Here is a 129,716-nt window from a genome sequence, read left to right on the forward strand (position 1 = left end):
TCTGGGATGTCAGAAGGAATGGATGACGAAATAGACAAAAATGGAACATCACCATGTACTCCCTGACAACCCCAGCTGGTTACCAACATAGAGTTCCAATCTAATACTGGATTATGGGTTTGTAGCCATGGCAACCCCAACACGACCACATCATGCAGATTATGCAGTACCAGAAAGCGAATAACTTCCTGATGTGCAGGAGCCATGCACATGGTCAGCTGGGCCCAGTACTGAGGCTTATTCTTGGCCAAAGGTGTAGCATCAATTCCTCTCAACGGAATAGGACACCGCAAAGGCTCCAAGAAAAATCCACAACGTTTAGCATAATCCAAATCCATCAGATTCAGGGCAGCGCCTGAATCCACAAACGCCATGACAGAATACGATGACAAAGAGCATATCAAGGTAATGGACAGAAGGAATTTGGACTGCACAGTACCAATGACGGCAGAGCTATCGAACCGCCTAGTGCGCTTAGGACAATTAGAAATAGCATGAGTGGAATCACCACAGTAGAAACACAGCCTGTTCAGACGTCTGTGTTCTTGCCGTTCAACTTTAGTCATAGTCCTGTCGCACTGCATAGGCTCAGGTTTACTCTCAGACAATACCGCCAGATGGTGCACAGATTTACGCTCGCGCAAGCGACGACCGATCTGAATGGCCAAGGACATAGACTCATTCAAACCAGCAGGCATAGGAAATCCCACCATGACATCCTTAAGAGCTTCAGAGAGACCCTTTCTGAACCAAGCCGCCAGTGCAGATTCATTCCACAGAGTGAGTACTGACCACTTCCTAAATTTCTGACAATATACTTCTACATCATCCTGACCCTGGCTTAAAGCCAGCAAATTTTTCTCAGCCTGATCCACTGAATTAGGCTCATCGTAAAGCAATCCAAGCGCCTGGAAAAACGCATCAACATTACTCAATGCAGGGTCTCCTGGCGCAAGAGAAAACGCCCAGTCCTGTGGGTCGCCGCGCAAAAAAGAAATAATAATCAAAACCTGTTGAATAGGATTACCAGAAGAATGAGGTTTCAAGGCCAGAAATAGCTTACAATTATTTTTGAAGCTCAGGAACTTAGTTCTGTCACCAAAAAACAAATCAGGAATAGGAATTCTTGGTTCTAGCATAGATTTCTGATAAATTGTATCTTGAATCTTTTGTACATTTATAACGAGATTATCCATTGAGGAGCACAGAGCCTGAATATCCATGTCCACAGCTGTGTCCTGAAGCACTCTAATGTCTAGGGGAAAAAAAAAAAAAAAAAACTGAAGACAGAGCTGAGGAAAAAAAAAAAAAATGATGTCAGGACTTCTTTTTTCCCTCTATTGAGAATCATTGGTATGGCTCCTTGTACTGTTATGCTGTGCTATCAGGCAACACAGTGTGCAGTAATCAGCGCACATACAGTGATATGGCAATAACCCAAAAACAATAGAACAAGCTCTGAGACGTGGAATCCCTGCAGACTGCAATACCTGAACCTATCCTCACACAACTAAAAGCAGCAGTGGATTGCGCCTAACACTACCTATGCAACTCGGCACTGCCTGAGGAGCTGACTAGCCTGAAGATAGAAATACAAGCCTGACTTGCCTCAGAGAAATACCCCAAAGGAATAGGCAGCCCCCCACATATAATGACTGTTAGCAAGATGAAAAGACAAAACGTAGGAATGAAATAGATTCAGCAAAGTGAGGCCCGATATTCTAGACAGAGCGAGGATAGCAAAGAGAACTATGCAGTCTACAAAAACCCTAAAGCAAAACCACGCAAAGGGGGGCAAAAAGACCCACCGTGCCGAACTAACGGCACGGCGGTGCACCCTTTGCGTCTCAGAGCTTCCAGCAAAAGAGAATAGCACAGCTGGACAGAAAAAACGGGAACAAAAACAAAGTAACACTTATCTAGCAGAGCAGCAGGCCACAGGAAAGATGCAGTAGCTCAGATCCAACACTGGAACATTGACAAGGAGCAAGGAAGACAGACTCAGGTGGAGTTAAATAGCAAGGCAGCCAACGAGCTCACCAAAACACCTGAGGGAGGAAGCCCAGAGGCTGCAATACCACTTGTGACCACAGGAGTGAATTCAGCCACAGAATTCACAACACAACTCACTCATCTCCTTACGCCTTCCTCAGAGTGGGCGGCGTCAGCTGAGCCCAAATCACATGCCACGGCCGTGACACCGCACAGTCAGAGGAATGCGGAAGGAGATGATAGAGAGGTGATTGGCGAAGATATGCACAGCGCATTCCCATGATTTCCAGCCCCACAGTGTGAGTAAATCAGAAGACACTGCGTGGCGGGATCTCGGGCTGCGCGGCCGCACAGGCGCAGTCATTCTGACACCAAAAGATGTCAGAAGATGGGCATCGCTAACTGCGCATAGCCAAGGTTTAACACAACAGCGCGGGCTCTGTGACAGATTCAAACAACGCTGAGGAGGCGGCACCTGGCGCCAAAGGGGTATTAATGCAGGCTGTGCTGCGCCTCATTGCGAAAGAAAGTCCCACCTCCAGAACGGTTTCACGTTATGAGGGGACACATATTTTATAAGTGTTAAGTGCAGCATCTGCAAGGAGCATAACTAAAAGACCCACCTGTTCCTTGTGCAGCATTACTGCTGCACAAGGTGGCTCTTAGAGTTACAAATGCCTGAGAGGGGGGGGGACAGGTTCCCTTTAATTGCTGTTATTGTGTCAGCGTGGCGGTCGCATGACACGTTGCCAGATACACAGCAGGGGAGCAGCAGGCGTTACTGAACCCCACTAACACTTTGGCGAGGTGTTTGGCTCTGTGCAAACGGCACTTCCGGGCAGCAACCAGCGTTGTTGGAGCCCAGGATCAGCAGGAGGAGCAGAGTGTAGGCCGAAGCCTGCACTGGTGGCATTTGAATGTCTGTTATTGTGCCAGCGTGGCGGTCGCATGACACGTTGCCGAATACACAGCAGGGGAGCAGCTGGCGTTACTGAACCCCACTAACACATTGGCGAGGTGTTTGGCTCTGTGCAAACAGCACTTCCGGGCAGCAACCAGCGTTGTTGGAGCCCAGGTGCAGCAGGAGGAGCAGAGTGTAGGCTGAGGCCTAATTGGATCAAGTTTAAAATGAACCTTTAAGCCCACCATGCATTAGCAACTGAAAGAGCCAACTTGTGCAGCACTAATGGTGCACAAGGACAAGGTGGTTCTTTTCATTATGCTCCTTGCCCACAGTGAACTAAACATTTATAAAATGTGTCCCCTGATACCGTTACACCGTCCCACAGGTGGTACTTTCCGTCGTGATGAGACGCAGCACAGCCGGCATTCATACCCCCATGCCGACGGGCGCCGCCTCATCAGCGTTGCTTGAATCTATCACGGAGCACGCGCTGTTATGTTAAACCTTGGCCATGCGCAGTTAGCGCTGCCCAGCTTCTAACATCATTTGGTGTCGTGGTGGCTGTGGCTGTGCCAGAGATTACGCCACGCTGTGTCTTCTGATTTAGTCCCACTGTGGGGCTGGGATTCCGGGGCCTGCGCAGTGCATATCTTCGCCTCTCCCTACTCTACATCTGCCTTCTTCGGAGTGTGCAGCGTCACGGCCGTGGCATGTGAATTGGGATCCGCTGACGCCACACTGTCTGTAGAAGGAGGAGGGAGAAGAGGGAGAGGCGAAGATATGCACTGCGCAGGCCCATGAATCACAGCACCACAGTGTGACAAAATCAGAAGACACAGCGTGGCATGATCTCTGGCAGCGCGGCCGCACAAGCACAGGCACCATGACATCAAATGATGGCAGAAGATGGCCTGCGCTAACTGTGCATGCCCAAGGTTAAACATAACAGTGCAGGCTACGGAACAGATGCAAACAATGCTGAGGCGGTGCTCGGCACCATGGGGGTATGAATGCCGGCTGTGCTACATCTCATAGCAAAGGAAAGTCCCACCTACGGGACGGTGTCACGGTATGAGGGGACACATATTTTATAAGTGTTAAGTGCAGCGTGTGCAAGAAGCAGAACTAAAGGAGCCACCTGTTCCTTCTGCAGCATTTGTGCTACACAAGGTGGCTCTTTCAGTTACAGACACCTGGGGGGGGGACAAGTTCCCTTTAATTGCGGTTGTAGTGCCAGCGTGGCGGTCGCTTGACACGTTGCCGGATACACAGCAGGGGATCAGCGGACGTTTCTGAACCCCACTAACACATTGGCGAGGCATGTGTTGTCTGTGCAGCCGGCACTTCTGGGCAGCAACTGGCGGTGTTGGAACCCAGGGATTAAAGTTCAGGTGGTTGAAACATGAACACAGCTGGAGACCTGGATACTGTTGGCAACCAATTATTTAATCGGTAAGAGGAGTGGCAAATTCCTGTGAGATCCAGGCCTTGTTCATTTTCAAAAAAGTAAGCCGGTCAACGTTATCGGATGATAGTCGCATGCGACAGTCTGTTAATACACCACCTGCAGCACTAAAGACGCATTCCGATAATACACTGGCAGCAGGGCAAGCCAGCACCTCCAATGCATACTGGCTAAGCTCTGGCCATGTATCCAGCTTAGAGACCCAAAACTTGAAGGGGGAAGAGCCGTCTGGGAGTACGTTGAGAGTGCAAGACATGTAGTCTGTCACCATCTGACGGAAACGGGGCCTCCTGCTGACTGGATCCGTCACCGTCAGTGATGGCGTAGACATTTGTGGTGGGCACACAAAACTTTGCCACTGTTGGAAAAGACTGGTCTTGGCTTGTGGTGGGCCACTGCTCCTGCTACCTCTTTGTGCAGAGATTCCTCCACTGCCTCTACGCACAGAGCTGCTTTGTAAAGCTGTAGCTGGCGCAGCACTTCTCTCAATTGGACTGGAGAAGATGATGGACTGCACCAGTGTGTCTTGGTACAGCCGCATTTTCCGCTCCCACTGCAACGGTGGTATGAAGGTTTGCAAATTGTCCCTGTAGCGCGGGTCGAGGAGGGTGTACACCCAATAATCAGCCGTGGTAAGAATGTGGGCGATGCGGCGGTCGTTTCTCAGGCACTGCAGCATGAAATCCACCATGTGCTGCAGACTGCCAACTAGCCAAGAAACGCTGCCCCCTGTTTGAGGCGTAATGTCTGCCTGCTCTGCATCACCCCACCCTCGCTCTACATACTGACTACTGGAGATTTGTGTAACTCCCTCCTCTGGAAAGATGTCTTCCTCCTCCATTGACTCCTCCTCATCCTCCTCACCAAAGGTCCCCTGCCTAGTCCTTTGTAAGGAACCACGCCACGCAGACTGTCCAGAAGCCGATGGCATTTCTGACTCCTCATCCTCTTCCACCACCTCATAACTTAGCGCTTGCAAGGTTCTTTCAAGCAAGCAGATAAGGGGGACAGTCATGCTGACTAATGCATCATCTGCACTAGCCATCCGCGTGGATTCATCAAAGGCCCGCAAAACCTGGCAGATGTCCTTCATAGTGGCCCACTCAGTGGTTGTGAAGTCAGAACGGCGCGCACTGCGACTTTTTTGCGCCTGATGCAGCTGGTACTCCATTACTGCTGGCTGCTGCTCACACAACCGCTCCAACATATGTAACGTGGAATTCCACCTGGTGGGGAGGTCACATATGATGCGATGTTCCGGAAGACGGAATCGGCGCTGCAGACTTGCAATGCGCGATCTGGCCATGCTGGAATGCCGCAAGTAAGCACACTCAAGGCAGACCTTGTGCAGCAGTGCATCAAGATCTGGATAGTCCCTCAGAAAACTCTGCACAACCAAATTGAGCACATGTGCCAGATATGGGATGTGAGCGAGGTTGCCAAGGGCCAAAGCTGCCACCAGATTTCGGCCATTGTCACACACTACCATGCCTGTCTGGAGAGTCACTGGCGCAAACCACTTGTCGTTCTCAGAATTGATGGCATTCCAGAGCTCCTGCGCTGTGTGGCTTCGATTCCCCAAAGAAATTAATTTAAGTACGGCCTGTTGACGTTTGGCCACAGCTATGCTCATATCGGTTGTAACAGGTAAGCGTTCACGGGTCAAGGTGGAGGTAGACCGTGATGGCTCCTGCAGCGATGATTCTGAGGAACTGGAGTATGAGGAGGCGTCAATTTGCACAGACTGGATTCCTGCAATCCTTGGCGTTGGCAGTACACGTACAGCGCCACTCGCCATGTCTGTACTCGGCTCCACAACATTGACCCAATGGGCAGTGAGGGAAAGGTATCGTCCCTGTCCATGGTGACTGGTCCACGCATTGGTGGTGAGGTGGACCTTGCTACTAACGGCGTTTAGTGGCGCATGTTTGATGTTTGCCTCCACATGCTTGTGCAGGGCAGGGACGGCTTGCCTGCTGAAATAAAAGCGGCTGGGCACATTGTATTGTGGGACTGCCAATGCCATCAAGTTACGAAAGCTGTCAGTCTCCACCAGCCTGAATGAGAGCATTTCCAGTGACAGAAGTTTGGCAATGCCTGCATTCAGAGCCTGTGCTCATGGGTGGTTTGCCGAGAATGACCGCCTTTTCTCCCATACCTGTGCTACTGATGGCTGTAGACTGGGCAGGGAGTGTGAGGATGACTGGGAACGTGGTGCTGTGGGTGGAATTACACTGGGTCTCTGGACAACAGTGCCAGAGGTTCTTCCATGGCGATCCTGTGAGGATGCCGAACCAGCAGTGTGTGAGCTGGAGGAAGAGGCAACAACACAAGCTGAAGAGGTGGTAGGTGCTGCTGGACGTTGGGCTAGGTCTTCAGTGTGTTTTTGTAACTCCACCGCATGCTTGTCCGCACATGTTTCCACATGTTTGAGGTATTGAGGTTGCTGACATTTTTACCTTGTTTGATTTTCTGACTACACAGCTTGCATTTGACAAAGCAAATGTCATCTGCAACTGTGTCAAAAAAGGACCAGGCAGTGCAAGTCTTGGGAGCGCCCGCTTTGGATTTTGGAAGAGGCATGCTCCTAATGGGTGCTGAAGTGGAGGCTCCAGGCGCCGCAGTCTTCCCCCTCCCTCTCCCAGCCGTTCGGGGAATCTCTTCCTCAGAGCTGCTCCCACCACCTTCCTGGCCCTCACGCCATGATGGGTCGAGGACCTCATCATCTACGCTACCCTCTGCCACCAACTGCTTCTCCTGGGTAGTCTCGGCAGCACAGTATGCACCAGAAACTGGCACCTGGGTCTCCTCATCTGATGCGTACTGAGAAGTGGTAACCGGAGGCACTGTCCCACCCGCCTCTTCTGATTCAGAGAGACAATGCTGTTGCGCATCACTGCATACAGCCTCTTCTGATTCTCGAATGCTGCTTGGCTGGCCCCCTGTTTCCAAGCAAAGAGATTCAGAGAACAGAAGTAGAGAAGGCTCCTGTCCTGGGCTCTCTGACTGCCTGGGCAATTTGGCAGGTGGTGAAGAGACAGATGGTTGCTCTTCAGTGCTCTGTGCCTGAGAGGATGTGGCACTAATTGAAGTCGATGCGTTAGCTGCCATCCATCCGACAACGGCTTCAATTTGTTTGTCCCGCAGCAGCGGGGTACGGCGAGCTCCGACAAAGCTGCGCATGAAGGTCTGCTCCCTGCTGAAACTGGGGGATGGTGAATCACCGGTGCCCGCAGCTGGCACAGAATCCCCACGTCCTCTCCCTGCTCCACGCCCACGTGCCTTACTCCCTGCCTTCTTCATCATGATAGACTGAGTGATAAAGATAGGCAGAAAAGTACTAACGGCTTAGTGTGTGCTTATTCCTGAACAGCTGCTAACAGGTATAAGAAACTTATTTTAGGGAGTGTGGACTAGACTTTATTATGCGCTTATGTGGCCTACACAACAGTAAAGTGGAGTGTTTGGTGAACTTTGGTTTTGTTTTGTAGAACAGACACTACAGAGTGAGTGCAGTACTCGCACACAGACCGTGCAGACAGCCGCGAACGGCGCTGCAAGGCCAAACAAAGCTCCTCTATCTAATCCTATATCGTGATTTTCCACAATCTAGCAGGATACAGATGGAAAGCCACTAATATAGGATATATTTGAAATAATGTGCAGCAGGCTGCACTAATTGCCAAAAAAAAAAAAGGATTAAGCAGTATGAGGCAGTGACGCACTCTGAGCTGAACACAACCGGCTATGGCTATGGACAGACAGCAGAGTGACCTGCACCCACACAGACCATGCAGACAGCCACGAACGGCGCTGCAAGGCCAAACAAAGCTCCTCTATCTAATCCTATATAGTGATTTTCCACAATCTAGCAGGATACAGATGGAAAGCCACTAATATAGGATATATGTGAAATAATGTGCAGCAGGCTGCACTAATTGCCCCCCCCCCAAAAAAAGGATTAAGCAGTATGAGGCAGTGAAGCACCCTGAGCTGACCACAACCGGCTATGGCTATGGACAGACAGCAGAGTGAGCTGCACTCACACACACAGACCTTGCCGACAGCTGTGAACAGCGCTGCAAGGCAAAAGCAAGGTGAACACACAGCAGTTGCTAATTTAGCCTGGATGAAGCACAATTAAGCAAATCACAATCTTCTCTAAACTGGCCCTCAGTCAGAACACAGCGTCCTGCCCCTAAATGAATTCACAGCAGAGTGATCGCAAAATGGCGGCGGCGACTTTTAAAGGGCGTCGTGACATCATTTCAGCAGCCAATCACAGCCATGCTAGTAGTTACATGCCCACCATGCAGAACAGGATGTGCCCACACTTCAAATCATTCCTCATTGGCTGATTCATAAAAACCCGGGAGTTTGCATGATGGGAATTTCCGATTCCGGTTTCCGATACACTGAAAGTATTGGAACCCGGTATCGGAATTCCGATACCGCGAATATCGGCCGATACCCGATACTTGCGGTATCGGAATGCTCAACACTATACATAATACAAAAGTATAAATGTAAACACTGGCGCTCTGCAAAGGACTGGCCCAAGGGTGAGATTAGTATAGAGAGCTGCTGGTGATTAGAGTAGGTTCTGTGTGTGCCTGCTGGAAAGCAAAGCCTAGAAAATTGACAATATATCACCGCGCTACTCCATACATGTGTGGAGGACCATGGTAGTAGGGGGGTAATAGTGAAGGTGAAAAATTTGTAAATGAAAAGAAACTTACTGCGATTATGCCAAACAATAAAACTTTTAATATGCAGTAAATAGTGGTGGTATGTCTGTAATTCTACTTAATGGAGTGCAGTGACGCAGTGTGACCCCTTAAAGAATTGGTGTAGATAGATAGGTTGGTAGTTAATCCGTTGATGCTGCGTTAGTATGCTGCCATTGAAAGGTAGGTATGATGTCCTGTTAGCATAACATGTAGTCGCTATGACTTAGCTGTTCGGAGTATAGTGAACTCAGTGATTAAATGGTTCTGCCGAGTGGAAATATCAGGATTCAAAAGCAGAGACCTGTTATACTTAATCGGGCTTCTACGCAGTACTCACTGTGTGGAGCCAGGATGCAGAGGAGGCGAGTGGTGTGCCTTTGTCCGGATAACTAACCGTTGTGCTGCAGAAGGTGTCCGCATTAGGTGTGCAGGGAATAGCTGCCCTGGAAGCCGGTAATGATCACAGGTGCCCCAACCTCTTCGTTAGAAGAGGCCTGCTGACCCTCGAAACGCCTCCTCTGCATCCTGGCTCCACACAATGAGTACCGCGTAGAAGCCCGATTAAGTATAACAGGTCTCTGCTTTTGAATCCTGATATTTCCACTCACGGCAGAACCATTTAATCATTGAGTTCACTATACTCCGAACAGCTAAGTCATAGCAACTACTTGTTATGCTAACAGGACTAACAGGACATTATACCTCCCTTTGAATGGCAGCATACTAATGCAGCATCAACTGATTAACAACCAACCTATCTATCTACACCAATTCTTTAAGGGGTCACACTGCCTCACGGCACTCCAGTAAGTACAATTACAGACATACCACCACTATTTACTGCATATTAAAAGTTTTATTGTTAATATCAAAAACTCCCTTCGCTTATAGGGCACACTAGACCCTACTCCACCAAATGCTGGGACCATCACCTTCTTAAACCCAGTACCTTTTCATCAGAACCGTTGTTTTGGCATAATCGCAGTAAGTTTCTTTTCATTTACAAATTTTTCACCATCACTATTACCCCCCCACTACCATTGTCCTCCACACATGTATGGAGTAGCGCGGTGATATATTGTCAATATACCATACGTGTCTATCGTTCTGTCCCACGCCATAATCCATTTCTGGGGGATAAACAGTTTCCTACCTGGACGATGCCAAGATGTAACCGTTCAGGCTGAAAACCATTGGTGAATGGGCTGCTGCAAGCGCAGCCTCAGAGACCGGTGGGGATGTCATTGAGGTTACCTCCGGTCACTGAGGCTCTTTTCCCAGCCGGGCTGAACTGCCGTGACCTCAGTGACATGCCTGCTAGTACCGTGAGAGTTTTTCTCACGGTGCTAGCGGGAATCTCACCGAGGTCACTGTAGTTCAGCTCGGCTGGGAACACAGCCTCAGTGATGTCACCGCTAGTCACCGAGGCTGCGCTGGCAGCAGCTCATTCACCAGTGGTTTTCAGCCTGGATGGACACATCTTGGCACCATCCAGGTTGAAAACGGTTTATCCCCCAGACATAGATTATGGTGTAAGACAGAATGAAGGTCAAGTATATTAAATTGTTGTTTTTTATCCTTGGTTTATTACAGGAGATCGAGGGCTTTGGTGGTATCAGGTGAGGTTGTAAGTATGGTTTACATTTTAATTAAGATTATAAAAGGAGTCTGTGTCATTCTTTCAATTAAAGGACTTTTGTCTGGGTGTCTTTGTTTTCTTACAATGTGCCTATAGGATTAATAATGAATAGGTGTCTTATAGATGCCTCTCCATTACTAAGCCATTGGCTTGATGTCACTGGACAATACAAAGGTGACATCAACCCCCACAATTACAAGAAGTAAGAGAAAGAAGACATGCTATAATCCGGGACCACCAAAATATACACAATAATAAGGTTTATTGAAAACCACAAACACCCAAAATTTAAAAACATTTAAAAACAGAAATAATGTACATCCCCATAAAAGGGTCAAACTGCCGGACATGAACCCAAGTGCATACCAATACACTGCATAAATAATATAACATTAATAATCATGTAGTAGAGCTGGCCCATGCATGGAAGAAAATAAGAAGGTACTAGATTTCATAACCATCAAAGAAGCGCAGGATCCTGTGTTAAAACTCACAATGAGAATAAATGCTAACTCTGAATGATCGACTGCAGAGGATATCAATAGTTGTCAGGTGCCAGGTGTAATAAAAGAATGAAAGCAGGCATAACCAAAACCTGCACACCTGTCTGTGTATGGCATAGGAGGATCAGAGTTTAAGGCTTACAATGCCATGAAGATTGCCTGAAGCCTTAAATAGGGCTAGAGAACATGCTAACCCTGTAAGAAAGTCCTTACTGAGAGCTGGAAGAGTCGGGAAAAATATGTAGACAACTCCTTTTATCAAGCCGAGACTAAAGTTTGGGACTGGGACGAACTCAAGATGAGTGGGTTCAGCTTCAACAGGAAGATGGTGAACTGGCTTTACTAAGACGATGTGTGACTTATCAGACACTACCGAGTTCATCAGAAAGGGGGACCTTGTCCCCGGAGGCGTTGCGGATCCTACGACAGTGGGAACTACTACGAATGAAGAACGGCTTACTATATCGAAAAGCGCAACTGCAGACCAAGCCAAATGTGAACTGGCAAGTCCTCGTTCCAACAACGTCACTATCTGGAATTGCTGTCGCTGCACAGGAGCAGGGAGCCCACTTCTGTCCAGAAAAGACCTTCCAATGGCTACAACGGTTCATCTTCCATCCTCAGTTGAAGGCAAACGTGGATGAGGCCAGTAGAAAGTGCCGAACATGTGAACTGGCTAAGCCGCCAGAACAGAAGGCTCCGGTTCAGTCCATTATAACCTCTGCTCCACTGGAACTCCTGACAATAGACTATCTGACCATTGGCCCGGCCCATCAGGGCTATGAACATTGCCTGGTAATGGTGGATCATTTTACAAAGTTTGCCGTGGTGACTCTGACACGGGATCAGACTGCAAAGTCCGCTGCACATGCAATATGCAAGAACTTCATTCAACCCTATGGATGTCCGAAGAGAATTCACTCCCATCAGGGAGCTTGTTTCTTGGGAAAAGTAATGGATGAATTGCACGTCTGTATCGGATTGACAAATCCCGCACCACACCGTACCACCCTCAAGGTAATGGTGCATGTGAACCATTCAACTGTACTCTGATCCAGATGTTAAGGACTCTATAGGAAGATCGAAAAGCCCGGTGGCCAGAATACGTCTCAGAACTGGTGTGGGTGTACAGTAATCGAATACACAGAACCATGGGATATACACCTTATTCCCTTCTGTTCGGCCAAGATGGAAAAGGAATCACTGAGTTGGCATTGGACCCAGAAGAGGACTACCCATGGACAGGGGTGTCCTCCTGGGTTCGAGAACATTGACACTGCCTGCAGATCTTACACCGGCTGGTCCAGACCAGGTTACAGGAACTAGAACATGCAGAGAGGACCTCGTCCGGAGACAGAGTTTCGAGTTAGAGACCGTGTCTTAGTACAGAAGCACCCTCAAGGCAAGCTGGAAAATCGTTGGGAGAAAGACCCGTATCAGGTGAAGAGAAGAGTTAGTCCAGAGGGACCCGTTTACGAAAATCAACCTGAGGGAAGAGAAGATGCCCCCACTCGAATTCTTCATCGGAACATGCTCTGACCCTACTTGTCTAAGAACCCTGTTCGAGTAGAAGAGACCGAGGCTCCTGAAAGGGTCCATATGCCGGTAGAAGCAGAAAAAGTAGAAGGGGTGAAGGATTAAGCTCCGAGAGGTTAGAACCAGAGGATGCAATCTCCCCCATGGCTATTCCCCAACAGCCGGATTTGGCCCCACAACAGGGCTCCACTACTTCTTCTAAACTGAGATGCTCCGAGCGAACAACAGCTGGAAAGCCCCCCGAACGCTATGACCAAGAGCACTTCGACTGGCAGCAATTCGCACAGAGGAAGAGAAGACAGCCATACGCTTGTCGAAGAGTCTCGCCCATGGAATGGCGAGGAAAAAGAGCGGGGGAGTTTAGGGAGGAGAACCAAGTTGATGGACTCTCCTGCGTATCTGGGCCGGAACCATCGGGGCTGTCTCCAGTGTTGCAGGGGGAAGAGATTACTGACCGGAGCAGTTCAGGGAACCTGATTGATGGGGGAGGGCCAGACTTAAATAGCAGTTTGAGCAGGAAGACAGGACACTTGGCGGGGACCGAGCTTATGAGTAAGACGGTTAACTCTCTCTTCATGGACCCACGCCCGCTGTGCCTATACCCCCAGCTAGCCAGACTGCCAACGCTTCCTACCCTCAGTCCAGAGACTTCCTCACCGGGTAGTGACCAGGATATATAGAACCACAGAAAGATGGAGTAACAACAAGCCACCATATGGATAAAAATGACCAAAAACATCTTTATTAAGACAAATATAAATATAAAAACAGGTCGAACCAAATCCATATAAATACAATAGTTTGCACCAAGGAGGACAAAGAGGTATACGTGGGGTGAGTAAATGGTCAAGAAAGTAAAGAGACTAGGGAAAGGAAGCCACTGTAAATAGTGCTGCAGCCACTCAATGAGTAATAAGAAAATCAGCAATAAAAGGACCGAAGTCCGTATACAGAGACCAAATATACAACATTGATTCATCAGCCAGCTTACCCATAGTAAGTCCAGACCAAACCTGCACCCCAGGTGGCCCCTGACACGCGTTTCGCAGATAGCTTTATCAAGGGATAAGTGTAATGTCCCGTCTCCCAACTACCTATTTATACCAAAACATCAAATGGCACTGCTGATTGTGTTTCAATTGACAGTGTTTTTCCTTCCCATTGTGGGTTCTGCTTTCTGGTTCTATTTTAAGTTCCTATTTAAATTTTTGTGTCTTTGTCTTTTAGTGTATTATATTCTAATTTATGCGCTATATAGTTATCATTCCCGGGATAAGCCGTGTCGACTTTCCCTTCTTATCCGTCTGCTGTCTCTGCAGGCTGCATCATTCATAACGAATGGATCACCTAAGATGAGGACATTAGCTTTACAAATATTGAAGCTTTTATGTATATTTCATCATGATATAGTTGTTTGTAATCTGACTTTATTGCTCCAATTGTATATAATTATCACTACACTTGTTATTTTTATATATAAAAAGTGGGAAAATAATTTTTCTTTGATATGTTTACATAATTATATATTTCAGTAATTTTTCTCATGTCACCTCTGTATTTTTTGTGGGGTTTTTTTCTTTCTCCCCTTTTCTTCACTTTTTTATGCACTCACCCGTGTATTTTTCCACATTCTGATGCCATAGTCATTCTTGGCAATATATTCCTATTTCACATTTATAGGAAAAATTTTTACACCATACTCACGCCTTGCACTTTATTTTACCTCTAAAAAGTGGTGGTTCATGTAATTTTCCATACTTTATGGTGGCCACCTATGTTTATTAAAAACGTGGCTGCCCCTGGTGCGCATGAGCACCGGGACTTCTCCTCGCACTTTGCTTATTCGGCGGCCGTCAATACTTCGTACTGCGCATGTCTTCTGACGTCACTGGGCTCTCATATGCCCGCATGCGCAGTGTGACGTGACGGTGGCGGAGGAAGTGATGTTGTGGCCAGCGGGATCCCGGGGCGCGTGCGCCGCAATCAGTGGCGCCATTTGATGCTTTGGTATAAATAGGTAGTTGGGAGACGGGACATTACACTTATCCCCTTTGATAAAGCTATCCGCGAAACGCGTGTCAGTGGCCACCTGGGGTGCAGGTTTGGTCTGGGCTTACTATGGGTAAGCTGGCTGATGAATCAATGTTGTATATTTGATGTGGTCTCTATATACGGACTTCGGTCCTTTTATTGCTGATTTTCTTATTACTCCTGGAGTGTCTGCAGCACTATTTACAGTGGCTTCCTTTCCCTAGTCTCTTTACTTTTTTGATCATTTACTCACCTCACGTATACCTCTTTGTCCTCCTTGGTGCAAACTATTGTATTTATATGGATTTGGTTCGACCTGTTTTTATATTTATATGTGTCTTAATGAAGATGTTTTTGGTAATTTTTATCCATATGGTGGCTTGTTGTTACTCCGTCTTTCTGTAGTTCTAAATATTGTATTTTGGAGCACTCCATAGTAATATTTTCTATACACTATAGTGGGGGGAGTTTGACTACAATATGCTCTTGACCCCATTACTTCAAATGTGTTTTTTGATTATTGTTTCAAAAAGTTACCAGGATATAGTATGGACCTTCACTCCACTCACCACCGCAGAGGCACCGCTTAGTCCCATCCTTGAGGTGCCTGCTGAGGACCGGCCCGTGTCTGTATCCGCTGGACTATATGCTGCTACTGCGGCCTTGCTCACTGAACTCTCTTCTTTTGTGCCACAGACCATCACCTCTGCCTCACAGTGTGCACGGATCAGGAGATGGCGTGCTGCTAAAGAACCCGGAGGTTTCGTCGTCGCAAGGAGAAAGTGCATTGCTCATCTGCGGGACTGGATCGGAGACATTTCGCGCCACCTGAGGCACTGCCGAGGGATCTTCCAGCCGCCTTCCTCCAGCGCACAGAAACTGATAAGTTAACCTGTTACATTCTATTACATTTGACTTTCCCCCTATCCTCCAATCACATTCCTTACCCCTGCTTGTACTATTACTGTCCCTAAACATAAAGAACCTGTTAACCCTTGTTCTGCCTCCTGTGTGTCACTGCATCCTACGCATCTGCTAGCATCCTACATGCAGACGTATTTGGCTGAGCCACGTTCTCACCAATCTTTACTGTAGACTATAAGCATTGCATTTTGGCAAACTCAAATCCTCTGAGGGCTGTGCCACACACATTTATAACTAAAGTGCTTAATTACAGACATCAAATCACAGTGCTCTAGTTGACTAGACAACTGGGCCACCTTTCATTACAAAATGTAGGCATCCCAGTACTCCAGGTTTCTCAGCAGCAGTTCAGAAAGAAAAAGTCAAATTAACAGCAGGTAAGAGGAAGCTTCAAGACCTGAATATCAAATGTGCCATTTATATCCCGGCAGAATTCACTTAGCGCACGGAACCAGTTTCACAATGCAGAAGTGGTCTTTAACTGTATGTAACACTGAAGCTTGGGGAACCATTAACCACAGAGAAGATGGCCACAGGATGAGTGCAATATACAAAGGGCTTCTTACCATTCTATTTGTATATCTTACTGGGCTCTGCTATACTGCTGCGCCATGCACCTGTTTTGCTATAAGACATTACCTTTGCTGTTTATCAATCAAGGAGCAGAAGCAAGTGACATCATATAAATGTGTATTATTTAGATTTAACTTGGAACAGAGGATGTGGCAGGACTGTCCTTTTCAAACATGTGGAAACTTCCTGCTTCTTTGACCAAGCCCCTTTCATTAACTCTCTATCCCTGCACTAATCTTGTCTAATACAGTGCAATGGCAATATACATTGGCATGACAGATTTAAAACATTTCACATTACACAGTACATATGAGACATGGTACATTATCCCAATTAAACATAAGGGAACCTGTTATGAAAGGTAATTCAGTACCACAATGGACATAGAGGTCAGCGCACATACAGTGACCTGGCAATAACCAAAAAACAAGAACGAGCTCTGAGACGTGGGAACTCTGTTGACCGCAATCCCTAATCCTCTCAAACCACACTAAAGGCAGCCGTGGATTGCGCCTAACGCTCCCTATGCAACTCGGCACGGCCTGAGAAACTAGCTAGCCTGAAGATAGAAAATAAGCCTACCTTGCCTCAGAGAAATACCCCAAAGGAAAAGGCAGCCCCCACATATAATGACTGTGAGTTAAGATGAAAAGACAAACGTAGAGATGAAATAGATTTAGCAAAGTGAGGCCCAACTTTCTGAACAGAGCGAGGATAGGAAAGGTAACTTTGCGGTCAACACAAAAACCTACAAACAACCACGCAAAGGGGGCAAAAAGACCCTCCGTACCGAACTAACGGCACGGAGGTACACCCTCTGCATCCCAGAGCTTCCAGCAAGCAGAAAAAAACAAATTGACAAGCTGGACAGAAAAAAACAGCAAACAAATAGCAAGAGGAACTTAGCTATGCAGAGCAGCAGGCCACAGGAACGATCCAGGAGGAAACAAGTCCAATACTAGAACACTGACTGGAGGCCAGGATCAAAGCACTAGGTGGAGTTAAATGGAGCAGCACCTAACGACTTCACCACATCACCTGAGGAAGGAAACTCAAGCCGCAGTACCACTTTCCTCCACCAACGGAAGCTCACAGAGAGAACCAGCCGAAGTACCACTTGTGACCACAGGAGGGAGCTCTGCCACAGAATTCACAACAGTACCCCCCCTTGAGGAGGGGTCACCGAACCCTCACCAGAGCTCCCAGGATGACCAGGATGAGCCATATGAAAGGCACAAACAAGATCGGGAGCATGGACATCAGAGGCAAAGACCCAGGAATTATCTTCCTGAGCATAACCCTTCCACTTAACCAGATACTGGAGTTTCCGCCTTGAAACACGAGAATCCAAAATCTTCTCCACAATATACTCCAACTCCCCCTCCACCAAAACCGGGGCAGGAGGATCAACAGATGGAACCATAGGTGCCACGTATCTCCGCAACAATGACCTATAGAATACGTTATGTATGGAAAAAGAATCTGGAAGGGTCAGACGAAAAGACACAGGATTAAGAACCTCAGAAATCCTATACGGACTAATAAAACGAGGTTTAAACTTAGGAGAGGAAACCTTCATAGGAATATGACGAGAAGATAACCAAACCAAGTCCCCAACCCGAAGTTGGGGACCTACACAGCGTCTGCGATTAGCGAAACGTTGAGCCTTCTCCTGGGACAAAGTCAAATTGTCCACTACATGAGTCCAAATCTGCTGCAACCTGTCCACCACAGTATCCACACCAGGACAGTCCGAAGACTCAACCTGCCCTGAAGAGAAACGAGGATGGAACCCAGAGTTGCAGAAAAACGGTGAAACCAAGGTAGCCGAGCTGGCCCGATTATTAAGGGCGAACTCAGCCAAAGGCAAAAAGGACACCCAGTCATCCTGATCAGCAGAAACAAAGCATCTCAGATATGTTTCCAAGGTCTGATTGGTTCGTTCGGTCTGGCCATTAGTCTGAGGATGGAAAGCCGAGGAAAAAGACAAGTCAATGCGCATCCTACCACAAAAGGCTCGCCAAAACCTCGAAACAAACTGGGAACCTCTGTCAGAAACGATATTCTCTGGAATGCCATGTAAACGAACCACATGCTGGAAAAACAATGGCACCAAATCAGAGGAGGAAGGCAATTTAGACAAGGGTACCAAATGGACCATCTTAGAAAAGCGATCACAGACCACCCAAATGACTGACATCTTTTGAGAGACGGGAAGATCTGAAATAAAATCCATAGAGATATGTGTCCAAGGCCTCTTCGGGACCGGCAAGGGCAAAAGCAACCCACTGGCACGAGAACAGCAGGGCTTAGCCCGAGCACAAATCCCACAGGACTGCACAAAAGTACGCACATCCCGCGACAGAGATGGCCACCAAAAGGATCTAGCCACTAACTCTCTGGTACCAAAGATTCCAGGATGACCAGCCAACACCGAACAATGAACCTCAGAGATAACTTTATTCGTCCACCTATCAGGGACAAACAGTTTCTCTGCTGGGCAACGATCAGGTTTATTAGCCTGAAATTTTTGCAGCACCCGCCGCAAATCAGGGGAGATGGCAGACACAATTACTCCTTCTTTGAGGATACCCGCCGGCTCAGATACACCCGGAGAGTCGGGCACAAAACTCCTAGACAGAGCATCCGCCTTCACATTTTTAGAGCCCGGAAGGTATGAAATCACAAAGTCAAAACGGGCAAAAAACAACGACCAACGAGCTTGTCTAGGATTCAACCGCTTGGCGGACTCGAGATAAGTCAAGTTCTTATGATCAGTCAAGACCACCACGCGATGCTTAGCTCCTTCAAGCCAATGACGCCACTCCTCGAATGCCCACTTCATGGCCAGCAACTCTCGATTGCCCACATCATAATTTCGCTCAGCAGGCGAAAACTTCCTGGAAAAGAAGGCGCATGGTTTCATCACCGAGCAATCAGAACTTCTCTGCGACAAAACAGCCCCTGCTCCAATCTCAGAAGCATCAACCTCGACCTGGAACGGAAGCGAAACATCTGGTTGACACAACACAGGGGCAGAAGAAAAACGACGCTTCAACTCTTGAAAAGCTTCCACCGCAGCAGAAGACCAATTGACCAAATCAGCACCTTTCTTGGTCAAATCGGTCAATGGTTTAGCAATACTAGAAAAATTGCAGATGAAGCGACGATAAAAATTAGCAAAGCCCAGGAACTTTTGCAGACTTTTCAGAGATGTCGGCTGAGTCCAATTATGGATGGCTTGGACCTTAACAGGGTCCATCTCGATAGTAGAAGGGGAAAAGATGAACCCCAAAAATGAAACCTTCTGAACACCAAAGAGACACTTTGATCCCTTCACAAAGAATTAGCACGCAGGACCTGAAACACCGTTTTAACCTGCTTCACATGAGACTCCCAATCATCCGAGAAGATCAAAATGTCATCTAAGTACACAATCAGGAATTTATCCAGGTACTCTCGGAAGATGTCATGCATAAAGGACTGAAACACTGATGGAGCATTGGCAAGTCCGAATGGCATTACTAGATACTCAAAATGGCCCTCGGGCGTATTAAATGCAGTTTTCCACTCATCGCCTCGCTTAATACGCACAAGATTATACGCACCACGAAGATCTATCTTGGTGAACCAACTAGCCCCCTTAATCCGAGCAAACAAATCAGATAACAATGGCAAGGGGTACTGAAATTTAACCGTGATCTTATTTAGAAGGCGGTAATCTATACAAGGTCTCAGTGAACCATCCTTCTTGGCTACAAAAAAGAACCCTGCTCCTAATGGCGACGATGACGGGTGAATATGCCCCTTCTCCAAAGACTCCTTCACATAACTCCGCATAGCGGCGTGCTCAGGCACAGATAAATTAAACAGTCGACCTTTTGGGAATTTACTACCAGGAATCAAATCGATAGCACAATCACAATCCCTATGCGGAGGTAGGGTATCGGACTTGGGCTCATCAAATAAATCCCGGTAATCAGACAAGAACTCAGGAACCTCAGAAGGGGTGGATGACGAAATAGTCAAAAATGGGACATCACCATGTACCCCCTGACAACCCCAGCTGGACACAGACATGGATTTCCAATCTAATACTGGATTATGGACTTGTAGCCATGGCAACCCCAACACGACCACATCATGCAGATTATGCAACACCAGAAAGCGAATAACCTCCTGATGTGCAGGAGCCATGCACATGGTCAGCTGGGTCCAGTACTGAGGCTTATTCTTGGCCAAAGGCGTAGCATCAATTCCTCTCAATGGAATAGGACACTGCAAGGGCTCCAAGAAAAACCCACAACGCCTAGCATACTCCAAGTCCATCAAATTCAGAGCAGCGCCTGAGTCCACAAATGCCATGACAGAATACGATGACAAAGATCAGATCAAGGTAACAGACAGAAGAAATTTTGACTGTACCGTACCAATGGTGGCAGACCTAGCGAACCGCTTAGTGCGCTTAGGACAATCAGAGATAGCATGAGTGGAATCACCACAGTAGAAACACAGACCATTCAGACGTCTGTGTTCTTGCCGTTCAACTCTGGTCAAAGTCCTATCGCACTGCATAGGCTCAGGTTTAAGCTCAGGTAATACCGCCAAATGGTGCACAGATTTACGCTCGCGCAAGCGTCGACCGATCTGAATGGCCAAAGACATAGACTCATTCAGACCAGCAGGCATAGGAAATCCCACCATGACATCCTTAAGGGCTTCAGAGAGACCTTTTCTGAAAATAGCTGCGAGCGCACCTTCATTCCACTGAGTGAGTACGGACCACTTTCTAAATTTCTGACAATATACCTCTATTTCATCCTGACCCTGACACAGAGCCAGCAAATTCTTCTCTGCCTGATCCACAGAATTAGGCTCATCGTACAGCAATCCGAGCGCCAGGAAAAATGCATCGATATTACTTAATGCAGGATCTCCTGACGCAAGAGAAAATGCCCAGTCCTGAGGGTCGCCACGCAAAAAATAAATAACGATCCTAACTTGTTGAACTGGGTCACCAGAGGAGCAAGGTTTCAAAGCCAGAAATAGTTTACAATTATTTTTGAAACTCAGAAATTTAGTTCTATCTCCAAAAAACAAATCAGGAATAGGAATTCTCGGTTCTAACATAGAATTCTGAACCACAAAGTCTTGAATACTTTGTACTCTTGCCGTGAGCTGATCCACACATGAAGACAGACTTTTAATGTCCATTGCTACACCTGTGTACTGAACCACCCAAATGTCTAGGGGAAAAAAAAGGCAAAACACAGTGCAAAGAAAAAAAAATGGTCTCAGAACTTCTTTTTTCCCTCTATTGGAAATCATTAATACTTTTGGCCTCCAGTACTGTTATGAAAGGTAATTCAGTACCACAATGGACATAGAGGTCAGCGCACATACAGTGACCTGGCAATAACCAAAAAACAAGAACGAGCTCTGAGACGTGGGAACTCTGTTGACCGCAATCCCTAATCCTCTCAAACCACACTAAAGGCAGCCGTGGATTGCGCCTAACGCTCCCTATGCAACTCGGCACGGCCTGAGAAACTAGCTAGCCTGAAGATAGAAAATAAGCCTACCTTGCCTCAGAGAAATACCCCAAAGGAAAAGGCAGCCCCCACATATAATGACTGTGAGTTAAGATGAAAAGACAAACGTAGAGATGAAATAGATTTAGCAAAGTGAGGCCCAACTTTCTGAACAGAGCGAGGATAGGAAAGGTAACTTTGCGGTCAACACAAAACCCTACAAACAACCACGCAAAGGGGGCAAAAAGACCCTCCGTACCGAACTAACGGCACGGAGGTACACCCTCTGCATCCCAGAGCTTCCAGCAAGCAGAAAAAAACAAATTGACAAGCTGGACAGAAAAAAACAGCAAATAGCAAGAGGAACTTAGCTATGCAGAGCAGCAGGCCACAGGAACGATCCAGGAGGAAACAAGTCCAATACTAGAACATTGACTGGAGGCCAGGATCAAAGCACTAGGTGGAGTTAAATAGAGCAGCACCTAACGACTTCACCACATCACCTGAGGAAGGAAACTCAAGCCGCAGTACCACTTTCCTCCACCAACGGAAGCTCACAGAGAGAACCAGCCGAAGTACCACTTGTGACCACAGGAGGGAGCTCTGCCACAGAATTCACAACAGGAACCATTCAGATGCCGCACGGGCTACTTGTGCCTGGTATGCAGGAAGGTACGCGAGGTTCTTGCCACCTTCTTACACTCCAGGTTCCTTGAAATATGGTCATCCTCGACCATAGTGACACCTGAAAACTCAAAATTGCATATAACACATAAGTAAGGTCAATACAGTCTCGATTTAACACTTCTGGTGGGTCAACCGTGAACCCGGCTCTACTCGGTTAGAGCCCTGGAACAGCAGAGTTCAGTTCTTTCAATGTGGGTCTACCTGACCCCGGTCCCCTGGTTCCTGGGACCCACATACGGTGTCAAACAACAACAGATCAGGCCTACGGGCCAGTGCTTTCATGCTCTGTGTAGCCAAACACAGGAAGTTACTTACAATACATGGCCCAGTGGCCAAGTCAGCAGTCCATTCAGTCCTGACCCAGCTCGCTCCTCGGGTCCTCCAGATCAAGTTCCCCCCCCCCCACAATTAACCAGCCCACAAGCTTAGCAGTAAAATTTGTGCGCAAACAAACTTGAAGGGGGAAAAACACAGTCCTTACTTGGTGACTGATGGCCACTCCTGACGCCTCAGTCCTTTAGCGCCATACAGGGCTCCCTGCCCTCTCAGGAACGCAGAACAGTCCCTGGTACTTTTCACAGGTGCAACCGGCACAACAAAAAAAAATTTCTTTTGGAAACAGGACCACATCATTTGATGCCAGATATCTGAGCAGCATAATGGGCTGCATTCGGGCCCTGCACCACTATGTACATGTGGCCCAAAGATTCACTGAAAGAGGATTTCCCACTATTCCTTCTGCTTCTCACACTCTTCAGCTGTGAGCCCAGGGTCTCCAGAGCTTTTGGCTTCTTTCCTCCAGCAGTGACCGACTCTGCAAATTTGGAGCCTCCAACTCCAGTGACCCGACTGTGACCACCAATTTTTTTGAGGGCGACTCTTCCCTCTGGCTTACTGTGGGGGTAGCGACCATTGCAGGAGGCCACATATAACACCACACTTCCCTCCTCGATGCTGGAGAGCACTTTTACTGCCACTGCATAAGGGATGGAATAGGTGCGGGAACTGGGGTGAGGGTAAGGGCCCCGTCACACATAGCGACGCTTAAGCGATCCCGACAACGATACGACCTGTCAGGGATCGTTGCTGCGTCGCTATGTGGTCGCTGGTGAGATGTCAAACAGTGAGATCTCCCCAACGACGTAGCAGCGATGCGGCGACCTGTAGCGACCTGTACAACGATGCTATTTCATGACGATTCAATGGGACGTCCTGTCAACGAGGTCGATGGTAAGGTGTCAAACACAGCGATGTGTGCTACCCAGCGGGACCTCAACGATCAAAAAACGGTCCAGGCCATTCCGACACGACCAGCGATCTCACAGCAGGGGCCTGGTCGCTGCTACGTGTCACACATAGCGAGATCGCTACTGAGGTCGCTGTTGCGTCACAAAACTTGTGACTCAGCAGCGATCTCGCTAGCGATCTCGCTATGTGTGACGGGGGCTTTAGTATCGCACTCACTGTGGCTGCATCCAGCTGCGACGGTTCACCACAGCGGTCACCCAAACTCAAGATCATAGCTGCAACGGTCCCTCTTTCCACTGCTTCTGCCTTCTTGACTGCTTCTCCACACCCGCGGTGCTCCAGCTCCCGGCATTATTCCACGTCATTCAGACAGGTATCTCACTGGGCAATGGCGTCTCTCTTCCAGACAAGCCATCTTACACTTCTGGGTTCCACCAATTCATGGGCGGTATCCCACTTAGCTGTTCCACCCATTTCCTTGTTCTGATGTACAGGTGGGAACTTCCTCTTCGCCTGCACCCATTTAGGGAGGGCCTCTTTCACAAAGGGACGTGGCTTTCTTCTTTTTGGCGCCAACATGCTTCTTTGACATCAAAGAAAGGCAGCCTTATCCTTAGTTTTTGCACCAATGGCCACCATCTTGTGGGTAGCGGTCGGCGCCATCTTTAATTCTTTCATGGCGAGCAACAAATCACAAATCTCAGGCATTTCTTCCATCAGTCTTTAGGTTGCAGGGCTGCTGAGGTCGGATCCTGCCGACTACGCCAAGTGTAACAAGGTGGCCTGGGGCGGTAGTCCCAGCCGAGTCAACTAAGTCACAGTCAGTAGACACCCTGGAACATTGTACATAAAATAGAAAGGACAGATGCAGCCGCCAGACAAGTTACCTCTTCTCCTCAGTCACTGTAGTCCAGACAATCAGGATCCAGGAACACAGTAATAATCCAACAGGGAAACTATTTTATAGGATAAACAGGGTAAGAAAAAGGTAGTAGCAGTAAATATAGCAAAACTTCCTGCTCTTTCCCTATTCTTCTTCACTGCAGTGTCAGCAGCAGCAGTGGAGATGCTTCCGTGGCTGGTATCTGGACACTTATTGTCCCTTCGGCGGAGCACTCACACAGTCTCGGTGCCTGACAGTCTTGGCAGCAATTTTTTCCCCAGCAGGGGGGTCCCTTCTGTCCCACCCGGGGACACACTAATGCCCCAGATGGGGGCTCCTTCTGTCCCGGATGGGGATGCACATATGCCGGAACCTGGAGGCTTAAAGTCCCTTCGGCAGGGCACCTATGCAGGCCTGTGGCCGCTTCACTGCCCGTGGGTTCGGGGACAGCACTTTTTCTCCCCTTCAGGGGAGTCTTTGGCTCCACACGCTGGAACACAACTTGCCACGGCCATGCCTAGCCAGGCCATGCTGCTGGAAGCAGAGCTTCCTGCTTCTTTGAGGCTGCTAACCCAGCCCCTTTCATTAACTCTCTCTATCCCTGCACTAATCATGTCTAATACAGTGCAATGGCAATATACATTGACATGACAGATATAAAACATTTCACATTACACAGTACATATAAGACACGGCACATTAACCCAATTAAACATAAGGGAATCATTCAGGTGCCACACGGCTACATGTGACTGGTATGCAGGACAAAGACAGCACAAACGCAGGCATTTAAGGTGTTGGTGAGAGGGAGTAGGAATAGGTGTTAGTGGTGACATCTTTCAAAATCTAGTATACGATTTATTATCTGCTTTTGAAAATGGAACATTTAATAAAGTTAGGTCCGGACCACTTACTGTTTGGCTGATCCATAACTCTGTAAAGAAGCCCTCACTTTGTATACATCTGTGTGGAAAAACTGGACCCCACCTAAACTACTACATCTAGATAGGTTTGAAAATTGGACTTCATCAGTTATTACAAGACTCAGACATCTATTGTACAATAATGCTCTCTGTTCATCTCAGCAATTACAGGAGGAATAGAATCTCCTTATAGATTAATTTATTGTTATATTCAGATACAACAAACCTTTAATGCACAAAACAGGATTAAGAAACTTTAATTGCAGTCAGACATGTTGCTGAACACAATAGCAAATTCAGGGAGAACGTCTGGTATGATTTCTGGACTTTATAAAATGTCGCCATCTGAAAATTTGGAAAATGATCCCCTTGTAAGTATGGGTAAATGGAAAAGGGACCAGTTACTGACGACCAATGGACAAACATCATTGAAGTGGTCAGAACTATATAAAGTACCTAAGGGAAAGTAGCAGTCTGTCATAATTATATTATTCACGAAGTTTGAATACGTATGGAGGCTAAAGGTCCGGAGTGCTTAGCGGAAGTTGCTGATCTTATAGACATGCTGCGGGATTATAAATACTTTTTTTTTTAGTTATTACAAATTTGTAATCATAATTATCAGGTGTGGTTGAGGTGTTTTTATTAGGGAATGTAGAAGAGCTGACACTGGACACACACGGTAAAACTGTGGTAGGGCATTTATTGTTTCTTGCACATTAATTGATAACATTTAGATACATTCAGACAAACCCTCCTACAAAATGTGATTAACGGGGTCTTTGTCCCTGGGCCTTCTCTACTCGGTATAATGAAACTCACTGATCTGGTTGATATGCAAAGCGTTTGAGTAAAATAGAAACTACCTAAATATGAGGACATTGTCTGATCTATATATCATTGTATAAAGAACGCTAAGTTCTAAGTTAAGTTCTTCTTCTGAGTTAAGAAGAAGAGGGATAAGGAAATATTGGGCATTTTTGGAAGGTTTACGGGGAGATGTTGCAATACTCTTGTCCATATAGTGAATAAATATGTAGCTGTGAAATATTCAAAGAAACATTGCATTTAATTTTTAGATAACAAATGTATATGAATAACTTCATATTTTTTAATTCACATGTAAATTATAACTTTGTTGTTTATTTCTTTGTCATTACTTTGACTCGCTGTTATTTGTTTTCTTGCAAAGTTTGTCAAAAATATATGGTTTATACCTGTGTGAGTTTTCCTTTGCAGTCACGGGTATTACATACCTGGTAATGTGTTTTTTCATGAGACATGACGGCCCCACGAGAGAGGGGATCTGCCCATCAAGGACAGGAAACCTTCATCATAAAAGGAGCGGCTCCTCTCTCCACATCAGTTGTTTTACAGAGTACGAGAGGAACTCCGCCGGTTAGTGTACACATAAATAATACATCCTATACGGTTCTATTCACCGACACCCGAGGGAGTGTTTAATACAAATAATGCTAATAATGCACCCAACTAATGACGTGATCAAAAGGGTGAGAATATAAGGGTGCCGTCATGTCTCATGAAAAAACACATTACCAGGTATGTAATGCCCGTGTTTTTCCATCATACATGACGGCACCACGAGAGAGTTACAGAGATTTGTATTCTCTTTTAGGGAGGGATCACTGCTTGTAACACTCTTCTCCCAAATGTGAGATCAGAGGTAGCAGATCGGTCTAGCCTATAATGTTTAAAAAATGTAGACGGAGAGGACCAAGTGGCTGCCTTACAGATTTGGTCGATGGTAGCATATGCTCTCTCCGCCCAAGATGCCGCCATGGCCCTCATGGAGTGGGCTTTCAGACCCTGTGGAACAACCCTGCCTGCACTACTATACGCTAGAATAATGGCCTCTCTCACCCATTTAGCTATAGTCTGTTTTGAGGCTTTAAGGCCCTTCCTTGACCCCTGGAATGAAACAAATAAAGCTCTCTGTTTCCTCCATGATTTTGTGATTTCTAAATATTGTAGGATACATCTCCTGACATCTAGGCAATGGAGTTTCTCCTCTTTCTTGTTACTAGGATTGGGACAGAAAGAGGGTAGGGTTATATCCTGAGCCCTATGGAATCTCGATACCACTTTGGGAAGATATGCCGGATCTAATTTTAATACAACCCTATCGTCCATAATTTGTGTGTAAGGGGGTTAGCTGACAACGCGTGTAAATTTCCAAACCTACGAGCCGATGTAAGTGCCACTAACAAAGCTGTTATTAATGTTAGTACTTTATCTGAAGTTGTATTTAACGGCTCAAAGGGGCTTACTGTCAGAGCTGTCAACACTAAATTTAGATCCCATGGTGGAGGAGTAGGGGATGGAACAGAGTCAGCTCTACTACAGGCTCGGACAAACCTCATCACCCACCTGTTGCTTGCCAGGTCAGAGTTGAACAAGGCTGCTAAAGCTGAAATGTGTACTTTGAGGGTACTAACAGCTAATCCCAGATCTAAGCCCTTTTGCAGAAACTCCAGAATTGCCACTATCGGGACCTCCCCTTCCCGTATTGGCCCTGAGCTGGAGAGGAATTTCTTCCATATTCTCCCTAGATCTTGGTCGTTACTGGTTTTCTGCTACTGAGCAAAGTGGATATTAAACCAGCTGAGAACCCTTCTTTCTCTAACAACGACCGTTCAAATGCCAGGCTGTCAAATGTAGCCTGGAATTCTGTGGGTGGTTGATGGGACCCTGTATTAGAAGGTCCTGGTCTTCCGGGAGTACCCACGGGTCCGTCACTGACATCACTCTCAGCCAGTAAAACCATGGTCTTTTCGGCCAGAAGGGAGCTATTACAATCACTCTGGCCTTGTCCTCCCTGATCTTCATAACTGCTGGGATTAGACATATCGGTGGGAAGGCATACAAGAGACCTGACGTCCATTCTATACTTAAGGCGCCTACTGCCAAAGGTCTGTCTGCTGGGTTCAGGGAGCAGAACGATTGAACTTTTTTGTTGGCTTTTGAGGCAAAGAGGTCTACACTGGGTTTTCCCCACAAGTGCACTATCCATTGAAAAATTGACTTTTTTAGGGACCATTCCCCTTGCCTTAAGTGGTTCCTGCTCAAAAAGTCTGCCTTTATATTGTCCACACCTCGAATATGCAGGGCCGATAATGAGAGGAAATGCCTTTCGGCTACAGTCATGAGTCTTTCGGCTATGTGCATCAGTGACCGAGAACGGGTGCCCCCTTGGTGGTTCAAGTATGCGACCGCTGTTCGGTTGTCTGATAGGACTCTCACATGATGCCCTGTCAAGTGTGGAAGTAACCTCCTTAGCGCTCTTTCGATTGCAGGAGTTCCCACTCATTTGAGGATAGATTTTTCTCCTCTTGAGCCCCGGGGTCTTGGACCCATAGTGTGTCTGAGTGAGCTCCCCACCCCCCATGGACTGGCGTCTGTTGTGATTATTTTGGAGGCTTTGTATGTCCAGGGAACTCCTCTCGGAGATGACTCTATCTGTAACCACCATCTGAGTGATTGGAGTACAGAGAGTGGAAGAATGAGCTTCTGCTCTAGCTGCCCCTGAAGTTCCAGGTCGTTCTGCAGCACACACCATTGCAGTTCTCTTGCATGGAACTGGGCCCATTTTACCGCCGGTATGCAGGAGGTTAGGGACCCTAACACTGACAAAGCTTTCCTTAAAGTCATCTCTGTTTTTTTTTATGTTGTCATGATCATCTGTTTGATTTTGACCTCTTTTTCCTCTGGGAGGCGACACTCCTGCGTCACGGAGTCTACCGTTATCCCTAGGAAATTCTGGACCATTGCTGGCTCTAGTTTGGATTTCTTGAGGTTCAGTTGCCATCCTAGTGTCTGTAGAGTGTCCATCACTATTCTGACATGCTCCTGACAGTGAGAAAAGTTTTTCCCCACTATCAGGAAGTCGTCTAAGTAGGGTATTATCAGAGTGTCTTTTTTTCTGAGATGTGCTGTGACCTCTGCAATCAGTTTTGTAAACACCCGCAGGGCTGTTGATATCCCAAAGGGCAGAGCCCTGTACTGAAAGTGACGAAACTGGGACCCCATCTGAACTGCCACTCTGAGAAACTGACGATCTTCTTGTCTGATTGGGACGTGGTAATAAGCGTCCTTTAGGTCTAGGACCGCCATGTAACACCGTCGATATAGGAGCTTCACTGCAGATTTTATTGTCTCCATCTTGAACGATGGAATTATTAGGAATTTGTTAAGGCCTTTTAAATTTATTATTGTCCTCCAAGAATTGTCCGGTTTTTTATGAGAAAATGGGGGGAATAAAATCCTTCCATCCTTTCCTCCTTTGGAACTTCTTCCAAGACGTGTTTGTCTAGGAGTGATGTTACTTCCCCTTCCAGACTGTCTTGTTTCTCTTGGGAGGACTGTACCGCGGTCTGCATGTATCTTCTTGGAGGCCAATGGTGGAATTTTAATTTTAGGCCTGATGCTATGATCTGACGGATCCATATGCTGGAGGAGATCCTCTCCCACGCTGGAAGGAAGTGAGAGAGCCTCCCTCCCACCTGAGAAGGACCGTCACTGGGAGGGTTTCTCGGTGTCCCTGGGAGACTTGCCAAAATAGAAGCCTCTTCCTCCCCTGGGTCGCTTGTCCAAGTTGCTCCTGTCTCGGTCTCTAAACTGCTGCCTTCGGAATTTTCCGTTTCTCTGAAAGGAGCGCCGGAAGGGCTGAAATGGCTGCTTTTTGTTTTTTGTCACCGGCTTTTTCAAATACCTCGTCTAATGCCAGTCCAAACAGGAAATTCCCCTCACATGGCAAAGAGCAAAGTTTCATCTTTGCCTGAGTATCTCCTGGCCAGCATTTAGCCATACGGCACGGTGCCCTGTGTTGGCTAAACTGTGGATTTTGCTGCCAGTCTAGCCGAGTCTGCTGATGCTTCAGCTAGAAACACTGCCGCTGCGCTCATGGTTTTGCCTCCAGGATAGTTTCTCTGGGAACTTTTTGTTCTACCTGTTCCTCCAGGTTGTCTATCCAGATTTTTAGGGATCTGGCTACTCAAGTGGCCGCGATAGCTAGCCTTAGTGCTCCTGCTGAAACTTCCCATGCTGTTTTCAGGGAACCGTCCACTTTTCTATCCAGAGGTTATTTAAGAGAACCTAAGTCCTCGAATGGCAGGGAGGATTTTCTGGCAACTTTTGAAATTGCCACATCAATTTTTGGGACTCTATCCCAAGATGAGGACGCCTCCTCTTCAAAAGGATACCTTCTCTTTAGGGAGGTGGTTATTTGGGACCTTTTTTCCGTTTTTTGCCATTCCCTTTTAATCAGTTCTTGTAGTTGTTCATTAATAGGGAATGACCTCCGTTTTTTCTTTTGTAGACCACTGAACATAAGTTCTTGGGCCGTCTTTTATGCCTTCTCATCTACCAGCCCCATGGTAGAGTGAACAGCTTTTATAAGCTTATCCGTAGCCTCCGCTGGAAAAGCATCTTCCTCCTCTGAGCTACAATCTGAGCGGCGGGCTGTATCTGAGTCCTCCTCTGACTCTGAGGAATCCCTTTGGGATGCTACTGAGGGGCTGGATCTGTCCCTAGATCTGGCATCTGTGTCGGCTGTCTGTAGCACTTTTACAGACCTAGAGACCTCGGACTGGATCAGAGATCTTAGGCTCTCCGTAAAGGAGGGTGTTTCCTCCGCCACTGTCTTGTTGATACACTCGTGACAGTCTTTTACCCCAAGATGTCTTTAAAGGCTTTTTACACAAGGGACATTCCTTATTTTTGGTTTGTCCCTTATACTTTTTGGGGACCTCCTATACTCCACCCCGCAATGTATGTAAGAAAAGAGGGGAGAAACGGAGATAAGAGAAGAGAAAAGAACAGACATTAGCGTGCTGGACTTTCTCGAAGTTCACTCACCACTCGGACGCTTTCAAAGTACGGGTACCGAATCCGGAGGTTGGCTGGTTTTCTCCGTGTCTCCCAATGAGACCAGGGACCCCTCCTTGGTATGCCGATCCGTCTGTACGCTGTCCGAGCGGCTTCTGCTGCTGCCATGGTGGATCTGGCTCTTCTCACTCGAGCGAGATCGCCTCTTCTGCACCTCTTGCTGTGGCATTAAATGTTCTGGTGAAAAGCTCTCCATCATACACACCACCACGTAACAAGAGTAGTCACCTTCAACCTGGCCTGGTTTTAGTGACACAGGGCAGCACTTCTGGTTCGTTTAAATAGATTCATTTCCTCCTTTTTTTTTTAATGAATCACCTGGTTGATCCTGCCATTACTGGTCGCTTCAGTAGTCAGGTTCATGTGCGCACCTATCATGATTTGATTACCTGGCTGATTGTGCCTGCACCACTTCCGGTGCTCATAGATGCAATCAATCACCTGGTTGATCCTGCATCTGCCGCCGCTAGCGCAACGCCTGCGCTGTATAATGATATCTAAGCGCGCCTCCGGCAACCACTGCCGGGGCGCGCTACTTAATTAACCATTCACCTGGTTGATCCTGCTCCAAGTGCCGCCGCTGGGTCCTGCGCGCACACCCGGCACTTACTTCCGGTGCACGCTGCTCTGCATTCCTCCAGCGCCAATGTGCACTACTTCCAGGCGCGCACCCGGCCCTTACTTCCGATGCGCGCCGAAGATTTCAGCCCTCCTGCCCCAGTGCCCTGCACAAACGTTCCGCCCGTACTGCGCCACCTCCTGGGAACATGGCGCCGGCCAGGCAGGAAACTCCACGCCGTTCGACACTCCACACTCACCCCCAGATCCATGCTGCCAGATACCGCTCCATACCTCTCCGCTGTCTCAGGTACCGACCAGGGAGGAAGGAGGGAAGGTGAGGCCCATCTGCAGTGCTCAACAGGGATGGCATAAAACCTCCGAGGAGCCTTACCTAGCCTGGGCACCGATGTGCCTCACAGGCTGCATGGCCACCATAGTCAACAGGGAGGGAGCACCATTGTGACCTCCGAGGACAACAATTAGCAGGTGGATTTTTTACATGGCAACAGGGATGGTCACCAGCCATGGCCTCCGAGGCTCCAACATCACCCGGGCATTTGCCTCACAGGCTATGGCCATGCTTCGCTCAGGAGGGGCATGGAATACATGACCCCCGAGGCTACTACCGGTACCTGGTGACGGGTGCAGCAGACCAGCGCCTGCCCAAATCCACCCGACCCAGGCATCCTCTTCTGTCTTCATCAGAAGTCTTCTATCTTGAGGGTTCTCCGTCAAGGACAGGAAACCAACTGATGTGGAGAGAGGTGCCGCCCCTTTCATCCTGAAGGTGTCCTATCCTTGATGGGCGGATCCCCCCTCTCGTGGTGCCGTCATGTATGATGGAAAAAAACATTTCCCACCTTTTAGGTATGATAATGGCTTTTCCCTTGGTGAGATATTGGAGGTTTATCAAGACTCCATTTATTGGTAAAATCTTTCTCAAATTCTGAACATGAAAAAGGCTTTTCCACTGTGTGAGTTCTCTGATGTGTAACAAGATAAGAGCTATCTGCAAAACATTTCCCACATTCTAAACATGAAAATAGCTTCTCTCCTGTGTGAGTTTTCTGGTGTTTAACAAGATATGATTTATTTGCAAAACATTTCCCACATTCTAAACATGAAAATGGCTTCACTCCTGTGTGACTTCTCTGATGTACAGTAAGACGTGATCTATCTGCAAAACATTTCTGACATTCTGAACATGAAAATGGCTTCACTCCTGTGTGACTTCTCTGATGTCTATTAAGAATTGATTTTTCTGCAAAACATTTCTCACATTCTGAACATGAAAATGGCTTCTCCCTTGTGTGAGTTCTCTGATGTGTAACAAGATCCGATTTACATGCATAACATTTACCACATTCTGAACATGAAAATGGCTTCTCCCCTGTGTGAGTTCTCTGATGTGTAACAAGATCTGATTTACATGCATAACATTTCCCACATTCTGAACATGAAAATGGCTTCTCCCCAGTGTGAGTTCTCTGATGTGCAACAAGATATGATTTAGTTGCAAAACATTTATCACATTCTGAACATGAAAATGGCTTCTGCCCTGTGTGAGTTTTCCGATGCTTATTAAGAGTTGATTTATCTACAAAACATTTCTCACATTCTGAACATGAAAATGACTTCTCTCCTGTGTGAATTTTCTGATGTTTAAAAAGTTCCGATTTATATGCAAAACATTTACCACATTCTGAACATGAACATCTCTTCTCCATTGTGTGCATTTTCTCATGTTTAAAAAGAGTTGGTTTATCTACAAAACTTTTCTGACATTCTGAACATGAAAATGGCTTTTTGCCTGTGTGAATTTTCTGATGTCTAATAAGAGATGATTTCTGGTTAAAATTTTTCCCACATTCTGAACATAAATATGGCTTCTCCCCTGTGTGAATTCTCTCATGTGCAATTAGTTTTGACTTAATTGCAAAACGTTTCCCACACTCTGAACATGTATATGGCTTCTTCTTTGAGTGAACTTTTTTTTCTGTAACAAGCTCTAATTTTGGGTTAAAATATTCCTCACACTCTGAAGAAAATCTTTGCTCCTCTTTGTTAATTTTTGGATGTGTAACAAAGGAAGTTTTGAGGGAAAAACTGTTTTCAAATTCTAATCTTGAAAATGGCTTGTTTGATGTAAGAGCAGTTAGATTATTGTCATCTCTTTTGTGACTTTTATTTTCCTTAATAGTCTGTGATGAATCATAAGATAGGACCTGTTTAAAAGTGTCAGATGATAGATCTTTTCTGTGAAACGATGACTGCATTTCTGGAATAGTGGCATAGACATCAGTTATATCTTGAGTAATATCAAGGTCATCTGATTTAAAAATTGAAAATGTCAGTTCTCCCCCTGATATTGATTGATTGGTGCAGTCACCTGCCAAAAATAAAGATTATTTTTGAATAAATTATGCTGAATTATATTTTTACAACATTTCTAAAATACCCAAAGAAATTGAAAGTTATGTAACAAATGTCACGCTGTGATGGTCTTTAGCAAGGGAGTGGGGCCTCAAACTGTCCCTGGATATGGGAACCTAACTACCCCATCCCAAGGGTATTCTTGAAGGTAGAGAAACCTGGGTCTCCATCCTTACTATGCTCCTGTTAAACCCTGATCTGTCCCGATCCCCACACCTATGAGGCATGATATAGAAAAGTAAAATAAGCAAGACACAAACACAAAATAGGAATACCGTATATACTCGAGTATAAGCCAAGACCCCTAATTTTGCCACAAAAAAGCTGGGAAAACTTAATGACTCGAGTATAAGCCTAGGGTGGAAAATGCAGCAGCTACTGGTAAATTTCAAAAATAAAAATAGATACCAATAAAAGTAAAATTAATTGAGACACCAGTAGGTTAAGTGTTTTTGAATATCCATATTGAATCAGGAGCCCCATATAATGCTCCATACAGTTTATGATGGGCCCCATAAGATGCTCCATATTAAAATATGCCCCATATAATGCTCCACAAATGCTGATTATGGCCCCATAAGATGCTCCATAGACACATTTGCGCCGCATAATGCTCCACAAATGCTGATTATGGCGCCACTAGATGGTGGCCCGATTCTAACGCATCGGGTATTCTAGAATATGCATGTCCATGTAGTATATTGCCCAGCGACGTAGTATATTGCCCAGGCACGTAGTATATTGGCCAGCCACGTAGTATATTGGCCAGCCACGTAGTATATTGGCCAGCCACGTAGTATATTGCCCAGCCACGTAGTATATTGCCCAGCCACATAGTGTATTGCCCAGCCACATAGTGTATTGCCCAGCCACATAGTGTATTGCCCAGCCACATAGTTTATTGCCCAGCCACATAGTATATTGCACAGCGACAGAGTACACAGCACAGAGCCACGTAGTATAGAGACTATACTATAGAAAATAAACATATACTCACCTTCCAAAGGCCCGTTGAAGTCCTGCTATACTCACCATCCGCCTCCTTTCCAGCTCCTCGTGACGCTCCGGTGACCGTTCCATTGCAAGCGGCAGCTCCCGGTCCCAGGGCTGGTATGAGCAGGACCTGTGATAACGTTGCGGTCACATGACTGTGACGTCATGGCAGGTCCTTGTCGCATACCAGCCCTGGCACCGGAAGCTGCCGCTTGCATGGAGCGGTCACCGGAGCGTCGCGAGGAGCGGGAAAGGCGGCGGATGGTGAGTATAGCAGGTTTTTTGTTTTTTTAACATGACATATTTTTACTATTGACGCTGCATAGGCAGCATCAATAGTAAATACTTGGGGACACACAGGGTTAATAGCAGCGGTAACGGAGTGCGTTACACCGCGGTCCGTTACCGTTGCCATTAACCCTGTGTGAGTGGTGACTTACTGGAGGGGATTATGGAGCGGGCGCCGGGCAGTGAGTGCAGGGGAGTAGGGGAGGGACTAATCAGACTGTGCCCGTCACTGATTGGTCGCGGCAGCCACGACAGGCAGCTACCGAGACCAATCAGCAACGCGGGATTTTCGTTACGGAAGTTGAGGACAGACAGACGGAAGTACCCCTTAGACAATTATATATATAGATAAGATGCTCCACAAATGCTGATTATGGCTCCATAAGATGCTCCATACAGATAATTGCCCCATATAATGCTGCACATGGCCCCATACAGATATTTGCCCCATATAATGCTGCACATGGCCCCATAAGATGCTCCATACAGATATTTACCCCATATAATGCTGCACATGGCCCCATACAGATATTTGCCCCATATAATGCTGCACATGGCCCCATACAGATATTTGCCCCATATAATGCTGCACATGGCTCCATACAGATATTTGCCCCATATAATGCTGCATATGGCCCCATAAGATGCTCCATACAGATATTTGCCCCATATAATGATGCACATAAATGTAAGGTTATACACATGGGAAGAGGGAATCAATATCACCATTACACACTGAACGGGAAACCACTGGGTAAATCTGACAGGGAGAAGGACTTGGGGATCCTAGTTAATGATAAACTTACCTGGAGCAGCCAGTGCCAGGCAGCAGCTGCCAAGGCAAACAGGATCATGGGGTGCATTAAAAGAGGTCTGGATACACATGATGAGAGCATTATACTGCCTCTGTACAAATCCCTAGTTAGACCGCACATGGAGTACTGTGTCCAGTTTTGGGCACCGGTGCTCAGGAAGGATATAATGGAACTAGAGAGAGTACAAAGGAGGGCAACAAAATTAATAAAGGGGATGGGAGAACTACAATACCCAGATAGATTAGCGAATTTAGGATTATTTAGTCTAGAAAAAAGACGACTGAGGGGCGATCTAATAACCATGTATAAGTATATAAGGGGACAATACAAATATCTCGCTGAGGATCTGTTTATACCAAGGAAGGTGACGGGCACAAGGGGGCATTCTTTGCGTCTGGAGGAGAGAAGGTTTTTCCACCAACATAGAAGAGGATTCTTTACTGTTAGGGCAGTGAGAATCTGGAATTGCTTGCCTGAGGAGGTGGTGATGGCGAACTCAGTCGAGGGGTTCAAGAGAGGCCTGGATGTCTTCCTGGAGCAGAACAATATTGTATCATACAATTATTAGGTTCTGTAGAAGGACGTAGATCTGGGTATTTATTATGATGGAATATAGGCTGAACTGGGTGGACAAATGTCTTTTTTCGGCCTTACTAACTATGTTACTATGTTACTATGTTATGTTACATGGCACCATACAGATATTTGCCCCATATAATGCTGCACATGGCCCCATACAGATATTTGCCCCATATAATGCTGCACATGGCCCCATAAGATGATCCATACAGATATTTGCCCCATATAATGCTGCACATGGCACCATACAGATATTTGCCCCATATAATGCTGCACATGGCCACATAAGATGCTCCATACAGATATTTCCCCATATGCTGTTGCTGCAATTTAAAAAAAAAAAAAAAGACATACTCACCTATCAGGCCCCCGGCACTTGCTGTATTCACCTGCTCCGCATTCCACCGTCGGTGCCACTGTGTCTTCCTCGTCCTCTGCACTGATTGTTCAGGCAGAGGGCGGCGCGCACACTAATCGCGTCATCGCACCCTCCGATCTGAGCGTCACTGCAGAGGACGGGGAAGAGGCAGCGGCGGCCGACAGTGGAACGGGGAGCAGGTGAATATCGCGCACTTATACTCACCTGCTCCTGGCGCTGTGTCCCTGGTTCTCCGGCGCTGGCAGCTTCATCCTGTATTGAGCGGTCACATGGTACCACTCATTACAGTAATGAATATGCGGCTCCACCCCTATGGGAGTGGGGTCCATATTCATTACTGTAATGAGCGGTACCATGTGACCGGTCACTACAGGAAGAAGCTGCCAGCGCCGGAGAACCAGGGACACCGCGCCAGGAGCAGGTGAGTATTATTATACAGCTGCCGCTCCCCCTCCCCTGCCGACCCCTGGGTATGACTCAAGTATAAGCAGAGAGGGTCAATTTCAGCCTAAAAAATGGGCTGAAATTCTGGGCTTATACTCGAGTATGTACGGTAATATAAAACCACTATCCTACAAAAGCACTCACCAACAATAGGGAGGAGGATAGGGAAGAATAAACTAAATAAGAATAGGGATCAGGAGATAAACTCAAGTCAACAGAAAAGTACAGATCACTACTACTGCAACTCCACTCCAACTACTCAGCTTTAGCACAGGAAGACACATCTTTCACCGGCAAGGACTACATGCCCAGAGCCAGTATATATACAAAGCGTAAATGATAAGTAGTTGCAGTTAAGAACAACCAAGCTGTAAGGTCTCAGCCAGAATGTAAAGAATCCTTAACCCTCTCAGCACTGAAGGAAAGGAAATCCATTTCAAATAGGACATGAATCACACCATCTCTAAAGAAGACCTTCAATTCATTACCCAACGTGACCATCTAACTCCAGGTCTTCCAGGGGGATGTCAAAACCCCCTCTTCTACGAGGGACCACTGGTCCCTCGGTACCAGGTTTATCCGGATGGGCTACATGTAAGGACCAAATTAGTTTACTGTCATTAACCTCAGATGCTGGTACCCACATCCTCTCTTCAGCACCATACCCCTTCTATTGCAACAAGTATTGTAAAGATCGGCAAACCACATAGGAATTCACAATTCTTACCACGCTGAACTCCAAATTACCATCAACAATAACCGATGGCAGAAGCAAGGGCGACAGCTCCACCGCCACAGGATTAATTATGGTGACCACCTTGTAAGGACCAATAAATCTAACTACAACACTGCATCTAAACAACTAAACAACAACTAAATCTAAATCAACACTGCAAAAACGCTAGTGCATGCCCTTATCATCTCCCGCCTCGACTACTGCAACCTCCTACTCTCTGGACTCCCCTCTAGCACTCTGGCACCACTCCAATCCATCCTACACTCTGCTGCCCGACTAATCCACCTGTCCCCCCGCTATTCCCCAGCCTCTCCCCTGTGTCAAGCCCTTCACTGGCTTCCTATCGCCCAGAGACTCCAGTTCAAAACCCTCACACTGACATACAAAGCCATCCACAACCTGTCTCCTCCATACATCTGTGACATGGTCTCCCGGTACCTACCTACACGCGACCTCCGATCCTCCCAAGACCTCCTTCTCTACTCCCCTCTCATCTCTTCTTCCCATAACCGCATCCAAGACTTCTCCCGTGCTTCCCCCATACTCTGGAACTCTCTACCCCAACACATCAGACTTGCGCCTACCATAGAAACCTTCAAAAAGAACCTGAAGACTCATCTCTTCCGACAAGCCTACAGCCTGCAGTGATCCTCAACCTACTGAACAGCCGCACAGCCAGCTCTTCCCTCTCCTAGTGTATCCTCACCCACCCCCTGCAGACTGTGAGCCCTCGCGGGCAGAGTCCTCCCTCCTTATGTACTCGTGTGCCTTGTTATCTGCTCATGGTTAATGTAATTGTCTATATTTGCCCCGTATTCACATGTAAAGCGCCATGGAATAAATGGCGCTATAAAAATGTATAATAATAATAATAAATAATAATAAAACCTAATTTCTAGTAGGGAATTTTCAGTTTAATATGTCTGGTTGACAGCCATATCAAATCATTCACTCCCAGGTCCGAACCTGACAACCATTTCTTATCCGTCATGCATTTGTGTCTGTCCCCTATGATTTTAAAATTGTTTTTAACACCTTGCCATAAAGATAAGAGAAGAAAATCATTCCTCCCCTGGAACATAGTAACATAGTAACATAGTTAGTAAGGCCGAAAAAAGACATTTGTCCATCCAGTTCAGCCTATATTCCATCATAATAAATACCCAGATCTACGTCCTTCTACAGAACCTAATAATTGTATGATACAATATTGTTCTGCTCCAGGAAGACATCCAGGCCTCTCTTGAACCCCTCGACTGAGTTCGCCATCACCACCTCCTCAGGCAAGCAATTCCAGATTCTCACTGCCCTAACAGTAAAGAATCCTCTTCTATGTTGGTGGAAAAACCTTCTCTCCTCCAGACGCAAAGAATGCCCCCTTGTGCCCGTCACCTTCCTTGGTATAAACAGATCCTCAGCGAGATATTTGTATTGTCCCCTTATATACTTATACATGGTTATTAGATCGCCCCTCAGTCGTCTTTTTTCTAGACTAAATAATCCTAAATTCGCTAATCTATCTGGGTATTGTAGTTCTCCCATCCCCTTTATTAATTTTGTTGCCCTCCTTTGTACTCTCTCTAGTTCCATTATATCCTTCCTGAGCACCGGTGCCCAAAACTGGACACAGTACTCCATGTGCGGTCTAACTAGGGATTTGTACAGAGGCAGTATAATGCTCTCATCATGTGTATCCAGACCTCTTTTAATGCACCCCATGATCCTGTTTGCCTTGGCAGTCTGAAGACCCCTCTGTATTGAAGGTACAGAACTGCGAATGGAAGCCATATGCACCTAAAAATGGCTACGTTCCATTGGACTCACTGCAATGATTGTTCAAGGCAAACTCAGCTAATGGTAAAAAAAGATTGCCAATCGCCCTGATTATCTGATACAAAACACCTAAGGTATGTCTCCAAAATCTTGTTTAAACTTTCAGTCTGACCGTTAGTTTGAGGATGGAATGCAGAAGAAAAGGATAGATGCATCCACAGACGAGAACAAAATGCACTTTAGAATTTAGATACAAGTTGGGTCCCAGTGGGAACACCGTGAAACTTCACGATCTCAGTGACAAACACCTAAGCCAGGGTCTTAGCATTAGGAAGAGCAGGTAAAGCAATGAAGTGTGCCATTTTAACCCCTTTCTGACATCGGCAGTAAATGTACGTCAATGTCAGACTCCCTACCTTTAACGTGGGCTCCGGCGGTGAGCCCATATCTTTCCCATCACATGTCAGCTGTTTTGAACAGCTGACATGTGCCCGGAATCGGGATCCACCAGCGGCTATTAACCCATTAAATGCTGCTCTCAATATCTGACAGCGACATTTAACATGCGCTTCCATCAATCACGCTGGAAATCCGCCCACAGGTGACCGCCGTCAAGTGATCAAATAACCTTTAAACCATTTCTAATTCACAATGCCCGCAACAAAAAGAACAGATTTACCTAGGAAGGTCTGGAACACCGACTCCTCACCCCGACGTGCGTTTTGCCACTGGCTTCTTCCTGGGGGCATTGCTAGTTAGAAACCAGTGGCAAAAGGTGCGTCAAGGTGAGGAGACAGTGTTCCAGACCTTTCTAGGTATATCTGTTTGTTCATTTTGTTGCAGGAATTGTGCATTAGAAATGGTTTAAAGGTTACTTGATTCCCCTTTCACTGATGGTCATTTTCTTACAGATGGGGTTACTTTCATTTACTATTTACATTTGTTTGTGACCTACATGCTATTTCTATCTTATTATACATACTGTGAGTTACTGATATACTAGGCATGTATACCTATTACTACTTAGGCTAACCACTAGGGTATTACAGCAATATATTGGATTCAGGGCATTAAAATTGATAAAGCAATAGGCATTTTCTATTTGCACTGACAACCTGATTATCTCAGTTACCATATTGAGCTATATTGTTTCCAGTCATATTTATTTTCCAATCATACTTATTATCTCGTGACGCCTTTTAGAATTGTATTGGTCCTTTTTCTGGTATACTTATTTCCATAATTGATTGTGATCTATTTATGGTCTGAGCCGTCTCCTAGGTGAGGCACTCTGCTGTTTTAGCATTCATGCATTAACTTTTAAATTACTAATAAAAGTTAATTTTTATTCAACTCAATCTCTTAATTTCTCCATGTCTATTTTTGCACTGGGGTTTGTGGACAAGGCATGGTTAATTGTAGAAGAGCCCCAGTCTTTGAACACACACAGACAAAACAGGAAGACACAAAGTCAACTATATCCCGATGCAACCTTGGCCTCGAAAAACGTTGAGAAAGGAGGCCAAGGTTGCTTTACTACTTGGACAACCAACCAGAGCCGAGCAATAGCGTGCCCCTAAAATTTTGAGGTGCAGATGCAATAGTATAATTTCTCTGAAGAGTAAGCAGGAGCGTCCTCCTGAGCCTTCAATACCTCTTCCTCCAGCTCAGAACACACGGCGGAGACGACTACTCCTTCTTGTAAAATTGGAAGAGTCTTCCGACTACCACCCCATGGAAGCTCTGAGATAAAGCATCAGGTTTGACTTTCTTAATTTCAGGACGGTAGGTGACATTAAACATAAACCTGGTAAAAATAGAGACCATCAAGCTTTTCTAGGATTAAGACGTTTAGTGGATTTGAGGTTGAACAGATTTTTATAATTAGTAATGACAGTGACAGGGTGGACTGCCCCCTCCAAAAAACAACGCCGGGGGGCGTGACCGGATGTGGAGCTGAGCGGACGTGCGAGGCTCAAGCTCCCTAACCACCAGCTATCATTCATAAGTGGCCCAAAGCACAGTGGAGTGACAGGAGGAGGGGAGATAAGGGAGGCGGTGCGGGAGAACGGAGCGCAGCAGAACTGACACGAGGGAGAAGGAGGGGGCAGACGCTGAGCAGGGTCCCGGTCTTTGAAGCGGCGGGTAGCTGGATCCAAGATGGCGGCCGCAGCTCTCACCACGCAGCCGTCAGCAGCAGCATGTGTAACAGCAGTGTGCTGCAAAGCCTAGAGATGCACACTGAAACACTCCATCAGCCCCACACTCCCAACAAAGCTGCAAGCTCCATGGCCACACAGAGCAATTCACCAATGCTGCAGTCCCTGCTCCTCCCCCTGCTAGGAATGCTGAAGGTCCAGAGCCTGAAGATTTACAACTACCAAACACAGCCCGGACCATCCCCTAAAACTCTCCCATCAAAGAATCCAATTTTGCCCCAGTCACTGTAGCCACACTCAGATCCCTGCTAGGAGACTTGAAACAAGTCATTCATACTGATATCACAATGGCTTTCAGGGTATGTGCACACGTCAGGATTTCTTGCAGAAATTTTCCTGACAAAAACCGGACATTTCTGCCAGAAATGCACTGTATATACTATATGTTGTATGTACTGTATGTTGCATGTTCTGTAAACACTGTATCTTGCATGTACTGTATGTTGTATGTACTGTATGTTGTATGTACTGTATGTTGTATGCAGTATGTACTGTATGTTGTATGTACTGTCTGTACTGTATATGTGGGTATGTGTTGTTTTTTTCTTTTTTTTTTACATTTAACACATTAGCCGGAAGATGGGACTACTACTGTCCCATCATTGGCTAATGTGTCAATCACTGTCACTGTAGCAGGCATAGCCGGATGGGACTTGTAGACCCATCGGACGATGCCTGCACAGACACACACACACACACACAAATACCCCCCCGCACATCCCTGCCGACCCCGCACACAGCCCCGTCATACCCCCGGACAGCGCCGCACAGACCCCCGGACAGCCCTGCCGACCCCGCACACAGCCCCGGCATACCCCGCACACAGACAGGCAGACTCCGCCCACACACATACACGCACACAGTAACTGCCGATATTCCACCCACACACTTCCCTCTTCCTGGGCCGCAGCGTTTCTCGCATCCACATCCGCAGCAAAACCGCTGATCTTTTTTACATCTGCGGTTTTGCTGCAGATGTGCCCTACTCAATGCAAGTCAATGGGTGCAGAAACGCTGCAGATCCGCACAAAGAATTTACATGCTGCGGTAAAAACACTGCTGCGTTTCCACGTGTTTTTTTCCGCAGCATGTGCACAGCGGATTTGGTTTTCCATAGGTTTACATGGTACTGTACACCACATGGAAAACTGCTGTGGATCCGCAGCGTCAGAAACCTTGCGGATCCGCGGGTAAATCCGCAACGTGTGCACATAGCCTCAGAAGATCGATCCAGGCGCAATAACCCACGTTTCAGAGGAATCCCTGAGAGCGTGTCAGTGGATACACTAAAAGGAGTTTCTAATGGACTTTTTTACAATTCTAGTGCCGTCAGCAGAACAGAGAGACCTGCTGATTGACAGGGCACATTGGATCCCCAAACCAAAGTCTGCTCCCAGCTCCGCACAGTGAGACGTGATAGCCAGGCTGCACTTCTACCACTCCAAGAAGGCAGTGACCAAGGCAGCGACAGCAAAGCAAGAACTTCCAGAAAGATTCCGGAACATCCTAGTGTTCACCAACTTGTCTGCGACAACCCTGAACAGGAGGTGGGAATTCTCATCCGCAACCAAGATTCTGCAGGACAACAGTATTGTCTACAAGTGGGGATATCCAGTAAAGCTCATCATGTCGAAAAATGGAGTTTCCCTTGTGTCTCCCAGAGAGGCTATGACCCTGCTCCAGGAATGGTCCCTGACGTCAGTGGATGAACACACCAGCTCCCCACCAAAGAAAAGACCCCCGACGCTGAACAAAGAATGGACCCGATTCTCGCGCAAGTACTCTGTAATTATATGCATCCCCCATGTGCCTATGCCGAGACACCATACTGCTATTTTTTTTGCCTTGCTGGCAGGTTGAAGGGACATGAGAATAACACTTTAGTTTATTCTATTCTCTCCCTCCTTTAATACTGGATAGGAACGATTATCCAGTTAGTTCACTTAGAACCGGACTCTGAGTTGTACAAGTTGTACTTGTTGTAGTTGTGGTTAATTACTTTAACTCCTTTGATTCCCTTATTATTATCCTGCATTTGGTGACTGATTGAATTTTTTTTTCTTTTTTGCAACTGATGGTATTTCAAATATCTAGCATTAATGCAAAAGGTCTAAATAGCCCTTTCTAGCGATCATTATTATAGAAAGCCCGAGCACTCAAAGCCGACATACTATGTGTCCAAGAAACTCATTTAAATCGTGAAGATACACATAGATGACAACATAAAAAATACCCCCATATCTATGTGTCATATGCGGCGAAAAAGAAGAGAGGGGTAGCGATTGCAATAAAAGACACTATAGCGTTCCAGCTTGTTGACAGCGTTCTGGATGATGAAGGCAGATATGTAATACTAGGTGGTGGCCCGATTCTAACGCATCGGGTATTCTAGAATATGCATGTCCACGTAGTATATTGCAGAGCCCACGTAGTATATTGCCCAACCATGTAGTATATTGCCCAGGCACGTAGTATATTGCCCAGGCACGTAGTATATTGCCCAGTCACATAGTATATTGCCCAGTCACGTAGTATACAGCAGAGCCACGTAGTATACTGCCCAGCCACGTAGTATACTGCCCAGTCACGTAGTATACTGCCCAGTCACGTAGTATACTGCCCAGTCACGTAGTATACTGCCCAGTCACGTAGTATACTGCCCAATCACGTAATATATTGGCCAGTCACATAGTATATTGCCCAGCCACGTAGTATACAGCACAGACACGCAGTTTACTGTCCAGTCTCGTAGTATACTGCCCAGTCATGTAGTATATTGCCCAGTCACGTAGTATATTACCCAGCCACGTAGTATATTGCACAGCCCGCGTAGTATATTGCACAGCCCGCGCAGTACCACGCACGCAGTATATAACACAGGCCACGTAGTGTATACCACAGCCCATGCAGTATATTGCACAGCCCGCGTAGTACATTGCACAGCCCTCGTAGTACATTGCACAGCCCGCGTAGTACATTGCACAGCCCGCGTACTATATTGCACAGCCCGCGCAGTACATTGCACAGCCCGCGCAGTACATTGCACAGCCCGCGCAGTACATTGCACAGCCCGCGCAGTACATTGCACAGCCCGCGCAGTACATTGCACAGCCCGCGCAGTACATTGCACAGCCCGCGCAGTACATTGCACAGCCCGCGCAGTACATTGCACAGCCCGCGCAGTACATTGGACAGCCCGCGCAGTACATTGCACAGCCCGCGCAGTACATTGCACAGCCCGCGCAGTACATTGCACAGCCCGCGCAGTACATTGCACAGCCCGCGCAGTACATTGCACAGCCCGCGCAGTACATTGCACAGCCCGCGCAGTACATTGCACAGCCCGCGCAGTACATTGCACAGCCCGCGCAGTACATTGCACAGCCCGCGCAGTACATTGCACAGCCCGCGCAGTACATTGCACAGCCCGCGCAGTACATTGCACAGCCCGCGCAGTACATTGCACAGCCCGCGCAGTACATTGCACAGCCCGCGCAGTACATTGCACAGCCCGCGCAGTACATTGCACAGCCCGCGCAGTACATTGCACAGCCCGCGCAGTACAATGCACAGCCCGCGCAGTACACTGCACAGCCCGCGCAGTACACTGCACAGCCCGCGCAGTACACTGCACAGCCCGCGCAGTATATTGCCCTGCCACGTAGTATATTGCCCAGTCACGTAGTATATTTCCCAGCCACATAGTATATTGCCCAGCGACGTAGTATATTGCCCAGCGACGTAGTATATTGCCCAGTCACGTAGTATATTGCCCAGCCACGTAGTAGTATATAATACAGCCCAAGTCAAGTAATATATTGCACAGCCCACGCAGCGATGTGGGCACCATATCCCTGTTAAAAAAAAGAATATAAAAAATAGTTATATACTCACCCTCCGTTGGCCCCCGGATCGCAGCGGTTACCGACGCTCCTCGCGCGCTCCGGTCTTAAGAGTGCATTGCGGTCTCGCGAGATGATGACGTAGCAGTCTCGCGAGACCGCACGTCATCATCTCGCGAGACCGCAATGCATAGAGCGGTCACTGGGATGTCGCGAGGAGCAGGAAAGACCTGTTCCTGATCCGACGGACGGTGAGTATACAACTATTTTTTAAATTATTTTTAACATTAGATCTTTTTACTATTGATGTGGCATAGGCAGCATGAATAGTAAAATGTTTGTCACACAGGGTTAATAGCGTTAACCGAGTGCGTTACACTGCGGTCAACGCTGCCATTAACCCTGTGTGAGCGCTGACTGGAGGGGAGTACGGAGCAGGCACTGACTGCGGGGAGGAAGGAGCGGCCATTTTTCCGCCGGACTAAGCCCGTCGCTGATTGGTCGTGGCTGTTTTGCCACGACCAATCAGCGACTTGGATTTCCATGACAGACAGAGGCCGCGACCAGTGAATATCAGTGACAGACAGACAGACGGAAGTGACCCATAGACAATTATATAGTAGATTGATATGTAATATCAATAATAAGATGTTTACAATTGTATCTATATATGCACCCAATTCAGGTCAAATTACTTTAATTAAAGACCTTAAAACCAAATTATCCAAAATAAAACAAGGATCGCTGGTAATCTGTGGAGATTTTAACATCATCCCGATCCCTAATATAGACAAATCTTGGTTTTCAAAGAAAGTCCCAATCCCATGCGTTGCCCAGTGTCTTATGTCAGAAGAATTGTATGACACGTGAAGGGTCCTTCATTCTTCTGAACGAGATTATACGTATTACTCGCACCCACATAAAGTATATTCAAGAATAGATCTAATAGTAGTGGATAAATGGCTCCTGCAACATATACAATCAGCAAAAATTGGGAACATAACCTGGTCGGACCACGCTCCTGTAACATGCCAAATTAAAGAGACATATAATAATTTAACTTATTCCCCGTGGAGAATTACCGTATATACTCGAGTATAAACTGAGATTTTCAGCCCATTTTTTGGCAGGCTGACAGTCCCCCTCTCGGCTTATACTCGAGTCATACCCAGGGGTCGGCAGGGGAGGGGGAGCGGGGGCTGTCTAATTATACTCACCTGCTCCTGCCGCGGTCCCTGCAGGTCCCTGGCTCCCAAGCTTCTTCCTGTACTGAGCGGTCACATGGTACCGCTCATTACAGTAATGAATATGCGGCTCCACCTCCCATAGGGGTGGAGCCGCATATTCATTACTGTAATGAGCGGTAACGGTGACGCTCAGTACAGGAAGAAGCTGCAGCGCCGGGTAAGCAGGGACCGCGCCAGGAGCAGGTGAGTATAATGGGGAGGGGAGCGCTGGGCGATATTTACCTGCTCCCCGTTCCGGGCGCCGCTCCGTCTTCAGCGTCTTCTGCAGTGACGCTCAAGTCAGAGGGCGCCATGACGTAGTTAGTGCACGCCCTCAGCCTGAACGTCAGTGCAGAAGACGCTGAAGATGGAGTGGCGCCGGAAGGAAGTCAGGTGAATATTGAAAGTGTCAGGGGCCTGAGCGATGAGAGGTGAGTATGTGATGTTTTTTTTATCGCAGCAACAGCATATGGGGCAACTGTCTGTATGGAGCATCTTATGGGGCCATAACGTTTGTGCAGCATTATATGGGGAAAGTGTCTATATGGAGCATCTTATGGGGCCATAATCAATGTTTGTGCAGCACTATATGGGGCAAGTGTCTGTATGGGGCCATAAACAACATTTGTGCAGCACTATTTTGGGCAAGTCTCTGTATGGGGCCATAAACAACGTTTCTGCAGCACTATATGGGGCAAGTGTCTGTATGGAGCATCTTATGGGGCCATAATCAACGTTTGTGCAGTACTATATGGGGCAAGTGTCTGTATGAAGCATCTTATGGGGCCATAACATTTGTGCATCACTATATGGGGCATGTGTCTGTATGGGGCCATAATCAACTTTTGTGCAGCACTATATGGGGCAAGTGTCTGTATGGAACATCTTATGGGGCCATAATCAACGTTTGTGGAGCATTATATGCGGCAAATATCTTAATGGAGCATCTTATGGGGCCATAATTAACGTTTGTGGAGCATTATATGTGGCAAGTGTCTGTATGGAGCATCTTATGGGGCCATAATTGACATTTGTGGAGCATTATATGGGGCAAGTGTCAGTATGGAGCATCTTTGGGGCCATAATCAAGGTTTGTGCAGCACTAGATGGGGCAAATATCTCTATGGAGCATCTTATGGGGCCATAATCAACATTTTTGCAGCATTATATTGGGGAAATGTGTCTATGGAGCATCTTATGGGGCCATTATTAACTTTTATGCAGGATTATATGGGGTATATTTTAATATGGAGCATCTTATGGGGCCATCATAAACTTTAAGGAGCATTATATGGGGCTCCTGATTCAATATGGATATTCAAAAACACTTAACCTACTGATGTCTCAATTAATTTTACTTTTATTGGTATCTATTTTTACTTTTGACATTTACCGGTAGCTGCTGCATTTCTCACCCTAGGCTTATACTCGAGTCATTAAGTTTTCCCAGTTTTTTGTGGCAAAATTAGGGGGGGGGGGTCGGCTTATACTCGGGTAGGCTTATACTCGAGTATATACGGTAATACCTTCTTAATAGCCTCAGATATTATCAAATCCCAACTAAACGACCTTCTCCAGGAATTTTTTGATATCAATAGTACCCCGACATATCCCCAACCACAGTATGGTGCGCCCTCATAAGGCCTATATAAGAGGGCGGCTAATACAGATAGCAGCGAAACACAAAAAATTAAGAATGCAATAAATAGAAGAGCTTAATAAAAATATAGCAACATTGGAAAACATCCATAAACATAGTCCCTCACCCACGGTATATAGAAAACTGCAAAAGGCAAGATATGAACTATATCAGCTATTCCAATATAAATATGAGCATAATTTGAGGAGGAATAAAGCAAAATACTCTTGGCAGGGGAATAAAGCAAGTAAAATACTTGCCAATAAAATTAAAGCGGGATTAACAAAGCAAAAAATAGTTCACATACAAGATGATCCCAAAAAACAAAATATACAACCCTAAAGAAATTGCGAATACTTTTGCAAGATATTACTTCTCACTCTATAATCTCAAGACTGATAACCTTATCCCACAACCCAACGCTGAACTAATAAATAATTTCCTGAATAGCATATCCTTACCCCAAATCCCAGAGGATAAATTGATGGCAATAAATCAACCTATAAGCCAAAAAGAAATCCAACAAACCATTCAAACAACAAAAAATAATAAATCCCCAGGACTGGATGGTATAACTAATGAATACTTGAAGTTATTCAACCAAATATTGTCCCCACATCTATTATTAGTTTTCCAAAATATATTTGAAACGGGCAAAAACGGAGAAATGTTACAAGCGACTATAGTCCCCCACGCCAGGGAAAACGCCCGACCACCCAAGTAATTTCAAGCTAATATCACTTCTAAATACTGACCTCAAACTGTACTCCAAAATCTTAGCAAATAGACTCTCCGATGTAATCCCTTCCCTGGTGCACAGAGACCAGGTTGGATTTATCAAATCTAGACAGACATTGGACGGCACCAGACGAATGATTGACCTCGTTGGCGGGGAGGGAACGGTTGTCTTCTCTGCTCCCATCCCTGGACGCGGAGAAGGCGTTCGATCGGGTGCATTGGGTATACCTGCTTGAGGTTCTGGCCAGATTTGGATTTACGGGTAATATTGTTGAAGTAATCACTCTGCTATATTCTCACCCATCAGCGTCGGTTTCTGTCTCTGGAATGATGTCGGACAGGTTTACTATTACTAACGGGACGAGACAGGGGTGTCCGCTATCACCTCTTATATTCGCTTTGGCGATTGAGCCTCTAGCGGAGAAAATTAGATCACACTCGACGATATCAGGAATTCAGGTGAATAAAATGGAACACAAAATAGGTTTATTTGCGGACATCATTCTAGCGTTTACAAACCCCACAGAGTCATTACCGGCAGCAATGAAAATAATCGAATTATATACTAAAATACCATATTATAAACTAAACGTGTCTAAATGCCAGGTATTAAACCTAACCCCATTCATAAAACACCCCAAAAAACTTTGAGAATAAATACCCTTTTAAATGGGAAAATTACAATATTGAGTATTTAGGTATTTGGCTAACACTCTCAGCAGATAAAATGTTATCACTGAATTATGAGTCTCCAAGGAAGAAAATCCAAACTGACATGTTACGTATGAAGAAATACGAACTATCATGACTGGGGCAGGATTGCGTCGGTGAAAATGTTCATTCTCTCACAAATACTTTATTTGTTCCGCAATCTCCCAGCCATATTCCCAATGAAAATATTAAAAGAGATTCAAGCAATGATTTTAAAATAAATTTGGCAAGAGAAAAAACCCAGAGTCCAAGCGGACACGCTTTACATCCCTATGAGTAAGGGTGGCCTTTAGTGGTCCGTTACTACAGGGCCGCATTATTCGAACAGTTATGATTCATGTGGAATAATGATGATGACCGGCACTGGATAGCAATTGAAAAATATCTGATGAGAACCACCAATGTCTCAGCTTTTTACCATGCACATCAAACTATAGTCCCAAGTAGAAACCTAAAAATATTCCCAACAATAGACGCGGCTCTGGAGCTATGGAGAGCGCTGACTAATAAAATAGACCTTATACAAACTGCATTCCTCAAAGCTCCCATAGAGAAACTGGAGTATTGGCCCCTGGACCTCAAACTTAAAAATTCAAAATTAATCACTAATGACCATTGCTAATGTTGTTCTCATTGCGATTTTTGCTTTATTGCTTTGTACCTTGAATTTGGTTAAATAAAAATTTATCTGATTTAAAAAAAAAAAAAGAATATACACACTGAACGGGAAACCACTGGGTAAATCTGACAGGGAGAAGGACTTGGGGATCCTAGTTAATGATAAACTTACCTGGAGCAGCCAGTGCCAGGCAGCAGCTGCCAAGGCAAACAGGATCATGGGGTGCATTAAAAGAGGTCTGGATACACATGATGAGAGCATTATACTGCCTCTGTACAAATCCCTAGTTAGACCGCACATGGAGTACTGTGTCCAGTTTTGGGCACCGGTGCTCAGGAAGGATATAATGGAACTAGAGAGAGTACAAAGGAGGGCAACAAAATTAATAAAGGGGATAAGAGAACTACAATACCCAGATAGATAAGCGAAATTAGGATTATTTAGTCTAGAAAAAAGACAACTGAGGGGCGATCTAATAACCATGTATAAGTATATAAGGGGACAATACAAATATCTCGCTGAGGATCTGTTTATGCCAAGGAAGGTGACGGGCACAAGGGGGCATTCTTTGCGTCTGGAGGAGAGAACGTTTTTCCACCAACATAGAAGAGGATTCTTTACTGTTAGGGCAGTGAGAATCTGGAATTGCTTGCCTGAGGAGGTGGTGATGGCGAACTCAGTCGAGGGGTTCAAGAGAGGCCTGGATGTGTTCCTGGAGCAGAACAATATTGTATCATACAATTATTAGGTTCTGTAGAAGGACGTAGATCTGGGGATTTTTTATGATGGAATATAGGCTGAACTGGATGGACAAATGTCTTTTTTCGGCCTTACTAACTATGTTACTATGTTACCGTCAATAAGATGTAATGCTTGACACAATTTGTAAATAAAATTTATGTTTCAAAAAACAACGCCACTCCTCAAAAGCCAACTTAATGTCCAAACATTCTCTATCGCCTATGTCATAGTTCCTTTTGGCCGACGACCATTTTTTGGGGGAAAAAGGTACAAGGATGCAGCTTAGCAGGGGACGATCTTTGAGACAACACAGACCCGACCCCTACCTCAGGTGCATCAACCTCAGAAATAAATGGTTGGGAAACATTGGGTTAAAAGAGTACAAGAGCAGTGGAAAAGCATTTCTTCAAAGAAGAGAAAGCCTGATGAGCGCAGTCGGACCACTTTGAGAAGTCCGTAGCTTTCATTGTCATGTCAGTCAGAGGTTTGACCATCGACTAGAAGTTTTTAATAAACGTCCGACAATAACTATAAAACCCCAAAAAGCATTGAAACGCTTTTAGATTTTCTGGCACATCCCATTTCAGAACTACATGGACCTTATCAGGATCCATACGGAAACCTGCAGTAAACACTAGAAAACCCAGGAACTGCACCTCTTATATGGCGAATACACATTTTTCTAATTTGGAGAACAGTTTATTATCCTACAGAACCTGTAACATCTGCCTGACAAGTACTTGAGGTGACTTGAGGTCAGGTGAGTATATCAAAATATTGTCATGCTACACCATCACAAACCTGCCCACAGGGTGATGAAAAATGTTTTTAACACAAAATGGAAAATGGCTGGGACATTAGTCAAACCAAAGGGCATGACAAGGTTATTATAATGCCCTTCAGGAATGTTAAAGGGCGTCTTCCACTTATCCCCCTCCTTGACCCTAATCAGATTATAGGCTCTCCTGATGTTCAACTTGGAAACCATTTTGCCCCAACAATCTGATTAAAAAAGTCAGGAATGGGTGGGAGCGGATACGGGTCTCGGATAGACATCCAGATTATCTTATGAAAATTTAAACAGGGAATGCAGCCCCCAAACAAAGAAGAACCCCGCCAACACAAGCAAAGAAGAGTGTTTAATATGTCCCTTAGCAAGACTCTCATAGATGTAATCTTCCTGCCTTTCAGGGTCAAACAGATTGTATAATCTGGTTTTGGGTAATTTTGTTCCAAGAAGGAAGTTTACGGTGCAATCATATACACAGTGAGGAGGCAGCTCCTGACACCCCTCTTCTAAGAACACATCCACAAAATCAGCCAGAAAAGAGGGTATGGTTTTAGTAGAAGCAGTAGAAAAGATTACTTTTGCAGAAATCACTCCACTTAACAATTTATCTGGACTGCTAGTCAATAACCGGAATGCGCACAGTTAGCCAGGGAAATCCTAACACAATAGGAGTAGGGAGATCTTCTAAGACATAACAAGAAGGGAGCTTCCTGTGAAGAGCCCCTATGCCTAGATTCATATTATGCACAACTTGCGTAAAATTTCCCTGACCGAGAGGTGCAGAGTCAACAGCAAATATGGGAATGGACTTTGCCAGCATACTACAGGAGAGACCATGCTCCCTGGTGATCCAAGCATCCATCATATTAGCTCCGGCCCCACTATCCAAGAGGATAGATATCTTCTCAGTTTTGTACTGTGGTAGTTTGACTCATCCGACTTCTTATAGAAGTATACACAGCAACAGTCCGCTTGGTCTATTGCAATCCTCATAAACCACGCCACCAAAAAATGTAAATACAGCCTTTGTCTGGCAGAAGGTAACGCAAAAAGTAACAAGTCCATACAATACTGCTGGTTAGCCCACCCGGATTAGATTCCAGCTTATGTCCTTTAGCAAAGGACATTCAATCCAGGAGATCTAAAATCCCCATACGTCCAGCTTTCCTTAACACAAAAACACATCTCTAGAACTTGTACCTCCAGACCACACTCAAATGCTCTATAAAGCTGGGTATTTAGCCTCTGGACTCATCCAACTCTACAGCTGTTCAATCATCCTAGCACTAAATAGGCCGATTAACCCCTCTCATCACTTAGTGTGCAGGATGATTTTTCCTAGGCTTATATTACTGAAGCTAACAACCTCAGTGCTACATATCTCCCCTATAGTACTTTATTACAGTACATATAACCACTTCTGCAGGTAAAAAAAACCTGAAATAAACATGTGGAGGAGATATATACAGCGAGGTTGTTATCTTCCATCCAACCTGGGGTAAGAAGTTTTTTGACAGGTTTCTGGTGCCTTGGTAAAGAACAGACCTCAATGAAATGACCCCTTTGAGCACAAAAAAAACACAACCCCGCTGGAGACTCATACTGAGGGGAGGCCCCCTAACTGCATCGGTTTTTCAGATCACATAGGGAGGACTTTGGTTTTAGGGAGTACCATAGGGGGCGGAGTCACAACAAGTCTATCCCTGAGGCGTCTAGCTACACGTATGGCCAGAGACATGGCGGCCTGTAACAACTCAGCAGTTTCGTAAAGCATCTTTTAATCTTTCAGACAGGCACTGTCAAAACTGACTCCTAACAGCAGGATCATTTCACCGGGTGTCGGTAGCCTATCTACGGAACTCTGAGCAAAATTCCTCTGCTGATTTGTCTTCCTGAAGTAGTGAAAAAACAATCCCAACCAGTTGCTTTGCAGTCCCAGATGAAAGCAGACAAAGCCTAAAATAAAGATTGCAGACTTCACTGAAAGAAATTCATTGTTTAAGTGATAAGAAAATGTCCCTAATATTAATTAACAAAATTTCACTGACTAATCCAATTGGAGTAATACATTTTAAAATTTAACTTATTCACCAAAAATAATTTCGTCCCCCAAAAATAGCTTTTGTAAATTTCCTTGAACATATAATTGGTTGTTTAAGCCTTATAAAGTTCTAAAAATATAAAAGTAAGTTTGAAATATGCTCCCGATGTAAAGAAAAAATACGGTAAATGCTATTTATTAGATATTTTGTGTGGTATCACCAATTGTTTTAACGGCATACAAAATCAATCTTTGAACTTTTCTTATTCTCCACACTTTTGGCAAATTTCCGATTCTTTCTTCATGAAATTCAAAAAGTTACCACTAAAGGGGGAGTCACACATAACGATATCGTTAACGATATCGTTGCACCGTCACGCTTGTGGTGACGTAGCAACGATCCCGCTAACGATCTCGTTATGTGTGACAGCGACCAACGATCAGGCCCCTGCTGGGAGATCATTGGGGAATGATCAGAACCATTTTTTGGTCGCTGGATCACCCGCTGTCATCGCTGGATCGGCGTGTGTGACGCCGATCCAGCGATGTGTTCACTTGTAACCAGGGTAAATATCGGGTTACTAAGCGCAGGGCTGCGCTTAGTAACCCGATATTTACCCTGGTTACCATTGTAAAAGTTAAAAAAAAAACAGTACATACTCACATTCTGATGTCTGTCACGTCCCCCGGCGTCCACAGGGTTAAAACTGCTTTCAGCAGGAGCGCTGCTAATGTGCCAGCGCCGGCCGTAAAGCAGAGCACAGCGGTGACGTCACTGCTGTTACTGCCGGCACTGACACAGTCAGTGCAGGGAAACTCTCGGCAGCAGCGCGTGCATTAGGTGCGCTCCTGCCGAAAGCAGTTTTAACCCTGTGGACGCCGGCGGGGGACGTGAGAGACATCAGAATGTGAGTATGCAGTGTTTTTTTTTTTTTACTTTTACAATGGTAACCAGGGTAAATATCGGGTTACTAAGCGCGGCCCTGCGCTTAGTAACCCGATGTTTACCCTGGTTACCTGGGGACTTCGGCATCGTTGAAGACAGTTTCAACTATGCCAAAGTCGTTACCCTGAACGTTGGTCGCTGGAGAGAGCTGTCTGTTTGACAGCTCCCCGGCGACCACACAACGACTTACCAACAATCACGGCCAGGTCGTATCGCTGGTCGTGATCGTTGGTAAGTTGTTTAGTGTGACTAAAGCTTAACTAAAAGCACAATGTTTCGTGGAAAACAATATAACAATCTTAGAATCACTTGGATCAGCCTAAGCATTTTATAGTTATTTTATAGTTATTTACTACATAAGGGAACAAATATACCAACCAACACAATAAAGTGCTAGCTAATCTCATAAAATATACAATTAATTGGAAATATTAAAACAATACAAGGTAAGTAAAGATTCAGATGAATGCAGAACATTCAAGAAAGGGGTAACAACTATACATATCTATATATAAGACATACACAAGGTACCCAGACAGCCACGTGTGAGCCAAAGACTCAATTTTTAACAAATAGAATAGTATGTACTAGTAACGAAAAAATACATAGCAGACATAATACTTATGCTATTAGTTTCACTTGAAGATATTTCTGTTTTTCTGTTTCCCGTTCTATGTGCTTGGCCACTACCAACTATATCATTAACCCCTCTGTGACCTTAGACGTACTATCCCGTCGAGGTGCCCTGGGCTTATCTGACCCTGGACGGGATAGTACGTCATAGCCGATCGGCCGCGCTCACGGGGGGAGCGCGGCCGATCGCGGCCGGGTGTCAGCTGCTTATCGCAGCTGACATCCGGCACTATGTGCCAGGAGCGGTCACGGACCGCCCCCGGCACATTAACCCCTGGCACACCGCGATCAAAGATGATCGCGATGTGCCGGCGGTACAGGGAAGCACCGCGCAGGGAGGGGGCTCCCTGCGGGCTTCCCTGAGCCCCCCGCAGCAACGCGATGTGATCGCGTTGCTGCGAGGGTCTCCTCACCTCCCTCCCTGCTCGAGCCCCGGATCCAAGATGGCCGCGGATCCGGGTCCTGCAGGGAGGGAGGTGGCTTCACAGAGCCTGCTCAGAGCAGGCACTGTGAAGCAGCCTGCACTCCTATCAGATCAGTGATCTGACAGAGTGCTGTGCAAACTGTCAGATCACTGATCTGTGATGTCCCCCCCTGGGACAAAGTAAAAAAGTAAAAAAAAAAATTTCCAAATGTGTAAAAAAAATAAAAAAAAATATTCCAAAATAATGAAAAAAAAAAAAAAATATTATTCCCATAAATACATTTCTTCATCTAAATAAAAAAAAAAAACCAATAAAAGTACACATATTTAGTATCGCCGCGTCCGTAACGGCCCGACCTATAAAACTGGCCCACTAGTTAACCCCTTCAGTAAACACCGTAAGAAAAAAAAAAAAAAAACGAGGCAAAAAACAACGCTTTATTATCATACCGCCGAACAAAAAGTGGAATAACACGCGATCAAAAGGACAGATATAAATAACCATGGTACCGCTGAAAGCGTCATATTGTCCCGCAAAAAAAGAGCCGCCATACAGCATCATCAGCAAAAAAATAAAAAAGTTATAGTCCTGAGAATAAAGCGATGCAAAAATAATTATTTTTTCTGTAAAATAGTTTTTATCGTATAAAAGCACCAAACCATAAAAAAATGATATAAATGAGGTATCGCTGTAATCGTACTGACCCGAAGAATAAAACTGATTTATCAATTTTACCAAACGCGGAACGGTATAAACGCCTCCCCCAATAGAAATTCATGAATAGCTGGCTTTTGGTCATTCTTCCTCACAAAAATCGGAATAAAAAGCGATAAAAAAATGTCACGTGCCCAAAAATGTTTTCAATAAAAACGTCAACTCGTCCCGCAAAAAACAAGACCTCACATGACTCTGTGGACCAAAATATGGAAAAATTATAGCTCTCAAAATGTGGTATTGCAAAAAATATTTTTTGCAATAAAAAGGGTCTTTCAGTGTGTGACGGCTGCCAATCATAAAAATCCGCTAAAAAACTCGCTATAAAAGTAAATCAAACCCCCCTTCATCACCCCCTTAGTTAGGGAAAAATAAAAAAAAATGTATTTATTTCCATTTTCCCATTAGGGCTAGGGTTAGGGCTAGGGTTAGGGCTAGGGCTAGGGTTAGGGCTAGGGTTAGGGCTAGGGTTAGGGCTAGGGTTAGGGCTAGGGTTAGGGCTAGGGTTAGGGCTAGGGTTAGGGCTAGGGCTAGGGCTAGGGTTAGGGCTAGGGCTAGGGTTAGGGCTAGGGTTAGGGCTAGGGTTAGGGCTAGGGTTAGGGCTAGGGTTAGGGCTAGGGTTAGGGTTAGGGCTAGGATTAGGGTTAGGGTTAGGGTTGGGGCTACAGTTAGGGTTGGGGCTAAAGTTAGGGTTAGGGTTTAGATTACATTTACAGTTGGGAATAGGGTTGGGATTAGGGTTAGGGGTGTGTCAGGGTTAGAGGTGTGGTTAGGGTTACCGTTGGAATTAGGGTTAGGGGTGTGTTTAGATTAGGGTTTCAGTTATAATTGGGGGGTTTCCACTGTTTCGGCACATCAGGGGCTCTCCAAACACGACATGGCGTCCGATCTCAATTCCAGCCAATTCTGCGTTGAAAAAGTAAAACAGTGCTCCTTCCCTTCCGAGCTCTCCTGTGTGCCCAAACAGGGGTTTACCCCAACATATGGGGTATCAGCGTACTCAGGACAAATTGGACAACAACTTTTGTGGACCAATTTCTCCTGTTACCCTTGGGAAAATACAAAACTGGGGGCTAAAAAATAATTTTTGTGGGAAAACAAAAAGATTTTTTATTTTCACGGCTCTGCGTTATAAACTGTAGTGAAACACTTGGGGGTTCAAAGTTCTCACAACACATCTAGATAAGTTCATTGAGGGGTCTAGTTTCCAATATGGGGTCACTTGTGGGGGGTTTCTACTGTTTAGGTACATTAGGGGCTCTGCAAACGCAATGTGACGCCTGCAGACCAATCCATCTAAGTCTGCATTCCAAATGATGCTCCTTCCCTTCCGAGCCCTCCCATGCGCCCAAACGGTGGTTCCCCCCCACATATCGGGTATCAGCGTACTCAGGACAAATTGGACAACAACTTTTGTGGACCAATTTCTCCTGTTACCCTTGGGAAAATACAAAACTGGGGGCTAAAAAATAATTTTTGTGGGAAAACAAAAAGATTTTTTATTTTCACGGCTCTGCGTTATAAACTGTAGTGAAACACTTGGGGGTTCAAAGTTCTCACAACACATCTAGATAAGTTCATTGAGGGGTCTAGTTTCCAATATGGGGTCACTTGTGGGGGGTTTCTACTGTTTAGGTACATTAGGGGCTCTGCAAACGCAATGTGACGCCTGCAGACCAATCCATCTAAGTCTGCATTCCAAATGATGCTCCTTCCCTTCCGAGCCCTCCCATGCGCCCAAACGGTGGTTCCCCCCCACATATCGGGTATCAGCGTACTCAGGACAAATTGGACAACAACATTTAGGGTCCAATTTCTCCTGCTAACCTTGGAAAAATACAAAACTGGGGGCTAAAATATAATTTTTGCGGAAAAAAAAATATTTTTTATTTGCATGGCTCTGCGTTATAAACTGTAGTGAAATACTTGGGGGTTCAAAGCTCTCACAACACATCAAGATGAGTTCCTTAGGGGGTCTACTTTCCAAAATGGTGTCACTTGTGGGGGGTTTCTACTGTTTAGGTACATTAGGGGCTCTGCAAACGCAATGTGACGCCTGCAGACCAATCCATCTAAGTCTGCATTCCAAATGATGCTCCTTCCCTTCCGAGCCCTCCCATGCGCCCAAACGGTGGTTCCCCCCCACATATCGGGTATCAGCGTACTCAGGACAAATTGGACAACAACATTTAGGGTCCAATTTCTCCTGCTAACCTTGGAAAAATACAAAACTGGGGGCTAAAATATAATTTTTGCGGAAAAAAAAATATTTTTTATTTGCATGGCTCTGCGTTATAAACTGTAGTGAAATACTTGGGGGTTCAAAGCTCTCACAACACATCAAGATGAGTTCCTTAGGGGGTCTACTTTCCAAAATGGTGTCACTTGTGGGGGGTTTCTACTGTTTAGGTACATTAGGGGCTCTGCAAACGCAATGTGACGCCTGCAGACCATTCCATCTAAGTCTGCATTCCAAATGGCGCTCCTTCCCTTCCGAACCCTCCCATGCGCCCAAACGGTGGTTCCCCCCCACATATGGGGTATCAGCGTACTCAGGACAAATTGGACAACAACTTTTGTGGTCCAATTTCTCCTCTTACCCTAGGGAAAATACAAAACTGGGGGCTAAAAAATAATTTTTGTGGGAAAAAAATTTTGTTTTATTTTTATGGCTCTGCATTATAAACTTCTGTGAAGCCCTTGGTGGGTCAAAGTGCTCACCACACATCCAGATAAGTTCCTTAGGGGGTCTACTTTCCAAAATGGTGTCACTTGTGGGGGGTTTCAATGTTTAGGCACATCAGTGGCTCTCCAAACGCAACATGGCGTCCCATCTCAATTCCTGTCAATTTTGCATTGAAAAGTCAAACGGCGCTCCTTCCCTTCCGAGCTCTCCCATGCGCCCAAACAGTGGTTTACTGCCACATATGGGGTATCAGCGTACTCGGGACAAATTGGACAACAACTTTTGAGGTCCAATTTCTTCTCTTACCCTTGGAAAAATAAAAAATTGGGGGCAAAAATATAATTTTTGTGAAAAAATATGATTTTTTATTTTTACGGTTCTGCATTATAAACTTCTGTGAAGCACTTGGTGGGTCAAAGTGCTCACCACACCTCTAGATAAGTTCCTTAGGGGGTCTACTTTCCAAAATGGTGTCACTTGTGGGGGGTTTCAATGTTTAGGCACATCAGTGGCTCTCCAAACGCAACATGGCGTCCCATCTCAATTTCTGTCAATTTTGCATTGAAAAGTCAAACTGCGCTCCTTCCCTTCCGAGCTCTCCCATGCGCCCAAACAGTGGTTTACTGCCACATATGGGGTATCAGCGTACTCAGGACAAATTGGACAACAACTTTTGAGGTCCAATTTCTTCTCTTACCCTTGGAAAAATAAAAAATTGGGGGCAAAAATATAATTTTTGTGAAAAAATATGATTTTTTATTTTTACGGTTCTGCATTATAAACTTCTGTGAAGCACTTGGTGGGTCAAAGTGCTCACCACACATCCAGATAAGTTCCTTAGGGGGTCTACTTTCCAAAATGGTGTCACTTGTGGGGGGTTTCAATGTTTAGGCACATCAGTGGCTCTCCAAACGCAACATGGCGTCCCATCTCAATTCCTGTCAAGTTTGCATTGAAAAGTCAAATAGCGCTCCTTCCCTTCCGAGCTCTCCCATGCGCCCAAACAGTGGTTTACTGCCACATATGGGGTATCAGCGTACTCAGGACAAATTGGACAACAACTTTTTGGGTCCAATTTCTCTTGTTACCCTTGGTAAAATAAAACAAATTGGAGCTGAAGTAAATTTTTTGTGTAAAAAAGTTAAATGTTCATTTTTATTTAAACATTCCAAAAATTCCTATTAAACACCTGAAGGGTTAATAAACTTCTTGAATGTGGTTTTGAGCACCTTGAGGGGTGCAGTTTTTAGAATGGTGTCACACTTGGGCATTTTCTATCATATAGACCCCTCAAAATGACTTCAAATGAGACGTGGTCCCTAAAAAAAAATGGTGTTGTAAAAATGAGAAATTGCTGGTCAACTTTTAACCCTTATAACTCCCTAACAAAAAAAAAAATTGGTTCCAAAATTATGCTGATGTAAAGGAGACATGTGGGAAATGTTACTTATTAAGTATTTTGTGTGACATATCTCTGTGATTTAATTGCATAAAAATTCAAAGTTTGAAAATTGCGAAATTTTCAAAATTTTCGCCAAATTTCCGTTTTTTTCACAAATAAACGCAGGTACTATCAAAGAAATTTTACCACTATCATGAAGTACAATATGTCACGAGAAAACAATGTCAGAATCACCAGGATCCTTTGAAGCGTTTCGGAGTTATAACCTCATAAAGGGACAGTGGTCAGAATTGTAAAAATTGGCCTGGTCATTAACGTGCAAACCACCCTTGGGGGTAAAGGGGTTAAGAAAGGGGTTTCTATACCACTTTGTGGATGCAGGAATACTACAGCTTTATTTTAAAGGGCCACTGTCACCCCCTCCAGCCGTTATAAACTAAAAGAGCCACCTTGTGCAGCAGTAATGCTGCATTCTAACAAGGTGTCTCTTTTAGTTTTGTGTTCATGTATTACTAAAATAAAGCGCTTTGAAACTTTTCAAAAATACCTATCTTTGTACCTGGAGGCAGGTCTGAAGCCTCCTCTGTGAAGCGCCCAACTGCAGTCACTCATCTCTTCTGGGGCGATGGTCGCCGCCCCCTGCGCGCTGTTCTTCTTAAATGCGGCGCCTGCACTGTGCATGCCTGCCTGGGGCAGGCGCATTGAGAATTGGCAGTCATAGCTCAGATGCCGGGTTCCTGACTGCGCCTGTGCGGGCAGTACGGCCACCCTGTTACTGAAACCCCGCCCCGCACTGTGTTATGCATTATGCACAGTGCGGGGCTGGGATTCCTGGGCAGATCCCTGCACAGACCGACGCTGGAAGGCGGGGAACCTGGGGGAGCGTCTGACAAGCGCAGTGTGCGCTGTGAAAAGTTCTCTATATCTTTAGTGTTGTGTCAGTTTTGTAAATGCAGGGATTAGTTTGAGTAATTAATGACATCTTTACTGAGGCTACAAGTGATCTGTGTTTTCATACAAATCGGGAAGGGAAAATTAGCATGCAGGAGAGGGGTGGATACTATACTAATGGAATGAGCGTTGATGTTTAAACATGAGCGGGTGGACCTGGGTGATTAGCAGGCATCGATGGATGTTGGGGAAGTGATGCAAGATGCTGTCCAGCCTTGTAGGTGGGGTTGACAAGATATTTAAACCTGCATAGCATAGGGTCAGTGCCTTAACATTTAACCTGTGAAGCAGGCAGAGATCTGCCAGCAAGGGGTGGTACTCTTTAACTCGGGCTACCTCTTAGCATCTAAGTCCCATTATCTGCTTTCTGGTTCAAAATTATGGAACCTGATAACACCTCCCAAAAAGAATATTGATGCTCCCCTGATGAGTCTGCCCACATTGGTAGACGAAATGCGTTGGTAGGGAACTACGAAACACTATCGGGGGCAGGACCACATTCGGGTACTGTCCTCGACAGGAGACATGCATGGGGCACAACAGGGTTAACCTCAAGCAAAAGAATAACCCCTCACAGTTCAGTTTTCCCGTATAATACGTATAATACTTCATTTAATCGATGTGTGACAGCTTATTCAGGACATCTATGGGCAACACCGCACCATTTTATCAATGTGCACTGGTTTCCTGAGCACCTGTTAGGTTTGTATTATATGTGTTTATATATTTGTTGGTTGGTGTGGAGTCAGACCAGGGATAAACAGCAGCATAGTGAGATCGGAGACTCAGGCCTCTCTACCATCAAGTGTACCCCCGGGACAGGGATAGTTAGGGTCCCAGTTTCAGGGATAGTTTGAGGCCCCCAACCCTACCTAAAACCATCACAGCGTGACATTAGCGTAGGGGCAGGAGCACACCGAGGACCTATGTTGCGGGGTCAGGCAGTGAGAATGCCGACGTCCCTGCATGGAGGGGGAAGGGCACACCATGCATGGAGCCCCACCCATAGTGCCACATTGTAAATGTCATAGTTATGTGATATTCTAAGCTCAATAACTATACATGTTTTTTTGTATTCATGTAGTTTTTTCACAAATACATTTGAATTCTCTACATCCATCGACCAATAAACAAGTTAGACAACAGAGAACGATCTGCTTATTTTGGTGACAGAAGAGGCTTATGATGTATGTTACATTGCCCAATGCGTGAACGTGTAAGAAGACAGAACACTGATTCAACAATAGATGGTTGCAGTACAATTTGTTATATAAATGCTCTAACTAATAGGGACAGTTTTGGGTGGAGGAGCATGCATATTATAGAGGCAGAATTGTGACTTTTAATAGTGAGATGATCGAACTACATTGCTGATAAAGCAGTGACAGCCAGTGACGGAGGAGAATCTGTGATTTCTCTGCATTTAGTGGTTACTACTCACCTGGGTAGTCATATGTAGGAATCTCCTCTTTACACCACTCATCACCCCTCACATATGTCCCTGTAGTATTAATTTGGGTCAGATCTTCACCCTGAAACAAATATTGTAAAAGTCACAGACAGATGTAAAAGTCATATTCACAATCACCTCTAATGCTGCCATCTCCACCGTTCTCATTACAGAAGTATAAACCATATAATACTGATGGATAAAACAAGACAGAGCACAAGACCTTCATAGCCGTCTACACATCATAGGGGAGATCTCATGACACCTTCTCTCCGTCTACCTGATGATCCTGAGGAACATTGGGATTTTCTTGTTTACAGTCGTGAGCAAGAAGAGGACGGGGACATCTCTCTGGTGTTGCCCTGTAACTCGATAGAACTGGAAGAAACATATACAGGGACTGATTTCATTCTTCACATGCAAATAATTATAGGCCGTGTGCATTTAGTCCTGTCTATTACCTGGTGACGTGAGGGGCTGGGGAATCTCCATCATGACGTCCTTGTACAGATCCTTGTGTCCTTCTAGATACTCCCACTCCTCCATGGAGAAATAGATGGTGACATCCTGACACCTTAAGGGAACCTGACAGAAACAATGATACCATCACCACTCCGATCCCTTCACAGCTTTACTGTAAAATGTCCCAGCAGTGTCACCTCTCCAGTCAGCAGCTCAATCATCTTGTAGGTTAGTTCTTGAATCTTCTGCTCATTGATGTCTTCATACATCATGGGGTGAGATGGAGGTCCAGTGATTGGGCTCAGGGGTCTTCCCCATCCCTCAGACACAGGGTCCTGACAGCACTCACTAGAGGTTTTCTTCACTACTGTGTAATCCTGGTTATTTAGAGACACATTAATAAATCTCACTACAGACATTTCCAGAGTCCTCACTTCTCCAGTTCTGTCCATCTGTTATTCCCATAGATAAGAATGATGTAATGTGACGTAATCAGAATCTCTCACCTCTCCAGTAAGCCAGAAGAGGACCTCTAGGGTGAGGTGGAATATCCTTTCCGCCATCTTCTCCTTGTGCACATCTATCCTTGACGGGTCAATCAGGAAAATTCTCTTATATGGAAGATCTCCACTGAGAGGATCCACCATTGTATGGACCTAAATCGGAAGAAGGTGACAATGTAACATCATAAAAGTTCCATGTAAAAACATGATTACAGGAGACAATAAAAAGAACATATGAGGAGATAGAGCGTGTAGATGTTGTATTCTCAGGTCGTATAAACTAGAATATCATATATATTACCCACTTGCTGCACTCATGACTTGGATGTGATTGTAAAAGGAAGTCTCCATTTCTCACAATCACTTGTCCATTCAGCCACCACAATATGCTGAAAATGGGCTAAGTGCCCCCACAGTCATCTCACACATCCACACCACACTTCTCACAGCCACCACTCGCTATTTTGATAGGCCACCAAGACGCCTGCCCTGGGTGGAACACTAGTTCACATGCACAACTAACTTTTTAAAAGTCCATACACTGGGTAAAAAAACAAGCTACACTTTTCCTCTTTGATGTGGGCATATTTAGAACGGCAAGAAAAACTTATCAAACTTAAGAGTTAATATATAAAAAATAAAGTACGGTGCTTAAAAAATGACAAATGACATAAGATTTACAGACAAGTAAACAAGCTGCACAAAAGGAAACATTAAATACAGAAACATTTTTATTGTTTCAGATCTTTTTCTTTCTTATAAAGTTAGCTTTCCTTATAGCCATTACTTCTATTAGGAGGGTCTCGGAGCTTGCGGCTTTTTCTTGTTCCGCTCCTTACCTTATGGTTAATCAGGATAAGATAGTGTGGAGACCAGTTCCATCTTTTCTCTCTTTTATCGGACAGACTCAAAAGGCGGCGACACAAGAGCCTCTAAAACAAGATTCATATCCCAGGGGTCCAAGGGAGCCTAGTAGGGTGGTTTAACATGTGCCAATCCCTGGAGAAAGTCTGGGGTATAGATGTCAAATCATACTGAAACAGAACAGCCAGGGCATAAACTGACCCATGAGGAAGTTAAGAGTCAGACACCCTTCCAATCCAGACTCTTAAGAAAGAGTGTAGCACTGGAGAGGAAAAAGATATTGGTGATGTACTGGTAGACTCACAAACGAAAACAGGCCCTTCAAGTGCGACGGTAGACTCGCAATGAGGATGGCTTCTAAGCTCCAATCATAGTCTGGATGACTATGACTAGCAAGACCTGCTGTTCTCAAAATTGCAGCTTCAACAGCCACGCCATCAAATTGAGCGCCCGTGAAATTCAGATGAAAGAACGAACCCTGTGACAGAACGGCTGGAAGAGCTCATGGGACATCCACCAGGAGGTTGGCCTTGGAGGGCATGGTATTTGAATATGACAAATCTGGAGCAATGAGATTGACTGGAACACCTTCTGCCCTGATCTCCTTGAGAAGTCTGTGTAAAATTACTAGAGGTGGAAAAAGATAAGGCAAAGTGAACTGGGACCAAGGGATTACCAGGGTGTTGACTGTGATCGCCGGGCGTCCCAGGAACTTGTCACAAATCTTGGCACCTTGTGATTTAACCTGGATGCCATTAGACATACATCCAGCAACAAATCTACCTGAAGACCTCTCTGCTGCGCACTCTACTGCAGGTAGCTGCTGGTGACTTAGAAAGTCTTCTTCCCAGTTGTCCATTCTCATATATGAACTGCAGAGGTTAGAGAAATGTTGTCCATTGCCTAATCAAGAATCTCTGCAACCTCTGCCACAGCTGGTGGACTTTGTGTGCCCCCTGGTGATTGATATCGGCCACAGCAGTAGCATTGTCTGATTTAACTCTGATCGGCAACTCCTGGAGTAAGCGCTGCCAAAGTAAAAGAGACAGACGAATATCTCTGAGCTCCAGCTCATTTACTGCCTGCTCCAAAAACCCTCAACCATCAAGTGACAGAAGATTGCTCCCCAGCCAGACAGGCTGTTATCCGTGGTGAGCACATGCCACTTAATGGGACAAAAAGAGTGACCCCGAGTTAACAGGGTGACGTCAACCAACACCTGAGAGACCAGCAATAATGAATGGGGAGACAAACAGAATGATCCATGGACTGCATTTATCTGTCCAAAGAACCTAGGAGCGTGTTCTGTAGAGACCTTGAGCAAAATTAAGCAAACGGCACTGCATAAAAAAATCACCACCATCTTTCCCAGGACCATCATGCAAAATCAAAGGGAATGCCTGCCTGGCAGTTTCAAATTTCTGAGGGAAGACTGAAGAAATAATCTTTCTTCTGTAAGAACCATATACAGTGGGGCAAAAAAGTATTTAGTCAGTCAGCAATAGTGCAAGTTCCACCACTTAAAAAGATGAGAGGCGTCTGTAATTTACATCATAGGTAGACCTCAACTATGGGAGACAAACTGAGAAAAAAAAAATCCAGAAAATCACATTGTCTGTTTTTTTAACATTTTATTTGCATATTATGGTGGAAAATAAGAATTTGGTCAGAAACAAAATTTCATCTCAATACTTTGTAATATATCCTTTGTTGGCAATGACAGAGGTCAAACGTTTTCTGTAAGTCTTCACAAGGTTGCCACACACTGTTGTTGGTATGTTGGCCCATTCCTCCATGCAGATCTCCTCTAGAGCAGTGATGTTTTTGGCTTTTCGCTTGGCAACACGGACTTTCAACTCCCTCCAAAGGTTTTCTATAGGGTTGAGATGTGGAGACTGGCTAGGCCACTCCAGGACCTTGAAATGCTTCTTACGAAGCCACTCCTTCGTTGCCCTGGCGGTGTGCTTTGGATCATTGTCATGTTGAACGACCCAGCCACGTTTCATCTTCAATGCCCTTGCTGATGGAAGGAGGTTTTCACTCAAAATCTCACGATACATGGCCCCATTCATTCTTTCATGTACCCGGATCAGTCGTCCTGGCCCCTTTGCAGAGAAACAGCCCCAAAGCATGATGTTTCCACCACCATGCTTTACAGTAGGTATGGTGTTTGATGGATGCAACTCAGTATTCTTTTTCCTCCAAACACGACAAGTTGTGTTTCTACCAAACAGTTCCAGTTTGGTTTCATCAGACCATAGGACATTCTCACAAAACTCCTCTGGATCATCCAAATGCTCTCTAGCAAACTTCAGACGGGCCCGGACATGTACTGGCTTAAGCAGTGGGACACGTCTGGCACTGCAGGATCTGAGTCCATGGTGGCATAGTGTGTTACTTATGGTAGGCCTTGTTACATTGGTCCCAGCTCTCTGCAGTTCATTCACTAGGTCCCCCCGCGTGGTTCTGGGATTTTTGCTCACCGTTCTTGTGATCATTCTGACCCCACGGGGTGGGATTTTGCGTGGAGCACCAGATCGAGGGAGATTATCAGTGGTCTTGTATGTCTTCCATTTTCTAATTATTGCTCCCACTGTTGATTTCTTCACTCCAAGCTGGTTGGCTATTGCAGATTCAGTTTTCCCAGCCTGGTGCAGGGCTACAATTTTGTTTCTGGTGTCCTTTGACAGCTCTTTGGTCTTCACCATAGTGGAGTTTGGAGTCAGACTGTTTGAGGGTGTGCACAGGTGTCTTTTTATACTGATAACAAGTTTAAACAGGTGCCATTACTACAGGTAATGAGTGGAGGAAAGAGGAGACTCTTAAAGAAGAAGTTACAGGTCTGTGAGAGCCAGAAATCTTGATTGTTTGTTTCTGACCTTATTTTCCACCATAATATGCAAAAAAAATGATAAAAAAAAGCAGACAATGTGATTTTCTGGATTTTTTTTTCTCAGTTTGTCTCCCATAGTTGAGGTCTACCTATGATGTAAATTACAGACGCCTCTCATCTTTTTAAGTGGTGGAACTTGCACTATTGCTGACTGACTAAATACTTTTTTGCCCCACTGTATGTCTGAACTGTGTAGAGGACCATTCCCAAAGACCGGAGCCGCTGGGTTGTTGCTAAAACAGACTTTGTCCTATTGACAATTAAACCAAATCGCTCCAACGTCTGAAGAATGATTTGTTGGCTCAACAGATTTTGCGCAAAGGATGGTGCTTTGACAAGAATACCTTCCACACAGAAGAAAACAATTATCCCCCTGGAATGTAGGAATTGCCATAACCGGGGCCAGGATCTTCATGAATACCCTGGGCAATGTGGCCAGCCCAAATGGGAGAGCCCTGAACTGGTAACGATTTTGATTTACTGCAAAGTGAAAAAATCGCTGATGGGTTGGAAAAGTTAGCAAATGCAAGTAAGCGTCTTAAATATCTACTGAAGAAAGAAATTCCCTGGCTTCCATGGATGCGACCACTGACTGGATTGACTCCATTTTGAAGTGACAAAGCCAAACCTATATGTTCAGGTGCCTTAAATCTAAAATAGGCCTTACCGAGCCATCCTTCTTGGGGATAAAGAATAGGTTTGAATATAACCCGCTGAAGTGAACTGAAGTGGGAACACCTACAGTCATCCCTGCCTAGAGCAGGGAGCTATCGCCTGGTCCAAACTCAGCCATGCCTCCTGAAAAAGAAGGAGGCGGCCATCCACCTGGGAAGAGCCCCCTATTGGGGGCCGCCCGTCAAGCATTGTCCTTCCTGCCGCATTTGGATCCAAAAGGCTTGGCTCCTTATCCAGAAGAGCATCCGGCGGCAGTTACTTTAAAGGTAGCTCTCCTGGGCTCGTGGGAGACCTTTGGTCTAACCTGCCGATCTGACCAGTCCGATGCAGGAAATTGATGAAAGGGACAGACCTGTAAGGCCCCAACGCCTCTGAAAAGGACTTTGTCGCAAATGTTTAACCCATGCCATTAGCGTCTCGGAAACCCAGGTGGTAGAAAAGGCTTGGCAAAAGGCAATACATACAACCTCAAAAGAAGACATCTATATGTCTTTCCGTGGGGTCTCTAAAAGTGCATTAATCTTGGCAAGTATCTACCACTGATGGAATAGACCAAGCTGCCACCAGCTCTGCTGGGAAGGGATATAGCACCTCCATATGGCTATGCTTTTGAAATGGTTTGTCTGGATGTTCCCATGCCCTCTTTGATACCTCTGCAAATTCCTCATGGTCATAAAAAGTTCTAGTTAAGCGCTTACGCCTCCTAAAAAAAAACCTGTTTCGATAATGGAAGGGTCACTCCCAGAGAAGCGTCCACAGCCGACACCAAACTGTCCACCATTTCCCTTAGCTTCCACATCTCATATGGATCTAGGACAAATTTTGCACAAGAACTGGATTTTAAACAATGAGCGGAATGAACTCCTTGGAAGGGGAAAAGAAATCTGGGTGCCTCCCCTGTGAAAGTGACCAGGACAAGGTGGCAACCCGCGACTGTCTGGACTGCTTTCATAACCAACCATATTCGTATGGGGTGGCTAGAAGATGCGACTCACAGTGGAGATCGGAGCTCCTGAGGTGAAAATAGTCACCGGCAATCATTCCACAACTGCAACCAGCATCTTGGACACCCTAGCTAGCTTGGCTATAGACTGCGTTAAATCACAAGAACAGGCAGGAGGGGTCATATTCTCCTCAGATGTCATAGAGGTCCCCTGTGCGGCTACAAGTAAGGAAGCAGGAGGCGTACAGGCTGAACGATGGAAAACTTACTATTAAAAGACATATATGCATAGTAAGTGACAAGTGCAAAATATGCTAACGGGCATGCACAGTGCTCTCTAGACTCGGACATTATGAGTGATAGAGAAAAGGTAGAAAGAAAATAGAAGACTCCACTAAATAGTGACACAAATAAGAAGGGGGAGAGCCAGAGGGACGGAAACCATGAGCGGCGAAACGTTGCCATTGATTGGCTGCAAGACTGGCCTTGCTGATAAGCTGGGAGTAATCTGGCTGCTGATGATTGGCTCTATGCACATGCGCCCGCTATGTGGGGAGGCGGCCAAAAGGTAGTTGGCTTATACACCTCAACACCAGTTCTTGCACCGACTGTGTCAAGATGCCTTAGTCCAGCCACACCTACGAGAGAGGAAACGGACTGAGCAATTACAATCTGTACTCTCTATATTCGCTATATGGATAAAACCGAGTTCACAATTACACGCTTACCCTGAGACATCTATATGAAAAACAAAAGCAAAATGGTTAGTGCCTAACCCAAGACAAGTCTGAGACAGACATTTCCTCCAACTGACACTACAAAGAACCAAGGAAGCCTTGCTCCAGCAGGCAGGGTAGTATGCTGAGGAGAACCAATTTTATTTCAATGCAATAATAATGTCAGCCTTCAGGTGGCAGAAGACTATGATTCTCTGTCCCTCAATAAGACGAACGAGAAGACAAGATTGAACACAACACCTGCACTGTCGTCTACACTTCATAGGGGAGATCTCATGACACTGTTTCTCCATCTACCTGATGATCCTGAAGAACAGTGAGATTTTCTTGTTTACAGTCCTGTTGAAGAAGAGGATGGGAACATCTCTCTGGTGTTGTCCTCTTACTGGATAGAACTGGAGGAAACACATACAGGGACTGAATTCATTCTTTACATACAGATAATTATAGGCCGTGTGTATTCAGTCCTGTCTATTACCTGGTGATGTGAGGGGCTGGGGAACCTCCATCATGACGTCCTTGTACAGATCTTTGTGTCCTTCTAAATACTCCCACTCTTCCATGGACAAATAGACAGCGACATCCTGACACCTTATAGGAACCTGACACAAACAATAATACCGTCATCCCCCGGATCCCTTCATAAAGTTACTGTAAAATGTCCCAACATTCCCAGCAGTGTTACCTCTCCAGTCAGTAGCTCAATGATCTTATACGTGAGTTCTTGCACCTTTTGGTCATTGATATGTATCTGGGGGTGAGGTTGAGGCCCAGTGATTGGGTTCAGGGGTCTTCCCCATCTCTTAGACACAGGGTCCTGACAGCGCTCACTAAAGGTCTTCTTCATTACTGTGTAATCCTGGTTATGGAAAGACAGATTAATAAATCTCACTAAAGACATTCTCCAGAGTCTTCATCTCTCCAGTTCTGTCCATCTGTTATTCCCATAGATAAGAATGATGTAATGTGACATCATCAGAATCTCTCACCTGTCCAGTAATCCGGAAGAGGATCTCTAGGGTGAGGTGTAATATCCTCTCTGCCATCATTTTCACGTTGTCCATATCAAACCTTGCCGGGTCAATCAGGAATATCCTTTTATATAGAAGATCTTCACTGAGAGGATCCGATATTGTAGGGACCTAAATGGGAAGATGAGCTAATTTAACATCATAAAGATTCAATGTAATAACACAATTAGAGGAGATCATAAGGGGAACATATGAGAAGATAGAAAGTGTAGATGTTTTATTCTCAGATGGTATAAATTGGAAAGTCATAATCATCACCCACTTGCTGCACTTGTGACTTGGATGTGATTGTAAAGGGAGGACTCCGCTTCTCACAATCACTTGTCCATTAAACTACTACAATAGGCTATAAATGAGGTAAGCGCCCCTGACAGACATCTCACACATTCACACACTTCTCGCAGCTACCACTCGCCATTTTTTTTTTTTAAATTCGTTTATTAATTGCAGAATAAATCATACAATACACACATTTGCATTTGATTCTATCATTATCCATTATGATATACAATGTGAATCGTTACAATGCGTAGTATTACAAAAGTAATAAACAGTGCATGTCAATCACAAGTATCTTATTATAAAACCTTAACTACCTCAACTACTAAAAGAACGAAAAGAACTAAAAGAACGCCGCCAAAAGAAAGTTCCGTATAGATTTCACCCTGTAAGTAATGTCTCCAAAACCACAGGCCTCACTTCCTATGTATATATTAGAGTATTATAGGTTATAGAGTAAGATGAGAGGAGTTCCATTTACCCCATATTTTCTCAAATTTATCTGGACATCCTCTATTCTGATATAGTGTCCGTTCATACGGGATAATTGAGTTCACTAAATCCACACAAGCTCTAAGAGACGGGCAAGAACCACCCATCCATCTCAGCGCCAGTACCTTTCGCGCCAGGAACAGTGTCTCTCGCAAAAAAATCCCAGTGTGGTGGTCCCAAACTCCTGCATCCCACACCCCAAATAAGCAGGTCAATGGCTCAAGTGGGACAGGGATCAACAGCAAGGATGTCAACAATGTTGTCACCTCTTTCCAATAATGAGAGATAATGGGACATCTCCATATCATATGAATAAAATCTGCATCACTTAAGTGACATCTCAGACAATCTGACGAATGGAGACGTCCCATCTTGAAAAGACGAGTCGGGGTCAGATAGGATTGATATATTATGTACAGCTGAGTCATCCTATTGTTAATTGATGGGGAAACCTTAGTTGGAGATTCCAAAATGTCTTCCCATTCTTCCCCCAGCGTATCCGGAAGAAGCCCCTCCCACCTTTTCTTAATAGAATCTATAGTAGACCCCTCTCCTATGGATAATAGATAAGTGTATAAAGAGGAGATAAGTCCTTGAGGGCCTTGTGAATTGAGAATACCTATCAGTGGAAGAGATGAAATGGCTCGACCCGTACCCACATTTCGCATGTGTGATTGAAAGGCTGATCTCAACTGCAGATAGCGGAAAAACTGGGATCTTGGGATGTTATAAGTATTTTGTAATTGTTCAAAGGAGGTAAAAAAACCCTGGTTGTGTACATTTCCTACTGAGAGAACACCGTGTGATATCCAAAATTCCGTGGATGGGTGGCCTAATAATCCCGGGAAATAACGGTTATTCCACAGTGGCATTTCAGCCACTATATCAACAAATTTGGTTATTTTTTTTATTTGACTCCATATTGATCTTGCCAACCGAAGCAAAGGAAGCAAACGGGGAACACCGACCCTCTCCATCTCCAAAAACCCCAGTGGACAATCGATCCTAGCAGAGTAAAGCAGATGACTCTCTGAATTAGGAAGAGGATTAGAATTATTGGGCATCCACTTATTTATCATTTTAACCTGCCCGGCTAGATAATATAAGTAGAAGTCTGGCAAAGCCGCTCCTCCCCCCCGTCTCGGTCTCTGTAGAGTAGATAACCTAAGTTTAGGCCTACTTTTCCCCCATATAAAAGACGTGGTTAGGGAATTTAGAGTCGCAAAGAGTGATTTAGGTATTGGGACAGCACTATGTTGAAGGCAGTAGTTTAACTTGGGAAGCAGTATCATTTTGATCAAATTAATGCGGCCAGCCACAGAGAGAGGGAGTTAATCCCAAGTATTAAATTTAGATTTTACCAGATCAATTAATGGGTAAATGTTAAATTGTAAATCAAATCTACTATGTTGAGACATATGTATTCCTAGATATTTGAAATTAGAGACAATGGGTAACGCCGAGAGAGTCCCGAGACGCAACATTGGGACATGAGAAAGAGGCATCAGGGCAGACTTATCCCAATTTATATAAAGACCAGAGAATTTGCTAAATTTGTCTATAATTGTTATTACTTTTGGTAGCGTATCCTCTGTTTGATCCATAAATACCACCATATCATCAGCATAGAGGCCAATAATATCTACCCGATCTGCAATGCGTATCCCCTTGATGTCGCTGGAGGATCTCATCTGTATTGCCAGAGCCTCTATCACCAATGCAAATAGAGCAGGGGAGAGAGGGCACCCCTGGCGAGTCCCTCTATGTAAAGAAAAAGGCTCGGATATTGAGCCATTCACTATCATACGCGCCCTAGGTTTCGTATATAATGTTCCTATCCCTTTCAGAAATCTGTCCCCAAAACCATACTTCCGCAAACATGCAAACAAAAAGGACCACTCGAGGGAGTCAAAAGCTTTGGCTGCATCCAGCGATGCCAATGCCCACTTATTATCTGGCTCCAAAGAGCTATATTGAATAACCGATTGGACCCGTCTAATATTGATGGAAGTACTTTTCCCAGGCATAAAGCCTGTTTGATCCGGGTGTATGAGATCTAATATAATCGTATTCAGTCTGGTAGCCAGAATTTTAGTAAAAATCTTGTAATCTACGTTCACCAGGGATATAGGTCGGTACGATCCACAATCGAGAGGATCCTTCCCCTCTTTCCTGAGTACTATAATATTGGCATCATAAAACGTTTCAGGGACAGACTCTCCCCTCCATATTCCCCCGAGTACCTTCAATAGAAGTGGTGCCAACTTGTCCCTGTATTTCCTATATAGCTCAATGGGGAACCCATCAGGACCCGGGGCCTTCCCTGTAGCCATGTCCGCTATAGCCTGCTCCACTTCCTCCAAAGTAAACTCCGCATCCATAAAGGCCTGTTGGGATGGGCTCAACGAGGGAAACGTTATATCCGATAAATAATCCAAACATTCATCAGTATCAAAACCGCTACTAGATTTATATAACAAATTATAATAATCGTGAAAACCTTGAAGTACCTCATCAGTAGAGGATACTAATGTGCCATCAGGCATACGGATTTGTAATATTGTGTTGGATGTATTGTGTTGGCGCACTAAGAAAGCCAAGAGCGTACTGGCCTGGTTCCCCAGCTCAAAATAGGACTGGCGGGTAAAGAATAATTTACGTTTCGATTTAACGTCTATATGTTGGGCATACAATCTCTGGGAGGTGAGCCACTCAGCCCTGTTACTGCTGGTCTGATTTGCTATATATGTAGTCTCTGAATCCTTTAATCGTTGCTCCATCTCATCATCCTCCCCCGCTGTCACCCTTTTAATGTAAGAGATTGTAGAGGACAATTATCCCCTTAAATATGCCTTCAGAGTGTCCCAAAATAAACCAAGATTCTGGGGTTCTGGATGTGCTAAAATAAAACTATTTAATTGTTCGACTGTCCTGTCACTTGAATCTATCAATTTCAACCAGAAAGGGTTTAATTTCCAGGATCTATTGTTATTGGATTGACCATATTTAAGTTTAAGAATTACTGGACTGTGGTCCGAGATCCCCCTGTTACCATATTCAATATTATCCACCTGCAGTGCCACGCCACTAGATCCAAATATATAATCTATATGAGATAAAGATTGTTTAGTGGATGAGTGGCAGGTATACCCTCTATCCTCCGGATGACTCATTCTCCACAAGTCCAACCAACCACTGCCATCCATAAACAGCGCCAGCTGGGAGGGCGATTGAGGCAAAGACTCCCCGGATACTGTGTTATCCAACCTCACTCTGTCCTTAGAATGGTCCATTACTAGGTTGAAGTCACCCATGCAAATAACATTGGCATCTGGATATTTTAAGGAGAAACCCAATGCCATACGGAGAACCGACATATTAGCAGGGGGAGGGTTATAAACACAAAGTATCACATATTCACATGAATTGAGAATTGCATGTACAAAAACAAAGCGGCCCTCCGGATCCCGCTGTGCCTCCCTCGCCTCCCACCTAACCCCCCTGTGTATCAATAAGGAGACCCCTCTTGAGTAGCTAGTATGGAATGCATGGAGCGACCACTGTACCCATGGCTTTTGTATACATCGAACCGTATCCCTAGTCAGGTGTGTCTCCACCAATGCCACTACATGAGGATTGTGTTTTTTGATCTGTGAAAATACTTTAACTTTCTTCCGAGGAGTCTTAATACCCCGTATGTTCCAGGTCATATATATAATTTCAGATCCCATATTTATATAAAAAGAGAAAAATAATATATGTCAACAATATTATACGGGCGTGATCCAGAGACACCCCACAGAGCCAAAAAAATCAATATTGGCGGCAACCATATACATCAAACAGTCAGAACTAGTGCATAAACTCAAACCCAACATAACTTGAACAATAGAGGAGCATGCTTCCATACTCCCACAGTCAAATAGAAATGGGGATACCCTCACTGAATTCAGTGTCCGGTATTGTTGACTTCTTTCGCACCTATGTAAAGAGCTCTATTTATATTGCCATTTGATAAAGAACCCAAATTAGGAGTTTTTTTTGGGCTTTGGACCCTCCGTGAGACCTCAACCATTCGGCCACTTCTGCTGGGTCTGTAAAAAATAAAGAGGATCCATCATGGACAATGCGGAGCCGGGCTGGATAGAGCATGGAATAAATTATATTCTTGTCTCGAAGTAGCTTTTTGACTTCCATAAATCGTGCCCGCTGTTTCTGGAGCTCCATGGAGAAATCCGGAAAAATCGATATGATGGTATTGTTGAGTTTAATGGGGCCCTTCTGCCTTGCCAAGCGAAGAATAGCATCTCTATCTCTGCAATTAAGGAGGCGTGCCAGAAACGGTCGAGGTGGAGTTCCAGGGGGCAGAGGTCTCATTGGGACCCTATGGGCTCTTTCCACTGAGAATGTTGAGGAGAATCCATCTCCCAGGGTGGACTTAAGCCAGTCTTCCAGGAATTGCTCAGGCTGCTGACCCTCCGATCGCTCCGGGAGACCAATAATTCGAATATTATTGCGACGCAGTCTGTTTTCCAAATCATCCGCCTTTTGTTTCCAGGCGTTTACGGAGCCAGCAGCTTTTGTCAGTTTAGCTTCCATGTCGCAAACGACCCACCTCAGTATGCACATCCTCTATTTTTTCCGTAAGAGATGATCTAGTGAGGGAGATAGCCTGCATTAACTGCTCGGATGCTTGTTTAAGAGTCAGTTCGTCTTGTTCTCCCTCCTCGTTACTATCAGAAGGACGGCCCTTACGCTGGGTAGGTGCAGGATTATTTCTGAGAGTGCGCACATTGTCCGAGGAATCATCTCTGGCAAATTTCCTCAGTTTATCAGCCGCCCCTGCTCCCCTAGGGTGTTGCATGGTGGGCAAGCAGAGGAACTCCACAAAGTAATCCTGATTGTGATTGCAGATAAACCAAGCTCTAGCTTCAGGTCCTGTATAATATTAGACTGTACGTCAAAGGGGGTCACAGGGCTGGCAGACAGTAATAATGAGGGTCACAGGGTGGTCGTTCAGATGTTTACTCAGGCCCTATATAACTGAACGGGCTCTCAGTCCGCACACAGGGAGGTCAGCAGGAAGGGGGTTAATTCCCAGTTTTATGGTGCTGCTAAACGAAGCGGCTGTATGACAGGGGAGGCACAGGGCCCAATATTTCAGGGCACACACCGCACCCCCCCCCCCCCCCCCCAGTTCCTTATTTGCTTGTTCTCCTTCCAAGCAGCACCGCAGGTATATGAGGCACTGCTCCCTTTGCTGTTAGGGAGCGTGCTATGCTAATGTCCGCCACTCCCGTGGGCACCGCTGTCCCCCTCAGGTCTCCCAACCTCCGTGCACAAGCACAGCTCTCACCGCTGCGATCCTGCTTCCATTCGCCCCGACGAGAAGAGAGCCCGGCTTCAGCAGGAGACGGCGCCGCATCCTGTGTCCTGGAGCGCGCGCACCGAAGATGGCCGCCACTGCACGTGGATCCTCCCGGCCTCTCTGTCCCTGCAGCTCCCGCCGCCTCAGATCACTACGGCAGCCGTCCGGAGGGCTCACAAGGTTCCTCTAAGTGTGGGGTTTCAGCCCCTGTCGGTTCTGTTTGCGGGGATGAGATATATGTGGCAGGATTGAATCAGGATGTATGGAGCTCCTACTCAGTGCGTCCTTCTTCTCCGGCTACATAGCCACGCCCCACCACTCGCCATTTTGATAGGCCACCAAGACACCTGGGTGGCACACTAGCTCAGACGCACAGCTAACTTTTAAAAGCACCCAATAGGTACTTCTTGCACTTTGCCATGCACTTTGTAAAAAAAAAAAAGTTTAATTTTTCCTCTTGGATGTGGGTACATTTAGAACAGTAAGAACAGACTGGAGAAGTGTGATGCAATGGGGGATGAGGAGTTTCTAGACCCCACATGAAGTCAAGGTCATCCGAGTGACATGGTCAGTTCAAAGGATAAAGCGTAGTAGTCACGCTGCCTCCTCCTGCTCCCTCTTCTGTTCAGTCTCGACCTATTCCTCACGCTCCCGAGCAACTTGGCTCCCCGTGAGAAGATGTGATAGCGCAATCACCAGCAGTGACAACGAGCATCTCCACACCTTCCCATTGAAGCATTCAGCTGTACATCCCCCAAACACTGGATACCATTTTCTACATGTGGCCTCACAAGTGGTTTTGAAAGGGATAACAATACATTAGGATCAGAGGAACCACAGTATGTGGATCCCAGTCTCCACTACTTTTCCTGGTGGGCCATCACCGGCCTGCACGTTCATGTTGTGGACAAAATCAGGAGTTTGTTGGATGTTGTTTGAATGTTTCTATGTTCGTGTTGTCTCCTCCTCTGCTTCCTCCACCACGTCCTCATCCGGTCAGTTTAACACCTGCACAACCAACTTCAGCAGAGCCTGGGGGAAACAACAGCAGGCTGTTCTTAAACTCATCTGTTTGGGGGAAAATCCCACACCGCGCAGGAGCGGTGCACAGGGATCAAACAACAGACCAATGATTATTTGGAGCCGCTGAACCTCAAGCCCAGTCTGGTGGTGTGTGATAAAGGGTGAAATCTTGTGGATGCTCTGGGCCTAGCCTGTTTGATGCACATTGCTTGCCTGGCGTGTGTGCTGATTTTGGTGGTGCAGAGCTTCCTGAAAAATTACTCCGCCCGTCTGCGCTGCAGCATCACTTCTGCTTTCCCTTTCACCACCTCATATGCGACGTACACACAAGGTTGAACTCCTTGTACTAGATGGTGGCCCGATTCTAATGCATCGGGTATTCCAGAATATGCATGTATGTATGTACGTTGCGCTTAGTACAGCCACGTAGTATATAGCACAACCACGTAGTATATAACACAAACAGCCACGTAGTATATAGCAGCCAGCCACGTAGTATATAGCACAGCCACGTAGTATGTAGCACAGCCACATAGTATATAGCACAGTAACGTAGTATATAGGACAGCCACGTAATATATAGCAGCCACATAGTATATAGCAGCCACATAGTTTATAGCACAGCTCACGTAACTCAGACAGCAACGTAGTATACAGAACAGCCACGTAGTATATAGCAGCCACGTAGTATATAGCAGCCACGTAGTATATAACACAGCCCACACATTATATAACAGCACACGTAATATATAGCACAGCCCACGCAGTATATAACACTGCCCACGTAGTATATAGCAGCCAGGCAGTATATAACACAGCACACGTAATATATAGCACAGCCCACGTAGTATATAACACAGCCCACGTAGTATACAACACAGGCCACACAGTATATAACACAGCCCACGCAGTATATAACACAACCCACGCAGTATAAAACACTGCCCACGTAGTATATAGCAGCCAGGCAGTATATAACACAGCCCACGTAATATATAGCACAGCCCACATAGTATATAACACAGGCCACAAAGTATATAACACAGGCCACGCAGTATATAACACAGGCCACGCAGTATTTAACACAGCCCACGCATTATATAACACAGTCCACGCAGTATACAGCAGTGTAGGCACCATATCCCTGTTAAAAAAAATTGAAATAAAAAAATAGTTCCGGTATATACTCACCCTCCGGCGTCCAACAAAGCTGTCCCGATGCGCGCGATGCTGCCACCAGCTTCCGTTCCCAGTGATGCATTGTGAACTTACCCTGGTGACTTAAGAGGTCTTGCGACAATGCTAAGTCATCTGGGTAATTTTGCAATGCATCACTGGGACCATAAGCTGGCGGCAGCATCACGCACATCGGTGGACGTCGGAAGGTGAGAATAGCACAATTTTAAACTTTTTTTAAATTATTGTTAACATGAAATCTTTTTACTATTGATGCTGCATAGGCAGCATCAATAGTAAACAGTTGGTCCGAAATGGGGCGACACACTGGCGCTGACTGGAGGGGAGTAGGGAGGGGGCACTGACTGGAGGAGAGTAGGGAGGGGCCAATTCGCGGCCGGACTAAGCCTGTCGCTGATTGGTCGCGGCCGCATCCCGGATGCGAGATTTCTGTTACAGACAAACAGACAGAAATACAGGCAGACGGAAGTACCCCTTATTAGACGATTATATAGATAGATATCTCATTAAATCTTTTGAGAAACAAAAATAGATTGAAGTGAAAAGAAGAATATTTTAAAGTACTGAAATGTATTAATTCATCTGAAACACTTTTAAAAATACAGGAACTAAAAGTGGTAATGGAAAAAATGGAGGCAGTTTGTAAAGTCCACATAATTGACTTTCTATGGCAATAAAACGATTAAGCTACTATCAAAATTTGATTGTGCTTATTTTTGTAGAAAATTACCTAGATCTCAATCTAAAGTGCATATGCTGAAAAGGTGCTTGAAATAAAAATTATAGCTGTAATCAAATTTTTAAAGAGCTAAGTGCAAAAAGGGGCTACAATGACATCCAAAAATGTCGATATAATATAATATATAGCAGTTGCTATTTTTAAATTGACCATCAGATGGAGTTATTGGCAATTAATAGAAAAATCACATGCAAATCAAAATCATTAACAATTCATCACAGAATAGAATGTCTTACTATGTTGCCAAGAGCAAACACAATTGTTCTCACACTATATGGTCCTTTTTAGTCTCGTCAAGCTGCTATTCAAATTGGCATTATCTTACCCTGCAGGTATTTCATGATGCCCATTAAATATTAGCAAAGATGACAAAGAGAAAAGTTAGAATATATAGCACAGGTGATCCAACATGTAGTAGCCATGTAAAGTGTAAGGAATACCTGAGTGCTGCTACTGTTTGTTAAATGCTGCAGTCCGGACTAAACCTCCAGCCCCTATGCTGGAGAGACTATGCTAGCAGGAGGAGACGATAGTGGAGTTTTAGCTGAAGTACGCACAGGAGAGTCACTCTGCGGAATACCAACACATCCCAACCAACAATTGAGCCTTCATGCTGGATGTGTGTGCCACGTTGCGCTGCTTCGAGAACTCCATGAACATGGCCAACTGTGATGACGCCACCATCATCAGCGTTACTATGCCCTTCTATACTTCCTTGAAAAAAAACATTTCAGGCGATGATGGATGAGATGGTGGCACAGGAGGAGGAACAGGGAGCATTCACACCATTAGCAGGCCAGTTGTCCACACATGGCTCTGTGGATAGTTTCCTGTACCAACAGAGGCCAGGTACTCAACTGTGCAGCCAGGGGGCATTTCTTGAGGATGAGGAAGAAGAACCACAGCAGAATGGCACTCAAAGCAACTTAGGGGCATCAGTGAAGGGTGGCTGGGGGATACAGAGGACCCAAATGATACATCTCCCAAAGAGCATAGCTTGTCGTTTCTTTTTGGTACACTGGCACACATGAGCTAATACATGCTGCTGTGCATACGCAACAACAGCCAAGTTGCATGGATTGTTACAAGTGCTTATTAATGTGTGTCCACCCTGATGGATTCCTGCTACTAGCACAACATTCCATCCTTACTTTCGTCACTGAAGCGTGATCAGAAAATGTGGGAAAACACGTGCACGCTGGTAGACACACTACTGACGGCATCCTCACCTGACAGCGAGGACTTAGTTGAAACTCAAGGCAGCGGAGGAGGAAGTTGCCAACACAGCTGGGGCACTGGCACCAATTTGGAAGGGAGGGTTAGGGTGGAAACACGGGGGTCAGCGGGTTTTCCGCTAACCCAAAACCGCAAGGACCAGGGCTGATCCCATCAAACGCCCTCACTCCTTTTACCATGGGCGTAATACTACTCAGACACAACACAGCGTGAGGGTAAAACAGTGTGACAATACTTTATTGAACCACAAAACAAGCAAATAAATAGAATATTCCCAGCAAAATAACTAAAATTACAGAATCTCACCCTTTCGATGACTCGCTGGGATAAAAGCAGCAGTGCCTTCAGAGCGTCCAGGACCAACTACTCCCACCTGTGGCAAGCACAGAGAGGCGGTAACAACAAGCTTAGGAAGCTGACAGTCCATTGAGGTACCAGGCCTGGTGATCGGAGGGTCACAACCTGGCTTCTGTGAACATCTCCATGGAGATAGGTAACCGGTGGGTCTCAATCCTGGCTTTCCCAAATGTATCCATGGGACTCAGATGACCAGTGGTTCTACATTCTGGCTTCCCCAAACATATCCATGGGTTAAGTGAAGGTCAATGGAGCAGATCTGCATTCTTTCAGTTGGGGCTGTGGTCCCTTAAGCTGGAATCCTACAGAATGTCAAATCTGTGTCCCTCTTGATGGAGTCATGATCTGGCAGCTATCCTGTAGTGTTCCTGACTGTGGATTTGCAGAGTCCCTGAATCTCTTGGATGTCTTGTTACAGAGGCATATCCCCTTTTTATAGTTCACAACTGTTCTTCAAGTCATCATTCACAGGACAAGGGGAAGTGGTTGTGAAGTTAACTTGCATTGTTTGATTATTTTTAGTTTATCCTTCAATTGTTGCAAGTCAACAAACTGCATGGCCTGGTGTAATGTGTAATCAACACATCAGCAAACATCAGTGTTCAGTAACACTGCATCCATGTTCTGCAAAGTTAACAGTACAATAAACTGTAGGAGCTGATATAAGAGGTAAATAACAACCATTCATCAATTTACAAATATCAATTCAGCCTACAAGAAGAGTCAACATATAGATAACAGTCTATGCCTACTGAAAATATACGTTTGAATAATTGAGATTAAATGCTGTGTTGTAGCAGCATGGCTGAAATGTGGAAAACCTTTCTCAGCATGCCGCAACATCCATCACCACCATCTGATCTGATACAGTTCGTATTAGCAGGAGGCAGCGTTTCTGTTATGCCTGTGTAGTAACTCACTCAGATTAATAAGTTAAACACCACAAAAACCCAACTGACCCTGCTGGTTCCTATACAGACTAGATAACCTGACACCGCAATGCCTAGTGGGGACTGCAGGTATAGAGATAGCCCTAACCACAGAACAAGGAGAAGGCAACTCCAACTTAACCTGCATAAACAGCTGTAGAGTTGTTTTACCTTCCTCCTAAAAAAACAGCATGGAAGAGCAGAGTATGAATTAACTACAAGAGGAGAAGTGTGCTGAAACAAGGAAAAAAGGAAAGATGTCAGAGTGAGTAAAGCAAATAACAAAATACCAAACAAAGAATAAAGCAATTACTGTTAACAAATATACAGCCTACAGCATACAAATATGTATTGTAATGCTGCAGTAGCACCGTATGCAGTGAAGAGGCAGTGACCCACAAAGTTCAAAAACAAAAGTCTCTTTAATGTGTTACTTCACACATAAGGTGTATAGCATTTTATAGTACACATCATCAAAGTTCAATACACACAGTTGCATCTCGTCTCAGTGCCCATTTCATAGCACTACACATCATATGGCTTTTAGACTGCAGTCCCTAAACACGCCTGACTTCTCCTTGTCCAGTATCCGTGGAGCGACCGCATACCACATTACAGTCTCCAACCACAGCTTCACATGTTGCAGACACTACACAAGCCAGTCCTCCTCTGACTAGTTCCCGTGGGTGTCCTGCACTGCTGTATCTCAGACTCATTACTCACACAGCCCAGGATATCCTCCGGATAGCAGCCGGGCACCATATCCACCTGTTTGCAATCGTTACACATGCCAGTCCTCTTTCGGGCACAGGACATCCACCTCCGGAACACCTCCAGATACAGGACTGTCCACATCCAACTCTATTCAAGCACAGGACACCCACCTGCACCACCTCTGGGCACAGATCTGTCCACATCCGAGACCAGTTACCATGGACGACTTGCATCGCTGTGTACGCTGTGGGTGCCAGAATATTCAGCTGCCATAGTTGCTGGCTCCTCTGCAATATGCTGCTTCACGCACACAGCCTGCGATCTGCAGGCCTCTACTCTGCACAACAGCACACACCAGACTGACACTGACGTTGCACCTGACACACCCATACCCCCTTACTGGGTTTTTAACAAACAAACCTGTGGCTTTCAGCCACATGGAAAACCCGGACTGGAAATCTGTGACTGCCATGCACACCTATGGACTTCATCCGTCTCCATGCACAATGGCGAATCTAAACGTTGCTTCTTTTAACGCGAAGGGACTCAATACCACAGAAAAGTGAGCCCAGATTATCCAACATTTTCACCGGCATAAGGTACACATTGTTTGTTTTCAGGAAACACACTTCAAAGCCAGTAACCCACCTTTAATTAAACATAAGAATTACACTACCTGGCATTTTGCTCATAACCCAATTGCTCACTCTAAAGGCGTGGCAATTGCTATCCATAAATTCCTTACTAACCAAGTCATAGACTCTGCTGTGGACAGGGAGGCCAGGTACATTGTCCTCACCTTGACAGGAGATGGACAATTGTTTACAATTATTAATACTTATTCCCTTAACCAAGACGAAGCTACGGTACTTTTATTACCAAGCTGGTTTAAACCGCTATACCTCTTATTAGAGGCACCGTGTTATTATGTGGGGATCTTAATGCCAATCATGACTTAGTGATGAACAATTCTAAAAAGAAATCTTATCTCTCATACACAGTAACTAAGCATATCAAAAGGGATCGCCGTCAGCTACAAGTATGTGACTCCTGGAGAATTCAACACTCTACTCATAGGTATTATAGCTTTTACTTCATTCCCCATGACTCGTACAATCGACTGGACTACATCCTAATACAACATAGCGCCTTGCTGTGGCTAGTATCGACCAGTGTGGGTAATATCCTCTGTTCAGACCAGACACCTGTATTTTGCTCCCTTAAAATAACCTATTTTACCAAAAAAGGGTGGTCCTGGTGGCTTAACAAGTCATTGTTATTAGACACATTTTGTTCCTCTGATATACATTCTTCCATAACCAATTTCATCTCAGATCATGCGTCTGATGAGATAGCCCATTTACTTAAGTGGGAGGAGGCCCTTAAATATGTCCTGATTGGGGTGTTAAACACGGTAGAAGAATTAAAAAAAGATAGGGCGCAGGTCATTAAAACCACCCTTCAAATGATGAACAAGCTAGAATTACTCCAACAAGCTCTCTCTGCTGAAACCTTTAGAAATCTACTCAAAGCTAAAATGGAAGTCAGACGTCTGTTGGATTCCCCTCATAAGAGGGTCATCCAGGTCGGTCTCAGTAAGTTTTACGAATTTGGAAATAAGCCAGAGACAATGCTTGTTAGGGCATTAAAGTCCAAATTGACCCAAAATCATATCCCTTGTATTAAAATCCCTTGAAACACTTTGGTAAATACTACCCCGGAAACAGCCAACACATTTATGTCATATTATTCTAAATTGTGTAACCTCCTGACACTTTAGAGAATTTCCCCTCAAAAGCCTCCTCTTGTAAAAAAAAAAATGAATATGGACATAATGGCTTGCCTGGAGGGCCCATTTTCTTATACTGAGATATTGGAAACGATAGAAAGTCTACCAAATAATTAAACTAAATTTTACAAAGTTATGCTGAACAATTGTCCCCCATAATATTAAGTGCCTTCAATTCAGACAAGTCCCCCTTTCCTAGGTAGTCCTCAATCGTGCATGTAGAGGTCATTCCCAAAAAAGGAAAGGATCCTTGGTCATGTAAGAGCTTCAGCCCAATCTCTCTCCTAAATGTCGTTCTAAAATATTTACGTCAAAATGATTCCCAATGGATTAAACCGCCAAGTCAAATTTTTTTTCTCTAGCAAAATGGCACCGGCGCCTGCGCAGTAGCATCGGTGCCACCGCCGCCATTTTGATTAACAATTTTTTTTTTTTTTACAACAAAACTATATGTGTAAATAACATGAAAATAGGCATCTTTGTCATGCTACAGCGCTGGCGCATCCACCATCGCCTGCCTAATGAATCTGAATTTTTTTCAAACCATAATTCTATGCTGTATGTAAAATAGGAGGCAGGTCATTGAGCCATACAGATGAATATCTAAACAGAGCACCACATAGCACCACCCGGAGCACGAGAGGCTCACTAACTAAAAACTGCAAATAAAGATTAAACAACAACCACAAGATGGATTTCATCAACCAAGGTATCATTTTAATCAATATAACAGCGCCAACCTGACCCTGTCTGTCGGTTACTCAGCACAATCCTGCTAACAGTTTCACTTTAATCATGGAACATCTTATGCAAGAAATACCCTCCAACCCAGACATACAGGGAATTAAGACAAGTGGGTGTGAATATAAATGTTCAGCTTTCGACGATAGACGTGTTGATTTAGATTTCTAGTCTACGTGTCTTTCTGCCTTCTCTGATGTCCGAGGTGGAACGTTTGGAACGTTGACGAAATGGTCAAATTTTACAACAAATTATTGATGAATCGGAAGCTCTCAGTGTCTCCTTACCCTAGCAATTGATAGACACATTAAAGACTAACTTCCCTTTTATATGGCCCCCAAATAATACCATCAATTACTTAGGCACTCATATACCCTCTGACCTCTCCAAGCTGTTTCCATTTAATTTCCTCCCAATTTTATTTAAGTCTGAGGAAAGCCTCAATTCTTGGAATCAAGGTCAGTTTTCCTGGTTTGGTAAGATTAATATTTTTAAAAAGAACTATTTTACCCAAGTTGTTATACTTACTGCAAACTATCCCAATACAATTGCCCTTGTTTTGGATCACAATCAGAGGCAACTTTAACCCTTTCATGACCAGAGGTATTTCCATTTTTGCATTTTTGTTTTTGCTCCCCTTTTTCCCAGAGCCATAACTTTTTTATTTTTCCATCAATATGACCATGTGAGGGCTTATTTTTTTGCGGGACGATTTGTACTTTTGAACGACACCATTGGTTTTAACATATCCTGTACTGGAAAATGGGAAAAAAATTCCAAGTGTGGTGAAATTGCAAATAAAAGTGCAATTCCACAGTTGTTGATTTTTTTTATACCATGTTGACTAAATGCTAAAACTGAAAAGCCATTATGATTCTCCAGGTCATTTTGAATTCATAGACACCAAACATGTCTAGGTTTTATTTTTATCTAAGTGGTAAAAAAAATCTCAAATTTCTTAAATTAAAAAAAAATGGCACCATTTTCAGAGACCTGTAGCGTCTCCAATTTTCGGGATATGGGGCTAGATAAGGGCATATTTTTTGCTTGCCGAGCTGACGTTTTTATTGATATCATTTTGGTTCACATACGTTCTTTTGATCGCCCATTATTGAATTTTATTGCAATGTAACGGCGACCCAAAAAAATCTTAATTCTGGGGTTTTGACTTTTTTTCTTGTTACGCTGTTTAGCTATTGAGTTAAAAATTTTTTTATTGATAAATCGGGCGATTCTGAACACGGCGATACCAAATATGTGTATGTTTGATTTTTTTATTGCTTTATTTTTAATGGTGTGAAAGGGGGCGATTTGAACATTTAGATATGTTTTTTATTTTTTTAATATTTTTAAATCCTTTTTTTTTTTTTACTTTTTGCATGCTTCAATAGTCTCCATGAGAGACTAGAAGCTGCAGTTGTCTGATCGCCTCTGCTACACACAGACGATGAGCAGATCGCTTGTGTGTAGCAGAAATGCTCACTTGCTATGAGCGCCGACCGCTGTCCACCCTTTCTTGGACGAGGCCCTCACTTTCACAAAATAGGATCCCTTTGTCCTATAGTGTCAAACACACATTAAAATTAATTTATTCACCTTCTTTGAAGGGTATTGTGATTGACCCTGAGGGTCCTCTATTGCCCATTAAGGTACCGTCACACTGAACGATATCGCTAGCGATCCGTGACGTTGCAGCATCCTGGATAGCGATATCGTTCAGTTTGACAGGCAGCAGCGATCTGGATCCTGCTGTGATGTCGTTGGTCGCTGCAGAAAGTCCAGCACTTTATTTCGTCGCTGGACTCCCTGCAGACATCGCTGAATCGGCGTGTGTAACGCCGTTTCAGCGATGTCTTCACTGGTAACCAGGGTAAACATCGGGTTACTAAGCGCAGGGCCGCACTTAGTAACCCGATGTTTACCCTGGTTACCAGCGTAAAAGTAAAAAAAAAAAACACTACATACTTACCTTCCGCTGTCTGTCCCCGGCGCTGTGCTTCTCTGCACTGGCTGTGAGCGCCGGCCAGCTGGAAAGCACAGCGGTGACGTCAACGCTCTGCTTTCCGGCCGCTGTGCTCACAGTCAGTGCAGGAAAGCACAGCGCCGGGGACAGACAGCGGAAGGTAAGTATGTAGTGTTTGTTTTTTTTACTTTTACGATGGTAACCAGGGTAAACATCAGGTTACTAAGCGATGCCCTGCGCTTAGTAACCCGATGTTTACCCTGGTTACCGGCATCGTTGGTCGCTGGAAAGCTGTCTGTGTGACAGCTCTCCAGCGACCAAACAGCGACGCTGCAGCGATCGACATCGTTGTCGGTATCGCTGCAGCGTCGCTGAGTGTGAAGGTACCTTTAGCGATAATCCAGGATTACCCCCATGGTTATCTGCACACTCCTTTCTAGGAAGCTCCAGGAGATCACCCGTAAGACTCCTCCAAGATGGCGCCGCCCGCACCTGCACAGTAGCAGCTCTCGGAGATCACCTCTATATACACCGATTGCTACTGCGCAGGCATGGGCGGCGTCATCTTGGAGGAGGACTTTTTTTTTTTTCTTCTCCAGCAAGGCTCTGTCGGCGTCTGCGCAATAGCAGCTATCGGATATATATACACATGGATAGCTGCTACTGCGCAGACGCCATTTTCACATTGTTTTTTTCCTTTTTTTGTAGTTGATCAATAACATGAAGAACAGTTATTACTAGGACACTAAACATGTGATTCTGCTGCAGCGCAGGTGCCACAGCCTTCACCTACCTGCAGAAGGGTTTTGTTTTTTTCTTCAGTGTGTGAATATATTCATTATGTAAAGTAGGGGGGAGGTTAGTGAGGGATCAGTGACCTGTCAGCAGTCTGCATTATGAATAGCTAAGCAGAGCACCTCATGAAGACCCCCCACAGGCCGCCCCGGAGCACGAGCTTATCATTAAGGCCTCTTTCACATTTCCGTCTTTTCAGATCCAATGCAGTGCGTCGTGTTTTGGCGGACCGTCGTCTGGAAAAAAGGTTCAATGTAACGTTTTTTGTCTGCGTCAGGAAAACGTGTCGTGACGGATCCTGCGGCATACGTCGTTGACTAGAATGGAAGCATTATGGAAGCAGGATCCATCGTGACACATCGTATGAAGGAATCCAGCGCTGTAATCCGTTTTTTTACACTGAGCATGCTCAGAATCAGGAATTCGCAGCCAATTGGCCAGACAGGCTCCAAATCTATACAAACCTGGCCTGGGGCGTCACCCCCAAATGTGCCAGCACGATTCCTGCCAGCCTGAAGTCAGCCAGCCAGTCAATATATTGGTTTCCCTATTTTCCAGTAGCCAATCACATTTGGGAGACTCCCATTTTTAGGCATGGAAAACGGATCCGTAAAAAAAAAAAACGGATGGTAAAAATGGACAAAACGGATGCAACAGATCCAGTTTTGACGGAACGGTCTAGCGGATCCGACGAAATACTGGATACGTTGCATCCGTTTTTCACTATTTTTGACGCATCCGTCGATATCTTGCGCCGACGCATTGTGACGGATTCAAATAAACGGAAGTGTGAAAGTAGCCTAACACAAAACTGAAAATACAGATTAAACAACAACCACAAGACGGATTTCATCAACCAAGGTATCATTGTAAGGCCAGTCTCACACGTCCAGATAATTCCGGTACCGGAAAAATCGGTACCGGGATTATCTGTGTCTGTGTGCCGGTGCGTTTCTGTGGCTCATCAGTGTGGCACACGTGCGGCACACGTGTGCCACCCGTGTGCCCACTGGGTACCACATACACCGTGCCGGAGACAGCGCTAAAGTTTAGCGCTGTCCCCTGCATCGTGCTGAAGCCCAATTCATATCTTCCCTGCAGCAGCGTTTGCTGTAGAGAAGATATGAATAATAGTGTGTAAAATCCAGATCCAGGTCCCCCCCCCTGCGTGCCCCGCTTCTCCCCCCGTTGTGATTAAAATACTCACCCAGCTCCCGGCTCCCTCGCTGCTTCCTGTCCTGGCCGCACCTTGTACTGTATGCGGTCACGTGGGGCCGCTCATTTACAGTAATGAATATGCAGCTCCACCCCTATGGGAGGTGGAGCCGCATATTCATGACTGTAATCGGCGGCCCCACGTGACCGCTCATACAGTACAAGGTGCGGCCAGGACAGGAAGCAGCGAGGGAGCCGGGAGCTGGGTGAGTATTTTAATCACAGCGGGCGGGGCGCACAGGGGGTGGGAGCGGGGGGGGAGAGGTCTTAGTCATGGCATGAAAATGGGACCACATATTAACATTTTATACAACACAGAACACTAAAACAACAAGTGCTTAGATTAAAACTCAGGTGGGCAATCAGAACATTCATTAGATTAACCCCCTGTGAACCGCAAAAGAGAAAGACATGTCTATGGAAAAAGAACCACAACGGTGTATCAAAAAATTACATTAGCTGGAGTAATAGAACCAATTCACAGTGTGTACAATATTAAATATCACCTTCTTATGGAGAGAAAAAAAAAAACACACACAAAAAAAAAAACAAACAAAACAAAAAACACGGAAAAAAAAAAAAAACAAACAAAACAAAAAACACGGAAAAAAAAAAAAAATTGGATTATATGAAATAAATATATGAAATTATTTTTTCTTTTTCATTGACTTTAATGGGTCCGTGTAATCCGTGCGCTCCCACGAACACTGACATGTCTCCGTGTTTGGCACACGGAGACACGGTCCGCAAAAAATCAATGACATCTGCACAGATGCATTGATTTTAATGTGTGTAAGTGTGTCAGTGGCTCCGGTATGTCAGGAAACTGTCACCTCACGTACCGGAGCCACTGACGTGTGAAACCGGCCTAATCAGTATAACAGCACTGACCTGACACTGTAGGTTACTGTGCACAATACTGCTGACAAGTTCCCTTTAAACACTTATTTGCCTCTCTAGGTGAAAGACCTGGATGCACCCGCCCCTTATCAACTTTTGAGAGAATGTGTGTGTCTACCTATACCACCCCGCATGCCATTGCAACTATCTATAAATTATTACTTCACAATTTTATGGGGTTTGGGAGAGAGAACTACTCAAAATGTTTACACATGATCAATGGATTAAATATTTTTGCCTTTCCTATAAGTTTGCAATTGCATCAAATTACTTCTTGTAGACAGTTATTAAAGTTATTCAAGAAATGACTGGGGTGGTAGTACTACTGTATATGTTTCTTCTCAAGTCCAAATTCTCCTATTAAAAAAATCTTATAAAAATAATAATAATTTGTATTTATATAGCGCCAACATATTCCGCAGCACTTTACAATTAAGAGGGGATATGTAAAGACAATAAATTCAATACAAGTTAAGACAATTTAAACAGTGACATTAGGGGTGAGGTCCCTGCTAGCAAACTTACAATCTACAAGGAAATGGGGGGACACAATAGGTGAAAAGTGCTTGTTATTTCAGGTCTGGCAGTTATAACAAATAGGGATTTTCATACAAAGCTGCATGATCCGGTCATCAGACCGTGTGTTTAAGTGCAATAGTCAAGCATCAAGTGCAGTTATCGTGTGCATGGAGGGTGTGGAGACAGAAGAATAGTAGGGTGCAGATTCAGAATAATATTTGGAAGGAAAAACAGGGCAAAGTTAGTTTACTGAGTAGTTGATGTGGTAGGCTTGTTTGAAGAGATGGGTTTTCAAAGCGCGCTTGAATAGGTCGGGGCTAGGTATCAGCCTGATCGTCTGGGGAAGTGCATTCCAGAGAGCTGGCGCAGCATGAGAGAAGTCTTGGAGACGGAGGTGCGAGGTTCGGATAACGGGGATGTTAGTCTTAGGTCATTTGTAGAACGGAGGGCACATGTAGGGCGATAGACAGAGATGAGAGAGGAGATATAAGGCGGTGCAGAACTGTGGAGAGCTTTGTGGGTGAGAGAGATAAGTTTATACTGGACCTTGTAGTGAATGGGTAGCCAGTGTAATGACTGGCACAAGATGGAGGCATCGGTGAAGCGGCTGGACAGAAATATGACCCTGGCTGACGCATTCAAGATGGATTGGAGAGGAGAAAGTTTGGTAATAGGGAGACCGATCAGAAGAGAGTTGCAGTAGTCCAGACGAGAATGAATAAGAGCTACAGTAAGAGTCTTAGCACTTTCAAAGGTGAGAAAAGGTCGGATTCTGGAGATGTTTTTAAGTTGCAGGTGACAAGAGCGAGTGAGTGATCGAATATAGGGAGTAAAGCAGAGTTCGGTGTGGAATATGACCCCAAGACACCGGGCATGCTGCTTGGGAGTTATGGTTGAACCCTCCAGGGTTATTTCGATGTTAGGTAGAGTGAGGTTAGTAGAGGGGAGAAACACAAGAAGTTCAGTTTTGGAGATTTAGTTTCAGATAGAGGGAGGACATGATGTCAAGAGACAGCAGACAGACAATCCTTGGTATTTTGAATTAGGGTAGGGGTGATGTCAGGGGAAGAAGTGTATAATTGGGTATCGTCAGCATAGAGATGATACTGGAACCCAAATCTGCTGATTGTTTGTCCAATAGGGGCAGTGTATAGAGAGATGAAGAGGGGGCCTAGGACTGAGCCCTGTGAAACCCCGATAGTAAGGGGACGAGGAGAGGACGAGGAGAGGAGCCGGCAAAAGATACAGTGAAGGAGCAGTCAGAGAGGTAGGAGGAGAACTAGGAGAGGGCTGTTTCCTTGAGGCCTAAAGAGCGGAGCGTAGTGAGGAGGAGCTGGTGATCCACAGTGTCAAATGCGGCAGAGAGATCCAGGAGAATCAGGCAGGAAGCAATGACCTTTGGATTTAGCTGTTATTAGATCAGTAGAGACTTTAGTGAGGGCAGTTTCAGTGGAGTGTAAAGAGCGGAAACCAGATTGTACGGGGTCGAGAAGAGAGATAGCGGATTAGACGGGAGTGGACCAAGCGTTCCAGGAGTTTAGAGATGAAGGAAAGGTTAACCCCTTCCCGACCCATGACGCAACGTAGGCGTCATGAAAGTCGGTGCCAATCCGACCCATGACGCCTATGTGGCGTCATGGAAAGATCGCGTCCCTGCAGATCGGGTGAAAGGGTTAACTCCCATTTCACCCGATCTGCAGGGACAGGGGGAGTGGTAGTTTAGCCCAGGGGGGGTGGCTTCACCCCCTCGTGGCTACGATCGCTCTGATTGGCTGTTGAAAGTGAAACTGCCAATCAGAGCGATTTGTAATATTTCACCTATTATAACTGGTGAAATATTACAATCCAGCCATGGCCGATGCTGAAATATCATCGGCCATGGCTGGAAATACTAATGTGCCCCCACCCCACCCCACCGATCGCCCCCCAGCCCCCCGATCTGTCCGGTACACTGCTCCGGCTCCCCTCCGTCCTGTGCTCCGCTCCCCCCCGTGCTCTTGTCCGCTCCCCCCGTGCTCCAATCACCCCCCCGTGCTCCAATCACCCCCCCTGCACTCCGATCCACCCCCCCCGGTGCTCCATTCCAGCCCCCCCGTGCTCCGTTCCACGCCCCCCGTGCTCCGTTCCACCCCCCGTGCTCCGATCCCCCCCCCCCCCCGTGGTCCCCCCCCACCCCATCATACTTACCGATCCAGTCGGGGTCCCGTCCGTCTTCTCCCTGGGCGCCGCCATCTTCCAGAATGGCGGGCGCATGCGCAGTGCGCCCGCCGAATCTGCCGGCCGGCAGATTCGTTCCAAAGTGCATTTTGATCACTGAGATAGATTATATCTCAGTGATCAAAATAAAAAAAATAATAAATGACCTCCGCCCCTTTGTCACCCCCATAGGTAGGGACAATAAAAAAATAAAGAAATTATTTTTTTCCCATTAATGTTAGAATAGGGTTAGGGTTAGGGTTAGGGTTAGGGGTAGGGTTAGGGCTAGGGTTTCGGTATGTGCACACGTATTCTGGTCCTCTGCGGATTTTTCCGCTGCGGATTTGATAAATCCGCAGTGCTAAACCGCTGCGGATTTATGGCGGATTTACCGCGTTTTTTTCTGCGCATTTCACTGCGGTTTTACAACTGCGATTTTCTATTGGATCAGTTGTAAAACCGCTGCGGAGTCCGCACAAAGACGTGACATGCTGCGGAATGTAAACCGCTGCGTTTCCGTGCAGTTTTTCCGCAGCATGTGTACAGCGATTTTTGTTTCCCGTAGGTTTACATTGAACTGTAAACTCATGGGAAACTGCTGCGGATCCGCAGCGTTTGCACATACCTTTAGAATTAGGCTATGTGCACACTGTGCGGATTTGGCTGCGGATTGGCCGCTGCGGATTCGCAGCAGTGTTCCATCAGGTTTACAGTACCATGTAAACATATGAAAAACCAAATCCGCTGTGCCCATGGTGCGGAAAATACTGCGCGGAAACGCTGCGTTGTATTTTCCGCAGCATGTCAATTCTTTGTGCGGATTCCGCAGCGTTTTACACCTGTTCCTCAATAGGAATCCGCAGGTGAAATCCGCACAAAAAACACTGGAAATCCGCGGAAAATCCGCAGGTAAAACGCAGTGCCTTTTACCCGCGGATCTTTCAAAAATGGTGCGGAAATATCTCACACGAATCCGCAACGTGGGCACATAGCCTTAGGGTTAGGGTTGGAATTAGGGTTGTGGTTAGGGTTGTGATTAGGGTTACGGCTACAGTTGGGATTAGGGTTAGGGGTGTGTTGGGGTTAGTGTTGGAGTTAGAATTGAGGGGTTACCACTGTTTAGGCACATCAGGGGTCTCCAAACACAACATGGCGCCACCATTGATTCCAGCCAATCTCGTATTCAAAAAGTCAAATGGTGCTCCCTCACTTCCGAGCCCTGACGTGTGCCCAAACAGTGGTTTACCCCCACATATGGGGTACCAGCATACTCCGGACAAACTGCGCAACAATTACTGGGGTCCAATTTCTCCTGTTACCCTTGTGAATCTAAAAAAATGCTTGCTAAAACATAATTTTTGAGGAAAGAAAAATGATTTTTTATTTTCATGGCTCTGCGTTGTAAACGTCTGTGAAGCACTTGGGGGTTCAAAGTGCTCACCACATATCTAGATAAGTTCCTTGGGGGGGTATAGTTTCTAAAATGGGGTCACTTGTGGGGGTTTCTACTGTTTAGGCACACCAGGGGCTCTGCAAACGCAACGTGACACCCGCAGACCATTCCATCAAAGTCTGCATTTCAAAAGTCACTACTTCCCTTCTGAGCCCCGACGTGTGCCCAAACAGTGGTTTACCCCCACTCATGGGGTTTCAGCGTACTCAGGAGAAACTGGACAACAACTTTTGGGGTCCAATTTCTCCTGTAACCCTTGGGAAAATAAAAAATTCTGGGCTAAATAATTATTTTTGAGGAAAGAAAACGTATTTATTATTTTCACGGCTCTGCATTATAAACTTCTATGAAGCACTTGGGGGTTCAAAGTGCTCACCACACATCTAGATAAGTTCCTTTCGGGGTCTAGTTTCCAAAATGGGGTCACTTGTGGGGGGCTTCTACTGTTTAGGCACATCAGGGGCTCTGCAAACGCAACGTGACGCCCGCAGAGCATTCCATCAAAGTCTGCATTTCAAAACGTCACTACTTCAATTCCAAGCCCCGGCATGTGCCCAAACAGTAGTTTACCCCCACATATGGGGTATCACCGTACTCAGGAGAAACTGGACAACAAATATTGGGGTCAAATTTCTCCTGTTACCCTTGGGAAAATTAAAAAATTCTGGGCTAAATAATTATTTTTGAGGAAAGAAAACGTATTTATTATTTTCACGGCTCTGCATTATAAACTTCTATGAAGCACTTGGGGGTTCAAAGTGCTCACCACACATCTAGATAAGTTCCTTTCGGGGTCTAGTTTCCAAAATGGGGTCACTTGTGGGGGGTTTCTACTGTTAAGCCACATCAGGGGCTCTGCAAACGCAACGTGACGCCAGAGCATTCCATCAAAGTCTGCATTTCAAAACGTCACTACTTCACTTCCGAGCCTCGGCATGTGCCCAAACAGTGGTTTACCCCCACATATGGGGTATCAGCGTACTCAGGAGAAACTGGACAACAACTTTTGGGGTCAAATTTCTCCTGTTACCCTTGGGAAAATAAAAAATTGCAGGCTAAAAGATCATTTTTGAGAAAATATTTTTTTTTTTTTATTTTCAAGGCTCTGCGTTATAAACTTCTGTGAAGCACTTGGGGGTTCAAAGTCCTCACCACACATCTAGATTAGTTCCTTTGGGGGTCTAGTTTCCAAAATGGTGTCATTTCTGGGGGATCTCCAATGTTTAGGCACACAGGGACTCTCCAAACGTGACATGGTGTCCGCTAATGATTGGAGCTAATTTTCCATTTAAAAAGCCAAATGGCGTGCCATCCCTTCCGAGCCCTGCCGTGCGCCCAAACAGTGGTTTACCCCCACATATGGGGTATCAGCGTACTCAGGACAAACTGGACAACAATATTTGGGGTCCAATTTCTCCTATTATCCTTGGCAAAATAGGAAATTCCAGGCTAAAAAATCATTTTTGAGGAAAGAAAAATTATTTTTTATTTTCATGGCTCTGCGTTATAAACTTCTGTGAAGCACCTGGGGGTTTAAAGTGCTCAATATGCATCTAGATAAGTTCCTTGGGGGGTCTAGTTTCCAAAATGGGGTCACTTGTGGGGGAGCTCCAATGTTTAGGCACACAGGGGCTCTCCAAACGCGACATGGTGTCCGCTAACAATTGGAGCTAATTTTCCATTCAAAAAGTCAAATGGCGCGCCTTCCCTTCCGAGCCCTGCCGAGTGCCCAAACAGTGGTTTACCCCCACATATGAGGTATCGACGTACTCGGGAGAAATTGCCCAACAAATTTTATGATCCATTTTATCCTACTGCCCATGTGAAAATGAAAAAATTGAGGCGAAAATAATTTTTTTGTGAAAAAAAAGTACTTTTTCATTTTTACAGATCAATTTGTGAAGCACCTGAGGGTTTAAAGTGCTCACTAGGCATCTAAATAAGTTCCTTGGGGGGTCTAGTTTCCAAAATGGGGTCACTTGTGGGGGAGCGCCAATGTTTAGGCACACAGGAGCTATCCAAACGCGACATGGTGTCCGCTAACGATGGAAATAATTTTTCATTCAAAAAGTCAAATGGCGCTCCTTCCCTTCCGAGCCTTACCATGTGCCCAAACAGTGGTTTACCCCCACATGTGAGGTATTGGTGTACTCAGGAGAAATTGCCCAACACATTTTAGGATCCATTTTATCCTGTTGCCCATGTGAAAATGAAAAAATTGAGGCTAAAAGAATTTTTTTGTGAAAAAAAAGTACTTTTTCATTTTTACGGATCAATTTGTGAAGCACCTGGGGGTTCAAAGTGCTCACTATGCATCCAGATAAGTTCCTTGGGGCGTCTAGTTTCCAAAATGGGGTCACTTGTGGGGGAGCTCCAATTTTTAGGCACACGGGGGCTCTCCAAACGTGACATGGTGTCCGCTAAAGAGTGGAGCCAATTTTTGATTCAAAAAGTCAAATGGCGCTCCTTCCCTTCCAAGCCCTGCCGTGCGCCCAAACAGTGGTTTACCCCCACATATGAGGTATCAGCGTACTCAGGACAAATTGGACAACAACTTTCGTGGTTCAGTTTCTCCTTTTACCATTGGGAAAATAAAAAAATTGTTGCTAAAAGATAATTTTTGTGACTAAAAAGTTAAATGTTCATTTTTTCCTTCCATGTTGCTTCTGCTGCTGTGAAGCACCTGAAGGGTTAATAAACTTCTTGAATGTGGTTTTGAGTACCTTGAGGGGTGCAGTTTTTAGAATGGTGTCACTTTTGGGTATTTTCAGCCATATAGACCCCTCAAACTGACTTCAAATGTGAGGTGGTCCCTAAAAAAAATGGTTTTGTAAATTTCGTTGTAAAAATGACAAATCGCTGGTCAAATTTTAACCCTTATAACTTCCTAACAAAAAAAAATTTTGTTTCCAAAATTGTGCTGATGTAAAGTAAACATGTGGGAAATGTTATTTATTAACTATTTTGTGTCACATATCTCTCTGGTTTAACAGAATAAAAATTCAAAATGTGAAAATTGCGAAATTTTCAAAATTTTCGCCAAATTTCCGTTTTTATCACAAATAAACGCAGAATTTATTGACCTAAATTTACCACTAACATGAAGCCCAATATGTCACGAAAAAACAATCTCAGAACCGCTAGGATCCGTTGAAGCGTTCCTGAGTTATTACCTCATAAAGGGACACTGGTCAGAATTGCAAAAAACGGCAAGGTCTTTAAGGTCAAAATAGGCTGGGTCATGAAGGGGTTAAAGACAGGTCTGTAGTTAGCAGTGCAGTTCTGGACCAGAGATGGCTTTTTAAGTAAAGGGGTTATGATGGCATGTTTAAATGAGGAGGGAAAGATACCTGAAGAAAGAGAGAGGTTAAATATTTTAGTCAGGTGAGTGGTGACCACTGGTGAGAGAGACTGCAGGAGATGTGAAGGAATAGGGTCACTGTTGCACGTTGTAGGCCGAGCAGAAGCGAGGAGCTTGGAAACTTCTTCTGAAACAGGCTCAAAGATGTCTAGTGAGCTTAAGGTGCGGCAGGTAAGGGGATCCAGGCACTGAGGAGATTGGGCTGAGATATCCTGATGGATGTGGTTGATTTTTTCTAGGAAATAACTGGCCAGATTGTCCATAAGCGGCTGGGTATTAATGGTACGTGTATTCTGATAAGTGTGGGAAGTGGGGGTGTCCCGGGTGAGGAGACAATTCTTGACAGAGAAGGAAAGAAAGTTGTGGTCCGAAAGATGGAGAGGGAGTTAGTAAAGTCATGCAGCGAGCTGGGACAGGAGAATTTTTTTTTTTTGTTAGGGAGTTATAAGGGGTAGAAGTTGACCAGCAATTTCTCATTTTTACAACACCATTTTTTTAGGGACTACATCACATTTAAAGTCACTTTGAGGGGTCAATATAATAGAAAATACGCAAGTGTGATACCATTCTAAAAACTGCACCCCTCAGGTATTTCATAGGAATTTTTGCAATGTTTAAAAAAAATGAACATTTAACATTTTTTCACAAAAAATTTACTTCAGCTCCAATTTGTTTTATTTTAACAAAGGTAACAGGAGAAATTGGACCCCAAAAGTTGTACAATTTGTTCCGAGTATGCTGATACCCCATATGTGGGGGTAAACCACTGTTTGGGTGCATGGCAGAGCTCGGAAGGGAAGGAGCGCCATTTGACTTTTCAATGCAAAATTGAATGGAATTGAGATAGGACGCCATGTCGCGTTTGGAGAACCCCTGATGTGTCTAAACATTGAAACCCCCCACAAGCAACACCATTTTGGAAAGTAGACCCCCTAAGGAAATTATCTAGAAGTGTGGTGAGCACTTTGACCCACCAAGTGCTTCACAGAAGTTTATAATGCAGAATCGTAAAAATAAAAAAATCATATTTTTTCACAAAAATTATCTTTTCGCCCCCAATTTTTTATTTTCCCAAGGGTAAGAGAAGAAATTGGACCCCAAAATTTGTTGTCCAATTTGCCCTGAGTGCGATGATACACCATATACGGGGGGAAACCACCGTTTGGGCGTGTGGGAGGGCTCGGAAGTGAAGGAGCGCCATTTGGAATGCAGACTAAAGGTACCGTCACACTTAGCGACGCTGCAGCGATACCGACAACGATCCGGATCGCTGCAGCGTCGCTGTTTGGTCGCTGGAGAGCTGTCACACAGACAGCTCTCCAGCGACCAACGATCCCGAGGTCCCCGGTAACCAGGGTAAACATCGGGTAACTAAGCGCAGGGCCGCGCTTAGTAACCCGATGTTTACCCTGGTTACCAGCGTAAAAAAACAAACAGTACATACTTACATTCAGCTGTCTGTCCCTTGCCTTCTGGTTCCTGCACTGACTGCTGGCCGTAAAGTGAAAGTGAAAGCACAGCACAGCAGTGAGTCACACAGCGGTGACTCACCGCTGTGGCTGTGCTCTGCTTTCACTTTACGGCCAGCAGTCAGTGCAGGAACCAGACGGCAAGGGACAGACAGCTGAATGTAAGTATGTACTGTTTGTTTTTTTACGCTGGTAACCAGGGTAAACATCGGGTTACTAAGCGCGGCCCTGCGCTTAGTTACCCGATGTTTACCCTGGTTACCAGTGAAGACATCGCTGAATCGGTGTTACACACGCTGATTCAGCGATGTCTGCGGGGAGTCCAGCGACAAAATAAAGTTCTGGACTTTCTTCCCCGACCAGCGACAGCACAGCAGGGGCCTGATCGCTGCTGCCTGTCACACTGGACGATATCGCTAGCGAGGACGCTGCAACGTCACGGATCGCTAGCGATATCGTCTAGTGTGACAGTACCTTTAGATGGAATGGTCTGCAGGTGTCACATTGCGTTTGCAGAGCCCATAATGTACCTAAACAGTAGAAACACCCCACAAGTGACCCCATATTGAAAACTAGACCCCCAAAGGAACTTATCTATATGTGCTGTGAGAACTTTGAACCCCCAAGTGTTTCACTACAGTTTATAACACAGAGCTGTGAAAATAAAAAATCATTTTTTTTCCCACAAAAATGATTTTTTAGTCCCCCAAATTTTTATTTTCCCAAGGGTAACCAGAGAAATTGGACCCCAAAAGTTGTTTTCCTATTTGTCCTGAGTACGCTGATTCCCCATATGTTTGGGTAAACCCCTGTTTTGGCACACGGGAGAGCTCGGAAGGGAAGGAGCACTGTTTTACTTTTTCAATGCAGAATTGGCTGGAATTGAGATTGGACGCCATGTCGCATTTGGAGAGCCCCTGATGTGTTTAAACAGTGGAAACCTCCCAATTCTAACTGAAACCCTAACCCAAACACACCCCTAACCCAAATCCCAACCCTAACCATAACCCTAACCACACTCCTAACCCGAACATGCCCCTAACCCTAATCCCAACCACACCCCTAACCCCAACACACCCCTAACCCTAATCTCAACCCTAACCACACCCCTAACTCAACACACCCCAACCCTAATCCCAACCATAATCCTAACCACACCCCTAACCCTGACACACCCTTAACCCTAATCCCAACCATAAATGTAATCCAAACACTAACTTTAGCCCCAACCCTAACTTTAGCCCCAACCCTAACTGTAGCCCCAACCCTAACTTTAGCCCCAACCCTAACCCTAACTTTAGCCCCAACCCTAACTTTAGCCCCAACCCTAACTCTAACGGGAAAATGGAAATAAATACACTTTTTTAATGTTATTATTTTTCCCTAAATAAGGGGGTGATGAAGGGGGGTTTGATTTACTTTTATAGCAGGATTTTTAGCAGATTTTTATGATTGTCAGCTGTCACACACTAAAAGATGCTTTTCATTGCAAAAAATAGTTTTTGCGTCTCCGCATGTTGAGAGCTATAATTTTTCCATATTTTGGTCCACAGAGTCATGTGAGGTCTTGTTTTTTGCGGAACGAGTTGACATTTTTATTGGTACCATTTTCGGGCACGTGACATTTTTATATCGCCTTTTATTCCGGTTTTTGTGAGGCAGAATGACCATAAACCAGCAATTCATGAATTTCTTTTGGGGGGGCATTTATACCGTTCCACGTATGATAAAAATGATAAAGCAGTTATTTATATCATTATTTTAGGTTTTGGCGCTTTTATACAATAAAAACTATTTTATATAAAAAATAATTATTTTTGCATCGCTTTATTCTCAGGACTATAACTTTTTTATTTTTTCACTGATGCTGTATGGAGGCTCGTTTTTTGCGGGACAAGATGAAGTTTTCAGCAGTACCATGGTTATTTATATCTGTCTTTTTGATCGCATGTTATTCCAACTTTTTGGTTGGCAGTATGATAAAGTGTTGTTTTTTGCCTCGTTTTTTTTTTTTACGGTGTTCGCTGAAGGGGTTAATTAGTGGGTCAGTTTTATAGGTCGGGTCATTTTGGATGCAGCGATACTAAATATGTGTACTATGTGTTTTTTTTTATTTAGATAAAGAAATGTATTTATTGGAACAGTATTTTTTTTATTATTTAGGAAGTTTTTATTTTTTTTATTTTTACACATGTAATTTTTTTTTTTCTTTGTCCCAGTGTGGGACATCTTGTTATAGTGTCAGATCGTTGATCTGACACTTTCCACAGCACTGTGTCAGATCAGCGATCTGACAGGCAGAGCTGCAGGCTTGCCGGCACCTACTCTGTGCAGGCGCTTGCAAGCCACCTCCCTTCAGGACCCGGAAGGAGCCCTGCGGCCATTTTTAATCTGGGGCCTGCAAGGAGGAGGATGTAGGAGACCCTCTGAACAACGCAATCACACGCGTTGTTCCGAGGGTCTCAAGGAAGCACGCTGGAAGCCCCCTCTCTGCGCGATGCTTCCCTATGCCGTCGGAACGCTGCGATCATGTTTGAATGCCGTGTTCCGGGGATTAATGTGCTGGGAGAGGTCCGTGACCGCTCCTGGCACATAGTACCGGATGTCAGCTCTGATAATCAGCTGACACTCGGCAGCGATCGGCCGCGTTCCCCCCGTGAGCATGGCTGATCGCCTATGACGTACTATCCCATCCCTGGGAATTAAGTCCCAGGTCACCTTGACTGGATAGTACGTCATATGGGATTAAGGGGTTAAAGCAGAAACTAAAAAGAGAGAAAAAAAAAAGAAAACCACCACAGGAGTGATGGATTAAATACCATGACAAAATCTTACTAGTTACGATTCAGTACACACTTGTCAGTCAACACACAAACGGATGATGGGTTAAGTACCATGAAAAAAATCTTGCTAGTTATGATTCAGTTCACACTTGTTAGTCAGCAAACAAAACGGATGATGGGTTAAATACCATGAAAAAAATCTTGCTAGTTATGATTCAGTTCACACTTGTCAGTCAGCACACAAACGGATGATGGGTTAAATACCTGTGTGAAGAAGAGAAGAGATGAACATCAGCTTCAATGCCATTGTCTAACTGCCAAGCACTTTATCCTGTTGCACTTAATATCTGTTGCACGCGTGACCCCGCACGCGTGCTATCCCAGCCAGAGCTAAATATATATGAAAATGTCATATATAAAATCTTATACATAATCATATATAAAATAAATCTTTATTAAGTTATCTCTTGCAAGCCGCTAAAACAGTGCTTCCCTGTCAATGGAATTCGATTACCCCCTCTACTATGAACGAGTGGTTTGCTGAAACAGCCTTGAACCACCATATGAAAACATTCATCGCTCAGACTCAATTTGAAAAGAACAATACGGCCCTTAACCCCTTTACCCCCAAGGGTGGTTTGCACGCTAATGACCGGGCCAATTTTTACAATTCTGACCACTGTCCCTTTATGAGGTTATAACTCTGGAACGCTTCAACGGATCCCAGTGATTCTGACAATGTTTTCTCGTGACATATTGTACTTCATGATAGTGGTAAAAATTCTTTGATATTACCTGCGTTCATTTGTGAAAAAAACGGAAATTTGGCGAAAATTTCGCAATTTTCCAAATTTGAATTTTTATGCAATTAAATCACAGAGATATATCACACAAAATACATAATAAGTAACATTTCCCACATGTCTACTTTACATCAGCACAATTTTGGAACCTAATTTTTTTTTTGTTAGGGAGTTATAAGGGTTAAAAGTTGACCAGCAATTTCTCATTTTTACAACACCATTTTTTTTTAGGGACCACATCTCATTTGAAGTCATTTTGAGGGGTCTATATGATAGAAAGTACCCAAGTGTGACACCATTCTAAAAACTCCACACCTCAAGGTGCTCAAAACCACATTCAAGAAGTTTATTAACCCTTCAGGTGCTTCACAGGAATTTTTGGAATGTTTAAATAAAAATGAACATTTAACTTTTTTTCACAAAAAATTTACTTCAGCTCCAATTTGTTTTATTTTACCAAGGGTAACAGGAGAAAATGGACCCCAAAAGTTGTTTTACAATTTGTCCTAAGTACACCGATACCACATATGTGGGGGTAAACCACTGTTTGGGCGCATGGCAGAGCTCGGAAGGGAAGGAGCGCCATTTGACTTTTCAATGCAAAATTGACTGGAATCGAGATGGGACACCATGTTGCATTTGGAGAGCCCCTGATGTGCCTAAACATTGAAACCCCCCACAAGTGATACCATTTTGGAAAGTAGACCCCCCTAAGGAACTTATTTAGAGGTGTGGTGAGCACTTTGACCCACCAAGTGCTTCACAGAAGTTTATAATGCAGAACCGTAAAAATAAAAAATCATATTTTTTCACAAAAATTATCTTTTCGCCCCCAATTTTTTATTTTCTCAAGGGTAAGAGAAGAAATTGGACCCCAAAAGTTGTTGTACAATTTGTCCTGAGCACGCTGATACCCCATATGTGGGGTAAACCACTGTTTGGGCGCATGGGAGAGCTCGGAAAGGAAGGAGCGCCGTTTGACTTTTCAATGCAAAATTGACAGGAATTGAGATGGGACGCCATGTTGCGTTTGGAGAGCCCCTGATGTGCCTAAACATTGAAACCCCCCACAAGTGACACCATTTTGGAAAGTAGACCCCCTAAGGAACTTATCTAGATGTGTGGTGAGCGCTTTGACCCACCAAGGGCTTCACAGAAGTTTATAATGCAAAGCCGTAAAAATAAAACAAAAATTTTTTCCCACAAAAATTATTTTTTTAGCCCCCAGTTTTGTATTTTTCAGAGGGTAACAGGAGAAATTGGACCGCAAAATTTGTTGTCCAAATTGCCCTGAGTGCGATGATACACAATATATGGGGGGAACCAACTGTTTGGGCGCATGGGAGGGCTCGGAAGGGAAGGAGCGCCATTTGGAATGCAGACTTAGATGGAAAGGTCTGCAGGCGTCACATTGCGTTTGCAGAGCCCCTAATGAACCTAAAAAGTAGAAACCCCCCGCAAGTGACCCCATATTGGAAACTAGACTCCCCTATGAACTTATCTAGATGTGGTGTGAGAACTTTGAGCCCCCAAGTGTTTCACTACAGTTTATAACGCAGAGCCATGAAAATAAATAATCTTTTTTTTTTCCCACAAAAATTATTTTTTAGCCCCCAGTTTTGTATTTTCCCAAGGGTAACAGGAGAAATTGGACCCCAAAAGTTGTTGTCCTATTTGTCTTGAGTACACTGATACCCCATATGTTGGGGTAAACTCCTGTTTGGGAACACGGGAGAGCTCGGAATGGAAGGAGCACTGTTTTACTTTTTCAACGCAGAATTGGCTGGAATTGAGATCAGACGCCATGTCGCATTTGGAGAGCCCCTGATGTGCCTAAACAGTGGAAACCCCCCAATTATAACTGAAACCCTAATCCAAAGACACCCCTAACCCTAATCCCAACAGTAACCCTAACAACACCTCTAACCCTGACACACCCCTATCCCTAATCCCAACCCTATTCCCAACCGTAAATGTAATATAAACCCTAACCCTAACTTTAGCCCCAACCCTAACTTTAGCCTCAACCCTAACCCTAATGGGAAAATGGAAATAAATACATTTTTTTAATTTTTCCCTAACTAAGGGGGTGATGAAGGGGGGTTTGATTTACTTTTATAGCGGGTTTTTTTTCCAGATTTTTATGATTGGCAGCCGTCACACACTGAAAGACGCTTTTTATTGCAAAAAATATTTTTTGCGTTACCACATTTTGAGAGCTATAATTATTCCATATTTTGGTCCACAGAGTCATGTGAGGTCTTGTTTTTTTGCGGGATGAGTTGTCGTTTTTATTGGTAACATTTTCGGGCACGTGACATTTTTTGATCACTTTTTATTCCGATTTTTGAGAGGCAGAATGACCAAAAACCACCTATTCATGAATTTCTTTTGGGGGAGGCGTTTATACCGTTTTGCGTTTGGTAAAATTGATAAAGCAGTTTTATTCTTCGGGTCAGTACGATTACAGCGACACCTCATTTATATCATTTTTTTTATGTTTTGGCGCTTTTATACGATAAAAACTATTTTATAGAAAAAATAATTATTTTTGCATCGCTTTATTCTGAGGACTATAACTTTTTTATTTTTTTGCTGATGATGCTGTATGGCGGCTCGTTTTTTGCGGGACAAGATGACGTTTTCAGCGGTACCATGGTTATTTATATCTGTCTTTTTGATAGCGTGTTATTCCACTTTTTGTTCGGCAGTATGATAATAAAGCGTTTTTTGCCTCTTTTTTTTTTTTTTTCCTTATGGTGTTTACTGAAGGGGTTAACTAGTGGGACAGTTTTATAGGTTGGGTCGTTACGGACGCGGCGATACTAAATATGTGTACTTTTATTGTTTTTTTTAATTTAGATAAAGAAATGAATTTATGGGAATAATATATTTTTTTTTTTCATTATTTAGGAATTTTTTTATTTATTTTTTTTTTACACGTGTGGAAATTTTTTTTTTTTCCTTTTTTACTTTGTCCCAGGGGGGGACATCACAGATCAGTGATCTGACAGTTTGCATAGCACTTTGTCAGATCACCGATCTGACTTACAGCACTGCAGGCTTCACAGTTGCTGCGAGGGTCTCAGGGAAGCCCGCAGGGAGCCCCCTCCCTGCACGATGCTTCCCTGTACCGCCGGCACACCGCGATCATGTTTGATCCCCCCCGCCCCCCCGCGGTGTGTCGGGGGCTAATGTGCCGGGGGGCTAATGTGCTGTGGGGACATTATACTGAGGGGGGGATGGCGGCACTGTGGGGACATTATACTGTGTGGGGGATGGCGGCACTGTGGGGACATTATACTGTGTGGGGGGATGGAGGCACTGTGGGGACATTATACTGTGTGTGAGGGGGATGGCAGCACTGTGGGGACATTATACTGTGTGGGGGGATGGCAGTACTGTGGGGACATTTTACTGTGTGGGGGGATGGCTGCACTGTGGGGACATTATACTGTGTGGGGGGGATGGCGGCACTGTGGGGACATTATACTGTGTGGGGGGGATGGCGGCACTGTGGGGACATTATACTGTGTGGGGGGATGGTGGCACTGTGGGGACATTATACTGTGTGGGGGGGATGGCGGCACTGTGGGGACATTATACTGTGTGGGGGGGATGGCGGCACTGTGGGACATTATATTGTGTGTGGGGGGATGGCGGCACTGTGGGGACATTATACTGTGTGTGGGGGGATGGCGGTACTGTGGGAACATTATACTGTGTGGGGGGGATGGTGGCACTGTGTAGACATTATACTGTGTGGGGGGATGGCGGCACTGTGGGGACATTATACTGTGTGGGGGATGGCGGCACTGTGGGGACATTATACTGTGTGGGGGGATGGTGGTACTGTGGGGACATTATACTGTGTGGGGGGATGGCGGCACTGTGGGGACATTATACTGTGTGGGGGATGGCGGCACTGTGGGAACATTATACTGTGTATGGGGGGATGGCGGCACTGTGGGGACATTATACTGTGTGGGGGGGATGGCGGCACTGTGGGGACATTATACTGTGTGTGGGGGGATGGCGGCACTGTGGGGACATTATACTGTGTGTGGGGGGATGGCGGCACTGTGGGGACATTATACTGTGTGTGGGGGGATGGCGGCACTGTGGGGACATTATACTGTGTGTGGGGGGATGGCAGCACTGTGGGGACATTATACTGTGTGTCTGACAGGGGCGCTGTACTACAGGAGCAATATCTGTTTCCTGACTTCCGGTTCTTCATAGTTGGGTCGTATGTATCTATCAGAGGAGAGGGGAGAAAGCGTTATAGCTCTTAGTAATGGGGAATCTCCAGCACCTACCTCCACCTGCAGAGCCAAATACTAGCTCTATTGTAGAGGCGAAATCCAAGAGGTCTGAAGGACCTTTGCTGACGTCATAGTCATGTGACGGGATGATGTCACCGGAAGGGGCGGGGTCTCCGTCAGTCCACAGTGAAGACCCGAGAGTAGGGAGTCATGTTATTGCTGAGGGCGGCTGGAGAAAAGAGAGCTCGGAGATGAGGGGCTGCACACTGGACCCTTGTACAGGAGGCCGAAGTTGGTTTCTTATTCAGCAGTTTTTTCTTTTATGTTTTTTATAGGTTTAACAACAAATAATCATCACAATAATAACATACAATGCAGTGAGGAGCGCTGATGTGAATACAGTTAAAAACAGCTACGAAAATTATAAAACTGGCACTGGACTGCGGAGAAGGGGGTGATGCGGGGCTGTGCAGAGAAAGGGGGGTGAAGTGGGGCTGTGCGGCGAAGCAGGGGTGATGTGGGGCTGTGCGGAGAAGGGGGTGATGTGGGGCTGTGCGGAGAAGGGGGTGAAGGGCTGTGCGGCGAAGCAGGGGTGATGTGGGGCTGTGCGGAGAAAGGGGGTGATGTGGGGCTGTGTGGAGAAAGGTGGGTGAAGTGGGGCTGTGCGGCGAAGCAGGGGTGATGTGGGGCTGTGCGGAGAAAGGGGGGTGATGTGGGGCTGTGCGGAGAAAGGGGGGTGAAGTGGGGCTGTGCGGCGAAGCAGGGGTGATGTGGGGCTGTGCGGAGAAAGGGGGTGATGTGGGGCTGTGTGGAGAAAGGTGGGTGATGGGCTGTGCGGAGAAAGGGGGGTTGATGAGGGGCTGTGCGGAGAAGGGGTGATGTGAGGCTGTGCGGAGAAAGGGGGGGTAATGTGGGCTGTACGGAGAAAGGGGGTTATGGCCTTTGAAGAGAAAGGGGGGTTGATATGGGGCTGTGCGGAGAAAGGGGGGGTGATGTGGGGCTGTGTGGAGAAAGGGGGGGTGATGTGTGGGCTGTGCAGAGAAAAGGGGGTGATGTGGGGCTGGGCAGAGAAAGGGGTGTGATATGGAGCAGTGCAGGGAAAGGGGGGTTGATGTGGGGCTGTACAGAGAAAGGGGGGTTGATGTGGGACTGCGGAGAAAGGGGGAGTGATGCGGGGCTGTGCGGAGAAGGGGGTGATGCGGGGCTGTGCGGAGAAGGGGGTGAAGTGGGGCTGTGCGGCAAAGCAGGGGTGATGTGGGGCTGTGCAGAGAAAGCGGGGGTGATGTGGGGCTGTGCAGAGAAAGGGGGGGTGATGTGGGGCTGCGCGGAGAAAGGGGGGTGATGTGGGGCTGTATGGAGAAATGGGAGATGTGTGGCTGTGCAGGGAAGAGGGTCTTGAGGAGGAGGGGGTCTGTGCGGAGAAGGGGGAGATGCAACTCCCTTGCAGATAAAATAGAAAAAAAAAACAGCTTGCTCTAGGCGCACAGAAGCACGGATTCCCTGGGACCAAATGTAAATTAAATGTAAAGAAAATCCAGCTTATAGGAAATCACTAAATTTATTGAACAATAGATAAAATATGAAAATATGCTAAATTGCAGAGTCAGCATAGCAACGCGATTCAGACGCACATGACTTCATTTCTATGCTGTCTCTGCAATTTAGCATGCTTTCATTTTTTAGCTATTTTCCAGTAAATTTTCGAATTTCTAAGAAACTGGATTTTCTTCACATTTGTAACTCCCTTGTGGCTGTCAGGAAGTGGGTCATGTCACTCTAGTGAGGCTGCATGTTGGTGAGACTGTGGTGGGAGGGTACTGTCACTCTCGTGCTTTTTGTTTTTGTTACTTATCTCTAACGTGGCTTAGGCTACTTTCACACTAGCGTCGGATTCGGCCCGTCGCATTGCGTCGGGCCGAGATTCCGACGCCAGCGTTTGTTGTGCCGCACAACGGGTGCAGCGGATGCATTTCTCCGGCGCATCCGCTGCCCCATTGTGAGGTGGGGGCGGAGTTCCGGCCGCGCATGCGCGGTCGGAAAAAGCGGTCCGTCGGCTGCAAAACATTTAACGTTTTTTGCTCCCGGCGGTCCGCCACAACAAGGTGCAACCGTCGCAAGACAGTTGCGACGTGTGTCAATACGTCGCAATGCGTCGGTAATGTAACTCTATGGGGCAAAAACGCATCCTGCAAACAACTTTGCAGGATGCGTTTTTTCCCCTAAACGACGCATTGCGACGTATTAAAAAAAACACCACTGTGAAAGTAGCCTTAGTTCTACATACTGATTTGCAAAGTTTATTGTTATAGACTTGTATGTATAAACATAGTTCTATCTTTCTCCTTTTTGTTAGATTTATTTATTTGTGTTTTTAATAAAACTGAGATTTATGGCTTGAATTTTCATTTCTACAGTGATAAAGCTCACAGTATGGTCACACATTGCAATTTGTTGGGCAAACGCACTAAATCTACCCACCCTCACCTACTGTATTCTCACCCATCCCTTGTAGATTGTGAGCCTTCGCGGGCAGGGTCCTCTCTCCTCCTGTACCAGTTATGACTTGTATTGTTTAAGATTATTGTACTTGTTTTTATTATGTATACCCCTCCTCACATGTAAAGCGCCATGGAATAAATGGCGCTATAACAATAAATAATAATAATAAATCGTTCAGATCTTGCTGACAATTTATTTCCTGTCCTCAGGAGCATTTAAGATATTTTTAAGACTAGAAGAGGCATTTTTTTGAAGTAGAAAATTGGGGTTTGTCTTATAGTCCAAATATAGCTTACGAGTGGGGGGTGGGGTGGTCACAGGATGCAAGATCCCTGCTGCAGGAAGCCAGCGGCAGAAGTGGGACGAGGCTGCCGGTCGTTAGCCGAGATCCCAATCTGCACATTCGCCGCTGGAGGCGGCCATCTTCCTGAAGCCCACCATCGGGAAATCGATCCACTCCGCTCTCACTGATGGGACACCCCCTCCTCCCACCCAGGGCCTGCAGCATCACCCCACCACCGCTGGTTTCCCTCCAGTGTATGTCGGCCTTTCGTGGCCACTTGCCATTCTCTGTAACCCATACAGCCTGGTCAGCTGTAGAAGTCATATAGGACTTTTTATATGGATTTTTATTAAAGGGCCATCAGTTGCTAAGGGTTTGACTGCTGTGCCCCCCCTGCTCCAAAGGACAGGCTCTGACAGAGGTTACACTACATATTTTAAAGGGGTCTAAAAATGCTCCTCTTAATTTTGAAGAGTATTTTTAGCCAAAAAGGACATAATTTGCAGTAACTCCAATCTATGTACATAGTACACATTGGACCGGGGCATAGTGCAGCACGCTGGAGATCCGGCTCTCTGGCTGGCTCGTGGACCTGAAAACAGGCCCACGGGTTTCACCATTTGATTGACCTGTCAACGACCAAAGCTGCCAACGTCCAGAAATTCCAGAACAGTCTATGAAAATATGGATTCTTTTCCCCAGTCTGTAAAAAAAATTTGACGTGTCCATTTTGCGTTTTTTTTTTTTAGTCTGTGTGCATTCATTCAGGATTTTTTGCGTTTTTTTTCATGGTTTTTCGCTATAAAACTGCAAAAAAACGCATAGATTAAGCATCCTATTATTAGAATGCAATCCGCAATTTTTGTGCACATGTTGCGGTCTTTTCCACGGCGGAATCGCATTCTGGAAAAAATGCAGCATGTTCATTCTTTGTGCGGAATCGCGGGGATTCCGCACACATAGGAATGCAGTGATCCGCTTACTTTCCGCATGTGGCTATGCCCACCATGCGGGAAGTAAGCGGATCATGTGCGGTTGGTACCCAGGGTGGAGGATAGGAACCATATACCTGTAAAAAAAAAGAACCATATACCTGTAACAAAAAAGAATTAAAATAATAAATCATGATATTCTCACCTTCCGGCGGCCCCGGCAGCCTTCCTGCTCCTTGCGATGCTTCCGTTCCCAGGGATGCTTTGCAGCAAGGTGAGAATATCACGATTGTTTTTTTTTTTTAACATTAGATCTTTTTACTATTGATGCTGCATAGACAGCATCAATAGTAAAAAGTTGGTCACACTTGTCAAACACTATGTTTGATAAGTGTGACCAACCTGTCAATCAGTTTTTTAAGTGATGCGACAGAAAGCTTGGAAAACGCTAGCATTCTGCCAGCTAATTACGCTTGCAAAAACGCTAGTGTTTAGCGGGAATATGCATGCCAATTCCGCATGTGCTTTACCCGCGGCACAGTTGCGGAATTTCAGTGGCAATTCCAGATGTGTGCACATAGCCTTAAAGCTGAAGAAACTTATGCAGATAATTTTGAGTAATTCTCATAATTTTACCCAATATATAGTGGAGGAGGCCAACAGGCCCCACCATATCAGGTAACACCTACCACTGCACCTCTGTCTTCCTTCAGGCTCCTGGCTACTATGTGATACAGGTAACCTCTCTCTCCATACTTGATTTTTAATCGAGTTACTTTGTACTGTCTCTTGTTACCTGACTCCTTACAGTCTTGTTCTCTTACAAGATTTCACTTTCCCTACTTTCTCTGGACAGATAACATTCACTTTTTATCTACTTATTTCCCTGTTAGGGTACCGTCACACAGTGGCACTTTGGTCGCTACGACGGCACGATCCGTGACGTTCCAGCGATATACTTAAGGTACTGTCACACTACGCGACGCTGCAGCGATACCGACAACGATCCGGATCGCTGCAGCGTCGCTGTTTGGTCGCTGGAGAGCTGTTACACAGACCGCTCTCCAGCGACCAACGATCCCGAGGTCCCCGGTAACCAGGGTAAACATCGGGTTACTAAGCGCAGGGCCGCGCTTAGTAACCCGATGTTTACCCTGGTTACCAGCGTAAAAGTAAAAAAAAAAACAAACACTACATACTTACCTTCCGCTGTCTGTCCCTCGGCGCTCTGCTTCTCTGCCCTGTGTAAGCACAGCGGCCGGAAAGCAGAGTGGTGACGTTACCCTGGTTACCAGCGAAGACATCGCTGAATCGGAGTCACACACGCCGATTCAGCGATGTCAGAAGGAAGTCCAGCGACGAAATAAAGTGCTGGACTTTCTGCAGCGACCAACGTCATCACAGCAGGATTCTGATCGCTGCTGTGTGTCAAACTGAACGATATCGCTAGCCAGGACGCTGCAACGTCACGGATCGCTAGCGATATCGTTTAGTGTGACGGTACCTTAACGATCTCGCTGTGTCTAACACGCAGCAGCGATCAGGGACCCCGCAGAGAATCGTACGTCGTAGCACATCGTTTGAAACTTTCTTTCGTCGTCAAATGTCCCGCTGTGGCGGCATGATCGCATCGTGCAACATAGGTGTACACGATATTGTATACGATGTAATGGGTGGAGGAGCTTGATACGTAGGAGCGCCAAATTCTCCACCTCCTGTATACTGATTGGGCGGTACAATACTGTGCGCTCATTCGACAGACGTAGTACTATTGTTCTTGGCCGATAAAACCGGAGCTGTCGAGAGCTGTATTCTTTTCTCTCTGGAGCAGAAACAGAACTCCTAAATCCCCTGGATTCCCTGGACTTTAAACTACAGACTTTTACCGCAAGAGGTATATACAACGCTACAGCGTGGACGATTGTTTCTTATGGAGAGTAGGGTAGGCCAGAGCGCCTCAGGTAGACAGCTGTAGCGTGGCCTATTTTATCCTTTTACAGATCGAGCTGTAGCACGGTGGACTGCCCCGTTTATGCCGGTAGCACCATATATATTTAGATCAATGGTCAAAACATTTTGTTTGTTAGCACGTGTATTTATTGTACATTTGTTTTCTTTTTAGGAAGTATGCTCACTTCCGGTGAGAGGTCTGTCATTGCTGCTGCCCTGGTGTTTGAGGCAGCACGTCTCCTAGAGGAGAGACGTCCAAAACGAAAACGTCGCATGTGGACCCGGAGCTGGCTGCAGAAAAGATCTACATTGTCACACATAGGTCTCATAAGAGAGTTACGTGATAATAACCCTCATGATTTCCGAAACTACCTTAGGATGTCAGAGGAATCCTTCAAGATAATACTTGCTGCTGTTACGCCACTCATACAAAGGCGGGATACGCCGATGCGTGCAGCCGTGCACGTGGATGAAAGGTTGGCGGTGACACTGCGGTTCCTGGCCACAGGAAGGTCTCTTCAGGATTTGCAGTTTTCCGCTGCTGTTTCCAGGCCTTTACTGAGCATTATGATTCCGGAGACATGCGAGGCCATTGTGCAGAGCTTAAGGCATTATATGGAGGTGACTGTATATTTACTACTATTGTTTTTTGCTGCTGTGTTATTTCGATATATTATACTAGCTATTGAACCCGTTCTACGCCCGGGTGGCGAGCATTTATATTGGTATATGGTCTCCATCCTGTCATGAGCTGCTCCATCCTGCGTCCTAATCCTATCATGTGCTGCCCCCATCCTGCGCCCCCGTTCTGACATGTGCTGCTCCCATCCTGCGCCTCCATTCTGACATGTGCTGCTCCCATCCTGCGCCACCGTTCTTTAATTTGCTGCTCCCAGCGTTATATTATAGATTATATTATGTCGATATACTGTTTAGCACCCCTGTCAGTCAGTGAAGCAGTCTGATAAAATGGCTGCCTGCATACTCAGGATTGTTGACTCTGTTTGACTACTCCATACTGCGCGTCAATCACTCTAGGATGTCCACATGAGAGTGTATGTGCACAACAATATATTTTTCCTAATTTGTACATGTTTCCTTTTCATCTTGCAGTTTCCCAAGACGGCGGATGACTGGAAGAGGATTGCTTCCGATTTTGAGCAGCTGTGGCAGTTTCCAAACTGCGGTAGCGCATTGGATGGAAAGCATGTGCGCATCACGCAACCAGCCAACTCTGGATCCCTTTTCTACAACTATAAAGGATATTTCAGTCTGATCCTCATGGCCCTTGTCAATGCGAACAATGAGTTCGTGGATGTGGATGTTGGCATGAATGGTCGAGTCTCCGATGGTGGTGTTTTTGAACACACTTCATTTGGGGAAGGCTTGAGGAACAATCAACTGCAGTTGCCACAAAATGAAGACACAAAAGGGAACCTCAATTTTGTTTTCATCGCTGATGAAGCTTTCCCTCTTCAACCACATCTGCTGAAGCCATTTGCGCAGCGAACACTCACAGTGGAGCGCAGAATCTATAACTACCGGTTGTCTAGGGCCTGTCGTGTGGTTGAAAATGCCTTTGGGATTATGGCGAATCGGTTTAGAGTTTTCCACACAGCTATCAACTTGAGGATGCCATCTATAGACTTTGCGGTTTTGGCATGCTGTGTGCTCCATAACTTCCTGAGACGTCACGATACCAGCTCCTACTCTCCTCCTTCATTTATTGATTCTGTGGACCCAAGAACTGGAGATATTGTGCCCGGGGAATGGCGGACACAAGAAGAAAATTTAGCAGGTCTTCAAGCGCTGGGATCTGGCAGACAGACAGACGATGCAAGGGACTGTCGAGAAAAATACTGCCTGTACTTTAATGGTTCTGGAGCTGTGCCCTGGCAGGATCACACCGTATAAAAACAAACTTTTATGTTTAGCGTTAACTCAACAATATGTATTTTATGCTTTGGTTTCCACAATGTAATAGTTTGAGTAGGCAACTCTCTTTTGTGTAATAAAATTGTATTGTATAACTCCCGTTATTCATGGTTGTTCATTTTATATAAAGTGGTTAACTCCTTAATCCCATATGACGTACTATACCGTCAAGGTGTCCTGGGACTTAATTCCCAGTGATGGGATAGTACGTCATAGCGATAGATCAATTTTGCATTGAAAAGTCAAATGGCGCTCCATCCCTTCCAAGCTCTGCCATGCACCCAAACAATGGTTTACCCACACATATGGGGTATCGGCGTACTCAGGACAAATTGTACAACATCTTTTGGGGTCCATTTTCTCCTGTTACCCTTGGTAAAATAAAACAAATTGGAGCTGAAGTAAATTTTGTGTGCAAAAAAAGGCTAAATGTTCATTTTTATTTTAACCTTTCAAAAATTCCTATTAAACACATGAAGGGTTAATAAACTTCTTGATTGTGGTTTTGAGCACCTTCAGGGGTGCAGTTTTTAGAATGGTGTCACACTTGGGTATTTTCTATCATATAGACCCCCTCAAAATGACTATGTGAGATGTGGTCCCTAAAAAAATGGTGTTGTAAAAATGAGAAATTGCTGGTCAAATTTTAACCCTTATAGCTCCAGAACCATAAAATAATGCGATGACTTTTTTTTTTAACATTATTTGTTTGTTTTTTAACAATTTACATACTAAATATTCAACAACAATAACAAAAAAAAATGTATCTCCTCCCACGGCCCAACAGGTGTCGCAGCGTGCGGCCCTGCTGCTGAACTTGTGCCAGCAGGAGCGCTGCTGTCCGCTCCAGGCGCAGTTGTCTAGCCAGGAGCTCTCGCACGGTGGGCGGTTCTGTGGATAGAAGAGGTTGGAGAACAGACGGTGATTACGCTGCAAATACAGCATGTGTGAACATACCTTTAAATTTACAACACACTCAATTTGGTCCTGTCCCAGAGGGCGAGAAATTTTTTTAATTTTTTTTTTTTAGTTTTTGTTGTCAAATGTGACATCCCGCCGATAACCGCTCCTATTGTCTGTATACTTACGGAGAAGGGACGCCGGTTCTTCATTGCCAGAACCAGAACTGCTAATTTCCCAGCCCTCTTTACTCTGCAAAGTCTCTCATTACTCTGTATGGTACTGCTGACCCCTAGGGTCCACACTATCATATACACATTTTTTCACATGCTGCCACAGAATAAAAAAAGAAAACTCATGAAATAGGCCTGGACAGAAATGATGGTAACCCTGAAAATAATGTGACAAAAGGGACATGTTAAATCAAGGTGTGTCCACTAACAAGCATCCCAGGTGTCTACAATCTTGGAGTCAGTAAGTGGGCCTGTATGTAGGGCTACAGATAGTCACTGTGCTGTTTGGTGACATGGTGTGTATCACACTTCAGGCCGGGGTCACACCTAATGTATAAAAATACAGTCCTTTTTTTACGGCCGAGATACGCAGAAAAGTTCCTGAACAGTGATCCGTATTCAATGCGAGGATGCGATTTTTTTCTCAAAAAAATATCCGTGTGTCATTTTCTCGCCGGCTTGCAAAATGGACATATAATGGATCCATGGGCTCAAATAGTCGAGAAAACATATATACAGTCTATATATATATATATATATATATATATATATATATCTATAATATAACGCTGGGAGCGTCACTCTGTCCGAAGCCTTTATAGACTGCGCAGGCGCAAGCGCCGGCGCAGTCTGGGCCTCACAGAGTGACGCTCCCGGGAGATCGCGGTGTGCGTTCACACTGAACGCACACCGCGATCTCCAACAGAGAAGCAGGGACCGCCAGGAGGGTGAGTATCGGCCATATTCACCTGTACTGCGTTCCACCGCTGAGCGCCGCCATCTTCCCGGTCTTTGGCCTGTGACCTTCAGTTCAGAGGGCGCGATGACGCGCTTAATGCGCGCAGGCGCCGCCCTCTGACTGATCACAGTCACAGCCAGGAGACCGGTAAGATGGCGGCGCCCAGCGCTGGAACGCAGGACAGGTGAATATAGTAAGTGCTGGGGGGGCCTGAGCTGGCGGCGATACCGGCACCTGACCCCCACAGCGTGTCGGTGTCCCCGCCTGCTCAGGCCCCCCAGCACTCGGCGCCGAGCGGGTCAGAGGCAGTATGGGGACGCAGGATGGAGCAGCACATAAGGATGGGGACGCAGGATGGAGCAGCACATAAGGATGGGGACGCAGGATTGAGCAGCACATAAGGATGGGGACGCAGGATGGAGCAGCACATAAGGATGGGGACGCAGGATGGAGCAGCACATAAGGATGGGGACGCAGGATGGAGCAGCACATAACAGGATGGGGACGCAGGATGGAGCAGCACATGACAGGATGGGGACGCAGGATGGAGCAGCACATGACAGGATGGGGACGCAGGATGGAGCAGCACATGACAGGATGGGGACGCAGGATGGGAGCAGCACATCACAGGATGGGAGCAGCGCATCACAGGATGGGGACGCAGGATGGGAGCAGCGCATGACAGGATGGGGACGCAGGATGGGAGCAGCGCATGACAGGATGGGGACGCAGGATGGAGCAGCACATGACAGGATGGGGACGCAGGATGGAGCAGCGCATGACAGGATGGGGACGCAGGATGGAGCAGCACATGACAGGATGGGAACGCAGGATGGAGCAGCGCATGACAGGATGGGGACGCAGGATGGAGCAGCACATGACAGGATGGGGACGCAGGATGGAGCAGCACATAAGGATGGGGACGCAGGATGGAGCAGCACATAAGGATGGGGACGCAGGATGGGAGCAGCACATAACAGGATGGGGACGCAGGATGGAGCAGCACATAACAGGATGGGGACGCAGGATGGAGCAGCACATAAGGATGGGGACTTCCCCTCCACGCCGGGCACAGCTGAGACACGGGAGTGTCAGCACCGGCCCTCCTTGGGAAGTCCCAGCACCAGCGCTAGCACCTATTTAGACACGGCTGTGTCTCTAGCAACGCCGATCGCCTTACAGCGCCCACCGCTGCCCACTTGAAGGGACCACCAGGAGCATCTGCCCTTACTCCTAATCTGACACGGCTGCGTCAGCTCCAAACCTACACAATTTACATGGACTGCTGTATACTTGGGTGCGGTACCCCAAGGATCATTAAGTAAATACCCCTACTCGTGAAATTCCTGGCACACCACTGAGTATAAGTTCCTTTGCCGTTTAACATACCCACAGGCCTTGGGCACAATACCTGGATCTTTACCCATTTAATCACTCTTGCAAAGAGACATTGCTCAGCCCTGAACCCAAGCCTTCCACAGGGCCGTTACCTCATACCAGTGCTATACCTGCACTACCCTGAAACTGAGACGGACTCTGCACTCTAGCGACGTTGTGACCAAGGCTATGCTTTAGCCGAAACGTCAAAATTGACCAGTCGCTTTTTCTTGCATCCACTATCAATAAACTTCCACTTGAGAGCATATCTTCGCTTTGAACGTGTGCAGTGATCTTTATATTCATAAGGATGGGGACGCAGGATGGAGCAGCACATAAGGATGGGGACGCAGGATGGGAGCAGCACATGATAGGATGGGGACGCAGGATGGAGCAGCACATGACAGGATGGGGACGCAGGATGGAGCAGCACATGACAGGATGGGGACGCAGGATGGAGCAGCACATGACAGGATGGGGACGCAGGATGGAGCAGCACATACCAGGATGGAGACCATATACCAATATAAATGCGCGCCACCCGGGCGTAGAACGGGTTCAATAGCTAGTATATATATATATATATATATATATATGTCAGTGAGACACATATATATATGAGTGGAGGAAAGAGGAGACTCTTAAAGAAGAAGTTACAGGTCTGTGAGAGCCAGAAATCTTGATTGATTGTTTCTGACCAAATACTTATTTTCCACCATAATATGCAAATAAAATGTTAAAAAAACAGACAATGTGATTTTCTGGATTTTTTTTTCTCAGTTTGTCTCCCATAGTTGAGGTCTACCTATGATGTAAATTACAGACGCCTCTCATCTTTTTAAGTGGTGGAACTTGCACTATTGCTGACTGACTAAATACTTTTTTGCCCCACTGTATATATATATATATATATATATATATTTATATTTATATTTCATACAGAGCTAGATAGCATAAAAACTGGTAATTCAAATGCCGGCTTTTACTGTCCTTACCAAACAGGACAGGATATGAGACATAGATTACATACAGTAAGCCATTTCATATCCGTTATATTTTTACATATTCCTCCCTAATAATGTTAGTAGTTTGTGTGTGCAAAATTTGGGAACTCTAGGTGTTAAAATAAAGGGTTAAATCATGGAAAAAACTGGCGTGGGCTCCTGCACAATTTTCTCCACCAGAGTGGAAAAGCCAGTGACTGAGGGCAGACATTAATAGCCTAGAGCGGGACCATGGTTATTGGCCCCCCCCAGCTAAAAACATCTGCCCCCAGCCACCCCAGAAAAGGCACATCTGTAAGATGGGCTGTGTTATATACTACATGGCTGCTATATATTATGTGGCTGCTATATACTACGTGGCTGTGCTATATACTACGTGGCTGTCTGTGTTACGTGGGCTGTGCTATATACTATGTGGCTGCTAAATACTATGTGGCTGCTATATACTATGTGGCTGTGTTATATACTACGTGGCTGTGTTATATACTCCGCGGCTGTGTTATATACTACGTGGCTGAGTTATATACTGCGTGGGCTGTGTTATATACTACGTGGCTGTGCATTCTAGAATACCCGATGCGTTAGAATCGGGCTACCATCTAGTCTCTATATAAGATGCTAAATGGCCGTCGTCAGAGCCTGCACACTCCTATCTTCACACCCCTGATCCATGAAGGTTTTGTGACTGAATAAAGGACAAACCATTTTACGGATCTGTGAGAGCTGTCTATTTCTTCTTTGTTATATGGACTGCATTTCAATGTTTCTTCAGAGGAGCACCTGAGATCCGGAGGCTAAGCTTCAATGAGTACACTGCGAGCGTACCTAACACGACCTAGACGCCTCTTCACAGCCTAAGAGCTAACTAGCCCTAAAGATAGAAAATAAAGCCTACCTTGCCTCAGAGAAATTCCCCAAAGGAAAAGGCAGCCCCCCACATATATTGACTGTGAGTTAAGATGAAAGTCACAAACACAGAAATGAAACAGGTTTCAGCAAAGGGAGGCCAGACTTACTAAACAGACTGAGGATAGGAAAGGTATCTTTGCGGTCAGCACAAAAAACTACAAAAAGACCACGCGGAGTGTGCAAAATGACCTCCGCACCGACTCACGGTGCGGAGGTGCCACTCTGCATCCCAGAGCTTCCAGCTAGCAAGGAAAAATCATGATAGCCAGCTGGACAAGGAAACAATGAACAAATAATTAACTAGCAGGGACTTAGCTTCTGCTGGAGTAGACAGGTCACCAGAAAGATCCAAGAGCGAACTGAACCAGTACAAGAACATTGACAGCTGGCATGGAGTAACGATCTGAGTGGAGTTAAATAGAGCAGCCAGCCAAAGAATAACCTACGTCACCTGTGGAAGGAACCTCAGAAGCAGCAGTTCCACTCACAGCCACCAGAGGGAGTCCATGGACAGAACTCGCCGAAGTACCATCCATGACCACAGGAGGGAGTTCGATAACAGAATTCACAACAGTACCCCCCCCTTGAGGAGGGGTCACCGAACCCTGACCAGAGCCCCCAGGCCGATCAGGATGAGCCAAATGAAAGGCACGAACTAGATCGGCAGCATGAACATCAGAGGCAAAAACCCAGGAATTATCTTCCTGACCATAACCCTTCCACTTGACCAGGTACTGGAGTTTCCGTCTCGAAATACGAGAATCCAAAATCTTCTCCACCACATACTCCAACTCCCCCTCGACCAACACCGGGGCAGGAGGATCAAAGGAGGGTACCATAGGCGCCACGTATCTCCGCAATAACGACCTATGGAACACATTATGGATGGCAAAAGAAGCTGGAAGGGCCAAACGAAATGACACAGGATTGAGAACTTCAGAAATCTTATACGGACCAATGAAACGAGGCTTAAACTTACGAGAGGAAACCTTCATAGGAACATGACGAGATGACAACCAAACCAAATCCCCAACACGAAGTCGGGGACCAACACAGCGCCGGCGGTTAGCGAAACGTTGAGCCCTCTCCTGGGACAATGTCAAATTGTCCACCACATGAGTCCAAATCTGCTGCAACCTGTCCACCACCGTATCCACACCAGGACAGTCCGAAGGCTCAACCTGCCCTGAAGAGAAACGAGGATGGAAACCAGAATTACAGAAAAATGGCGAAACCAAAGTAGCCGAGCTGGCCCGATTATTAAGGGTGAACTCAGCCAAAGGCAAGAAGGACACCCAATCATCCTGATCAGCAGAAACAAAGCATCTCAGATATGTTTCCAAAGTCTGATTAGTTCGTTCGGTTTGGCCATTTGTCTGAGGATGAAAAGCCGAAGAAAAAGACAAATCAATGCCCATCTTAGCGCAAAAGGACCGCCAAAACCTCGACACAAACTGGGAACCTCTGTCCGAGACGATGTTCTCTGGAATGCCATGCAAACGAACCACATGCTGGAAAAACAATGGCACCAAATCAGAGGAGGAAGGCAATTTAGACAAGGGTACCAAATGGACCATCTTAGAGAAGCGATCACAAACCACCCAAATGACCGACATCCTTTGAGAGACAGGGAGATCTGAAATAAAATCCATGGAAATATGCGTCCAGGGCCTCTTCGGGACCGGCAAGGGCAAAAGCAACCCACTGGCACGAGAACAGCAGGGCTTAGCCCGAGCACAAGTCCCACAGGACTGCACAAAAGAACGCACATCCCGAGACAAAGAAGGCCACCAAAAGGATCTAGCCACCAAATCTCTGGTACCAAAGATTCCAGGATGACCCGCCAACACCGAACAATGAACCTCAGAGATAACTCTACTAGTCCATCTATCAGGGACAAACAGTTTCTCCGCTGGACAACAGTCAGGTCTATCAGCCTGAAACTTCTGCAGCACGCGCCGCAAATCAGGGGAGATGGCAGACAAAATTACCCCCTCTTTGAGAATACCCGCTGGCTCAGGAACACCCGGAGAGTTAGGCACCAAACTCCTTGACAGGGCATCAGCCTTCACATTCTTAGAGCCCAGAAGGTACGAAACCACAAAATCAAAACGGGAGAAAAACAGCGACCATCGAGCCTGTCTAGGATTCAACCGTTTGGCAGACTCGAGATAAGTCAAATTCTTGTGATCCGTCAAGACAACCACGCGATGCTTGGCTCCTTCAAGCCAATGTCACCACTCCTCGAATGCCCACTTCATGGCCAACAACTCTCGATTGCCAACATCATAATTGCGCTCAGCAGGCGAGAATTTTCTAGAAAAGAAGGCACATGGTTTCATCACCGAGCCATCAGAACTTCTTTGCGACAAAACAGCCCCTGCTCCAATCTCAGAAGCATCAACCTCGACCTGAAACGGGAGCGAAACATCTGGCTGGCACAACACAGGGGCAGAAGCAAAACGACGCTTCAACTCCTGAAAAGCCTCTACAGCCGCAGAGGACCAATTGACCACATCAGCACCTTTCTTGGTCAAATCAGTCAACGGTTTAGCAACACTAGAAAAATTAGCGATGAAGCGACGGTAAAAATTAGCAAAGCCCAGGAACTTCTGCAGGCTCTTCACAGATGTCGGCTGAGTCCAATCATAAATGGCCTGAACTTTAACAGGGTCCATCTCGATAGTAGAAGGGGAAAAAATGAAACCCAAAAATGAAACCTTCTGAACCCCAAAGAGACATTTCGACCCCTTCACAAACAAGGAATTCGCACGAAGGACCTGGAACACCATTCTGACCTGCTTCACATGAGACTCCCAATCATCCGAAAAGACCAAAATATCATCCAAATATACAACCATGAATCCATCCAGGTACTCTCGGAAGATGTCATGCATAAAGGACTGAAACACAGATGGAGCATTAGAAAGCCCGAATGGCATAACCAGGTACTCAAAATGGCCCTCAGGCGTATTAAATGCTGTTTTCCATTCATCGCCCTGTTTAATTCGCACAAGATTATACGCCCCACGAAGATCTATCTTGGTGAACCAACTAGCCCCCTTAATCCGAGCAAACAAATCAGACAGCAGCGGCAAAGGGTACTGAAATTTGACTGTGATCTTATTAAGAAGGCGGTAATCAATACAAGGTCTCAAAGAGCCATCCTTCTTGGCCACAAAAAAGAACCCTGCTCCCAACGGTGATGACGACGGGCGAATATGACCTTTCTCCAAGGATTCCTTTATATTACTCCGCATAGCGGCGTGCTCTGGCACAGATAAATTAAACAGTCGGCCCTTAGGAAACTTACTACCAGGAATCAAATCAATAGCACAATCGCAATCCCTATGAGGAGGTAAGGCACCGGATTTGGGCTCTTCAAATACATCCCGGTAATCTGACAAAAACTCACGGACTTCAGAAGGAATGGAAGGGGAAATTGACAGCAATGGAACATCACCATGTACTCCCTGACAACACCAGCCGGACACAGACATAGATTTCCAATCCAATACTGGATTATGGACCTGTAGCCATGGCAACCCCAAAATGACCACATCATGCAGATTATGCAACACCAAAAAGCGAATATCCTCCTGATGTGCAGGAGACATGCACATGGTCAATTGAGTCCAGTACTGAGGCTTATTCTTGGCCAAAGGCGTAGCATCAATTCCTCTCAATGGAATAGGATACTGCAAGGGCTCCAAGAAAAAACCACAGCGCCTGGCAAACTCCAAGTCCATCAAATTCAGGGCAGCGCCTGAATCCACAAATGCCATAACAGAATAGGACGACAGAGAGCAAATCAGAGTAACGGACAAAAGAAATTTAGACTGTACCGTACCAATGGTGGCAGACCTAGCGAACTGCTTAGTGCGCTTAGGACAATCGGAGATAGCATGAGTGGATTCACCACAGTATAAACACAGCCCATTCCGACGTCTCTGTTCTTGCCGTTCAGCTCTGGTCAAAGTCCTATCACATTGCATAGGCACAGGCCTATGCTCAGAGAATACCGCCAAATGGTGCACAGCTTTGCGCTCACGCAAGCGCCGATCGATCTGAATGGCCAAGGACATAGACTCATTCAGACCAGCAGGCGTGGGAAATCCCACCATGACATCCTTTAGGGCTTCAGAAAGACCCTTTCTGAAAATTGCCGCCAGGGCACACTCATTCCACTGAGTAAGCACAGACCACTTTCTAAACTTCTGACAGTACACCTCCGCTTCATCCTGACCCTGACACAAAGCCAGCAAGATTTTCTCTGCCTGATCCACTGAATTTGGTTCATCATAAAGCAATCCAAGCGCCAGAAAAAACGCATCTACATCACGCAATGCAGGATCTCCTGGCGCAAGGGAAAATGCCCAGTCTTGAGGGTCACCACGCAACAAAGAAATAATGATTTTTACTTGTTGAACGGGGTCACCAGAGGAGCGGGGTTTCAAAGCTAGAAACAGTTTACAATTATTTTTGAAATTCAGGAACTTAGATCTATCTCCAGAAAACAAATCAGGAATTGGAATTCTAGGCTCTAACATCGGATTCTGAACCACAAAATCTTGAATGTTTTGTACCCTTGCAGTGAGATGATCCACACAAGAGGACAGACCTTGTATGTCCATATCTACACCTGTTAGATACAAAAACCGTGTGCACTACTGGAGAAGAATGGTGCTAGGTTAGGTTCCCACACCTTCATAGACTATAAAGAAAAAGAACCCAGCACTCAACTGATGCTTTAGTGCAATTTTAATCGTAGTAGTACCCAATAAACGTTTCGGTCCTTGAATGGACCTTCGTCAGTAACGTACTGTAGAATAATAGAATAGACCGTATGGTCATAGGGTACAAAAAAGCAGCGTCTTATGTGTGAGTCAGATAGGAGCGGTACTGAGGAGACCGAGCTGGATAGTGGTGCTGTCAGACGCGGTGTCCACCGCTAGTCTCTGACAGCACCACTATCCAGCTCGGTCTCCTCAGTACCGCTCCTATCTGACTCACACATAAGACGCTGCTTTTTTGTACCCTATGACCATATGGTCTATTCTATTATTCTACAGTACGTTACTGACGAAGGTCCATTCAAGGACCGAAACGTTTATTGGGTACTACTACGATTAAAATTGCACTAAAGCATCAGTTGAGTGCTGGGTTCTTTTTCTTTATAGTCATATCTACACCTGTGTCCTGAACCACCCAGAGGTTAAGGGGAAAAGAAAGACAAAAAACACTGCAGAGAAAAAAAAATGGTCTCAGAACTTCTCTTATTCCTCTATTGAGATGCATTAATACTTTGGGCCAGCTGTACTGTTATGGACCTGGTGGTTAGGAGCACCCGGAACGACCTGATGGTTAAACTCACACAGGACAAGCTCTGGGAAGTGGGAGCTCTGCTGACCGCAACCCCTAATCCTATCACACAACTAGAAATAGCCGTGGAGCGTACCTAACACGACCTAGACGCCTCTTCACAGCCTAAGAGCTAACTAGCCCTAAAGATAGAAAATAAAGCCTACCTTGCCTCAGAGAAATTCCCCAAAGGAAAAGGCAGCCCCCCACATATATTGACTGTGAGTTAAGATGAAAGTCACAAACACAGAAATGAAACAGGTTTCAGCAAAGGGAGGCCAGACTTACTAAACAGACTGAGGATAGGAAAGGTATCTTTGCGGTCAGCACAAAAAAACTACAAAAAGACCACGCGGAGTGTGCAAAAAGACCTCCGCACCGACTCATGGTGCCGAGGTGCCACTCTGCATCCCAGAGCTTCCAGCTAGCAAGGAAAAATCATGATAGCCAGCTGGACAAGGAAACAATGAACAAATAATTAACTAGCAGGGACTTAGCTTCTGCTGGAGTAGACAGGTCACCAGAAAGATCCAAGAGCGAACCGAACCAGTACAAGAACATTGACAGCTGGCATGGAGTAACGATCTGAGTGGAGTTAAATAGAGCAGCCAGCCAAAGAATAACCTACGTCACCTGTGGAAGGAACCTCAGAAGCAGCAGCTCCACTCAGCCACCAGAGGGAGTCCATGGACAGAACTCGCCGAAGTACCATTCATGACCACAGGAGGGAGTTCGATAACAGAATTCACAACAGTACCCCCCCTTGAGGAGGGGTCACCAAACCCTCACCAGAGCCCCCAGGCCGATCAGGACGAGCCAAATGAAAGGCACGAACTAGATCAGCAGCATGAACATCAGAGGCAAAAACCCAGGAATTACCTATATATAAATGTATATTTAATACAGGGCTAGATAGCAGAAAAGCCAGTAATTCAATTGTCGGATTTTGCTAAGCCCTTACCAAACCCGACAGGACTTGAGACATGGTTTACAGACAGTAAACCATTTCATACCCATTATATTTTTACATATTCTTTACTAATAATGTTAGTAGTGTATGTGCAAAATTTGGGATCTCTAGGTGTTAAAATAAAGGGTTAAATCACGGAAAAAACTGGCGTGGGCTCCCATGCAATTTTCTCCGCCAGAGTGGGAAAGCCAGTGACTGAGGGCAGATATTAATAGCCTAGAAAGGGACGCTACAGTTCATATGAGTTTATGCCACCCGGAGGCGCAGCTTCTATGACGACGACGCTAGTCACCGAAGCTACCTTACCTTCATTTCATTCATTCCCCAGTCTTTTACAGCCGAGACCGCTAAGTCATCTGGGTAATTTCGCAATGCATCACTGGGAATGGAAGCTGACGGCAGCATCACACGCATCGGTCGATAGCGGAAGGTGAGAATAGCACAATTGTTTATTTTTTTTTAATTATTTTTAACATTATATCTTTTTACTATTGATGCTGCATAGGCAGCATCAACAGTAAAAAGTTGGTCCGGGATGGGGCGACACACTTGCGCTGACTGGAGGGGAGTAGGGAGGGGGCACTGACTGGAGGAGAGTAGGGAAGGGCCAATTCGCGGCCGGACTAAGCCTGTCACTGAGGAATTTCCGTTACAGACAAACAGACAGACAAACAGATGGAAGTACCCCTTGGACGATTATATAGATACTAGATGGTGGCCCGATTCTAACGCATCGGGTATTCTAGAATATATATGTATGTATATACGTTGCGCTTAACACAGCCACGTAGTATATAGCACAGCCAAGTAGTATATAATGCAGACAGCCACGTAGTATATAACACAGACACGTAGTATATAACACAGACAGCCACGTAGTATATAGCACAGCGACGTAGTATATAACACAGACAGTCACGTAGTATATAACACAGACAGCCACGCAGTATATAGCACAGCCACGTAGTATATAGCAGCCACATAGTATATAGCACAGCCCACGTAACACAGTCAGCCACGTAGTACATACCACAGCCACGTAGTTTATAGCAGCCACATAGTATATAGCAGCCACGTAGTACATAGCACAGCCACGTAGTTTATAGCAGCCACATAGTATATAGCAGCCACGTAGTATATAACACAGCCCACATAATAGAAAGTACAGCCCGCATAATATATAGCACAGCCCACGTAGTGTACAGCACAGCGACATAGTATATAACTCAGCCCACGTAGTATATAACACTGACCACGTAGTATATAACACTTCCCACGTAGTGTATAGCAGCCAGGCAGTATATAACAGCCCACGTAATATATAGCACAGCCCACACATTTTATAACACAGGCCACGTTGTATATAACACTGCCCATGTAGTATATAACACTGCCCACGTAGTATATAGCAGCCAGGCAGTCTCGCTAAGTCATCTGGGTAATTTCACAATGCATCACTGGGAATGGAAGCTGGAGGCAGCATTGCGCGCATCGGTGGACAGCGGAAGGTGAGAATAGCACAATTGTTTATTTTTTTTTAAATCCCGCGACGTGGGATTTCCATTATGGAAGTTAGTTACAGACAGACAAACAGACGGAAGTGCTCCTTAGACAGTTATATAGATAGACTAGATGGTGGCCCGATTCTAACGCATCTGGTATTCTAGAATATGTATGTATGTA

The 129,716-nt window shown here is 45.5% G+C and overlaps 2 protein-coding genes across 2 annotated transcripts; one reads left to right on the forward strand and one right to left on the reverse strand.

The window, feature by feature from the left end:
* Positions 1-26,252: 26,252 nt before the first annotated feature.
* On the reverse strand, positions 26,253-109,051 carry LOC138664006 (zinc finger protein 182-like). Its single transcript, XM_069750400.1, has 11 exons — positions 108,996-109,051; positions 72,314-72,466; positions 72,010-72,183; positions 71,803-71,926; positions 71,622-71,719; positions 65,216-65,365; positions 64,907-65,086; positions 64,709-64,832; positions 64,528-64,625; positions 64,239-64,329; positions 26,253-34,423 (listed from the first exon to the last, which is right to left on the reverse strand). The coding sequence occupies exons 2-11, from the start codon at positions 72,386-72,388 to the stop codon at positions 32,898-32,900; spliced, it is 2,640 nt and encodes an 879-aa protein (XP_069606501.1). The 5' UTR covers positions 72,389-72,466; positions 108,996-109,051; the 3' UTR covers positions 26,253-32,897.
* Positions 86,158-116,519, forward strand: LOC138666612 (uncharacterized). The gene is made up of 3 exons (XM_069754808.1): positions 86,158-86,284; positions 114,778-115,226; positions 115,719-116,519. The coding sequence occupies exons 1-3, from the start codon at positions 86,158-86,160 to the stop codon at positions 116,517-116,519; spliced, it is 1,377 nt and encodes a 458-aa protein (XP_069610909.1).
* The last annotated feature ends 13,197 nt before the right edge of the window (positions 116,520-129,716 follow it).

The sequence above is a fragment of the Ranitomeya imitator genome, chromosome 2 (assembly GCF_032444005.1).
Source record: "Ranitomeya imitator isolate aRanImi1 chromosome 2, aRanImi1.pri, whole genome shotgun sequence".
Lineage (NCBI taxonomy): Eukaryota > Metazoa > Chordata > Amphibia > Anura > Dendrobatidae > Ranitomeya > Ranitomeya imitator.

Excerpts from the sequence above, each read along its gene's own strand:
- LOC138666612 (XM_069754808.1), top strand. The coding sequence starts at position 86,158 with ATGAACAAGCTAGAATTACTCCAACAAGCTCTCTCTGCTGAAACCTTT. Across the intron at positions 86,285-114,777 it reads GGTCATCCAGGTCGGTCTCA|GAAGTATGCTCACTTCCGGT; the intron begins GTAAGTTTTACG and ends TTTTCTTTTTAG. Across the intron at positions 115,227-115,718 it reads GCTTAAGGCATTATATGGAG|TTTCCCAAGACGGCGGATGA; the intron begins GTGACTGTATAT and ends TTCATCTTGCAG.
- LOC138664006 (XM_069750400.1), bottom strand. The coding sequence starts at position 72,388 with ATGGACAACGTGAAAATGATGGCAGAGAGGATATTACACCTCACCCTA. Across the intron at positions 64,626-64,708 it reads CCAGCCCCTCACGTCACCAG|TTCTATCGAGTTACAGGGCA; the intron begins GTAATAGACAGG and ends TGTTTCTTCCAG. Across the intron at positions 34,424-64,238 it reads TCCTACATATGACTACCCAG|GTGACTGCACCAATCAATCA; the intron begins GTGAGTAGTAAC and ends TATTTTTGGCAG.